Source organism: Gossypium hirsutum, chromosome D02 (assembly GCF_007990345.1).
Source record: "Gossypium hirsutum isolate 1008001.06 chromosome D02, Gossypium_hirsutum_v2.1, whole genome shotgun sequence".
NCBI lineage: Eukaryota > Viridiplantae > Streptophyta > Magnoliopsida > Malvales > Malvaceae > Gossypium > Gossypium hirsutum.
In genome coordinates, this window is record NC_053438.1 from 63,874,258 (window position 1) to 64,015,347 (window position 141,090).

The 141,090-nt window shown below is 32.7% G+C and overlaps 9 protein-coding genes and 2 pseudogenes across 12 annotated transcripts; 7 read left to right on the forward strand and 4 right to left on the reverse strand.

Annotated features, from left to right (window-relative positions):
• Nucleotides 1-9,645: 9,645 nt before the first annotated feature.
• Nucleotides 9,646-12,989, forward strand: LOC107909557 (probable leucine-rich repeat receptor-like protein kinase At1g68400). Its single transcript, XM_016837138.2, has 2 exons — nt 9,646-11,235; nt 11,946-12,989. The coding sequence occupies exons 1-2, from the start codon at nt 9,888-9,890 to the stop codon at nt 12,626-12,628; spliced, it is 2,031 nt and encodes a 676-aa protein (XP_016692627.2). The 5' UTR covers nt 9,646-9,887; the 3' UTR covers nt 12,629-12,989.
• An 11,843-nt stretch (nt 12,990-24,832) lies between these two features.
• On the forward strand, nt 24,833-32,719 carry LOC107909556 (vacuolar-sorting protein BRO1). Its single transcript, XM_016837137.2, has 8 exons — nt 24,833-25,773; nt 26,424-27,374; nt 27,641-27,730; nt 27,998-28,066; nt 30,305-30,445; nt 31,402-31,450; nt 31,767-31,870; nt 31,970-32,719. The coding sequence occupies exons 1-8, from the start codon at nt 25,093-25,095 to the stop codon at nt 32,492-32,494; spliced, it is 2,610 nt and encodes an 869-aa protein (XP_016692626.2). The 5' UTR covers nt 24,833-25,092; the 3' UTR covers nt 32,495-32,719.
• Nucleotides 32,720-34,060: 1,341 nt separating this feature from the next.
• Nucleotides 34,061-35,146, reverse strand: LOC107907837 (uncharacterized). The gene has a single exon (XM_016835150.2). It carries the CDS (start codon nt 34,659-34,661, stop codon nt 34,191-34,193), a length of 471 nt encoding a protein of 156 aa, XP_016690639.1. The 5' UTR covers nt 34,662-35,146; the 3' UTR covers nt 34,061-34,190.
• A 2,149-nt stretch (nt 35,147-37,295) lies between these two features.
• Nucleotides 37,296-44,440, reverse strand: LOC107907836 (LEAF RUST 10 DISEASE-RESISTANCE LOCUS RECEPTOR-LIKE PROTEIN KINASE-like 1.1). The gene is given in 5 exon segments (XM_016835149.2): nt 37,296-38,416; nt 38,508-38,590; nt 38,592-38,697; nt 39,395-39,427; nt 43,447-44,440. Coding segments are annotated over 5 exon segments (2,025 nt in total). The 5' UTR covers nt 44,273-44,440; the 3' UTR covers nt 37,296-37,439.
• A 17,954-nt stretch (nt 44,441-62,394) lies between these two features.
• Nucleotides 62,395-63,398, forward strand: LOC121214770 (D-lactate dehydrogenase [cytochrome], mitochondrial-like; the record flags this gene model as incomplete). Its single annotated transcript, XM_041088982.1, has 3 exons — nt 62,395-62,511; nt 62,876-62,990; nt 63,163-63,398. Coding segments are annotated over 3 exons (297 nt in total), but the record flags the coding sequence as incomplete, so codon positions are not given.
• A 1,705-nt stretch (nt 63,399-65,103) lies between these two features.
• On the forward strand, nt 65,104-68,889 carry LOC107909555 (uncharacterized; annotated as a pseudogene).
• A 1,915-nt stretch (nt 68,890-70,804) lies between these two features.
• Nucleotides 70,805-73,508, forward strand: LOC107909553 (uncharacterized). Its single transcript, XM_016837135.2, has 3 exons — nt 70,805-71,018; nt 71,103-71,311; nt 73,014-73,508. The coding sequence occupies exons 1-3, from the start codon at nt 70,926-70,928 to the stop codon at nt 73,288-73,290; spliced, it is 579 nt and encodes a 192-aa protein (XP_016692624.2). The 5' UTR covers nt 70,805-70,925; the 3' UTR covers nt 73,291-73,508.
• Nucleotides 73,509-75,738: 2,230 nt separating this feature from the next.
• LOC107909552 (uncharacterized) lies at nt 75,739-81,687 on the reverse strand. Of its 4 annotated transcripts, none has more exons than XM_041088983.1 (12): nt 81,505-81,687; nt 81,313-81,414; nt 81,126-81,210; nt 80,715-80,784; nt 80,459-80,519; nt 80,315-80,368; nt 79,659-79,818; nt 79,440-79,530; nt 78,879-78,988; nt 77,389-77,495; nt 76,167-76,277; nt 75,739-76,018 (listed from the first exon to the last, which is right to left on the reverse strand). In XM_041088983.1, the coding sequence occupies exons 1-12, from the start codon at nt 81,592-81,594 to the stop codon at nt 75,902-75,904; spliced, it is 1,158 nt and encodes a 385-aa protein (XP_040944917.1). In that variant the 5' UTR covers nt 81,595-81,687; the 3' UTR covers nt 75,739-75,901. The 4 variants fall into 4 exon arrangements, with proteins under 4 accessions (XP_040944917.1, XP_040944918.1, XP_040944919.1 ...); XM_041088984.1 differs by having other exon boundaries at nt 81,313-81,411; nt 81,505-81,681; XM_041088985.1 differs by lacking the exon at nt 81,505-81,687 and having other exon boundaries at nt 81,126-81,224; nt 81,313-81,411.
• A 32,266-nt stretch (nt 81,688-113,953) lies between these two features.
• Nucleotides 113,954-116,924, forward strand: LOC107909551 (receptor protein kinase-like protein ZAR1). Its single transcript, XM_016837132.2, has 2 exons — nt 113,954-115,825; nt 115,924-116,924. Exons 1-2 carry the CDS (start codon nt 114,349-114,351, stop codon nt 116,598-116,600), a joined length of 2,154 nt encoding a protein of 717 aa, XP_016692621.2. The 5' UTR covers nt 113,954-114,348; the 3' UTR covers nt 116,601-116,924.
• Nucleotides 116,925-134,264: 17,340 nt separating this feature from the next.
• Nucleotides 134,265-136,866, forward strand: LOC107909550 (zinc finger CCCH domain-containing protein 15). The gene is made up of 3 exons (XM_016837131.2): nt 134,265-135,106; nt 135,784-136,091; nt 136,208-136,866. Exons 1-3 carry the CDS (start codon nt 134,525-134,527, stop codon nt 136,428-136,430), a joined length of 1,113 nt encoding a protein of 370 aa, XP_016692620.2. The 5' UTR covers nt 134,265-134,524; the 3' UTR covers nt 136,431-136,866.
• Nucleotides 136,867-137,899: 1,033 nt separating this feature from the next.
• The window catches only part of LOC107907834 (peter Pan-like protein), a 3,255-nt pseudogene continuing 64 nt past the window's right edge, over nt 137,900-141,090 (reverse strand).

Sequence of the window (141,090 nt, forward strand, 5' to 3'; positions counted from 1 at the left end):
TCGGCCTTTTTAAGAACCAACAATTTTAGATTTTCCCAGAAAGATTTTTGCTTCATCTTATTTAGACTACCATAAATAAAGGCTATAAAGACACCTACAAGCCATCCAATACTAAGAACACGAATCAGGATAAATTGGGGATTATTTTAGATTATCTCAATCCTAACAGAATCTTTCCAACCGATCTAAATTCCTCATTGCTTATACCCGGTAAGAGTACTGAAAACTCAACTTGGTAACGACAACATCTACTTTAAACCTACTAGTTCTCAGCTCCAGTAAACTAACAATATTTGGTTTAAATTCTCAGTTATATTCTTTAAAAGTTCGAGGGAAATTAGACCCTGCACAACATTGACTATTCCAGGACATAAGAGTAAAATTTAAATCCATAAACCAAAAATTAGAGAAAGTTGAGCCGAAATTAAATCAATCATTGAATTGACCGACTCAGTTAGAGGCACCCAAGAGCTGTTCAAAACTTTGAAGCCTTTTCCTGGGCCACGAATAGTATTACTAATTTTCTTCCCGTGTCGACTATTACCCACTTTTACACAATTTTCGTTTCCACTTGGAAGCAAAGAAACAATTCCAAAAGAAGGGTCACGGTTGCCAGCCATGAAAACGTCTGGGTTGGGGCTTTGATTTTCTTTTAACACCACCGTACTATGTTTCTCCTTATCAAGCAAACCCTCTTTGACCACCATCTCCATTTTAATAGGGCCCTCAAAAATTGGATTAAAATGAGATAAGTTCACGTTAAGAGAACTGGACGAAGAACCCCCACCATTTGCATTGCTATCAACCCCCATTCGAAGATCCCTCCCATCACCAGCAATAGGATATAATAAATCTGTCCATAATTCAAACGGGTCCCATCCAAAGGATTTAACCCATCAGAAATCATTTCACCTGAATTAACTAACATTCACCTTGAATACAAGTTGGATTAGAAAGAATTATTCTCCTAAACCCATACTCCTGAACAAGCCTCTTACCTTGGGCCTTAGTTAACAAACAATCCTCTTTTTTACTACCAATACCTAGACCATCATTAATACTTCCACTCAACTCGAGCTTCCCTTCACTTAGGCCTTTGGTTCAAAAGTTAATAGGCCCCAAACCTAGCCCAATTTTCTTGCCTATAAAAACATTCTCATGCCTTCTACCGTCTGATGCTTCTTTCCCCTAATCGTCACAATTGTCCTCAATCCCATTAATGTTGTTATTTCCTTTATTTTCAATAGAAAACACATTAAGATCATGATGCGAGTCACAAAGCCCAATTTCAAACCCATGAATGTGATGGGCTCACACTACTATAATAAGCCAATTTTATCCGGCCCAAACCCAAACCAAATAAACAAAACAACAAGACAAAAAAATAATAATGTCCATTTACAGAAGCCCAAATACAAAAAACCCTAAAAATCTAAAGCCCACTATCTAAACCTAAAACAAAAAAACCCTAATTCCCCTAAGCCTCCAGCTGCCGCCACTCATCTACCTTTACCATATTAGCAGGCGCACCGCCCTAAGTCTGCCCTCCTTTCATCGAAATGGCAAGGCGTGGTTTCTATCGCCATTAACCTTGCCACAGAAACCTGCAAAAAAGAAAAAAAAAGAAAAAATAGAAGTAGAGACAAAACAACAAAAGCAGAGAAAAAAATTAAAAATAATATATTGTATATTCAATGCCATTATAAAGCCACAACCACCATATGTATTTTTTTACACACGAAGAAATTCAACAGAGAATCCAAAAATAAAAAATATTCTTTTAATTTTCAATCTACTATTTTTTTTACTTTCTTTTTATAAAAATATATAAAAAAGATTTTAAAAAAAACTTACTGTGCCGTTTCTACTCCCATCTCCATCGGCGGCAACTCTCTGCCGATTCGAGGGGTCTCTGAACCCATTAGGGTTCATCGATGACTTCATCGGAGAAAATAAATCGAAGGCTTCCTTGGGTTTTTTAGGAATTTCGGGTAAAGTTTTAGGGGTATTTAGTCTGACAATAACAATAGACATGATATATTCACATATCATCATTAATCACTAACAGTTCAATCATCCAGTCACAATTTCTAGCATGCTTATAGTATCAATGACTCAATCGTGTGAATAAAATTTCTAAAAATAGTTCGAGGTTCATACAGGAACTAAACTAAATAATTCACAAAATTATGGGCAAAACTTTAAATCAGGGGTCACACAATCATGTGAAAGGCTATAGACCGTGTGGAAATGTTACATGACCGTGTTGCCAGGTCGTGTAATAGACTATGGTTGTGTGGCAATTCCAAAATTAACCTACAGGAGGGACACGACCATGTGGCAGGCCGTGTGAAAGGTTCTTGGTCATGTGAGATTCAAACTAGCTTAGGGTTTGTAAGGCACATGGCCATGTGAAGGGTCGTGTAGTCCACCCATATGAGAGACCGTGTGGCACTATTCCTAGTCACGGTTTGCCCCGATTTACTTGTAAGAGAACACACCTTTCATCAAGAGCCCAACCGACATTCCTCATGATCAAATTTGATTTGACACACCTAAAACAAGTCTTTCAAATGACATTATACATGAGTTAACATTGGATATCAAGATTCAACAAGATCAATGGAAGATTTTGGCAAGAATCACAAAAGATCATGATCAAATTAAAAGATTAACGTGGATCGATGCTATTGCAAAATTTACGAGCTCTACAAATTGAAACAAATGTACTTAACGAACTTGGATAAAAAGAATTAGATGCTATCAATGGCGTAATCGATAATTGGGAGAGAAAATAATTTGAACGAGAAATGATTTTGATTCGGGAAGCAAAAATAATTTCAGCAATAGAGAGAAATTATGATGCAAAGAAGAGGATGGAAAAGAAATAGAGGAAATAAGGTAAAATTTTGTTTGAATTGGAAAAAAGAATAAAAATTCAATTGTAAATAGGAAAATAGGGACTAAATACCTAGGGTTTTCAAACCCTATAGGCGGCATGGTAATTTACCCTATGTTGTCGAATAAAATAAAAATAATGCATTTTGGGGATGGAATGGCTTAAACTTAAGTATGAAAGGGGGAGAATAAACATGTTAATCATTAGGCCTAAGCCTATTTCTTATTTAGTTTTTACTCCAAATAATATTTATTTTAGTGTGGTTTTTATCCTAATTTGCTGAAAATTAAAGAAAAAGAAATGGGAGAGGAGTGGTTTGTACTTAAGACTTGTAGGGAGTGCACTAACTACTTAACCATCAAGTCTAATTCATTTCTTGATTAATTATTTCAATTAACCCCCTATATTTTAGGGCGTGACACAAACTACATGAGTGAACCAAGAAATTCTAATTGAAATATAAAATTCAATTGTGTTGAAATAAAATATTAATAGTTTTACAAATTTTAATGATTAAATTGTAAAGATTTTCAAATTAGGTGACTTAACTACAAATTTTTAAAAATAAAATGACCAAAAGTGTAATTATTTAAAACACATTTTTAAAAAGTTGTTAATGATACTTGGAAATAAGACATGATTATTTCAATAGCATATATAACGTGTTTATTTTTTCTTTTGATAGAATATAACATGTTTCAATATATATAAAACATCATTATTTAAATATTTGAAAGTTTAAATTAAAATTTTAATAGGGAATTTTTTATATATATCAAAATATTAAATACATTTTAAAATTAAATATTTTAAAAAATAGTTTAGTCAATCATTTTAATTATATCAAAAAATTTAAATTTCATATTTTAAAAGGTTATTTTAGTTAGTTACTTTTAACAATTTTAGAGTTGAATCTTATTTATTTTAAGTAGTGGTTTAATTTATTTTCCTTAAAAATTATAATATTAAAAATATAAAAAATAGCTTTTATAATAATATTTGAATTTTTAAAAGAAAAATTTTAAGTTTTTTCTAACAGAGTTTTATAATAACATTGATTTTTTTATAATATATTAAAATAAAATAAAAAGCTCTTGTAACAATTTTTTTTTTAGAAAATTTGGTTTTCAAGTCTTTTATCAACTGATTGATCTTTAGCCCCATTACAAGAAAAATGATTTTTTTGTGATATTTTAATGCGTTACAAAAACCACACAAAAAAATCATACAAAGATAAATTTTGAGTTTACATGATGTTTTGGGCAAAACATAAAAAACGTCGTACATGAACCGTAACTAAAGGTTTTTGTGATGCTTTAAAAATGTCACAGAAGTGCTCTCTGTGACAATTTTAAATGTCACAAAAAGTCACAAATCTCACGATAAGTATTATATTCTCTTACTTTAATAATGTCATTTGATTATATATTGTAATGCCTTAGTAATTTAGTGATTAGTGAGGATACAATTGGCATATCATAGGGGTCATTAGCACGTCTATGTTAGAAGACGCGGTTTCAAACTGTGGTTAAAAGATGCCTTTAGGCGTAGTACTTATGTGCGTTATGGATCATTTCTAAGGTGTTTGAATGGACGCACTTCTAGGGCAGTGACTCAGGGTGATCAGTTGGGATCCCATGTATTTGAATTTTGTCTTACTAATGTTTATTAAGGGTAAAATGAATTAAAATTTTGATAATAAGATTTTATTATAAACATGAAACTTAATTTGTGAAATAAAATGATAAGCACTAAGGGTGGAGACTAGTAAGTAAAGAAATGTGATATGAACAATGTGTTAAAAGACTTGGCTAAAGAGGAAATGAAATGAATGTTTAACATTTACAAACTTATGCATAAATAGAAATGAGGAGTCGTGAAACTACTAGAGCTAAGTGGCTAAATTACGAAAATTATGAATGACTCAGATAAGAGGGGTGTAGTTATAATGTTATAAAGGAAAGTTTGCTTTAAGGAAAAGAAGATCGTAATTGGAACCATTCTAATTATGTATTGAGAATAAATAAAAAGAACTAACCGAAAGTGGCTTGAGTACTAATGTTGTGCTAAAAAGGAATATGGAATGAAGTTCCCTTAACATATGATTTTAAGTGAACCCTTGCATAAAATTTATAAACGACTCAAACTAATAATGGTTGGGAAGGTTAGGCTAATCTTTGAGTACTTACCATGTTAGTTAAATTAAACGCGTAGGTGAAAACCTTCTCGTGGAGTTGGAACTAAAGGCGTGGAAGCATCACATCATCACTTGAAGAGTGTCTAGGTTGAACCATTAATTTTGTGTTAATGATGGCATGTACACAAAGGCTAGACCCTTGGAGTGTTTGTAATTATTTGAGCTATGTTGACAAGTAACAAATGTATTAGAATTGGACTATTTATAAATAATATTTTGATATTCGAGTTTGTTGAGCATATTCTTATGTTGAATGTTGTTTAAAAATATCATTTGAATGTGTTTGAATAGATTGTAAAAATTATGGATATGTTATGAAAGTGTTTAGGTATGCTTTTGAGTGTTTTTGGACTAAATTTCAAGTTTAAGAGCCCAAGATTTGATATCGTTATTATAGGTACCGAAATAGGGCAAGTTAGTAGCCAAAAACTATAGTACAAGGACTAAGTATCAATACCCTGCTTCTAAGAATCGATACATAGCCTTGGGCATCAGTACCTAGGGGTTATGTACTGATACTTAGGCCCCTTCTAATCACTCTCGAAATGTTTTGTGAGTTCTACCTCATGTTGAAGCTTATTTTTTTATCCTGGGCACTTCCAATCGCTCTCGAAATGTTTCTAAATGATACTAAGTTGTTTTAAAGGCCTTCAAAATAATTTCACCATTATAATTTTATTAAATTGTTTTGAAGTTTACAGTTTTTTGATAAACCCTACCTTTCTAAACTTGAACGACATTGATTTGAGCTGATAAATATTGAAAACTTGTTTTGTGCCACAAACGTTTTCCCATATGTGTTGGATGACCCGAATGAATTCAAATTGAATCTAAAACTTTATAAAAGTGTTCAAATTTACTTAAAGCACAAAAACCATATTGTGAAAGAAATACTTTTATAGTAGTATCAAATTTTGTATGAGTTTTGGAAACATCATAGTAGCACCTCCTATTCTCATAGATTGTCAGGATGGGTGAGAGGTGTTACAATTTGGATCATTCTTAGTTGTTATATTTTTCGAATTTTGAAATTCCGATCTTAAAGCAAATGATAGTTGTTAAATCCATTAATTATTTTTTGAATAGTATGTAGAAATAACAAGCCAATATAGTATTACACATGCGATAATAAATTTGTCGCGTCAAATTTTAGAAATAGAGGAACTTAATGAATTTAACAGTCATCATTCGACAATGACTAAAATTTTTTAAATTTTAAAAATACAGGAATAAAAAATGACTAAATTAAAATAGAAAAATTAAATCCACGATAAGGACTAATAATATAATTTAAACATTTTAGAATTTACTTCAACCTTGTTAATGTGTTTTTATTAAACTCAACCAAGGGTTTAGTGAAGAAATTCAAATTATAGGAAGTAAGTATATTGTAATGTGTATTTTGCTCTTTATAACGATCTTATTGGACAATGATATTGGTAATGATGAATTAAATTATCATATCACTATTACTTTACTATTATTTTTTGGTATATCTCAAATCATTATTATTATGAAAGTAAACAACATCGAGAAACCAAGTTATAGTCAAAGTTGAAAGCAAAAAGCAAAAGCCAGAGAGCTACTATACAACTTGTTCCTTCCAATAAAGAGAAAAATGGGTACAACTTGTTTTTAATATTTTAATATTTGCTTTGGTAAAGCAGACAACTTCGAGAAACCACACCCAATTATCCCTTAATTCAATCAACTGTGTCAAACATATATTAACTTAAATTTTCTTTAACTCCATTGGTATTAACATTATTGTTAATATGGGAGAACGTGAGTTCCCATAATGAGATTGTTAAAAAAAACTTTTTAAGGGTCAAGTGGCAAATACCATTTTTCTTTTTGCTTTTTATTTAATACATGATTAAATCTTGTAATCTCAATAAGATAAATTTAAACATTTTTAAATAATTTCGTTTTTTTTAATGATACGAATATATTTTTTATTTTAATTTTTATATCATGACATATAATCTAAAGTTGAAATTATCATCTCTTAGCCATGTGATCAGGGGATGGATCACATTTTGTGACTAGTCATTTACCTCTTCACAGATTATCCACAAAAAAGAAGATTAATCACAAAACAAACTAGTAAATATTGATTCAGAATATCAACATATTGTATTAGTAATATGAATAAACAATGAGATCGATTCTTATGAGAATAAAAAGAGTTATGATTGCAAGATTAAAATCAGTGATGAGAGATGAATTTGGATAGGCGGGGTGAATTATAATAGGGAAAAAAATCTCAAAACAACATAAATTTTGGTTTAATATGCAATGTTATTCATAAATTTTAAAATTGTGCAATTTATAAATAAAAATTTGGTTTGATTCGAATTTCACAAGCTACTAATACAATTATCGATATAGTTATCATTTTATGTTTGCATATTGCAAACACAAAGAATTATATTTTCCCAATATAAAAATAAATCGATGTAGTTTTTTTTTAAATATGTACGATTGAATTAAAATTAAAGTTTCATGTATATATTTAGATCACAATCAAAGTTCATACATCAAATTATACATCCAAACAAAATTCATGTGTGTTTGATATTTATCCTATTATAGTGATAAGAAAAAATGACCACGAAAGACATTATATTGAAATTTTTATACAATAGGATTTTTGAAATTATTTAACATTTACAAAACCTAGTAATTATAAATTATTTTTTATAAAATATTTAATAATAAATGAAATTTATTAAAAACGATACTATTGTTTCTAATAATATGTGTTTTATTTTTATACAATTATTTACTTTAATTAACTTATATTAATTATATAATAAATATATTCGTATTATTTTATCGTAAAAAAATTTATGTATTCATTATTTAAATATTTTGGTATTATATTATGAATAAAATAATGAAAAAGTAAAAATTTAGATTATAAGCAGCATGGATAATTTTATCCTATAACATTGTCTTTCTGAAAGAAAAACTTGGTAAAGATAACTATAAAAGATTTCGGTGGAGTAACAAAACGTTTGATGAATAGTTCGATTTATATTCATTTATCAAATAAAGTAAACGAGCATGAACAAAATTTTAAGGCCCATTTATTAAACAAACTAAACATAAACAACACTTGTATTCATAAACAAGTTTGTTTGTATTCGACTAAATTCCGTTTAATAAATCATTTAAAATTTATTTAAAATTCATTTATTATTTGATTATTATATATTAATAAAATTATTTTATATCTACAAAATAATGTATATATGTGTGTGTATGTTTATTTATTTATTGTTTGCTTGCTTATTATTCATGGACACTATTAGTGAACATATTCAATTATATGTTTGCGAATATGTTCATTTAACTTGAATGAACGAACATGAACATATATATTTTTAAATAAACAGACACGAATGTAATTTTGAAAATTTTAAAGAACATTAAATGAATATGAACAAGTTTAAAATAGAACAAACATGGACATATGTTTATTCGTTCAATCTTGGTTCATTTACAATCCTAGTGGTTTGCCAAGGGTATTCAACAGATCTCATTGGGATGTTTCTTATGCAAATCATCGAATTAGTTTTTGACATTAAACTCACTTCATTGAAGGTAACTGACATCGAAAAGGACATTTTTATCTTCTATCATCTTTTAGGCATTTTAATTTCCAACATCATATTTAAAATTGACATTTTAACTTTTCATTGCAAATTTGATAATAATACCAAATATTACTAAATTATGCTTTTCACATCATTTTTCTACAATACTTTTAAAAAATATATGTTTTTTCAAACTGAGTATTTTAAAAGCAACTCTCAATAACAAGAGCAATGGTAAACTAACACTAAATAAAATAAAAAGGGCTAAATTTGGTAAAAATGTCGATTTTTAAAGAAATTTAATTATTTAGGATGATTTTTGTAATATTTATTGAAATAGGCCGATGTTGGAGAGAAAAGGCGAAAACGCATCTGGAAGGATACGCTTTCAATCACCTTTTGACTTTTTTGACAAATCATCTCCTTTGGTTAGATGGTAAAAGTTAGTGTTTTTATCATTGAGTTTTGGGTATGATTTGTCTGCTACTTACATTTGTATTTTTTTTATTTTATATTGCTTCAAGTTTTTTTTAATTAATAAATATATTATTTTTAAATTTTAAATTCTTAATTCATTATGTAATTAATAAAATTTTTATTTAAAAAATTAAATAATTATTACAAATATCATAAAATCAATTAAATTTATTTAAAAATCGGCATTTCTTCATAATTGAGCCAGTAAAAAGTATTGGTGATGATATCTGCTCAACTTGTTTACACAAATCTGAAAAAGAAAAGAAAACGCAAGCCTCGTCAACGGTGAGCTTCACCTCTAGGACAACGGCGTGAGCCTTGGATCTTATCTTGGCGGTCCGAAATGCACCAGATTGAGATTGAGATTGAGAGTGGAAGTTAATGCAGTTAATATAATAAGGCGTTACAGAGAATTAATTGAGGAAGCGAGGAAGACAATATTATCTTTTTTAATAATAATTTTACCTCACAGTACGCAATACTGTAACTATTACACGTTACAAGCTGGGTCAGCTCAATCAGCCAGAAAATTAAAAAAGGCAAGTAAATTAACTTCTTAATACCAATAAAACCCTTCATATTTCCCATTAATTACACCCCACCCTCTTCTAACCTCTCTACTGTGTTTCTACCTAGCACTACTATAACCCTCAGCTCACGCTAAAGCTTTGAGGGAGAAAATCTCTTTCGCTCCCACTCCACAGGGCAAATCATGGCCAAACTTTCTTCCTTATTCCCACATTTTTTGCTCTCCTTTTTGTTCTTCTCTCTGGTCTTAGCTATTCCAAACCCTGATTTGAAGCCATTAATGGACTTCAAATCAGCTGCTGGCAAGTCCAACAAGCTAACTTCGTGGAACTCAACCACTCACGTATGCACCTGGAGCGGAGTCACCTGTTTCCGGAACCGAATCTCTCGGCTCGTACTGGAAAACCTCGGCCTGACCGGCTCCTTCCAACCCCTTGCTTCACTCACCCAGCTTCGTGTACTTAGTCTAAAGCAAAACCATCTCTTGGGTCCGGTTCCCGACCTTTCTAATCTCACTGCTCTCAAGCTCCTCTTTTTATCTCACAACCAGTTCACCGGTGAGTTCCCAGCTTCGGTTACCTCGTTGTTTCGGTTGTACCGTCTCGATCTGTCGTTTAACAACTTTACCGGTGGGATTCCCGTGACGATCAACCGTTTGACTCATCTTTTAACGCTCCGGCTTGAGGAGAACCGGTTTTCGGGGCCGGTTTCTGGTTTAAATCTTCCGAATCTCCAGGATTTAAACATTTCTGCTAACAGGCTTTCTGGTGAAATACCCGAGTCTTTGTCGAGTTTCCCAATGGCAGCCTTTGGTTCAAATACAGCTCTTTGTGGAGCGCCATTGGAGAAATGTAAGAGCACTGGGAGTGACCCGACAAAACCCGGATCCGACGGGGCATTAGCGTCGCCGTTAATGCCAGGTCGAAACCCAACTGTTATAGCTTCATCCCCAAGCTCATTACCAGCAAGTGGAAACCCCAACAGAACCCCGAACTCTCAACGTCGTCATAATGCAGGCAAGATAAGCCCACTGGCTTTAATAGCAATTATATTAGGCGATGTTTTGGTTCTGGCTTTGGTATCTCTCTTGCTTTATTGTTACTTCTGGCGAAACTACGTTGCAAAAATGAGAGACGGGAAGGGTTCCAAGGTGCTTGAAGGAGAAAAAATCGTCTATTCTTCGAGTCCATATCCAGCACAGCCAGGTTTCGAGAGGGGAAGAATGGTGTTTTTCGAAGGGGTTAGGAGGTTTGAGCTGGAGGATTTGTTGAGAGCTTCGGCGGAAATGTTGGGGAAAGGTGGGTTCGGGACGGCATATAAAGCGGTATTGGATGACGGAAATGTGCTGGCCGTGAAGAGATTGAAAGATGCAAACGTGGGTGGGAAGAGAGAGTTCGAGCAACAAATGGAAGTTCTGGGAAGGTTGAGGCATCCCAATCTGGTTAGCTTGAAAGCTTACTATTTTGCCAGGGAAGAGAAGCTGTTGGTCTACGACTACATGCCCAATGGTAGCTTGTTCTGGCTACTTCATGGTACGTTTCAGATGCCTTTTTCCTTTATTTATGAATCGGTTTTCATTTTCCGGTATTAAGTTGGGAAACATTTAGTAGTTTTAAAGCTCAATTCATGCAAAATTAACGAGTCTGGTCGTTGTGGTGGGTGGGTGGAGTAGCCACCGCCACCTGCCAGATACATTTGTAGGTGGATGTATGGTGGGTCAGTTGTCGTTAGTACTGGCCTAAGCTGTTTGATTACGCAAGTCTTGATTTGGTTGAAATCCATTAACAATGTCATCCCGCTGCCTGAGGAAGAGTGAACAGCTTAGAGTCTACTCTTAGAGACGAATAGCGGGTTTATTCTGGTTTGGCCTGTTTGGTAACTTCACGTTGCCCTCTGGTAGACAATTATGTCTTCTTCACTTTTTCTTTTTGTTCTTTTCCCAATGACAGGCTTTGGCTTTTCTTTTCCCAGCGAATATGACCAAAAAGTGAAACGATAGACACCGTTTGATCATGTAACAACGCCTTCCAGGGTGTCTTGATCAAAATCATCAGTTCTTCATCCATCACTTTCTTGATATGGATTGACCCACCTGATATATGATCCATTTTACTTGCATGCAAATTTCCGGGATTACGACCTTTGTTTTGTAGCTTTAAGCTCCCCCCCCCCCCCGCCTTTTATTTTTATATTCCAATTTTTTAATATAGAATAGTATTAACCTTTGTTTCTTTCCCAACAGGGAACCGAGGACCTGGGAGAACACCATTGGACTGGACTACAAGGCTCAAAGTAGCAGCCGGAGCAGCTCGTGGCTTGGCTTTTATTCACTACACATGCAAGGCTCTTAAACTCACCCATGGTAACATCAAATCCACGAATGTCCTCCTTGATAAATCAGGGGATGCACGCGTGTCAGACTTCGGGCTCACCATCTTCGCATCACCCACCAACAATGCCCCAAGATCAAACGGCTACCGTGCACCGGAATTATCATCTGATGGTCGGAAACCCACCCAGAAATCCGATGTGTACTCCTTTGGTGTGTTGCTACTTGAGATACTGACAGGGAAGTGCCCTTCTGTAGTGGATAATGGTGGGGCAGCAGTGTATGGATATGGTGGGCCCCTGGACTTGCCCAGATGGGTACAGTCGGTGGTGAGGGAAGAATGGACGGCGGAGGTTTTCGATTTAGAGCTAATGAGATACAAGGACATCGAGGAGGAAATGGTTGGGCTATTGCAGATCGCAATGGCTTGTACTTCCGCATCACCTGATCAACGGCCTAAAATAAGCCACGTCGTGAAGATGATTGACGAGATTCGTGGGGTAGAAGTGTCACCGAGTCATGATCAAGCACTTGACTCGGTATCCGACTCACCTTGCTTGTCTGAAGACACATGCGGCGGAGCTGTTAGCCAGTGATTGTTGCAAGTTTCCCATCGGTTAGGTAAAAAAGAAAAAGAAGGCATTGAGGTTGATGTAAAATCAGGTTTTTGCCCTTTGAAACTTAATGTTAGTTTTGTGCTAATTGAAGAGATTAAGAATATTAGCAAATTTTGATTTAATTAACATGAGCTGGCATGGCAGTGGAAGTGGAAGTGGCAGAGGCCAAGAGTTATAGAAAATTCTATTGTCAGCAAAAATCATGGAAGCATACTTGAATGAATTATTATTTTATAATTAGAGATGGAGAAGATGAGTTTAGCATCAACTCATACAGTAAAAAATATTTTGTATCAGCTGCTTGGCTGGAGAATCATGAAAAGATGGGTCCGCTTTTTTACTTTGCAGTGGGTTTAAAGGTTATCATTTGAAATCATTGAAGAATGAGGGAAATTGCATGACAATGCGACAGGATTTAACCATAAAAAGATATGGGTTTCGCCAGCATTATTTGACAAATCCGCATGTGGGTCTGCTTTGAAAGCTTAGCTTAATTTTTATATTGATGTATGAAAAGTCTAATCATTTGCTCTTTAGTTGATTTTGTATAACAAATGAGGTAAACGGAAACATGATGAAAAATAATTAAGACATTCCACACATTGAAATACATTCACAAGATTTACACTATACCATATCAATGTGGTAACTATGGTTTCAATTTGTCTAACCTTTTGGTACCTTCCCCTAACGGTGCTAAATATTGACTTGTCAAGACACATGGCCCAATCATGAGCTGCAATGTGGCACTATGTCAAGAAAACAATCAACTAGTTAAAAGAAGGGACTTCAATACAATTACACCATTTCCCTTTTTTAAAAGACAAAAAGAGAAAATTAAGCCTATATGTCACTTTTAAAAAAATATTTAGAGTTTTAAGTTGTCTTTTTCGAAATTTAGGAAAATAGACCGCTTTTGCAAGACGCTGGTGCCACATTGCAAAAGCAGTTGATTTATTTTAAAAAATATATGTTAAACCAAGGACAATGACTATTGAAAAAATAATCCCCTACGTCTAATCTTTTTCCAATATATACCTTCTGCACTTCTCATTTTTTTCGTTCAATCTTATTAATCTATTCTTTCAACTCCTTTTTTCTTACTTTTCTATCTTAACCTCTCAATTTTCTATCCTAATCATTTGTAATTTCTTAAAGATTTTATTCGACGTCCAATTACAAATAGGAAGATTATATTTTTATATTTTTATTTTAATTAATATCATTATTAAGTTGTCAATATTATTATTTTTTAAATTTTTCTATGTTTATATAATCAGGACGAAGATCGGATTATCGAAACATATATACACAATTTAAGTGCGAGAGCATCGCGTGTTATTGAACAGTACTTGGAAGAGGCGGGATTGTAACATCCCGTTTTTCAGTGGTGTTGGAAATAGTGGTTTCAGGACCACAATTCCGACAAGTGAGTCAAATATTATTTGTTTAATATTTACAAGTATTTCATATAAAAATTTGGTTAATAAATTTTATCGTTTAGTTAATTAACTAAGTAAAAAGGATTAAATCATAAACACCAAAGAAATTAGTTTCTATTAATTAAAGGTGTTAAATAGCTTTAGAAACTTGACTTGAGGGCCTTAGGTGGTAAATTTACCAATTTCTTTATTAGTAGACGATTTTGGTGTTGTTTTATAAGAAAATACGTTTAATTTTTAAAGGGTAAAATAGTAAATAAATGAAACTAAAAAAAATACATGATGGAATAACAGTCATCTTTTTCATTTCACTTACTCAAAAATTGATTCACCATTGTTTAGAAGCAAGAAGCTTTGGCTAAGGTTGTTTTCATTGTATGATCAAGAATCTCAACGATCGAAGGACGTGTGAGGAAATAAAATTACTGATTAGTCTCTGATAGTTGAATCACTTCCACATGTAAGTTCATGTTACTTTTGTAGTTACTATTTTGTTATAAAATGTTGTTATTTATAGTTACATAAATTTCTGAAATTTGAGTTGGATTATGTGGAAAAAAAGTAAATTTTGAAATAATTTCGATAGATTGAGTAAAAGTCTCATATATGATATTTCTATTTGATTCTCGACCCGGTCGAGCTCCAGCATTTATTGTGGACTCGGATATACATGTGACATAAATTTAGCCTGGACTAGTAATCTTTTGTTGTTTTAAAGGTTTAGCCTAGACTAGTAACATTACATGTATATATAGCCCTAGTCAGGCTATTTTTCTGTGTTATCAATGGTTTAGCCTAGACGGGTAACTTAACACCTGTATTTCTGCACTCGACTAGCTCGAATGAGCATTAAATGTTTCCCTCACTCGTGCATTAAGTTCTTTTACAAAGTTCCATCGGAGACATATAAAAGGATGTACAATGTGAGATTGTCTTATAAAAGTGGACAAAATACGAACTCTAAATATCTATATGTTTATTATTTATTAACTCAGAACTGTTGAATTATGTTGTGATAAGGTTAATTTTCAAGTGGTTATTTACAATTAACTATTAAATAATTAAGATAAGTTATTGAATTGAATTGTATGAGCTTACTAAGTATTGTATATATTTACTTCTATTATTATGTTTTGTATATTTTGGATAATTGAAATGTATGGATCGGATCAACGGGGCTCACATCTACCATCTTCTTATATCGGTAGATTTTAAAGTCTTGAATTATGGTTACTTGTGGCATGTATATAGGATACTTATTTTGCAAATGTTGAACATGTTTTAGTACTTTAGTTGTAAGTGCACTTATATGCAATTTTGATGCATGTATTGCATATTTGGCACTTTGGTAAGGTGTTGATATAAGTCATGTTTGAATGGTATTTTGGATGCTTATGTGGTAACAGGTTTTGGTATGCTTAATGTTAGTTAGGATTTTAGAATGGTTGAATTGAATGGTTGATAAATTTTGATTATATGTGGTGTCAATGAGGGCACATTGATTAGTCACCTAGGTTGGATGATTTGGTATGATTTAGGCATGTTTTAATGTGTTTTGAATAGGTAAAAATGATTGGAAATGGTTTGGCTTGGTACCTAAGAAATGAATGATGTTTTACCTTATTTTGGAAGCCATTTTAGGTGCACATGGCCTGGGACACGGGCTGCCACACGGCTATGTGCCACACTCGGTCACACTACATAGTCATGTGGCCTATTAAATTTTTGGTGTAGGTTTGTCCCACACGATCACATGTTGCTACACGGCCTAGAGATACGGCCGTGTGTCCCTATTTCAAATAGCACACAATTTGACATGCAGTCTACGACACAACCGTGTGACCCTAATTCAAATTGCACACGATCGGGCACACGATTTAGTGACAGCCATATGATCCTATTTTCAAACTGTACATGATTTGGCCACATGACCATGTTTCGAAGCCACAGGCCATGTGACCCTTATTTTCAATTTTTTGACATGTTTTGTTTTGTTTCAAAATAGTTCCTAATTATTTCTAAATTGATTTTTAGGTTCAGTAAGCTCGATATAAGACTTGTAATCGTATATATATGCTATGAATGACGATTGGTTTTGAATATTTGATATTTAAATTAATAATTGGATGGTTTTATGTTATTTTATTCGTTATGTATTATAATACTCTATAACCCTAATCCGTTAAAGTAAACAGGTTAAGGGTGTTATAGAGATTCTTACATGTTTCCTAAGATTTCAAAAATGTACCTCGTCCAAATTTTTGACAAATCGCAATATATGGCACGTCAAAGTGACATTGATAGTTTTTACAATGGTTTAGATGCATGAATTTGATTGAATGATGCGGCATTCTAGGTTTTTACAAGATATTCTACCCTCACCTCAGAACCTTAATAATCTTCACAAGATTGACTTGCGAGGGAGAATCGATGAAGATTAACCTAAATTCCATACCAAATATATCTACTTGTGGGAACATAGACACAATTTCATACCTATGTGCAAACCAATTGTCAGACTGGATTTGGTGACGTCTTCGGATTAAATGACATAGTTTAAACTTTATGGTATGCCATATCCATTGTCAGAGGAGGAAAAGAGTAGAAAAATTCGTTGTAGGAGGCCAACACGATCCCATATGAGGTCGCAATCAAGAGTATATACATTGAATTCATCATTATCAGCTCCAACCCCAAATTCTATATTAATAGATGCACCTCCCGATTAGTATGATTCATATTTTTCTAGTGCAATTACTAACCCTGTGTTTTTCACACAAGCTCCAAATTATGCATTATACCATGCATCAACACTTTCTCCAGGAAATTTTTTACACCCTCTCTATCCGCAGAAGCATATTACACACCACTGCCATCAACAACACTAATATATTTGCCATAGCCTACAATTCCAACATTCTACACACAACCAGGTTATTTGACACCATAATTTCTCCTCCAATAGTGTCGCAAACATCGCCAGAATCATTATTATTTAAACGTGAGTCATCTTCGCAACCACCTACTAATACAATCGACAATATACGATGGCGACCTAAGATGCAAATGCAGTCTAACACGGAAGATGAAGATAAAGATACTGTTAGAGATGAAGATGAAGATTGTAACGACTCGAAAGTCAGTGGTGTTGAAAAGCGTGGTTTCAGAACCCCGATTCTGTAAACTAGACTCATAAATATTTTTATTAAATATTTACAGAGTTATATTAGAAGCAAATTAAATTTTGATTAGGTAATTTCATTGAATTAATGCTTAATTTAAGTACATGAACTAAATCACATAAGTGATAAAAGTGAAATTCGCTTAAGAAATTATAATTAGAATTTAGGTAATGGATTTATATAGTAATTTTTCCATTAAGGCATTAGTGGTCAGTTTCTTATTATGTTTGTAATAAAAAATTAGTTTAATTAACTATTAGATAAAGATTAAAAAAATAAAAAATGTCATAAAATAAAAACAAAACAAGTGAGTGGGATGAAAGAGAATTAAAATCTCTTTACTCTTCCAAACTCACGAAAGCTAGAGGAAGAAGAAGAGAAGTTTGACCATCAAGGGTATCATCTTTGGTTTTCAAATTGGTTAGTTAAATTTAGTCATTTTCTTGTAAATTTTATGTTTTTAAAATCTCGGTAATTTAAACTATTTGACCCATGTCGTAATTTTAAGTACTGTTAAAATTTGAAGATGTTACAATTGTTGGATAATTGATTTTCTAAGGATTAATTTGATAGATTTTATGTTTAGAGTTGAAAAGGGACTAAATTGTACAGTAAATTGATGGCTTTGTTCAATAGAGACTAAAGTGAATAAATTTCGAAGTTGGTGGCAAAAATGAAAAATAAAAAGCTCAATTAGGACTAGAGTGGAAACGATATAAAAATTGGAGGCTAAATTTGAAAGTTCTGTTAGTCCCAATTTTAGGGATTAAATTGAATAATATGAAAAAGTTTCATAATTTAGAAATTGAATGTGAAATGGGTGAACATTGATGATTTATGTGTTATTTTTAATCTTTAGTTAACGTCAACCCGGATTCCTCGAAAAATTAAGGAAAGAAAAAGTTATCGACGAATAACTCGAAGTTTACGATTTGTGTTTTTATAATCCGAACTTTTTGCAAATTTTTTGCATTTTGAACTATTTGTGTATGGTGAGAATACAAGGTGAGACATTTGTGGTTAAGAAATTAATTGGGCTGAACTGAATTGATTGATATATTTGAGGATTAAATTGAATGTTTATGAAAAATGTATATATATTGTTCAAATGTGAAATTGAGTATGTAATGTGATGATATAACGCTGTTATATGTAAATTTATATGTTCATGATGAAAATAAAGTTGAAATGAGATATTTGATGCTAATGAAACACGAAATGGGAACCCTATTAACTGTTTGGGCAAAGTCGAATATAGTTGGTATGCCATAAGATAAGAACAGTTCAGGGTTACTTCGATTACGAGTTGATGAGGCATTGGGTGCCAATTTGCTTCGGTTTAACCGATGAGATAGTGGGTGTCAACTTACTTATAGTGTTTGGCACAACTATTTGCTTCAGATTTATCCGATTAGGCACTAGGTGCCAAACTGGTGTGTTGGTTGGATCTTTGTATCCGTTCGAGTTGTGTTAATAGGGGAAATAAATGGTAAAATCGAGATAATGATTTTAAAATGGAAAATGATAATGACAATTCTATTTAAATAGCAAATGTTATGGAATGAAATGAAATGCGAAATGGACACCGAAATAGTGAATGGATATGTGAACAAAGAATGATGTTGATTAATGTATGTATATGGAATTGAAAGGCTGGTTGGAATATATTCATGTATGAATTAAGCCATCATATATAATAGGAGATAAATTGCCATGTAATGTTGTGAAATTTGGATAATTGAGTTTGATCAAAAGAGTGAGCAAATTGCTATTAATAAGTGGTTAATAGTTAATTTAATTTTGCATTTTAATAATCTTTATATATATAAATTGCATAAATGTTCAAATTATAGAAATACCATTGAGTTATACTCAGCATACGGTTAGTTTTTCCTATGCGCAGATTAGGTACTTATCGATTCGGCCGTTGACTCAACATCTAGCGACAATCCCGAACTCAAGTGTTGGTGAATTATTCTTTTGGTCTTGGCATGTACCTAGGGATGTTTCTATACTTATATTGGTTATTTTGTGTTTTGTTGGAGTTTTGAAGGCTATGTATATATATATGTAAAAATAGGATGGTAATAGTCATGTTATAGATAACTTGTTAGGTTGTTTGGATTATATGTCTAATGCCTTCATGGACGAGATGATATCATGATATGCAATGTGTTTTGATTGATGCTTGAATATGGAATGATGGATGTCATGTATAGGTTTTGTTAGGAGATGTTTTGGTAATTTAATACTTAAATTTTGAGATTGTTTAAAGAGCTATTTGTGTTTGAGTAGATGATGTTGGATAGGTCATTTGACAACTATTGAAGTAGTATTTGTATGCTCTTTTGGTTGTGATAGAATGATGCCAATTGTTGAGGTACCTTAAAGGCATATTGGTGCATTTGTATATATATTCATTTGGTTAGATTTGAATTGTTGATTGAGGTGCCAATTGTGGCATATTGGTTAGAAATTCAGGATGGTGATTATAAATGATGAAATTGGCTTGTTTTAATTGCTTTTGGAATGGTTGATTATGGTTTAAAACGGATGACTTGTAGCCTAAGTGAAGCATGTTAGAAAACTTGTTTTGAAAGGTAATTACAGGTACATATAGCCGTGTGGCTTGTGGATTTTGGTAAATTTTTGTTGCACACGGTCTCAGAGAGTTACACAGTCTAGCCACACGGCCATGTTCTTAACAATGATGAAGTCCTCCTTGTAACCGACACCCACTGAGTTGTGGCACACATTCAGTTCGACGTTGAAGATGATTTTTTTATTTTAAAATTTTATCATGTACATCATTATTTAGTTTGTTAACTTTTAATTTTTTATTTTATATACGTAAAGCTTCCATTAATATTTGTACTATATTTTTACATCATTAATCTCCTTATTTACATTTTATCAAAAAATAATGTTTGTTTGTTTCTTTTTGTATGTTTACCAAAAAAATATAAAAATATAGCTTAATTATTTTTTTTATTTTGATCCTCGCCTTAATGCTACTCCCAAATATGGACATGGTTTCTTACTATGTCTTGGGTTTTTAAAAAAATTACATAATCTCGGTTGGTTTATCTTCTCCCAAATATCCATGTTATTGCGTATCCGATTAGATTTTGATCAACCTTTTGTCTTGCGATGCAACTCAATACTTGGTAGCAATTTGAATGGAGCGCTTGAAACAGACGGCCATCTACCTTTATTTGGGGCCGGTAAGAATTTAGACCTCAATACTTTATATACACGTTTTAGTTTGTACACTTCATCAACATACTTGTTAGAGTTGTGTGACCTGAATGCCGCACAAGTTGAATATGCACAGGACTATGCTTATTTTATTAGACATTGACTATAACAGGGTTGTTTAACCTTTAAATAGATGTAGTCGAACTCCTCTTATATTGTGTGTTTTTCAATATAGTGAATTTTTCTTCCTTTGCCTGTGGTTTTTCCCGATAAGGGTTTTCCACATAAAATCTGTGTGTTCTTATTTTTTTTTCATTATTGCTTTGCGATCATTCCTACTGCCATTATCGACATTGATTATAACAATATTTTATGCAAAATAATGTGTTAAAAAATGATATAGAAAATAATATTTACTAGGTACCTAGTTAATAACATATCGTTGTTCATCATCCTTGTGAAATTGACCCATGTAATTTGACCCGATATGAAGCATACAATACTTATGGTGTGCACAATCCCATAGGCTTCCATGTCGATTAATCGCAACCTATATTCCGGAAGCCCTGTCAGAAATGATGCATATAACGGGTTACGACATAACATGTCTTCTTAAGTTAGTCAAAAAGAAGTCCCAAACATCAACGATTTCTTGTTCAACAATTGCAAAAGCTATTGGTAGGATTTCCTGATTACTGTCCTTTGCAACAACCAACAACAAGTTATGCTCATATCTCTCATACATGAATGTGCCATCAATTTGGACTAATGACTTACTATATCGAAATGCTTCAATACATGACTTAAATGTCCAAAAACGACAATGGAAAATTCTTTTGCATTGGACTATTCGATTTCCATGATACACATGTTTTATTTACAGATCAATGGCGGCACCTAGGACGTACTGATTCTATACCTTCAACCATTGTCATAGATCATTGTATGGTTTATCTCACCCGTTATACATCTTTTCCATTGCATTTTATTTTGCAACCCATGCATTGTAGTACAACACGATGTAATCTTACTCACTACGAATATTAGCAATCAAAATCAGCATGAGAATCCTAGGATTCACTTTCACCATAGGTAAGACTAAGAGTGAGTATTCGATTGAGTTGAGATGAATCGAGTAAAAAATTTTCGAGTTAGTCGAGTTGACAAATCCTATTTTAGTAACCGAACTCAATTTGAATTTTTTCGAATCGAATCGAGTCAAAAAATTTCGATCAAATTGAGTCGAGTTAACGAATCCTATTATTTATACTTAATGTTGCGTTTAGATGGACTAATTATTTAACTAGTAGACGAAGTACAAGATTATTTAACTACATGAACAATATAATGATTTTGCCTTTTAACTTAATGGGTAAACATGGGTAAACATTTATCAAAACGACGTAATTTTGCCTTTTAACTTAATTATTTTGAATTTTAACTTCTAAAAAAAATAAACATTTATCAAAACGACGCAGTTTTGTCTTTTCTTATTCATATTTTCGTATAACTCGAATTGTGTAATTCGTATTCGAGTTAAATAAAAAAACTTAATTTTTTATTCGAGTTGATTCGAATAACTTGATTAACTCAAATAACTCGAACTATTTAATTCAAAAGTTAAATTTTTTATCGAGTTTTTCGAATCGAATCGGATTTTGCTCACCCCTAGGTATGACAATGTCATAGATAAAGACAAAATCCAATTTTGGATGATCCTGTGACATACCTGCAACAACACAAGTATTTCACCATAGGAAAGACAACATTAAAGATAAGGTCAAAATCCAACTTCAGATGATCCTATAACATACTTGAAATAACACAAATATGTGGAGTGTCATATTTCTTTATTGTCTAGAACCCCCGTCTTCTTTCTCATCGAATGATTTTCCATGGATATCTACTGTGACACTTTGCACACTTCATTTTATATTTTTCAGCTCGCAATTTTGTAACATGGAAATTGACCCCATGATTTATGCTATATAGCTTCATTGCAACAATGTCTTTGGAGGAAAACTCCATTCCAACTTGTAAACCACTGAAACTTGTAGAATAACTCGCATGACCTAGTCTTCTATGAGGAAGTTCTGGAAATTCTAACACATTTTTAGCATCAATGTCAACATTAAGCATGTGTGGTGGAGGTTCATACGCCGTAAAATTTGGTTAGGTTCCTCTAACATTATCTGGACCTTTATTGTTAGAGTCACTCCTTTCTGGTTCAATAGGAACACCTTTTAGTTCAAAAAATAATGCAATTTCTAAACCATCCGGCCTAAACTCATCAATGTTCATTAATTGTCAAATCAATCACTATTGGTTTATGTTAATGAAATGGTTTAATTAATTTTATTTTTTTTCACCAACAATTTAATTGATATATTTAAAAAAAACTCAATTTTACTTTTAAATTTTCTATTAAAGACTCTTTAAACCTTTTGTCATATGATGACGTTTCACCATTTGAATTTATATTAAAAATTATGCCATTTAGTAAAATAAATACTTTTGTTGAATATTTGTTGTATTTAATACATATTTAATATAAAATTACTTATTTAATGCCAATGCCACCTTAAAGATGTGGTTAAGGTTTTTCTAATGGAACCCAAGAATAAGGATTCAAACTTTAGAATTATCATTTCCTTGCAATATTATAATTGTGAAAAGGAAAACTTATTTAATTTTAGTGTTATTAGAATTAAGTGACCCAAATCATTATTTAAATAAAATATAGTGGTAAAATAAAATAAAAGTAACTAAACTTCTTTTATTTTATTTTAGAATAAGGTTTTTTAAACCTTATTAAACTCCATCTATTTGATATTGATTAGAATAAGGTGTTTCAATCTTACTACACTTCTATTAGAATATGGTTTTACAAGCTTATAAATATACATAGTCTACTCCTCTTGTAATAATTCGAATTCGACATAGTAAATTTTTTTCTCCTCTGCCCGTGGTTTTTTCCCGAAAGGGTTTCCACCTAAAAATTTGTATGTTCTTTATTTTTATTTCTCTTTTCTTTGCGATATATTGTCATTACCGACATTCTATTTTTACAGGGGTAATTATAAATTTCATCCTATACTTTATAGAAATTGAGAAATTAGTCTTTTACTTTAATTTGATAGAATTTAGTCCTTTTATTTTACAAAAGTTAATAAATTAATCCAGTTGTTGGCATACACATAAACTTGAATTGTTGATTTTTGTTAATTTGTTTATAAATGGTTGAGCTATTAATTTTAATAAGTCTTTATAGGGGAGGGATTCACTTACATCGATGTAAAACTAGAGTAGTTTTATACACTCTAATAACTTTTTTTGGACGATTAATATTTTAATAATCTATCCGTCATATATCATATTCCATTCATATAGATAAAGCATGGCAAGTTTAGGGCAAATTAAAAATTTCTATCTATCTTTTAATATAAATTTTTTTAATCATTACATATATGTTAATATAGATAATATTTTAGATTGATATGATAGAGATATCAGATTAATTCAAAAATTTACATGCATTATAAGTAAAAATATTTTAATAAATTCAATGGCTAGATTGTTAAAATATTAATAATAAAAAATTATTAATTTTAGTTTTACTTCATGTAAGTGGATCTCTCTCCCTTATATATAAATAGTAGAACAGCTAATTTTTGAGTAAAAGATTTAAATTGAAAGTTCAAGAGTGTTATCTAATTGAACTAAATTCTTAATTTTCATAAAAATAGAAGGACCAAATTGATTACTACATAATTAGATTTACATTATTTTTTATGGTTTTATGTAGACTTGATCATGGACCAGGACACTCGTCCAGGCTCGAAGGTCAGTCCAAAAAGTGGAAGAGTTTGAGAAAAAATATAGGCTCAAAAAATAGACTTTAACAAAAAATAAGACTTGTTTTCTAAACGGGTCGGGCTTTGAGTAGGACTTTTTTGGCCCGGGCCCGGCCTGAATCAATTGTTTTCTTACTGTTTTGCAACCATTTTATTATTATATTGTTACTATTTTATTGTTATTGTTTGGATATTGTATAACTCTTATTTTATGGTTAATTTTGTTACTATTTTAAAAGCATTTGCTTGCTAAATTGCAATTAAGTTAGAGTTATTTAAGTATAAATCTTTTTTAATGTATTTTAATTTGTTAGGAAACATCTATTTTAATATATTATATTTTTAAAATTTATTTTTATATAAAAATAATCTTAAAAAATTAATATGAATAATATTTTTAATATGGGTTGAGTTTGATAGAATTTAGACCCATTCTAGAAAATGGGTTTACAATTTTGCAACCCATCCGACCTATAATCAAATATAATTCTATGGATCTAACTGGTTAAACCCATTTCAAGAAGTTTTACCGGTTTTTAAAACAGAAACCATACCGGTTCAAGCGCGTGGGACCTCGAAGACCTGCAAATCTATTTGTTCTCCTCGAAATTTCCTTCCTTTGCCAATAAGAAAACTCTCCCCCCCCCCTCCTTTTGTTTTCCCATTTTGTTTTTCTTCTCATCGTCAATTCCACTCCTGATTAAACCCTGTTTCCGTTCACCTAAAATTCGATCTCCACCAACATCGCCGTCGCCATCGCCATCGCTATGGCCGCCGCGTCCTCGTCCTCGGCGACAGTCACCAACATCATGCTAGCAATCTATGAGAAAAAAACCAATTCCATCGACCTCTACCGCCCTCTCCGCCAATACATATGCTTCACATACTCCGAACGCGAAGCCGTCAACCTCGAAGATGACCTTTCCACCGTCAAAACCCTCCGCTCTGACATCGAACGCGTTCCCGACCCAGCCCCAACAACCCGACGCGACCTCCTCATCTCTTACTTCAAAGCCCTATGCCTAATTGAAACCCGTTTCCCAATTTCCCCCGATAGAGATCACATCAATTCAATCCAATTCACTTGGTTTGACGCATTTAAGCAGAAGCAAAAAGCGGTTCAACAGAACATCCATTTAGAAAAAGCCGCCATTTTGTTTAATCTCGGGGCGGTTTATAGTCAGATTGGCTTGTCTTACGATAGGGCTACGGTGGAAGGGAGGAGACAAGCGTCTCATGCGTTTATCGCGGCGGCTGGGTCGTTTGCCTTCCTCAGAGATAATGCGTCGACAAAGGCGTCCATGGGGAACAGTACGACCGTCGATTTGTCGGTGGAGTGTGCCGGGATGTTGGAGAGGTTGATGTTGGCTCAAGCTCAAGAGTGTGTTTTTGAAAATACCATCGCTAAAGGAAGTACTCCTGGAGTTTGCGCCAAGATTTCTAGGCAGGTTGGGTTTTTTTTTTAAATTTTATTTTTGCTTTGGACCTGATTGACAATTGGAATCTGTGTTTTTTGGGATGAATTAGTAGATTTTGTTTTGGGGAGGACTTATCAAGCACATGAGGTTAACTTTTAATTTCTAGTTTTTATGAAGAATTAAAAAAGAAATTTCATTTTTTAAGAATAAATACTTTTTACTGATTAGTTATATTAAAATAGGTGTTGCATTTTGATCGTTGGGGTTGTTTTTGATTAATAGTTATTTTTGCTGTATACTATTTCCTTTTTTCTTTTATGAAGTAAAATCAAATCCAAATGTGAATCCCATATGATTTTGTTCATTACTTCTCAATACACTAATCATTATCATTCATATGTGTAGAATCCACTTACTAATTGTGAAAGCCATACTTATGATTGGTGATTCATTATGTATTAGAAAGTAATGCACTGAGAAGTATTGGAGATTATGACTGTTGCAGTTTTATTTATTAGAAAGTAATGGACTAAAAAGTAATGGAGCTTTAGTTATTTCACTTGAGTGATCATTTGCACTAGTAGAAAACTAAAAACACAGAGCCATGTAATTGTTCTTTCATGCTTACTTGTGGAATTTACATTTTTATTATTATTTAGGATTAATGCGATTGTTTGTAGGTTGGATTATACTATGAGGAAGCTTTAGCCACATTAAATGCAGCTCCTTTGAAGGACCATTTTGAAAAAGCATGGATTGCACATGTGCAGCTTAAGGCAGCTCTTTTTTACGCAGAAGCTTGCTATAGGTATGGTTTGGAGCTACATGAGAAGGAAGAGATTGCAGAAGAAATTGCCCGTTTAAGGAGTGGAGTTAGTACTTTAACTGAGGCAAAGAAATCATCAAAAGGGGCTCCTGCACAGCTTCTGGATGCAATTAGCAAGTTAGAAGTTTATCTTAATCGCAACCTGGAGAGGGCTATGAAGGAAAATGACAGGGTTTATCTTATGAGGGTTCCTTCTCCTAGTTCCTTACCTCCTCTCCCTGCATTTTCGATGGTGAAGTCGATGCAGATGAATGATGTGTTGGATGCAAGCAAGGAGAAGATGTTTGCAAGTCTTGTTCCTGACAGCAGTGCAAAGGCTCTTTCCAGGTATACTGAAATGGTTGATGATGTCATCAGGACACAGGCTGAGAAATTGCAGCAAGGAAGTGAGCTAACCCGTGTTAGGCTTAAGGAAATGGACTTGCCAGATTCAATTCTTGCTCTGGAAGGGAATTTTAGTCTTCCAGAAGATCTTAAGAATGAGGTTGAAAAGGTGCAAGCTAGTGGGGGCCCAGCTGGTCTGGAGGCTGAGTTACAACAACTTAGGGATCTAAGGAGGGTCAATCAGGAATTGCTGGTACAGACTGAGGAGCTTTTGCAGAAAGAAGCTGCAGAGGATGCTCAGTTTAGAAGTCAGTTTGGAACACGATGGACCAGGCCACAGTCAAGCACTCTGACAAAGACTTTGCAGGAAAGGTTAAATAAATTTGCTGCTAACTTAAAGCAAGCTGGCGAAAGTGATGTTCGAATTGAGCGTTCAGTGAGAGAGCATTCTTCACTGATGTCAATCCTTAACCACCGACCGGTATGTTGAATTGTTATTTGTTGTTTCTGTGTTTATGCACTACAAGTTAAGTACAAGTTATTTTGCCTGGTCTTTGAGGATGCAATTGATATTAGTTTGCTTCCTTTAAATTGGCTGGTATTGCTTTTTGCATACTGTTTTGCTTGTGAATATATGTGTGTGAGAACCTTATTGCTTATTCTTTTCAATAACATAACTGAAGTGATGGATTGACTATTCTTTTTTATGGGTATCCTTTTGCTTATATGTTCATATTCTGTTATCAGATAGAAGCTGCCCTACCAAGTCTTTCAAGGCCAATAATGTCTTTGGATGCCAATGAAGATGCTATAGTTGGGGCCCTGAAGCAGAGCTTGGTAATTTCTACTTTTCTAATCCAAAATTTCTTGAGTATTTAGCCTATGCTTCAGTTTTCCCCTCAAGGACCCTAAACCCCAAGGATAAAAAGAAAAAAGGATAGGGCACAAAGTGAAAAGTGATATTTTATCTTATGTTACTTTTGCACCCTTAAGCTACTAAGCAAGTCATTGAGTTGATATTGTCTTTTTCCTGTTTTACAAGTCAAACAAAATTTTAGTTTTATGTATACAACATGGTTAATATCTCCTATATTTTCTTTGCAGAGGCAATTAGAGACTCTAGGTGCTCAGAGGGCAGGCCTTGAAGACATGCTTAAAGAGATGAAAAGAAAGGTGAAGTTAACTGTTTGTGCTATGTATTTTCTGCATGCTTTTCTTATTATATATCACCTTAACCACTGTGCTAGGCATTTTGTTTCACTGTTATTTTATCTAAATGGTACCTGAATGTGTTTAACATTATAATTCCATGCGTAGACATAACTTTTAATCATTTTTTTCAAGCTGTATGAGGAGAAATCTTCTTATACGTTTCTTGAGGGAGGGGAGAGGGGTATTATTTAACTACATCTATCCTGTTGGCTGTTTATTGAATCATTGCAATTGGTGTTCAATCTGAAGAGAGTGAAGAGCTCTTCAAAAAGTGGGTTTTATGATCCAATAAATAATCAAGCCTATTTTATCTCTATTTCCTTGAAAAAGGAGATCAATCCTTCTTTATATGTGTAGTTTCTATTCTGCGATTCTCTGTTGTTTTGATTCTTTTGACATACTATGATGATCTAGGATTATATCTTGCCTCCTGTCCCTTGTCCCATCCCAAAAGTTGGACTTGAACACCTTTTTCCCTCTCATTCCAAGCACCATTTTTTCCTTGAAACTTTCCGGTTTGCATCTGAAAATTATTTTCATCAGTCTAAATTCTCCTTGCTGTAACTTCCCAGACACTCGTCTGCATAATTTTATTAATTTTTTACTTGTTGAAACAAAAGCAAAAGAAGCAGCCCCTTCAGCTTTACCTGTTCTTGTCTATTACAGAAAGAAAAAGAAAATCGTATGCCTTCCTTTCCATTGTCTCTACACCTCCAGCAGCAGACTACTTCCCTTCTCTCTTGCATTTTTCTGTATTTTTTGGTTCGCTTGCCATGCTTTCCTATTTTCTCTTCTCTTTTTTCCCACTCTGCGTGTCAATGCTTTCATAAATAAGCCTGGTGGTCTGCCAGTCTTCTTCTTCTTTTTCTCTGTTTTTCTTTCTTTTCCTTTTCTTTCATCTCCTCTCAATCCTTTATTTAAACCTGTGAACTTGCTCTCCCTCTCTAAAGTTTTGTTTCATTTTTTTTTTCCTTCATTGGCCCTAAGAAATGCCACTTTCTCTTGCTATTTCCTTTGATCTGCATTGTATGGGTAAACCTTGAATTGGTTTTTTTTTTTTTTACGTCTTTTCTCGTTTTTGATAACTAGATAAGAAAAAGAAACATAATACGAACAAGAACTAAACTAATGTCCAGACCAGTTGAGATTTATTCACTGCTTGAAATTTGTGCAAGCAAGAAATCTCTTTCCCAAGGATGAAAATTTGCTCTCATGTGATAAAATCTTGATTTGTGATTGAATCTGTCTTTTGGAACTAAGCTTACGTCTATGTGTGGGAAATGCGGGTCATGTGATCACGTGGAGGTTTTTGATGGATTGTTTCTATAAGAGATTTCAGTTCCAATGGTGATTGTTGGTGTTCCAAATTGTGATTCATTGAGCTTATAGGGAAATGGGAAATGAGGTTTTATTTCATGCTTGTGCTTTCCTTTCTATATTTGAAAATCATCAATTGCTGAAACCCTATTTTGGGGTTGAAATTCATGGTTTTGCTGTCAAGTGTGGCAATGATACCCGATGGTTGGTATGATTCAACAGTGTTTCTTCTCAACACACTGGTATCCATGTTTGCAAAATGCAATGATCTATATGGTGCAAGAGATTTTTCAACAGAAAAGGGAAATTTTTCTATAGTAAAGCTTTCCCCCTGTTTTTGGGCTCCATTTTTTTTTTGGTATGAATAATAAAGTATTCATTTAATGACTTACCAGACACTGGTTAGCATATCTTGCCAACTAGCAATTTAATGGCTGGCTAATTGTTCCTCACTCAGAAGGCGTTTTAGATACATATTGGGAACATGAGAATTAAAATGTGATGTTTTGATCTGTGAGGATGAAAACAATATTTGGTTCTCTTATTGGATGGCTGGAGCAATTCACTAGGGAAAGAAATTCAATTGTGATTTTGGCACTATTGTTCTTCGTTGAATGTATTATGGAAGAGAAATTCTTGATGGTTTTGTTGTCTTTTTGCTTTAGAAGTGATTACATCTAATTTGTCTTGTCTGACTATTTCCTTTCCTCAAGCTTTCTCTTTATATTGTTAGACCTTTCAGGCTTCATATTAGCATAAAATTATATTTCATGATCAGTTAATGCTCATTTAAATTGGTTGTTTGTCTAGTTTCCGTTGTCATAGCTGAGTTATTGGTATTTGTCATACACTTTAGTAGTCTTATATGATAAATTGGTGCAGGATGACATACTACCTAAGTTGATGACGTCCACTGGCTCCTATGAGGATCTTTTCAGGAAGGAGATAGCGAAGTATGATCACATTTGTGAGGAAATTGCCCAAAACATTGAGGCACAAGAACAATTATTGATGCAAATTCAGGTCTATTATCTCTTCTTTTTATTCTTTCGTGGTCCTTTGGATTTTCTCAACACAGCATATGATACTTTGAGACAACTGTGTTTTAGTACCCTGAATAGAATGCCTGATAATTGATGTAAAAGCTAGGGATAGTTTGTAGTCAAGTGAATATCACATATTCTCATTTTCCTTGTCATTGTTTGGCCCCCATAAGGCAATGGAACATATGGTTCACAAGACACTCCTAGTTTTAATGGTAAAAGGAAGTGGGCCCTTCATTCTGAGAGTGGCTGTGATGTTTGCTTCATGTTTCTGGTTGCATATAATAACTCCTTATTTATCATTGGCATCCTGAATGATGAACTTATTTATATGAGCTGTCATAACCAAAGAAAAGAATATTTCTTGTGAATATTGAAAAAAAATACTTTGATTAATTTGAGTACATTTATTGGAGACATAAATATGCCATCTTTTGGTTCTTGCATAATCTATTTTTGGAGTGAGAGTTTCTGTGTGTCATCTGTTTGGTTGCCAGTCCACAAGCTATGCCTTGCCTTGCTATGGTCTAATTCAATCTTGGACTATCAAACATTCGAAGTCACTTTTAAAATTGTGGCATAGTATCCTGAGCCATTGGTGCCCGTAGAACATGGGGTTTCAAAATAAGACTGGAAAGTTTCAGTACCATAGTTTCTTTAAACCCTAAAAATATGTTTATTGTATATTTGTCCTACTTGTTTTATTTAAGAAAAATAATTTTAAATGAAAGCTTCCTTCTTCTATTCCTCTTTTCTTTTTGGTAAATTTATAAGGATAAAGATAGACTTGGTTGCATTAGCTTTGGTCCTGACATGAAGTTAATTTGCACTAGTTGCTTTCTGCTTCTAATGCTGTAGTTTGGATTTTCGTCCTTGCTGATTATTAGGAAATGTACCCTGAATGATTGACACCATTGTTTGAAATGCCTTCTGCAGGTTCAGAATGAAGAGTTTGGTGCTGTCTTTAATCTTGAAGATTATAAAGGTATTAAAAACCTATTAATTGTTTTAAGGGAATCTCTTATGCATGCATTGTACTTTTTGTGCTTGATGTATCTGGCCCAGCACTGAAGATCTTATATCTGTATTGTATGGTTTGTCTTAATATGTAATTCTAATTACATTGCACAGATTTTGGAACCAGTACTTGTCTAAAGTTCTATTAGTTATAACAGCCATGTACATTATTTAGTGTGATGATTTGTATGGTTATTCAGTCTTTAATTTTTTATGTTTGCAACTTTGTATTGATTTTCTGACAAGATCTGTTGTTTTATGCTTTATATCACTATTTATTTCAGCATCACGAGAGAAGTGTTACAAACAAATTCAAGCAGCTTTAGCCAAGTGTAAAGAAATCAAGGAAAATATTAACGAGGGCCTAAAGTTTTATGTTACTCTTCAGGTAAGCAATTTCACATCTGCTACTGAGGGCAGCATGTTAAGGTCATTATTGTTAAGTTTTTCATGCATATATATCAAAAGTGCTGCTTTTATTAAACAGGATGCAATCAATAATATCAAGCAGCAATGTAGTGATTTTGTGATGACTCGAAACATCCAGTGTCGAGAAATGATGGAAGATGTTCAAAGGCAAATGGCAGGTTTCAACTTCCAGGACCGTGAGAGCACAGGGCCTTACCCTTCAGTTGGACAGCCCCGTCAAATTCCAAGATCCAGTACACAGCAGCTAACAGAATCTCAGAGTATATCCCATCCTTCACCGCAAACCCCTTATTATAGGCCTCCTGAGCAGCCAATGCATGGGTATGGTCATCCTCCTCCCCCATACACTGCCCCACAGCAACCATCTCCTTACCATGTTCCCCCATCAACCGGTGCTCCTTATCCTCCCCCACATGCCCAACAACATGCACCAGTCGGCCATGAATACGGCCAACCTGCCTATCCTGGGTGGCGTGGGCCATATTATAATGCCCCTGCAGAGCAATCTGGGTCTCATCCTCGACCTCCATATACCATTCCAAATCCGTATCATCCCCACCAAAGTGGCTATTATAAGCAATGATCATCTATTCCAACCTTTTTCCTTTATAAATAATATTTTTTAATCGTGATACATAATGATATACTGTATGTTGTAATTTCTTCTTTTCTTTTTCTTTTTTTGCTTCTTACCTGCTGTGCAATGGATATTGGATTCACGTAGATCTTGTCGTGTAACATATTCATTTTGAGCATTTGACGTCTGTTGGTCCTAATAATTTGTATGTGATGGCCTGATTTTCTTTCATACTTTTCTATATGTCTGACTTTTTTTTTCCTTATTGTAGAGATTCTAACGATATTAGCACCATCTACCAGTTCATATTTTGGATTATTTTGTTTCCATTTTGTTCTGTTTTTATTTAGTGTAAATAGCTACCTAGTCTTCACAGTTTAGCTGTCTTCGAAGAAAATTTACTAATGAAGAATACAAAATGAACCGTTTGACATTTGTTTTAATGTTGAAGCTCCAACTTCATTCCATCGATTTCTTTGTTTCAGTTTTTAATTTATTTATAAGCATTTTAAAAATAAAATATGATTGGGTTTTGGAAATATTAAGAGGTAATGATAAATTGTCTTGAAAAGTACTGAAAATATTAAGATTAGTAACAATGAAGTTGAGAAGATGGGCTTAAGAAAGGTCCAAGTATTATCACGCTGGTTAATAATGTATGTGAGAAAAAATCGACCCATTATGAGAATTTCAATGGAATAATCATGTAGAACCAACCTAAAAAGAAAGGATAAATAAATGTGCCAAAATTATAATAACTTATACAAACAAGATGAAACATGATATGTTGAACTCGAATTATTGATTTTTACATATAAAATGGTTTTGCTAATTCATTTCATGTCAATTACTCAATAGCAAGGTCTAACAATTTTATCCAAGTAGAGACTAACATCTCATGAGAGCCAACTTCTTACAAATTAGAGTAGAATGAGTAATGTTTTAATTTTTGTAAAATAAATACATCAAAGTTTATATAAAACAAAGCAATAAAAGTTTGTTGTACGGGATCAATTTAATCTATGTATTACTAAAATTAAAAATAATAAGGTACCAGAATTTGGGCTCCCAATTTTATTTCCTTCTTTTCAGATTCCCAATCCCATCCCTACAATTCATCTCAATTAAATAATATCAATTTGTAATGTTATATAGATCAAAATCCATGGATATGATTTATGGGTATTTGGGCATGGAGAAGGAATGTCTGATACGTTCAAAAACTATTCAAATCGAGATATTTGAACTAAGTACTTAAAACCAAATTAATTTTTTTTATTTACTATATAATTTAATTTAATTTTTATGATATAAAAATAAAATTTTAAAGAGATATTTATGAAAAAAAAACCCTTAAAAATTTGGTTAAATAACATTTAAAAGTCATAGAAGAAAGCACATTTTATCTCTAAAAAATAAATAATTATTGTTTATTTGTTGGAATTAAAGAGAGTTTGGTTGAATTGAAAAATCAGGGTATGTGAAGGTTGAAAATTTAGGTTTGACACAGATGTGAATGTTGATAAATTAAAATAAGAACAAACATTTAATATCTAAAAAAAAATGTAAATATCATCACACGTGTCATCTTTTAACAATATATCAATCTGAAGCCCAGCATTTGGATACAAGGGAGAGAGAAGAAGAAAAGCAAAATTTTGGCTTTAAGAAGAGATTTAAACGCCTCACCCAAATAAAATGATTACTCAGGGATGGTCTGAAGCATGGGACGCCAAGCCTTCCTCAACACCATCCTATGCCTAAACCCAATCCACCCTGCCCGTGCCGATCCCGCTTCACCTCCCAACCCATTCACACCGCCAAGTTTCGTCGCCACTTCAACTTCCCCCTTCCCGCCAAATTTCTCCTTCACCACTTTTCCTTGGTCCTCCTCGTATTCTCCTCCTGATGATACGAATAAATCCTTCAAAGTGCGACCACTTAAATCCTTGTCGCCCTTCTTTTTCTCACCTGAAATGCCGAAGAAACTCTGTGGATACACCATTTCCCGGCAACTTGACGATTTGCGACTACCGCTTCTGGTAAGAAGCATTCGGAGTGTGGTTTTAGGGCGGCGGAAGTTGAGGAGGGGGCTCGTCCTTGGACTTCGTGTTGGGCTTTGGGTGACGCCGCATTGTGTCGCTAGTAGCTTGAATTTCTGCAGCGTCGTCATATTGGTTTCAGGTTGGGTGTGTGTTGAAGTGTTATATGGGGAAATTTTAAGTGAAGTGATTGGGAGGGTTTGGAATTTGAAACTTTGGCAGCAGAAGGATGGATTGAGATTTGGAGGGGTATTGGTTGCTTGAAAGCAAAAGAAAGGAATCTATGTTGGAGACTTTTGCATGCTTTTTCTTTATTAATTTTCAAAAGGGAAGTCTTTGAATCGAATTTTCTTTTCTCCTGGAAGAGATGAAAAGGTAGGACCCAAGAGCCAGCCCGGAGGCTGCATTTTCCAAGAAAATTCTAAATTTATACACATATCTTTAAAATATTATCTTCATCTTAAATTCTCATTCTTCCTCTACCCTTTTACCCATTAACTTTGCAAATCATGGCAAAATTAATTGCTAATGTGGCATACATGTGGATGTCATGTTACCATCCATTTTGGGATGATTTAATAAACATTGTAAATTTAAAGACTAAAAGAGGAGAAAAATTAAATGGATGGCTAAAATGATTTTTTTGAATAGTTAGACCATCAAACAAGTCATTATGCCTTTCGTTTTTATGAATTTCTATATATTTTTGAATTTTAAATTTTGATTTTTTTATAATTTTTAAATTATTTACATGACATATAAGACAAATAGTGTCATATCAGTATAAAGTATGCGAAGATTGTCACACGAATTACCACACCAATATTATTAAAAGGTTAATGTTTTAATTAACATTTTTTTATAAAAAATTTAATGACGAATTTTAATTAAAATAAGAATAAAGATTAAACTAACAATAAGTATTTTTTGGATGAAATATTGAAGACAATCAAAATTATATTGATGAATAGCTTATAATAGTGAATATAATCATAAATAGAATATCAAAATTGTTGCATATTAATATAAATTGTAGCCCTTTCCAATTAAACAAAAACATATTTTATAATAGTGATGATCTGATGTGAAAAATGTTCATCGTTGTAAATATGATCTGGGTTCGAGTTGTGCTAATTACTTTTTTTATTTGAGTTTTACATAACCTGGTATTGTAATTAAAAAAAAACATTTTATAATATTAGGAAATAGTGATTCAATCTCTTCCCTAACCAAAGTTTGAAACTCTATTGTCATAAAATGATAGGAACGTGAATCGCGCATTTCATTCCCTTTTCCACCGCACATTTCCTTTCTAGAAAGAATAAAATCACATGTCATACCTTCGAGGCACCAAAAACAACACCTTCCATTCCTACTTACATTTTCTTAATTTCTACCTTAAAATCATACATTATATTTTTCAAAAATTATAATTTACTTTTCAGATTTTAAAATTTAAGTCCAAATATTAATACAGTTAATTATTTTTTATTAAATTTAAGTTGATTACAAACTTATTTTTTTAATTACATGATTACCAAGTGAGTATTTTTTTATTTCAAAAAATGTTATAACAATAAATTTAATAAAAAAATTTAACAGCATTAACAGCTGGATCTGAATTTTAAAATCTGAAAAGTAGAGATTAAATTTCATGAAATAAAAGTATAAGGACTGAATTCTTATTTTGAAAAAGTACAATAACTTATAGCATATTTTAATCTAATTTCTATGTTCTTCATGCTTGAACACCTACGCCATTGTGAAATTGAGTATGGCTTCGACACAAATCACTACATTCTATTTTTATTAATATATTCAATTTTTCAAACTCATCAACTTTAAAAGTGGTCAAATCCATATCATATTTTGATTTAGGTTTAAATTACTTTAGACACAATCATGCAACCAGAAACCCACTTCAAACCCTTATTCATCTATAAATATCCTTTTCTCAAAATAGAACAGGACATGAGATCGGATATATGACATACACTTTACTCAAGAACAACCTCAACAACTCTAAATCACTACCTCTAGGGGCACTTCACACTATTCACGTTGTGAACCACTTTCATTTTAATGACTTTCTGCACTTCTTTACAACATGAACCACCACTCTTATTCTATATTAAATGATTGAAAGAAGTGGAAGTAGACTCTTTTCCAGGTATTTGGGCCGAGTTTAAATTGTAGATTCGTTATTGTTGAGAGAGTTTTACCTAAATATCACCTCTGACCCAAACAAGTTTAGCCTCGTACCATAAAATGGATGAAAGCACTTATAGTAATTCTAAAAAAAAATAAAACATGGTACACCACAAAACAGAAACTAACACGATAAAATAAATGAACATGTATAAATTAAAATTTGAGTATAATTTTTCTTCTTTCGTTTATACGCATTTCGTATTTCATACCTTCCACATATATTATATGGTATATGAAGTTAGATCAAATTTCATGTCATTCAGTAAACAGAATAGAAATTCAGTTTTATCATTATTGGATCGATTCGTAGGATTCGATAGAGAATGAGAAAAGAATGAAATTTTTTTGAGAAATGGGAAATTCGGATAAAAATGGGGAAATGTCTACAGGTTGAATCAGATACAAATTGGTGACAAAAAAAATTCTAATTGGCTTAAGATATCTCATATAATATAAGCAAACCAATGTCCATGCCGTTGTTATAGTTTCACCTGATTTCGTATCTGAAAATTCTTCAGGTCATTTATTCATCCATAATTAAGAAAAATGAGGTGCAGAAAGCAGGGAAGCCTGAAATAGGATCTGCAGAATATGAACATTGTTCAAAAATATATACTGACTACTCTCTTTACTATTTACATTTCCTCTATAATATGGCAATGACAATTGAATATAGTCAGCATAGTAAAGAAAAACATTCATTCACTGGAATTAGGTGTAGTTCTCTGGCTAATCCATTTATCTGCCACAGAAACTGGAGAAGGTGGCAGATGGATATTCTTCAATAATACAATCTGATCACCGATTGGCGGCGAAGGAGGCTGCCCTACACTCATCGGCACCTCACTATCAGAATGTTCCTCCTGTTGCACATTCTCCGACTCGTAAGCTTCACTTTTTATTCTCTGTAGTTCCTCCAAAACCTCTTCCATCGAAGGCCGCAGTTCTTTCTCTTGCTGCAAACATCGAAAAGCCAGCTCTGCAACCAAAGTCGTCATCCTTGCAACTTGTTCACATGATTTGTACCCAAGATTTGGGTCAACCAACTCATCAAATGCACACTTTTGAATCTTGCTAATTGCTAAGTTTGCCAAATTGATCTCATGCCTATGCCTGTTGATATCAACAGCAGGCATTGACGATATGAGTTCAATGAGAACGACTCCAAAGCTATAAACATCGCTCTTTTCAGTAAGCTGGTAACATTGGTGATATTCCGGGTCAACGTAGCCAGGGGTCCCTTGTGGAGCAGTGGAGATATGGGTGACATCATTGGGGAACAAACGAGAAAGCCCGAAATCTGCTACTTTGACAGAAAAATTTTCATCTAGGAGAATGTTGTTAGTCTTGACATCACGGTGTATAATATCAGAGGCATGGAGATAAGCTAATGCAGTCGCGGTTTCTATCGCGATGCTCATTCGAACAGGCCATGCAGGCAAACCGGACTGTGCATGATCACCATGGAGATGATCGGCAACGGTGCCATTAGGAACAAACTCATAAACAAGGATAAGTTCGCGGCTACGGCGCGAAGTGCAACCATAGAGAGAGACCAGATTTTTGTGGCGCAAGCGGGTCAAGATTTCGACTTCGTTCATGAACTGTTCGAGGCGTCTGTAGTTGTGTTGGTAGAGTCGCTTGATTGCAACTTCTCGCCCATCTCGGAGTTTCCCTACACGAGACCGAAGGAGAGAAGATCAAATCATGAAGGGCTTTCATAGGCCAAAGAGGACACGTGGTAGTATGGATGGGGAGCGTCATACCAAAATAGACAGTCCCAAAGCCACCATCACCAAGGAAAGCAGACAGTAGCGTTGTTTTCGAGGTCAGATGTTGGAGAGAGATGGGATGGAGATTTTCCTCTGAGAAAGTTTGAAGAGGCAGGTCGACGCCGGACCACAAAGATGCACAATATCAGTATCATTACTGTGACTGTGACTGAGCCTCCAATTCCTACGCAAATCACAACCTACTACTTCTAAGAATTTAGATTAAAAGGTTAAACGAATAAAATTTAAGGTAGGTTAAATTGAGTTTGTATTTTAAAGGAGTTATCTCAATATGAATATTTTATTATAATATCAAAAAAATTCTGAAAAAAAATATTAAAATGCCACAAATTAATTAGAACCATTAAAAAAATGATTTCTTTGTAGAATTAATATTTTGACAATCCAATTATCATACGAATTATAGGTATCAAGTTTGGAGTATATTAAACTTTTCGAACTATTTGTTTTATGTAAAAATGTTTCAACCATTAAATATATTTTAATATAGGTAATATTTTAAATCGATATGGTAGAAATAGAGTCATATTGATAAAATTAATGGTTGGATTGTTAAAATATTAAATGTACAAAAAAATTATGAAAATATATAAAATTTATTTTAGTTTATGAAAAGAAATGATGGATAATGATAGTGGTGATAAATATGATTCCATCTAAAATGTTTCCAGCCCTAATTTATATTCATGGTTATATAAATCTTTTAGTAAAACCTTTCCTGCTTTATCAGAATTTAAACTTGTATTTCCAATAGCTTATTATTGGTTATGATAAATTTAATTAGCAATAATAAAAAAAGTATGGCCTCTACTTTATTTTATTTTTTGCCAGAAAACAGAGTTGAGAAAGAGAGAAATTACCTAGTCCCAGCTTCAGTCCCAATGTGTTTGTTCCTACAAAGGAGTAGCATGTATGTATGTCAACATTTATCCAAAAGCAAAAAAAAAAAAACTAATGCACTTTGTCAGTGTATATGGGTAATTCACAGGTCAAAACCTAGTCACCTTTGTTGTATAATCAACCGTGAAGGAGACGAAAAAAAAACACAGCAGATTCTGTAATGTCAATATTAACAATATCGAAATGATGGATTGGATATACCTTTGGTACAGTAAAGCCTCCGGTTCCTACCTACACATGTATCGCCACTCCAATTGGTACAGTGAAAACTACGGTTCCTAATTAAATAGAAACGTAGCTCCACCCCAATGACACTCCTTACAAGGCTTAGATACATTAACTTTTATAGATACATAGGGAGTTAATAAAACAAACGAGTGAGTACCGTTTTCGGTGGAGTATTGGAACGAGGGAGCTGAACAGTGGAGCAAGGACAAAGCCTTGATAATCTATGAGTTTTGCATCTCGGGTGGATGATAGTATATGGTATAATTGTTGCAGACAGTGTGGTTGAGTTGTACTTGTTCTAGAAAACTAGCATTCAAAGCAGTTTTGCATGTACACAAGTGATAAGTCATAAAAGTAACATGTTTTTAATCCCATTCTTGATGTATTTTTGGATGATTTATTATGTAAATTAGTGAATTTAATGTTCCTAATCTTTTAAATTCATATTTCTATACTTAGGTGAGTATAGGGGAGCGAAAAATAAGTCAAAATCGAGCAAAAAGAGTTATTTTCAACATCCACACAGCCTGAGCATTTTCAGACGGGCTGGCCATATGTCCGTGCTAGCCCGTGTCTATTTCGCACCCTATTTCTCTTTTACGTGGAAAAACCCAATTTGTAGGGTTTCTGAGTATTCTAAAGTTTATAAATACATATTAGAAGAGGACCTAAAGGAACAAACAGAGAAGAACAAAGAAAAGACTCGAAGAAAGCCACTGGATTCAACTCAGAAGCGGATCTCCTTCAAGATTGAAGATCTCTATTCAATTTCCTTAGAAGTTTTACTGGGTTTCTTTATGTCTTGTTGTTATCCTAACTTTGAGATGGTTTTATTCTAAATTATGAACTAAATTCCCTAAATACCTAGGGAATATGAAACCTATGATGAATCTTATTATTTGATTTCCGAATTACATAATAAATACTTGATTCTTGTTCTCAATAATGTATGTTTGTTTCATGTTTTAGTATTTTCAGGATATTAATTCATGCTTAATGTACTTAATCAGTGGAGCAAAAGTCCCTGTTTAAGAATAGATCTAGCATAATTGAGTGGAGTTGTATGCAATCCTAGAAATAAGATGACATAAATCTACCGAATTAGAGTCAAATCTAATAGGGAATCCATAGATCGATTTAATGCGACAATAGAGTTTTAATTAGAAAGAGATTTCAATTAATTAACTTAGAATTAGTTGTTCTTACTCTTGAAAGAGATATTAACATAATTTTGAGATTTCAAGGCACAAGTGAATAAATCATTTAATTCAAATTCATAATAATAAGTGGAGTCTAGCTAGATTCTTCCCTGAGTATTATCTCTCTCATTGGTACCTATGATTATTTTACTATTTTATTCTCTGTTACTTTCTTAGTTAAATTAGTTTAGTAATTTTAAAATAAAAACAATCACTTCAATTTATAAGCTAAATAATAGAAAAACGGTAATTACTAATACTTTTAGTCATCGTGAATACTATATTCTCTATCCACCATAACTATACTATTGTTCTATAGATGCGCTTGCCTTAGTTGTATTTATAATTAATTTAGTAACCACCAACAAGGCAATTTGGCCGGAAGTGATGTCAAAAGTGACATATAGAAGATGGGGTAAAAAATTCTTCATGGACAGACCACTACAATTCCTGTTCCTCAGCTGCTGAACAAGGCTTTCGTCGTAAATGGTAAGGGTGTCGGCTTGGGATTATGAATTCGATACCATTGTCCTACCCGGTCTAGCTGCACACTCGGATTGGTTCCATTGCAATCCTTAACAACAAACAACCCGCACTCAAGGCGACTCTCTTCAGTGTATGGGAATTTTAAGTCACCAAGAAGATTTCCGCACTGGAAGCTAACTGGGCAAGGTTCAGCTGAGTGAAGAATCAAGAATTGCGAGAGAAGCAGCAAAATCAACAAGGGCATGACATCAACCATTTGAAGATGACCCAACTTCTCTCACTTGAGCTTTTTCATATAGTATTACTATTTATTTCCTTGGTGCTTCAATAACGATAATTGACCATAGAATGTGCACCCAAAAAGGCTTGACTAAGAAGGATTGGAAGACCAGGAATGTGGGGTTCGATTGCGTTAGAAGGGCAAGTGTCCTTTTAATTGCTCTGCGTTTGACTCGCGTGCAGACAAATCCGAATACTATTTCTGATATCAAGCATTATTTGCAGCTTGTTTGAAACGTTCAGAAAAATGGTCCAGACTTATTGGGACGCTGGTGTGAATGGATTTATGAAACGAAAATTCAGACATTGCGGCCACCCAACTGATCTACCTTGGAATATGTTTTTCAAAGCCAAACCAAACTGAACAACCTGTTAATGGTTGGTCTTTGGGCCAGACGTAGGGCATGGGTTAGAAGGGAAGAGGAAAAAAGAAGAGGGTTTTCATTACCGAATTCCATTCTATGGGGGTATCCATAAGAATTCGAAGCCAATTGTCACAGACAGTTTTGATGTAAAACATTACATAAATTTTTATTATTTGGGTGTCACTAGGGAGGCAAATGATGCTTCTTAGTTTACTGAAGAGTGAATCCATACCGTTAAATAGCAATAAAAATGGAGTGGTTCAAACCACCATGCATTCTTATCCACAGATTTCTCCTATCTCTTTAAAGTAAGGGAGACTATTTCTCCTCAATTGTTGCTATTCAACGTAACATCACCCAAATAAGACTACCGTTGCATTATTAGTATGATTCTCTAATAAAAAAAACCACATTTTTTTTATGTCAAACATCACATAAATCAGTTATTGTTAGATTTGTTTATGAATCGGGCTATCCACCCGAACTCAAAAGCCCATCTGAACTTTACGAGAATTTCAGTAAAATATTAAGCCTGAAGAATAGGCTTAAGGTAAAAAATTAAACCTGTTTTAAATATGGACCGAGCTCAAACTTAAACATTCAAGGTTTGAGCTTAGACCGACTAATTTTTTAAAATCTATAATATGGTATATCAATTATGTTATTTTTATATATTATGTAATTTATAACACATCAAAAACTAAATCTATGATAGTATTATTATATATTATTATAATGTAACTACTAAGATGACTATATATAAAAATTTAATAAATAAAAAATATTTTAAATTATTAAATATTAAATTTAAATAATTTAAATATATTTTTAATTTTTTTTAAAAATAATATGGTTGAGCCTAAAATAGGTTTGGATTAGCTATTTACAAATATGAACGGATTTTGAACAAAATTTTAAACTTATATTTCAGGTCAAGCTTAAATAAACATAAATTAAAGGTGGGTTTGAATGGGCGGTTGGGTACGGTACGTTTAGCTTACTTTTTCTCTCACGCTACAGTATCGCTATAGTATCTAATCTCACCACCATCGCTGTTTTTACACTAACCGCAGGTAAATATACCGCCCATCCAAACTCACCCTAAATGTGATAATATATATCATGCCTAAGCCTAACCCAAATTTGGTTAGTGCCTAAACATCTCCATTGATTAAATTTTTTGATCAACTCAATAATCAAATTGTAATTTTTATAGTTAAATGACTAAAATAAAAGTTTAGTAATAATTTAATGATTAATGATGTAATTTATCATTAATTAATTTACCGTATATGATTAGTGTATTGAAATGACCAAAAAAAGATTCTGACAGCATCTCGACCCTTATCCTTTCCAGTGAAAGGAAATGGTCATTGGCAAATGTTGAATTACTTACAGACTAACTATGCATGAATTAACACAAAGAGAGAGAGAGAGAGAGAGAGAGATGCATACCATGAGTACAGTGCCAAGCGTGAGGCCTATCGGGGCAAAAGCACTTGAAATGGCGGGTACTATAATCGAATCCACACTTGCCACCACTATTTTCGCAAATGGTGCAGTTGCTCACTGTCAAGTTCAACACAAACCCTCTATTCAGTAGACTTATATTTAGTGGACCTTCAACATGTAATTCTTCTCCTTGGTCAAAACCCACAGGCGTCACTACCCTTTCCTTGCAATTTTCTGAAGCAAACTTCAGCTGCGGATCGCTATTGAACAGTGCCAACGTTGAATTAGTTTCATTCTCAGCAGGGCAACCAATCTTGTGCGGTGAAAGTTTCGGGATGGAGGTTAAGTTGCAATTAAAGAGAAAAACTATTTTTGTAATCTCGGGGGGAAGCTGGTAGCGGTCAGTAGGCAAGGATATGTTTCGGATTTTATGGTTACAAATGGAATCTGTCTCAAAACGAACAGCTCTGGAAACGAGGACAGATTGGTTGGTATAAAAGATGTTATCGATGCTATAGTTGTCATCACCCAAGCTGAGAATTGACTTTGTGTTGTTTCTGCAATGGATTTCGAATCCTGGATAACCACATCTCGGGTCATCCCGCCCCTGGATGAAGAAAGGGAACTTTATGTTTAGCTTACCACAATATCTGGGCACTCTGCAGATGGTAAAACTTTCGTCCACTGCAAAAGCTGTTGTGGGCAGGAAAATGAAACTGAAGAGTACCAAGTTTAATGCCGGGAGGAGAGGTGATGCAAGGTGAATGGACCGGATTTGATTCATTTGGGAAACTGGGAAGTGTGATGATGGGGGGAAGAAGATAAGCATTTACCATGAATATATTATTATAAAAAGGCAAAGTGGGTGGGGGGACGTGGGGGGATTTCTATTACTGTGTGATGTAGATTACAGTTACACCTTCTTAATACCATCCACCCAACTGCCTGCAATTGGTTGGATTCTGGGGTAAAGTTCTTTTTGAAACTTTAATTCAATTTTACATTTTTATTTTATTTATTCTTGGTATTTTTAAAATAATAATAAAACCAGAAGTCCAAGAGTTGAATCAAACTTTGAACTAAGGTAAGGCTAATCGTTACGTCATCTCCGATTGAAAGAATTTGATTAAGAAATAATATGATTTGATGTCATATAGATATATAAACTTAACTATTGGACCGATGTGATATATCGGTCCTAAAGTTTATAAAAATTATACTTTTCACAAGCTAAGATGAAGCCAATTTTATGATTTAAAACCTTCAATGTATGACCTGGGATTGTAAATTTTGTACTATACTATTTAGGGTGAATTATATTATTAGTTATTACGTTTTCGTTTTGGTCATTTAACTAAAAAAGTTACAATTTGATTGTATATGAATTTCTTTAAAATCAATACTATTAAAATGTTTTCATTTAAGTCACTGGGTTGTTAAAATCAATACTATATGAATTTCTTTATTCGCATTGTCTACACCAATCATAAGTTTTTTTTTCCTTTTTTTTACTGTTCATATTTTTTTATGAAACAGCTTTAGACGTCACGAATCTGCGAACCAAAATTCAAACTTCTTTTTTTTTTATCTTTGACACTGACCGTCAAACCGACTTGGATCTAAGGTATATTCTTCTCCTCATCAATAGGTACAAATCCATTGTATCGATCGTCAAATAATTATTTGGAGCTCGCTGGCAGAACTTTTTTAAAACAAAATAACAGCCCGTGACTTAAATAAAAAGTTTCGAATAATTTAATGACCAAATTGTAACTTTTTTTAATTAAGTGACCAAAATAATTTAGTGATTGATGATATAATTTACCCAAAAATTTATGAATAGGAAAATCGTTTTGATCTGGTCGTGATGAATTCAAGAAGTGGAGCTTAGATTTTTCTTCGTTGACTTTGTTTATTGAGTATTTTCAAGTGTCAATAGATTAGGAGGGTAGATTTTAATGTTCAAAATGGAGTCTTTATGTTAGAATTGTGTGACCCAAATTCTAAGAGATTGCTTGCAAGTCAAGTTAAACAAAAATATATTTTCTTTCTAGAAGATTTAGTATTTATTAGTATAATATATTTAGCATTTATTAGTATAGTTTATTTGACTTACTAATTTAGCCTATAAATAGGCTCCTTTACAATCTTAGAATTAAGAGACACCTATTAGATTAGAACTCATAACACATTCAGAGAATTTTGTGTTTACGTTTGAGGGTTCTTTGTTTTTCGGGTTTTCGGGGTTTAGTTTTTATCTCCATCTCTTGTACTCTTCATTCTTTTGCCATTATAGTAAAATTATCTTTGCCCGTGGTTTTTTATCCTCTTTTGAGGGGTTTTTCCACGTTAAATTTGTGTGTTCATCTTCTCAATTTCTTCTACTATTTTTACTTGTTCGTTGCTTATTCGGGACGATCCTAACACTTTAACTCTGAAAACTTACAGCAAAAATTGTCCAAATGATCAGCCTTATACCTTAGACAGTTGAATTGAGTTCAATAATTGCCTAATTGGGGCCACTAGGAGGGAAGTTGCACAAGTTGACCAACCAAGTGGTTCGCCTTCTTTAAACACTTTAATATATTTTGCACTTCCATTCAATGTATACATTCCTCTTTACCCTAAAGCAATATTGAAAATTCAGATATAAGTGTGAATTTGATCTAATTTTCTGCTGAGTCTTTTAAATATAGTCTGCTTTTATTAGTCAATTTACTTTATTTTATTTAGTATATTAATATTTAATTGTATTCTTGAACTTTGTAATTACATTAAAAAGAAAAAAAAGAATTTAAATGAATGATACTGTGATTAGTATTACTTCTAAGAAACATTTTTAGGACAAAAATATTCATAAATAAGTTACTTTTTAAGAGAAAAAGTGTTTTTTCCCGAATAAAAAATTAGCCGAAACATATTTTTTGTTCAGATGTTGAAATTTTTAATTCCTCCTAAAAAGTATTTTTAAGAATCATTAGAGAACGAAAAAGAAAATTTGGTTGCCAAGACACGTATTGATTGGCGTAATGCCTCGTACTCTATGCACTATAGGGATTAATCTAAGAATTGAATGCACTACCTAAGTGAGATTGAAAATTGGGTAAAATGCATTTTCTTTCTAAGAATAGACTAATTTAATATGGCGATGCCCTTTGATTTCTGGAAAATAGAAGCTACTTTTGTTTTCTTTTCTTTTAAATGAAAATTACTAAAATAGTTGAATTTTTTAAAAATAATTTGTGGAATATAAAAATTCAAAATATATATAAAAAGTAAAGAAAATCCTAAATAAAAAGACAATAAGACAATTGTTTTAATTATTTTCATGTTTTGTAAAATTAAAATAGTTGAAAGCAAAAGGTTTTTCAACTTTAAATTTAATTAACAAATTGATTTTCGTTCATTTCTATATCCATATTATCATTTTAAGTTTGATTGAGTTGATGTTACGAGTCAATTAAGGATCAACTTAGATAAAGAAATTATAAAAATATCTTTTTATAATTAAAATAAATTATATTATATGAGAATATTTTAATCTTTTTCTTTAAACTTAATAAAAAAAAGTGCACGCAATTAGATTTTAGCTCATACTATTTGTATCAATAAAGTTTTAAATGTGCCACTAAATCAAAGATTTATTTTAATATGATATTTACATTTACATTTTATTATGTGTACTTTATCATCTCCCTCAATTATATATATTGATAATGTTGTTGACTGAGTTGACGTTACAATTCAACTCGAAACTAACTCAAGATTGATAACAATACCGTGATAAACAATTATAGTGTCTTTAATATTCTTAGTAAGATGTATTAATTTGTTTAAATTTCTTTTTACTCACAATTTAAACTATTTGTATTTTAATATCGTATATATTTCATGTGTTGTTATTAATTAATTTCAAACCATAAATTTCGTTATTTATCGTATGTTATTTTAAAATTAATATTTATGTTCTAAATATATAATTTTTACACATACACATGTGATAGAATTTCTTTTACAAACTTAAGGCCTTTTAATGCTCACTTAATCTCAATATTATTTATTTAGCTTTCTTTTTATCTCGTGTTTAATGTAAAATATTATTTGGATAACCTAAGCTGCGATTCAGTTACATGTTTGCACTGTGCTGGCCCTTTACTTTACTTACCCATATTAACCTTTTTTTATTATTATTAAAAGAACACATGTCCACTTACCCCTTTTCACTCTATACTATATAGGCAAGTTAAAAATAATAATCACAATGAATTGTAAAGATGAGATTAAATATTATAGTGATAAAATTAAAATTAACTGTAAATTATGTGTTTGGGTTTGATTGCAATAGTGATAGTGAGATGAAAGTTTAAAATGATCATTAAGGACATTAAATTAAAATTAGTGTAGGTATATAATAAAAAATTAAAAAAATAAATAATAAAATATTAAATTTACATTTAAATAGAAATATACTATTAAATTTTAGTAAATTTTTATTTTTATTTATTAATAAAATATACTAAAATTCATCTAAAAATAAATAAAATATATTAAAATTATTCTCCAAGATTCCATCTCACCATGACTAAAAGAGGATTTAATTGTTGTGTGAATCGATTGGAAATTTTATTAATTGATTTCTTTGATTATATATGAGATTATTAAATTAGTATATGAATGAAAAAAATTGTGTATAAAAGTAGCGAGGATTTGATTGAAATGATAAAGTAGAGATTTTTAGAGATAATGATTCTTAAATTTAAGTTCTACAATGTATGAGTACTTTTCTAAATTTATTTTTATAGATTTTATATAAAAATATAAAAAGACAAAATACCCTCATAGTAATATATTTGTTATTTTGTAAAAAAAAATTTGGCATTTTCTAATTGAGTTAATATTGAGTTTGCTTGTGATACTAACTCGAAAATCTAATATGAGTGACGAGGGATTAATAATGTCTATTGGCGATGGTCACTCAATTTCAACTCAATAAAAAAAGAAACGATAATCAAATATTGTGAATTTAATAGTGTTTGAGTTTATAAACAAAATTTGTATATTAATGGTATATTATCAATAACTTTTATATTTAGAGTTATTTTAGTATAATTTTCGTAATATTTTAATTTTTAGGTTAGTTTTTATTAGATATGATTGTAACAGCTCGTTTTTTAGTGGTGTCGAAAACAGTGGTTTTTGGGTCACCAAATTCAACAATTAAGTTCGTAAATATTGTTATTTAATATTTATGAGTCAAATGTGATTTTTAAAAAGGTTTTTGATTTAATAATTTATGTTATATAAGTGATTTATTAAGTTCAAATGGTTTTAGAAAATAAGGTATCAGGACCTTGTTTTTATAAACTGAGCTGTAAATAATATTTACAGAGTGTCATTAAGGTGGTATTAAAGTTTCGTTAAGAAATTTTAACCTTTTGATGGTTAATTAATTAAAAAGGATCAAATTAAAAAAATGCATTCTCGGGACTCCGTTCCCGTAAATTGGACTCGTAAATATTTATTAATTAGGTTTCGATTAAGTGAATTTGCTTGAATTAAAAGTAATTAAGTATAAGGACTAAATTGCATATAAGGTGAAAGTTGAATTATAGATTAAAGAAAAAGTAAAAGGACTAAAGAAGCAATTATATCATTGCTCATAAATGAGGCGACATAAGTGTTTATTATTAAAAATTTTAAAGTTAAAATATATGATATTATAATATTATATCTTAATGTTTAAGTATATATATTATATTATATAATAATATAACAAAGAAATAAAAGAAAAAGAAACAGAGAAAGAAACAAAGAAGCAAAAACGAAGTAGGAGAAAAAGAAAGAAAGGAGAAAATTAGGGTTTCAAAGTTTCAAGTTCAATTGATCAGTCAATTTAGTCTCTTTTTCTTTTAATTTTTATGTTGTTGGAATCTCGATATTAAATACTACCTGACCCATGTCAAAATTTTAGAAATTATTGAGTTTTTAAATGTTGTTAATGTTGAATAATTTTAGTATTAGGGATTAAATTGATAGATTTTTAAGTTAGAAGTGAAAAAGGATTGAATTGTAGAATAAATTGTAAATTTTGAGTAATAGGGACTAAATTGTGAAAATTTTGAAATTTAGGGATTTAAGTGAAATTAGAGAGTTAAATCTAATTTAAAGTGGAAATTGAATGAAAATATAGAATTGATTGTGAAGAAATAAAATTAGTCTCGATTTAGGGACTAAATTAGAATTTAGACAAATATTGAGTAAAAATAAAATATTAAATATGAGATTGAATTGTGTTGTACTGATGAATTTTAATTGTTTTAATTTCGTAGCTCACGTCATAACGGAATCCTCGACTAAAAAGGGGAAATATAAAGTCGACAAGGAATAGCTCGGAATTTCTGGTTTGTATTTCTATAATCTGAATTTAGTTGTTAATTGTTATAATTCAATTTAATGTATATGGTAAGTGTTGAGATGAAAATTATTGTGTTTTGCAATTGAAATGAATTGATTTAGTATGTGATGAATTTATTGAGTTTATATTGATTGAATTGGTATATATATTGAATATATTGATTATTTGAATTGAAATGAATATTGGTTGTATTTGAAAAGTAAATTGAAACCTTATTAACTGTATCGGGATAAGTCAGATGTAGATGACATGCCATAGGATTGGAAGAGTTTAGGGATTTCTTCGACTTCGAGTCGATGAGACACTAGGTGTCAATTTACTACTTCAAATATATTTGATGAGGCACTGGGTGCCAATTTACTTCGGTTTAGTCGATGAGACACTGGGTGTCAAATTATTACTTCGAATTATCCGATGAGGCATTGGGTGCCAAACTGTGTGTTTGGTTGGATCTGTGTATCCGTCTGAGTCTGAGTCGTGTTAATAGGGGTAATTAATTGAAAATTGCATTATGATTGATGTTAGATTATATTGTATGTGAAATGAAAATGGGACAATGAATTGAAATATGGATTGAGACACATGAATTGTGTATTCATGAATTGGATATGGAATGAACAAAATTATTGTTTAAATGATATGTGTATTATATTGTGAAAAGCTATTTATATAGCAAATATGAGTATTGAGATATTGTGAAACAAATGAAATGTGATATGGTTATTGAAATAATTAGATTGTATATTTGTGATTTCATATTTCTTTTATATTCGGATTATAGAAATACCACTGAATTTTTACTCAGCGTACGGTTTTATTTCCCGTGCGCAAGTTAGGTACTTAACTTTTGATCGTCGATTCAGCATCCAACAACGATCCCGAACTCAAATGTGGTGATGTTTATCTTTTGTGTCGGCATGTACCTAGGGTGTCTAAATAATAGTTATTTTGTGGTTTGATTGTAAATCAAGTTATAAGTTTAATTTTTGTTGGTTTTATACATATAAATATGTGTTTGTTTTTTAAGTCATATTATGGCATGATAAATTGAACTAAATCTAGATAGGTGCATGTGAATTTAATTCTATGTTTAAGTGCTCATGAACTAGGCAAATTGATTTGGATTTGGCATGTTTACAAATTGGACTTGAATGATGTTTTATTGGTATGTTTTGATGATATAATTGTGGTACCTATGAGGATACATTGGCTAGGCACCTAGGATGATTGTTTTGACATATTATGGATGTGTTTTGAATTGGTTAAACGAATGATTTTTGAGTTGCTTATTTTTCAAGCTTGCAGGGAATGGTAAACTTGTTGTTAAAGCTACATTTTGAGTCCACACGGCCAGACACACGGGCGTGTGACTGGACTGTGTGAGACACATGGCCTGACCACACAGGCGTGTGAACCCTGCAGCTTTGAAAATTTTTAATATTTTACGAAGAATTCTCTGAGTCTCCGAATTAGTCCCGATTTGTTTCTAACACGTATTTTGAGCCTCGAAGGCTCAAATAAGGGACATTATGTATGAATTTAATTGGTTTTTGACCTGAATATTATGTGATATCAATGTATAAATTTATGTCTGTTTGATCAATAAGTTCCGGTAATGCTCTATAACCTAGTTCCAGCAAGGGATACAGGTTGGGGTGTTACATTTATAGTTTTTTTTATAGACTAATTATGTTTATTCACATTTTGGTTATTTTTCATTATTTTAGAATTAGTTTGGATATAATTGTTATTTTCTTCTCAATAAGTCTAGAATGAAGAATGAAATAGTTAGAGCTTTTAGAAAATTTGGCAATAAGTAGTCTGCTCTAATGGAATTCTTTGTTCAACAATAAAAGAAAAAAATTTAAATGTTTCATGATTAAAAGCTTTTGAGAAAAAAGAAAGAGTAAGAACTCATTTGAAGGCGAAAAGAAAACTCTTTTGCATTAAGGGAAACTTTAAGCTTGCCATGACAAGGAGATCGGGAGAGCTTAATACAAATTCATCTTTTCTCTCTCTAGATTATTTTCTTTTACTTTTTATTGATGTAAAATTGTTTGAAATTTTTTTTTTGGTGTTTTCGCAACTTAAGATGAACTAAACTCTATTTTAGTGGAAGATTATTTAATTGATTGTTTTTCTTTTCAATTGTTTTAATCTATGTTAATTAATTGTTTAGTCAAGTGCTTATTTAATTTGCTTGCTTCATCATCAGGTTGTAACAATTTTGATAATCTTAAATTATCTTGGAAAAGAAAGTTAGGTTTGAAATCTAGATTGAATATATTAGGATTAACCCTAGTTGTGCTGATGAATCAGTTCATTTGTAGCTAGAATAGGAATATTCCTAATACGCTACTCAACTCAATAGGCTTTGTAACACCCCTCACCCATCTCTGTTGCTGGATTAGGGTTACGAGATACTACAACAGTTAACAAGTAAAAAACGTGCAATTTCAATTTAAAATTTAATTAAAACAACTGTTAATAGACAAGTGTTCATATAACATGATATTCATACCAAAAACAAGCTTAAATCAAGCTTTAAGATACAAAGAGTTAGACTCAAGCATGAAAAAAGACCAAATTATAAACTTTTCAAATCTTGCACAAAGTATCGATATCTTCGTAAGAGGTATCGATATTTTGTTATTAGATATCGATACCAAATTAAATATCGATACCATTTTGACATACTGCGAAATTTAGAAAAAAAATTTAGTTCAAAACATTTTTATCAATACATTTTTGGAGGTATCGATTTTATTAAATATTTATCGATGCTAGTGAAAAATACCAATACCAATTTAGCATTCTGTCAAAATTTAAACTGTTCATTTGGTTTGGTATCGATACCTTGATCCTTTTTATCAATACTTTCTTCAAAATGGTCAAAAATCATAAGTTTACAGGTTCAATTCATGCTCAAGTCACCTATTACTTTTAAGGATGCATACATACACATCTCAACTTAAAAATACAAGCCTTAACCCAATTCTCTTATGCAACTAGCATGCAAATATCCATTCCCTAAACTTATTTAAGCACACCCCAAAACATATGAAAACATGCTACATATTTAAATTTAACCAATATTCCATAAGGCACCATCACAAACAACATTCAAAGTTATCATCCAAAGTCATTATCTAGCCAAGTTCAAACATAACAAGACAATATCATGTAAAGTAACAATTTAACATAATTTCTTGCATCAAAAGATAATCAATAAACAAATCACATTCATTAAACTATTTACTATCAAGATGATCAATACAAGTAACAAATCATGACATTCAAATTTCACATTCAATCTATGATTCACCACATTATTTGTCACAAACATTCTACTTATACATATACTAGTACAAAACATACCACTTAATATGAACACTAATATACTAACATAAGATACTCCTATTACATGCCACATATACCCAAAATAAATATTTTCAAAGTTTACCGAAAGATAGTTGGATAGTGTGATCTTCAATTTGATTCGATCGTTCGGTTTCGCAAAATGATATCTACAAGAAAACAAGAAAAAACGTCACGAGTATGTTTCTACAAGCTTAGTAAGTTCACAGGTTGAAGTAATTAACAAAGTCTTTAACTAACATTAACCCTGTCAATCACAAGCATTCAACAGGTGAGGATCATATATACAAGTCATTTTAAACATACCACTTGTGCAATATCAAACATTATCAAGTCACGATATATCATTGAAAATCATGAAAACGTATACAAGTCATCAACAAGAAATCATATCCAAATACCATTTACATATCATCACCATGTCATTTAACCAATAAAAAATATGCCCGATGAACAACATAAACAAATACAGATACACGGTTATCCACCCAAGACACGCCAAAATGCTTAACCGAGCCAATTCAACCAAGAACACACCTGGGCACCAAGTGCCTAGCCCGTAGGCTAGCATCCCTCTAGAAACATGCCAAAATCACTATAAATATAACTCAATAGTTCGCAACAAATGCTGGACTCCGGTATATTCAGTGTATAATAACAAGTCAAGAATCATCATCTCATCACAGGTCAATCCCATATAGCGCACAAAATAACCTAATGGCATGCCAATTGTATCCTATCCTATGTTCATCTGGACTCGATACACAAGATTGTACAACACTTTACAATTTAATCACTTTCTCACCTTTTATCAATTTGTAACAATTTAATTATATAAATATATACTAAACAATCCATAATTCACAAGTCAATATGATATTATAAATTATACTAAATTAAATTGTATGAACTTACCAAGGCTAAACTGCAGAGATAGAAATATTAAGGACTAGTGAGTAATTTTCTCTTTTCCATAATTTTCTATCGGTTCTTGATCTATACGATAATTTATTTCAATTATCAATCCCAAGTACATTATAAACGTCCATTTGATGCATATGACTTTTTTATTGACATTTTTCATAATTTCCCTAAAATTTTACATTTTATTCAATTTAGTCCCTAAAACCGAAACAAGCTCATTTTTTTCTTAATTAAGCCCAAAAATATTATGCCTAATTCATTATTATCCTAAAAAACCCTCAAGTCACAAAATTTACAAGAAATTTTCTTTTTTCCATAATTTTCTATCGGTTCTTGATCTATACGATAATTTATTTCAATTATCAGTCCCAAGTACATTATAAAAGTCCACTTGATGCATATGAATTTTTTATTGACATTTTTCATAATTGCCCTAAAATTTTACATTTTATTCAATTTAGTCCCTAAAACCGAAACAAGCTCATTTTTTTTCTTAATTAAGCCAAAAAATATTATGCCTAATTCATTATCATCCTAAAAAACCCTCAAGTCACAAAATTTACAAGAAATTAATTCCATTCTCAACCATTTAACAATTTAGCCCCTAAATTCAAAACTATGTAAAATCACTTTACAAATTAGTCTTATTTTAACATCAAGCTTTAAACCCAAACATAAACATAAAGAAAGCTTCAAGAACAACAATGGAAATTTTTCAATACTTTGAAATTTTCACAAATTAGTCCCTAGGCTAGCTAGATTAAGCTACAACGATCTCAAAAACATAAAATTTACGAGAAATGGGTTCAAAACGGACTTACATGCATGAACATGAGATAGCTGAAATTCCCAAGCTCACAACCATGGAGTTTTTCAATGGAAAATAAAAAAAAATGAATATGGATGCCACTTTCTTTTGTTTTTATTATTTTAACCTTTGTTTAATTTAATAATAATATTATAAAACACCAAATTTTAATTCAATTCTTTCAACTAACTGTCCATATTACTTAGTTATGGTTTATTTGCAACATAAATCCTCCAAATTTAACTATTTAAGCCATTTAGTTAAGAAAAATCAATAGCAAGCAATTTTTACAACTTTTATGATTTAGTCCTTTTTATTTAATTAACTAACCAAACGTCAAAATTTCAGGACCAAATTTTAATGTGACACTAATGACCTCGTAAATTTTAATTTTAAATAATTAATATTTACGGACTCACACATCGTAAATGTGGTCCTGAAACCACTGTTTCCGTCACCATTGAAAAACGAGTTATTACAAGCCTATTCTTAAAGACTTAATCCAACTTTCCTAGCATAGGAGTATAATTAGCGAGGAATGGGGATTAAATTAGTTGGATTCTAGAAGGGTATGGTTAATGCTGTAGCGACCCAATTTTCGTTGGTGTCGAAAAACCCAATTTGAGGTCAAATTTCCTTAAACTGATATAGCCTAAGTGTTAAACTGAGAAATTATGAGTTAATTATGAAAATTTGTAATGAAAATTATAAAATTATTTATTTAATTGATTAAAGAAAATAATACATTGATTAAATTGTGTAGTGGTTAAAACTAGTTGAAATTGAATTGGATTTGAGTAGGGGTTTAAATGGCAATTAAACCAAAGGCTAAATAATAATCTAACCATTAATTAAGTAGGACTAGTGGCCTTGGTGAATCTTGGCGTTCATTGTTTAGACTAAATAATGGCCCTTGATTTGGTTTTAATTAGTTAATTAAAAATTAATTATATAGTGTATATATATATGTTAAGTGGTAAGGGAGAGAGAAGAAAATAAATCGATTCTCATCTCATCTTCTCCATGGCCATACATTGCAGGGAAAATAAAAACAAATAACCTTCCCATATTTGGTTTAAATTTGTCTAAGGTGGGAATGTTTTATTTCTATTTTCTTTATGAATTTTAGTAATGGAAAATTGGTGAATTTAACCAATGATTTAATTTAATTATTGTTGAAACTAATTCAAATTCTCATTGTTAAATTCATGGAGAAAATGGAAGTTTAGAGAATATGAGACGATGAAATTAAGCTTGTATTATGATGAAATCATGTTAAAAGTTTAATAGAAAGCGTTAATTTGAGCTTGGATCGAATTAAAGCTACTTGGTTAATTATTTGTTATTAAGGATCAAATCGTAAGGAATGAAAACTTTTATGTTTAAGATTATAAATTAGTAGTTGAGGTCCCTATAATATAACTATGAAGTTGTATTTAAATTAAATCAAATAGATTGTAAAGTACGGGAAATTCAGATATTAGAGTTTAAACGAAACTAAAATGAAAGATTTAAATAACTTATTTAATGATGAGAAATTAACAGCGTTTCTAATGTCATGGAACAAGGCTAAGTACGAGGATGGAACGTCGAGGGACAACGAAAAAACTTGTATGAACAACAAATAACAAATCTAGTTTGTGCTAATATAATTCATTTTGTGCTAATATAATTTGTTTCCCTTGCATAAACTTGATAAGAAGTTAAAGGTATTATTATGAAATAATAATTAAAAGTATTAAACCTATTACTAAGTTCTAATGGTTCAAATATAATTAGTATAATGTTTGTTATCCATGTGTGTGATTAGTTACGATATTATAATAAAATAATAATGATTCATATGATATCAAAATCTAATGTGATCTTGGTCAAGATGGTATGATATATATTAATTATTTAGGCTTAATAAACTATTATAGTGAATTGATGTTGTATATATAATATGCACTTGATTTGATGATCCGAGAATGATTTATGTATATTACGTGATAACATGATATTGGCTGAGTTATTGAGATGAGAAATAGAAATGTTACTATGTCTTGGTGAATTGAATATGATTAGTTTGATATAATGAGTTGGTATGATTTGATTATAAGTGATATTGTTATATGATTAGAATACATCACATTAAACAATGTCAGATGTAGTCAGGTATAGTTGGTATTCCAATTAAGGTCTACTGAGTCCTGAGACTTAGTGGAGTTTTATGCTTTTGGGCCACGCATTTGCATGACTTGGTGTGTTGGATTTACGCTCTAATCTGATCGTAAAACAAGCTTACAAAAGCTCCTTAAGTGGACAAAAGTTGATTTAGGGCAAAAGGGTGAAAATTAAAACCACTTGATGCTCGTCGCGACTACGGGGTATCCCACGTTGTGACTACCATAGCTTGTCGCAACCTCAAGAGATTTTCACATCATGACATGACTCTTTAAGTATCCCTTGTCGTGCGCACGCAAATTACAACGTCAAGACATGACTTTTTGAGTAGCCATCGTCGTGATGTTGAACCTGCAACTTCAAAACATGCACTTTTTACTCCCTAACCAGTTTTATACACTTCCATAAGTTATACCTTTCTAAACAACCAATGAAAATTTTGCAATTATACATTTATCAACCCTAAACATTACTCTAATCATCATGAAACAACTTCAAACATATCCAAAATACAAAGTTTACAAGGAAGACCATTACCCAACAAATTCATCCTTTAGTATCGTATATAACATTCTCAATGAGATCTTGATAAATAAATAAAAACATTCTCAATGAGATCTTATGTACATGTCAAATCTAATGCCCAAAATTTAAAATTCATACTTTCTCCAAAGCTTGAGATGTGATAAGATGAGTTGGAGTCGATCTTCATATTTACTTCAAAATGATTTTTACCTACTTGTTTGAAAAGAAATGTGTTAAGCTCACGGGAGCTTAATAAGCATATCAAGAATCATACCATGCAATTAAAATTAATTTCTTTCTTAATTACATATATAAACATATATATTACTATTTTTTCATTCAATCACCTTATACAAAATTTGTTTCCATATTAACTTTATTAAAACATCAATTCCACAAGTTACAAATTACTTACGCCACATTAGATTCACTTACCTCATATTGCTATTGCCCAATTATAAACTTAATAGAACACGATAGGATAAACGAAAAAATTGATAAGATGCACTGAAGTGCCACTATTCTTTGCACCGAAGTGTCACTCACTTGCACAGTAGTGCCACTTTCACTTGCACCGTAGTACCATTATCGCTAGCGTGCTTAATCACTTTCCTAATGGCATGCCATTTATATCCTACTAATTTACATTTTGTCTACATGGGCATTTAACATACAAAATTTCACTACATTCACACAACATTTAAAAATAGTTTTAACTTTACTCTTTTTACGATTTAGTCTTTTTTTATACACAATCAACTATCATAAGTTCTCAATCGACATTTATTTCATTACTATCTAACATCTTACTTAAGTAATTTCTATCACTATTTATTTTACCCATTTAAAAATTTTATTTTTACAATTTAGTCCTTATTTAACAAATTTATTGCATATACACATTTTCAATTCACCATATAAATATATTCCACTTTCAAATAAATTTTCTAGTTCAAATCGTCATTTTTTTAATTACTAATGTATCCTATGAGTATAATTAAACCAAATTATCAAATTTTCATTTAGAGTTTAGATTTTTTTTGAAAGTAAAATTTTTGATATATTTACAACAAAAATTGCTTGTATAAATCCATTTCTTCTTTCTTTCTTCACCCATTTGCTATTTTTTTGGCCTTTTTCACCAATTGGATGTTCACCATTCTTCTCATTGTCTACAATAACACAAATACAACATTAATATCAAAACAAAACTTACATGCTATTTCCATACATTTTTTATGAGATAAATATGAAATCCTAAAAGAAACTCCATCATCTTTACCTTATTTACTCAAAATCCCTACCTTTTCTTCACTCTTCTTTCTCCTCCAAAATGGCTATTAGCTAGCTAGCTTTACAAGATGATAAGTTCACTATGAAGTTGTCATCTTGATTTATTAACAATCTATGAAGAAATTTTTTAGTTTAAGGTTTGGAAAAAGGGTTGAAAATGAAAGAGGGAAACATGAAAAAGAAGCTGAGAAATGATGGTGATACGGTTTTTTTTTTCTTTTCATCTTTCTTTTCCTACAACCTTTATCAAAATATCTATCCATCATCTTTTTCTTCTTTCTTATATATGTATATATATATTATTATTAAAAATCAAATCATCATTAAATATAAATGGTGTCTAATCACTTTCACTACCATCAACATCTCCATGTACTTTCATGATTAATTTATTCTTTAAGGCGTTCCTCTTTTTCTTATCCATTTAATTCCATAATCTCTTATTTTAAATTTTCACATTATGACCGAACACTCCTCACAATTCTACAATTTAATCCATTCCTTAAACTAATTTTCCTTGAGTTCGGAAGTTTTTTTTTTAATTTCTTATAATATCTAACCACCCTCTCCACTAATATTAATATTTCTATTTTTCTACTTCGAAAATTTTGAATACATGTCAACCCGAATTGACACTGTTTACTTTTCGGGTGGTATTAGGGATGTTACAACTTTTGATAATGGTTCTTATAATGATGTTATGGTTTCTTATCTTAAAGATTGTTTTTGTGTGAATCGAGCTCTTTCATGTGATGGTGCCTTTTTTCAAGTTAGATGTTGTGCACATATATTTAATATTATAGTTAAAGTTGATTTATCAACTTGCTGATGATGTTGTTGGTAAGATTCACAATAGAATTAAGTACATAAAAAGTTAGGAATTCGTAGGAAAAGATTTTATGGTGTGGCCGATAAAAGCTTTCATTTGAATGTAACCAAAAAGTTGCATCAAGATGTGTGTGTGGGATGAAATTCCACTTATTTGATGCTTGAATCTGCTCTTTACTAAAAAGATGTGTTAGATTATTGGGGCTAACGAGATAAAGATTATCACATGTTTGTACTTTTTGTTGAGGAGTAGAGAAATGTTGCTATTCTTTGCAAATTTTTGAAAGTATTTTATGATGTGACTTGTGTTTTTTCTGGTTTTAATTATCCAACAACTAATCTTTATTTTAAAGGGGTTTGAAAGGTTCACAAGGTTTTACTCGATACTGTTAAAGGTCCTTAAATATTTTTTAACTCCAATGATTAAGCAAATGCAAGAGAAATTTAATGAATATTGGGTTGAGTATTCTTTGATATTGTCATGTGCTGCGATTTTAGATTCTTGTTACAAGTTAAATTATGTGTAATATTGCTTTACTACAATCTATGGTACTCATGCTTTAGATTTTGTGCAAACCATTCTTAGCAATCTTAAATTCTTGTTTGATGAGTATGTTAAGAACTCCAAATTCACATCTTCCTCTTTGGTTGGGAGTTCCAATGTTTCGAATAATAGTCCTGTTGATTCTAGTTTGCATCAACTCAATGTTAATAGGGTCGATTTGGGATGAGATTATGATGAGAGTGATGATTATAAACGATACTTAATTGAATCTAATACTAAGAGTGAAAAGTCACAGTTGAAGCTTTATTTGGAAGAATCAGAGCTTGAGTTGAATAGTCAAATAGATGTATTAGAGCAAAAATTCAATTCATATCATGGGCTTTCATTATTGGCTCGTGATCTTTTGGCAATTCCAATACTGACTGCAGCTTCTAGGTTGGCTTTTAGCATGGGGAAGAAAGTTATCACACCTTTAAGGAGTTCACTTAAACAGAAAAAAGATTCAAACCATTGTTTGGTTTGAGGATTGAATACAAGCTAAGGGATTTTCAATGGATAATTATTTCTTGTTTTATTGTTATAATTTTATGACATTTCATTAATTTGACTATCTAACTATTTATTCTTATTTCATATTAGGAATTGATTGCGAGAATAATTGATGACTATCTAACATTTCTTGTTTTGTTGTTTCGCTGTCGTTTTTAATATTGTTTGGATGTCGTAGAACTTTTATTTTATTGTTAATTTTACTACTATTTTAGTTGCAACTATCTTAGTTTAAAAACTTTTTAAAGTATTTTTAATTTGTTGATAAATGTTTATTTTAATATTTTCAGTGTATTTGATATATTATATCTTGAAATTTATTTTATATATTAAAATAATCTAAAAAATTAATACAGGCCAAGCTTGAATTTAACATCTACAATTTGAGTCGTGTTTGAGTAAAATTTTAGGTCCATTTTCCTGATTGGATCGAATCCAGAGCTAGAAAACGAACCTAAAATTCTGTTGAAACCCAACCCAACCAAGCCCATAATCAAATCTATCTTTAACCCGACAACACATAATAAAAATTTATTATTATTAAATTTTAGTATCCACCAGAGATGTATTTTATATCTTTATATAAAACTTATAAAACATTTATACTAAAAAAAAATCAATCAATAAACTGACATGAGATAGCATACATAAATTTCAATTTCTAACATTTTTTACTTTCTTATAGATTTAGGGTCGGTTTGATTGACGGAATTGATTTTCTATAAATTGTTTTCTAACTTTTTTGTTTGGCGAAAAACATTTTTCATTTGGAAAATGAACTCCAAAACACGAGAAAATGACTTAATAGTTGTCAGAAGAACTTACCATCCACCATTGCTGGGAAAACCAATAGCCATGCTTTTTCATGGCCCAGCTGTTTGCTTCCTCTGGCTTTTGCTATTTCTGCTGGATCCCTTACTTTCCAATCCCACAACAATCATCCTTCACTCTGCGAACCTTTTAATCTGGATTCTCAGCTCCAGTCTGAAATTAAGCCTCCAGTGAGGTGAAATGCATTTTCAACTTACTGAACAATGCTTTCCAAACAGCCTTCAGTTTACTAACATTTCAGTTGCAATTTTTTTTTAGCTTAAAAAAGCCAACGTACTGAGATGCAGTTGCATCCAAAGGAGGCTTCAGTTTGTTTTATTTAATATATTCCATTGGTTTTTTTTGTCATTTTTGATTGAGTGAAATTTGAGTTTCAACTGTTGTTCCAGTAGAAAATTTTCAACTTTTTTTATGCCCTTTTGTTTTCCTTGGATAACTAAGAAATCACCCAAATAAATGTTCTGAATAAGATGTTTTGTAATGTCATGGAACTAGTACTAGGATTATGTTAAACTTGAACATGTAGCAAAACTGGAAACTTCTTACATAGGTCGGCTTCTAGCAGTACTTTGTGATAAACCATTTGCAGAGTCTCATTGTATTTTATTACATACATCTGAATAAGATGTTTTGTAATGTTATGGCATACATCTGAATAAGATGTTTTGTAATGTTATGGAACTACTACAAAAATGTCTTGGTTCTTCTTGAGCAAGTATAAAATTTTAATTGTTCTTTTATGCTTGTAATCAGGTCCCTATAGTACCATATGGTGGAGCTACATCTATTGAGGGCCACATTTTGTCTCCTAATGGAGGTGTTTGCATTGACATGACCTTAATGAAGGTATATTTAATCATATTTCCTAGATAAATTAAAAAAAAAAGATTGGAATGAACTCTTTTTAATTTTATACCATGCATTTTATCGATACTGTTTAATGTGCTTCCTAGTAATGGCTTCTAATGAAGTTTGTCCTGCAGCATGGGCTTTATTAGCATCTAGTCATTGTGGCACTCATTCTAAACATGTTTTGTATTATTTGAGCTGAAGCTTTATTAAAACACTCTTTTGACAATTATTTGACTTGAATTTGCAATTACTTTTGTGATAAAATCATCAATGTTCCATCGTGTAAAATGAATTTGCAATTCTATCCATTTGATTTTTTAATTTGTGATACTAGGAGTGATTTTTTTTAAATTTGTAGAGAGTTAAGGCGTTGCATATTCGGGACATGGATGTTGTAGTTGAGCCTGGAATTGGATGGATGGAACTTAATGAATACTTGGAGCCTTATGGTTTACTTTTCCCCCTTGATCCAGGTCAATTTGTTAGAGTTATCCTTGCAACATATCATTTTTTTAATGAAAAATAACTTATTGCAACATTCAGCTACACTCCTTGATGAAAGCACCATATATATATTATATTATATTATATATTATTTATTGGCTTGAGTGTAACATTATCATCTTAAACCATGTTGACCTGCAGGGCCTGGTGCAACAATAGGAGGCATGTGCGCAACATGCTGCTCTGGATCTTTAGCCATGATGTAGTTGCTACTCTACTACTGTCTTTCTTTGCATTCCCTAGTTGCCTCCTTAGTCTGTTGAAAAATTACATCTGAAATCTCTCTTACTGAGGTTTGTAGAATTTTCATTTCAGCAATTTTGTACCAAACAAGTGTATTCAGATATGAAATGATGGATGTTTTTTCTCCTGGAAAATGTATATCTCTGTTGTGCATGTAGATGAAGCCTGAAATAGACAAAAAGGGTTTGGAAGTGGCTTCAGGATTGTGTTTAAACTTCTGAAAGAACACATAGGTGTTGATTCCTCACTAAAAACATTTGATGCGATTAGGGAACTTATATCTTCATTGCCTATATTGTCCATGTTTTAGTTCACCATGAGTTAAACAATGGTCTACGGGATTTTGTGTCCCTTTTGATAAAGAATAAACATTAAAAACATTTAAATGCCTCACATACTGAGGAGTCAGCTTGTGCCATTAGTGACCTTTTTCAGCAAAACAGTAGTTATATAACCTTTCTTTGCTTTAAGGGTACCTGTTGAAGACTTCAATATCGTGACATTGCATTGTAAAATGCATGCTTGTGATAGTTTCTTAGCTCGGTAAGTTAGATGCCATTGGTTTCCTGAAGAAAACTTCATTATTGTCCTGCATGTTCTGATGCATTACAAGGCTAGAAGGTGAATATTGCTAATAATATCTCAAATTAACCTTTCTTTGAGGTGCAAACATGATGCAATAATATTTTAAGAAAACTGTCAATGAAGGCTATATGTACCCTTTAATTGGTTTTCATCTTTTAGAATCATGCAAGTAGGAAGCATACAAAAATTTGGCTTCAAAAATTTTCTCAAGGTTGAAGATATTGATACTTTTAATGTAGTGTAATATTAGTTATGCACTTGGACAATGTTGTTATTATGTGGTGTACTACTAATTATGCATTTGGATAATATTATTAATTTCTAATATTAATTGTGGTTTGGAAGCTAATTTATAATTATTCAATCATTGTTTTTTATTTTTTATAACACAATTACAAATAATTTATTTGACTTTGGTTGTTTTTAATTTATGACGGTTTATATAAAATAGTTTAATAATTGTATATTATTATATATTAAATTTGATTTATTCATTTATAAATAAATTATTACAATATATATAAAAACAATTTAAAATATAAATTTATTAATATGTATATTAATTTATGTAAAAACAATTTTTCCAAAAAATATTTTCAAGAAAATTTTTAAACAGCAAAAAATATTTTACACAAATTCATCCAAACACCAAAAAGTATTTTCAGTAAATTATTTTTTAGAAAAATAATTTATTTTCCAAAAATTATTTTCCGAACAACATTTTTATGGAAAATAAACAGACACTTATTTTTTAGCGGTGTGCCATAATCATGTATTTTGTATCAATTTTCAAATCAATATTTTGTCTACTGAACCGTTATTTCAACTACCTTGGCCATTTTGCCCTTCATCGTCCCAGTCAAATAAATCCCATTTCACTTCTCGTCAAACCTTTTCCTGTGATCCGCAAAGAGAATCAACTGCTTCAAATTCTTTCAGTTCAGAGAAGAAATCGCAAGGAAATTTTAGTTATGTTGGGGACAGGACTGGAATTCAGGAGAGTTCTTCCAGAAGATCGGTTTTACAATCAGGCCAAGGCCAGAAGGTCGAACCTGAATCAGCTGAGCGATCAACTGCGGCGAGCTCAATGCGATGTTACGTCGAGTCAATCGAATGATAAACAGGCGGCCACTCATGTGAACTGGCAGTCTGAGAAGCGGGTTGATTCAACTGACCTCCCTAAACCGGTTTCGGTTCCCTCTTCTGAATCATTTGTTTCTCCTTTGAGTAATTAGAGAGGTTTTTAGTCTCGGCATGCCTGCTGTCCCTACTCTTTATATGTCTAAGGTTTGTTCAACCTCAAAACTATTTCTTTAGGATTTTTAGTGTTTTAATTTGTTCGGTTTAAATTAGTTTCTGTTTTAGATTTTGTTTTTTAGTTTGTTGCAATTAGTAGTAGAAATAAACATTTTGTTGTATGCGTTTATATAGTAGTAAAAATCATCTAAAAAATCTGCAATTAGTAGTAGGAACACTTTAAGAGGTTGAGTATTTATGTTAAAAAAAAAAGTGTGAATGATATTTGAAATTGGGTTTAGCAGACAACGATGAGAGAGTGGCGGATGTGCGACGAGGAATTTCAGCCATATTTCATGTTTGGTGATTATGGGAGTCATTCAAAGAGTGTAGTGCATATGGAGCAGGAGTCCCGCTAATTTTGAATTGCCTTGATTCTGTTGTCCAGTATTATGTACCTTATTTATCCGGTATTCGAATTTAAGCTGATTCCTTGAAGCGCTCTACCAAGGCATCAAGGTATATTATACATTTCTTTCGTTGGGAGTTTATTTTAACTTGTGGGGATATTACTTTTTAGTTCTACTTTATTTGTATATGTTGCAAGTTTCATTCTCTTGTGTTAGCTATACTATAGTGAATTAGTGATACAATTAATTTTAGTTTACAATTTTGTGCTTACTATCAATTTTGATATAGTCATTTGAATGGCTATTTAGGGTTGATTTGAATGATTATTATATCCCTCTGTTAAGGCTTTCTGTTGTTTCTTTTAATGGAAATTACGCCTTTCCAATCTATTCCCTTAAAGTTAAAGAATGATTCTCTTCTTTGAATGTAATTTAGTGCAACTTATAATTGTGAGAGTTTGTTTGTTATACTTACATAGTCTCGACTTCCCTATGCTACATAACCTGGATTTACTTGGTCTTTTGGTTTAAACCTTCTTTTCTAGTGTTAAGGATAATAAGAATAATTTTGACTTATTTATAGCCTTTGAAGTATGGATGCAGCTCTAATGTCACAGAAAATGTGTTGGACACGCATCAAGAGTAATAAAAATAAAATTGAAAAAAAGGTCAAAATATGGCTGGACGTGTTCGGACACTATGAAAGGGTTTTTTTTTTTTTTCATTTTTCTTCCAAAAATGGAATCAACATAAGCAATTTGATTGCAATAACAATTAAAGAAATATTTGCATGTTAACAATTTATTGAAAATATCAACTTTACACCTTTTTTTTTTGTATATTGTTGTAAAAATATATATTTTGTTGTTGTATCTTGCTGTATTAGTATCATGATTTTCTTAAAAAGGTTTTTTTGTCATCATGCCCGTATTATGTCGTATTCATATTTATTGTCTGTTTCTATGCTTCCTAGTTTATAGCATTTTCTGGGAAGGTGTAAGTTCGTTCTTTACTTGATGACTTATGTCTCTGTCGCAAATCGATTGTCTTGTGTCACAGTTCCTATTTATGCAAAAATGCCATGCATGATCTAAGTATCTGAGTGTTTATAGTGATAGTTTTGAAGTGAATCAGTTGCTTTGTATTAAATTTTATTTACGAAATCGAGTTGCTTCCTTATAGAGCTGAAATATTAGACTTGGTAATTATATTTGTTGTTAACCTAGACCAAACTTAAGTGAAAATGCTAACCATGTTGCTGCCGCTGTTGCCTTGCCTCCTTTCTCCACACCTTTCATTTTTGCTTCTTTTTTTCTTCGTCTCCTCTCCTTATTTTGTCTTGAGAAACAGATTCCTGTCTAAGCAAAAGATTTCCAAAGAGCCCACCTTTTTCCTTTTTTGTTTTTTTGGCTTAGTAGTTTCTAGCAATTGTTATTGTTTGATAATTGCCTCAACTAAAATTATATAAAATATTTTATGTTATATTAAATAATTCTCTTTATGATAGGCAACAAGGTGAGGACAGTGATAGTGACTTTAGGGACTCCTGCAGTGATGGTAGTAGCGATTGTGAACCTGAAAGAGGATCAAACCCTTTTAGAGAAAAAAGGAATCACTGCATGACAAGTGAGATGTCTCCTAGGATGGATAGATTGTCCATGGGAGATCAGCAGATATTTCAAGAAGACTTATCTAGCAATGACGACGGTGAATCTGTCAATTCTCAAAATTGTTTTATTTTTGAGTAATTTGAACAAGACCCTCCATGCAGCCGAGAACCTTTAGCTGACAAGGTTAGTGTGTATTTCCATCCTTCTCCCTCTCTCTCTCTCTCTCTCTCTCAGCATGGTGTCATTTAATATCTGGATCAATGCCTTTCTCATTTTTGGTCACTTCCTAAACGAAATGTATGATAACAGATTGTATATCTGGCCTTCCAGTTCCCTGAACTGAAGACGCTAAAAAGCTGTGATTTACTATCTTCCAGCTGGATTTCGATGGCATGGTATTATTATTTAGTTTTCTTAAAAGTTATTTTTAAACTTGTGTTTGCATATGTAACTGACGTGTTCCTCTGACATTATGGTAGGTATCCAATTTACAGAATACCCACTGGACCTACGTTAAAAGATCTAGATGCTTGCTTTCTGACTTACCATTTTCTTCATACACCAGTAGGAGGTACTAAATGATTTCATTTTGAAACTTTCTTCTTTCCTATTTGTGAACTAAGGGATATGCTAGGCTTTCTTGTTAAGTTATATTTTCCAGCTTTCGCTTGTAAATTTGAATCTTTTACATCTCTAACAAGTGTTAAGTCTCATAATGCATAAGTACTTTCAAAATATGAAAAGTGATTTTGAGGTACTCCTGTTTGACTTGCAAGTAGTTAACTTGCTCTGTCTGAAAAGGGTCCTATTCCTAGTTCATTTGATATAATTTTGTGGACAGAAATGCCTTTTTATAGAAACTTTTGCTGCTTAATGTTAACCAAAGTACTGACAGACTTTCCATTAATCACTAATAGTTTGTGCTTGTATAAGCTCCGATAGCACCCATGTAATGGCAAATAAACCTCATCTGTTGGTTTTTTCTAAATATTTTAGGTGGACAAAGTGCTCAGGGACCGGTTGTAACAGGTCTCAATAACATGGATGGTGGTCTGAAGATGCAATTGCCTGTTTTTGGTCTTGCGTCATACAAGTTCCTTGTGGACACCTAATGGAGCAAGTGATCGTCACTTGGCGAACAACCTCTTTCAGGCTGCTGACAGTTGGTTGAGAAGACTTCTTGACCATCGACCAGATTTCACATTCTTTTTTCTGCCGCAGGTGATATTCAACTATCTCTGTAAAAGTAGTACCCCTAACCATTCCAGAATGGAAATGCAACCGTTACTTGTCAAACATCACCCACAAATTACAATACTTCAATTTTGGAGGTCAAGGTCAAAAGTTCAGTTTGGGGTGATTGTCTTTTGTAACAATTTATGAAAGAACCGGGGAAAAATTTTCTAACACAAAATGCCTTGGGACAAAAGTTGGAACAAGGCATTAGAGAGGAAGCGAATGGAAAATTTTCGATTTAGAAGCTTATGGAGAGCGGAGCTGAGGTCGAGCCACGTGAGTCTTGCTTGCTATCGGTATATGTTAGTCTCACGCGGACTTGCTTTAAGTATAAATTATGAATAAGCCAAAGAAAAACCAGGCCTTTTTCCCCTGTCCGGATGACAAAATATAGAATCTCATGTTTTACCTGACATAATGAAGGGAATTTTATTAGGATGGTTGTTTCCCTAATATGTATCGTGATGTTTATTTTATATTAATTTCATCTCTGTTTGTTTAGCTATCCATAACTCCGTCTTAATTCTTAAATAAAAAATAAACGCGTTTCAAACATGTTTTTGAATTCATGTTCTTATGTATTGGTCAGAAGCAAAAAAATATTTATGTTAATTTATAAACAAATCTTATGCTGACATGTCAGCGTTTAATTGGTTAAAGCTTTGAACCTAACCCATATTGTAACAGTATTAGTGATAAAGGATTTGATAATATAGGTGTGAAATTTGAAAACTGAAGATGGTACTACTTTAAACTCCAAAAAAAGGTCACAATCACAAAGCATATTGCCAGCTTTGAACTTAAGTATCTCTTTTGGCCAGCTGCGTTATAAGTCAAAAAGGTTGCATTATTTTTTATAATTTTGCACTTAAATGCGTTTGGAATTATTGGAAAAATAATGCACCCCAACATCAATAAAAAGGAGGCAAGGAGGGATAAGCTCAACATAGGCAGCTCCCATAAAATTATCCGTAAATCCAGAGATGCAGTGAGCAACTGGGAAAATCGAAAATCCAACAACGTCGCCGTCTTTCATCAAATTGCGGTTGAGGACAAAGGGAAAGGATCCCATCATCTCCTGCTCGGCTCTATATGTTGTTGCTGAATGAACCATCAAACTATCCACTAATCTCTCAAAATGGAAACTTTGTTTTTTAATCAAATAAACTAAAAGGCCCATGTATTCCGCAAGCATCCAAAAAGCAAAGCAGCAGGTAATGCCCCCACACCATTTCCTTTTCAAAGGAATATAACAAGGGTAATCATTTAGTAAATTTTTTTTATTGTATTTACCTGTGCAGAAACTAGTCATGTCAACTGAATTCAAGAGTATACTTTGAATGCATTGAAATTGATCATAGACACGAACATACAACCCTGACATGGAACAAAAAAAAAACTTGAATTTCAAGGTATCACAAGCAAGGTATTATACTAGTTCCAAGCACAAGTAAAAATGATGGACTTTCAAGAGATTGCGGCATTAAAATGATTATGATTGGATTCCAATCACCAGCTTAAATTATTGCTACTTCTAAATACGAGCTCAAACTATTCATTTAAAAATTAATGTTTTTAAATATGACTTAAATTGTTTACAAAAAGAAATAATGTTTTTAAGTACGAGATTAAATTATACATCCCAAAACATATTTTAAATGATTTCTTGACTCGATCTTTTAAAATACGAGGTTTCATGCCAAGTTTACTCTAAATAAAAATTATATAGTTTTTAAGACATCATTCAAAATTTGTAAATCCTGTCGAGATGATTCAAAGATGAATTTAAACTTCAAGCAGAATCATTCATCCAATATCAAGTATTATCATTGGATCCAAACTCTTCCTAAACTCGTTTTTCAAGATTCACTACAATAATAATTTATACTACTTATTTCGTTCGAAAGAGTTTACAAAAACAAATCACAAATAATACATATTCTATCAAATAAAATTAGAATCAATTCAATATGAAACACATCAAACTCGAAATAAAAATATATTCAACTTAAACCAAAATAAATTTTAAAAAAAACTTAAACCATCAAAGTTGGAATCATTGGCAACAATATTATTTGTTATACTTACATATAATATATATATTTTTAACATTAATATGTTTATAAGTTTTTATCATATTTGTTATTTTTTATACAATGTCTAAATTTACGCGTAGTTCTTTCCCGACCCTTAAAAACGAGGACAATACATTTCAACGCAATTAGGTTCACGTATTTCTGTACTGACAATAATATTGATGTCAATAAAATTAAGACTCAATCGACTTTGATTAAATATTTTTAAAAGGAGTAAAATTGTGAAAATATGGTGTAAACTGTAAAGTGTTAACCAAAGCACTTTACCGGATTTTGAAAAATGCTAACAATGTTTAAATTGAAAAAGTAAAATAATCGAATTATAACGTGAAAAAAGAAAAAGACATTTTACCTCTTTACCCGCTTTAGCCTTTCTTTTGTCTTCTTCTTAAACCTCAAAAGAAGAGAACCCCCATCTATTTAGCCCTCCTTTTCCTTTCCATTTTCCCTCCCTTTAAGGCTAAACCTCAACCCAAAAACTGGTAACAATGGCCATATCCGTCCCTATTTTAGCCATCATCTTTGCTCTCCATCTCATCGCCTTCGTCTTCGCCGTCGGCGCCGAACGACGCCGTAGCTTCGTACCCATTCTCACTCTCACTCTCACATGTGAAACTGTAATTTTCTGTTGTTTTAACTTAACTAGTGGTTTTTTTTAAATGAAGGCTGAGGTGGTGCCTGATCAGTACGACGAGAGGACCTACTGCCTCTACAGTACGGATGCGTCGACGGTGTACGGACTATCTGCTTTTGGTCTGCTCCTTCTTAGCCAGGTTGTTGTTAACGGCGTTACTAGATGTCTCTGCTTTGGCAAAGGCCTTGTCTCCGCCACTTCATCCACCACTTGCGCCATCTTTTTCTTCGTTTTCTCCTGGTAAATTTACCTAATTCAAATCTGATTACCTTTTTTTTTTCCTACCACTTCGATTTAACATATTTTTACTTGCTTTGCCTGAGTTCATTTTGGAAGATCTATCTAGTATTCTTGTTAGTAATTTAGAGGAACAAATTTTCCAGGCTAGAAACTGATTATCTAGATGATAGGCTCTCTGAAATGGAAATGGTTGGTTTTGTCGGGATGCGCTGCAATTTCCCCACTGGTATAATCAATTATTCACGTGTATGGAGCCCACAAAGTTAACTTAGAGGCTAACAGGTTGTACAAAGATGCTAGCTGTTGAATTACTAATGCTTTATGATACTTGCAAAGTACAGTATTATGCTGTTGTATTTATTAAATTTGATAATTTTTCTATGCGTTGATTTAATAGAGAACATTTTTATTTAATGGGCTTTTGATTTGCATTTTCAATCTTTAACAAGCTAACCATTCACAAAGTTTTCAAAGTCAATAGACTGGTAAGAAGTATAATTTCATCTTAAACCAATCAAACAAACAAGCTACAGCAACTAAGACATAGAAACATTTATGCCGGGCCTCTCTTCAAGTTCTATTAATTTTATCCATGTCTATTTTGGTCTTGGTTTTCAATATTTTATCCAATGCAATGCCAAATTTTTCATTATTCTAACATGTTAAGCTATCGATCTGCTTCTTATGTGGCTAATCTTTGTCACCTTATCTTCTTTAAGAGCCATCTCAACTTGGAGGTGAATATCTAGTTTCTAACCACTTCTTTCTTAGCCTTACCACACATCCCATCTTAACGTTTGCAACTTCGCTATACTTGTCTCTTGTATATGTTGCTTCTTGTTAGCCTAACATTTCATACCATATGGAAAAACAAGATTGATCATTGATAGTAGTTCAATAGAACTTCAACTTCAAACACAGATGTATTGTGGTCATAAAAAATTCCAGTTGCACTCTCCTAACCTTTGAGCTTTTAGTGTTTGTGTTCACAACTATTTTGATGTTTATGTGTCCCCTTTAGCCTCTGTAATTTAATCCTACTGTCTAGGACATGTCTCACTTTCTTATATGTCTCTTTGGAATGAGCATCTAAACCTAGAAATCAATTTAGCTAGCTATGCAACAAAACCTCCCTACCCTTGTGGCCATAAAGTACTCTTTTTTGCTTGCGTTCATTCCAGTCTTAGCCAGAGTCCTTTTCTTAATCACTTTTTCATAAAATTGAGTCAAAAGATACAAACTAAATCCAGGATGGTGTTTCCTGCCTTGTATCTATCCCCATAATCATATTCTTTATGACCACTCTCAAGCCCATTACAACTAAGCCTTCCATGTTCATGAGAATTACTTCCAATTAAAATATTTTCTTCTTAGGTATTCCTAGCACCACTTTATCTAAATCCTCCTAAATTTTTGCTTGCTAGAATAATCTTTAAGCCCATTTATACACTGCAAATAGGCATCAATAATGTTTTAAGCTGTCTCCTAGTATGAGTTAAAATGAGAAAAATCTTATCACCCCCATTCTATTGTCAATAATCTTATCAACCAACTGATGACTTTAAAACTAAATATTATCACTTGGAGATACCATTATTTGACCCCATTCACAATATGGGCAAGTATCTTAGTATCTTTAGTGCACTAAAACCATTTTGAATGTTTGAGTTCGTTTTCTAACATAATATGAGCAATGAATTAGGTTAAGCTTTTTGGGAGCTGAGGCATGTTTACTGGCGGGATCAGCAAAAAACGCATACCACACCAAGTACAGAGGAATCTTTGGCGGAGAGGACATTTCATGTGCTACACTGAGGAAAGGCGTATTTGCTGCTGGAGCTGCTCTAACTTTGTTGTCATTGGTGGGATCAGTCTTCTATTACTGGGCTCACTCTAGAGCTGATACTGGTGGATGGCAGAAACATCGGAATGAAGGCGTTGGAATGACAGAGCAGCCTCCCGAATTTGGTAAGGTCTGACTCTATTGTGCCTCACGGCGTTTTAATTCCCTAAAATTTTGGTGGTACCTGTCAAGAGAGGTATTGATAGATCCAAGAATGAATAGACTGAATGAGCTATGGATGAATATAAGTTGTGTAGCTTCAAAGATAAATTATAGATATAGGATGCTATCGTTGTTAATATTTTACCTACTTACTTGGCCACGTTTTCAATGATGATATGGTGCATTTCTCAATATTGCTGCATGTTAATTACAATCAATCCTATAATCATCTTTAATCAATGTTTTACATTGTTTGATTCAGTCATACAAGTACAGTAAAAAGTGGCACATTGTTTCATTCTTCACTAATATATACATTAATAATGGGTTATATCTGCTGTTATCTTTTGCAAGTTTTGCATTAGATTCAATTATACCTAAGTTAACTAAATTAACCAAATTAGATTTAGGGTCGGTTTGTTTACATGTAAAAAGTTTTACGGAAAATGTTTTCTATATTTTCCCGCGTTTGTTTCACAGAAAACAGCTTGATCAACGGAAAATGTGTCAACGTAAAATAAGCTATTTTTCTTGTAAAATGAATTGTCTCTTTGAAAAGTATAGTCATTCCCGGAAAGGAGGTCCTCTATAAATAATTTTATTTTTATATAAAAATTAACTTAAATCAAGTTATATATTTTATATTGATAATAATTTTTATTTTTATTTTTAAAAATATTTGAAAGTATTAAAATATTATATTTTTTAATATTATTAAGCATACATATTTAATTATTTATATTTAGTCATATAATAAATCATTAATATAATAAATATAATTTATTATTTTAAAAATAATAATTTTAAATAATATTATTCACATGTTATAGAAAATGTTCAATATTAATATTTTAATAATAAATATTTATTACAATTATAAATACATTAATAAGAAATGCATTGTAGTATAAATGTTAAAATATGTATAAGTCTATGTACATTTTGTAGATTTGCAATTTAGTCTTTGTACTTTTATTTTTAAGAATTTAGTCCTTTTATTTTTCAAATTTAAAAATTAAGTTCAATTGTTGACACCGTTATATTTTTTTGTCAATTTTGTTGATGTCGCTTTTTAAATAAAAAATATTTATTTAATAGTCATGTAATTAAAAATGATATTATAATAAATTTGAATTTAATATAATATTTTTAATATATGCAAAAACAATATAAAATATAAAATTATAGATAAAAATAAATTTAATTAATCAATGAAAAAAATAAAAAAAAATTCAAATGTATGTTTCATTAAAAACAATTTTTATGAAATATTTTTAATAAATCTATTAAAAAACAGAAAATATTTTACACAAATTCATTTAAACATAAAAAAAAATTAACTTTTCTAGAAAAGTAAATCATTTTTTAAAAATTATTTTCAATTAATCAGAGCTCAGTTTTTCCGAAATGTGGTACGTACTCCTTTTGTATGGAAAGGTCAGGGGAAGCAATTGAGGGTTGTCAATGAAGGAAATGGTTGGGGTATATGGAGACGAGGACCTCGTTCAACCATATTTGCTCAAAAAGGTCGAACAAATTTTATACAGAGAAACTCCAACTGAAGGAAACTAAAGTTGCTATAATTGCTGCAACTAATTCCTAAAATAAAATGGGAAATTTTGTTGAGAAAAAAAGGATCTACTAAAATTTGGCTTTTTCTTTTCTTTTCTCTTTTAATAAAATTAACCCAAAAATTTTGATTGATTATAAAAATATTTATTTTTATAATTATGAACGTAAGTGATTTAAAATGAATAGTGACAGTTAGTGGAGCCAAAGAGATTATCGCCACTCACTTGTCACGTCATCTAATTACTGGTTGTTAGATTAAAAAAAATCAATTTTTCGGGTGGAGCCAATTTATATAGTATCACTTGTATAAATATTAAAGAAATATCAGTATTTTTTAATATTTCGGGGGTTTAAAAAATAATAGTGGTAGAGCCATAAAGAATGATGATACCACTTTAATGTTTCAGAATTTTTTTAAGTGATTTTTTTAATTTAAAATTAAAATTAAAATTTTATTTGATGAAGTAATAGGGAATGGGGCCACCAACCTAGACTTCTTTTTTTTTTTTAAATTGTGTTGTTTCTCTTCATTTCCACATTTATGTTTGCTCCCAAATCTCATAATTGAAAACCCAGTTTGAGTTTTTCATTCTTTTGCTAAATTTTTTATCTGGGGTTTGAATCTACTGATTTTAAAAATGGCTCCAAGTTCAGCTGTGGTGACCATTGAGAAGCCTAATAAGTTCTCTTTAGTGGAAATCAATGGCTCAGGCTCAACTCTGCTACTCGAGAAGCAAAATGCAGCGAGTCCCAAACAGTTACATGGTTCCTTTTCCTCAAAGCTTAATTGAGAGAGTCATGAATGCATTTGACAAAGAAAGAGGCAAACTCGAAATTTTGACAAACTGAATTGAGAGAGTCATGAATGCATTTGATAACGAATATCTACTGTCATGTCCAATATACACCAAAGCTTTAATATAAACTGAAATGGGCAACACATATTACAAGAATAACAAGAAATTATAGATTCATGACATGCTAATTGAGTCCTAAAATAAAATAAAAAGCTGCTACAGTCCACAGCTTCTCCTTATTTCAGTTGAGGATATATCCATGCGGAACCTTTCAGCTGGTATTGGGACAAACATATCTTTCAACACTTCAGGAACATCAAAATCCTCAAGAACCTGCAGGAATAGCACAACTATTAAAATAACTACGATATACCCTCCTTCCACTTTGAAATATTGACAAGTTTTGTGCTAAAATCTATGATTTGGATAACTAATATGAATAAGTATGTGTTTAAACCAATATTTCTGTTGCTTGGCATACCTTAAAAGTACCATCAACTTTCCGACCAGCCACAATGAAGGTGCATCCTGTTCTTTTGCATCCAGAGAGTGTCTCTATCATCCTATCATAGCTCCCATCATAGTATTTAGGCTGCAAGGTAAGAGAAATAAGTAGCAAAACTCGACATACTCTTCAACAATTCCAACCTAACAACATCTTGCATCAAAATGAATGTACAACCCTGAATGCATTTTTTGAGGTCATTATCTATGGACTAACTGTATATTATATTTCACTGTTTAAATATAGTCAAACTCATCAATCTTCTGAGGAATATGATAAGGTTCCATAAGACTTGGTTTCTAAAAAGCAGCCAAATCCAATAACAATTAGTAATTCTCATCTGCACTATTCCGCAATATTAATGGATAGCAAAGGGTTTGGAGCAGTAGTACAACCCAAACATCCAGTTTTGTTTTATTAGTCCATCAGATACTGCAGTATCTTACCCTAAACCATGCCCAGAGGAACAATTACGTATAAAGTTTGCCGCAATATTTTCATTTAATTCATATATCCCTAACAGCTAATTCAACATCCAAGGCAAAGTAAACATTTACCTTTCCCTGTTTCCGAAACTACAAAGTAAAAAGCCAGCCTTTTGATGAGTTTACTTATGCAAACTACCATTTTGTGCCTTATATTTTCTAGTATTCTCTTATTACAAAGGGCTTCACCAGCAGCAACAGCTAGAAAATATAATAGGGTACCACTTTACTTCTCATCAAAGATGAAACTTATAGCATTTTTTTTTTCAAATGATTCTCAAAAATAAGCTCATCGCAAAATATTTCTGTTTGATGTTTTAGAACATTTCTGCATTTTCATAGAAAACAAAAAAAGAAGTCTACTGACAGACGGACAATACATAATGAGATCAAAAGGTAGCTAATTCAACAAGTTGTCTATAGGAAAGGAAACGGCAACTTAAGCTGTGCTCAAGATTATCTGAAACCAATCTTCTCTATATTGTTTATGTAGCTCAAATATGCCTATAAGAATGTTAAGTGTTCCCTTAACAGTTAGGTCTTGCTCCCTAATCATAAGATAGACACATTATACTGATGTTATCACTTAGAAGGAGGATTATTCATGAAGCTCTCGATTGAAAAAATTATGCATAATTATTTTAACAGAAACTTTGAACTATAAAGTGTCATGATATAATGTCATAATATTTAAGGAATTCAAAGTGTCATACATTAATAAGCCTCACTGCAGTGTCAGCACCAATTACAAAAGCACTACCCGGAAAAAGTTCAGCTTTCTTATAGAAATAAGGCTGATTGGAAATTATTATCGTCTTTCCTGCCATTATAGAAACACAACCACTTATTCATTATTATAAAAGCTGTAAAATCAAAATAATAGCAATTAGGGAACCCTGCAAAAATTGTATATGATTGAGAATGCAAGCAAAAACTGATAACAAGTACAACATACTGTCATCATTTTAAGAAATACAAATTTCTATATGAAGAAGTTCAAAAAAATAAAAAAAGATGCAGACAACCAAACGCCTGCAAGTGCCTTGACTATATCTACTTGTCACATTGTCTGCTCACCATGCAATAAAATCCTTCAGTATATGAGAAAATTATGTTCAGATACCTTTTTAAAAGAATATGCAGTGTAGTTAAGGAACAAAATATATGATACTTATAACATGTTATAACCTTAAGAGGGCATTTTGATCAAGGAATGTAAGATTACCTTTAGTAATAGAATTATGGGAATTTAAGATTATGGGATGGAATGTGGGGTATGTTACATTACCTTATTTGCTGGAATGTAAGATTTTGATGTTTGGTTGACGGAATGTAAAATTAACTAAAAACACATTTACTACACTGTCCTTATTATAGAATTTGTTTTCTTTAACAAGTTCAGTTAGTTTTCTTTTTTTGTCTCAAACTCCATAAAATTAAGATAAATTATGATAATTCTTGTTTTTATTACAATCTATATATTAATAAATAAGATATGAAATCAATTTATAGATTATAATAATAAATCATAATTAATATTAGTAATAAATAAATCTTTAGATTAAATATTATAATTATAATTTTAAAGTATGACATTTACTGTTCCGCTGTTAAGAAAAAGGGAGATTTTTGTTTTTAGTTCGACTTAAACTTAAATTTTATTTAAGAACAAAAGACGAAACAAATTAAAATAATAAAAACAAAAGATAAATTGATCCAAAAATTAATATTACGTCCATAATCTAAGATAACCTAAGAAATGGGTGGTAGTGAGATTATATACCCTATATTTTGGCATATTAACACTATTTGAGAATGTGAGATTACTGGGTGGCCAAAATGTTGCAAATCCTAACAACTTAATCTTATTCCAAAATGCGAAGGTACGGGATGTAATGTTACATTCAGTGAACCAAATGCACCCTAAGTGTTAACTTTCACATTCCGTCAAACTCCAATTTACCTTCCTAGGAAACCAACTATATTAATATGCATGCTATAAACTAACAAATAAGCATAAACTCCTTAACAAAAACATCTAGTCATTCCAATATGATTTCCTAACTCAAGATCCAAGCTCACTCCTGCAGCCAATTATCTTTTTTTCCCCTTAATATCACACAGTTTTCACATTCAAGGAATCAAAATTTCCACCACATATACATTAAAACTTCAGAGAGTTTATAAAAGTAATTAGCCTCACCAAATTTTTCGAACTGCATAACTCGCTCTTTGATTTGTGGTATTGACAATGGAGGTTTGTCAGCATTAATTGCAGATAATTCAAAGCACGGATACCCATCGCCACAAATGCTGCATCATAATGAACCTTTAATGAGTAACTTATCATGTATGGTCTAGAAACTTCACTAACTAGGCAAAAATGAGTGTTGGAATGTGTCATAAAGAAGGCAGAAATGAGAGGCCTATCAGATCATTGATCCTAAACTTCAACATGCTCCCCAACAGCACAATTCACCTATCCTTTCACATATATATAGACTTGGAGACTATAAAAGACGAGGCAAAGTGCATATCCACTAGCAAGCTAGAACCGGTTTGATGAAAATGACCTCTAAACTATGAATAGACAGCCCTCTGAAGTATGTTTCAGAGACTACAAGAAGTAGACAAGTGCATATCCAGTTACCAGCTAGAACCAGTTTGATCAAAATGGCCAAAAGCAACCAGCTTCTAAAGCAAATGAGATCGTGAATGAATCTTAACCGAATTAACAATGAATTTCTAAAACACATTCACAAACCTAGTGGCAGCTTCCAAGAGCTTGAGGTGACCATCATGTAATGGATTAAAGGATCCAGGGATTATAATCTTCCTATCACCATTTGACTTATCTGTCTCAGCAAAGCAGTTTCCATACTGTAAATAACAGATCAAAAGATATACTTCAAAAAGAAAGGGGAAAAAAAAGGTGTCAAGATAAATTGTAATTGAGATTAATTCAGCAAATATTGAACCATACCACTTGAAAACGGATAAACCTTAAAGCAAATTTGCCCATTTATAAGTTGCTCTAACTCCTTATCTTCATCAAAGAACCTTTCACATTCATCTGCAACAACATCAGATTCAGTCAACTCTGAATCAAATGTCGAAGAGACTTTGCAGGCATTAGCGATCGCCTATAGCCACATTATTGAAACCATTAAAATATACAACAGGTGTTGAAAATGAAATAAAACTATACTTCCTTTGTCTCAATAAAAATGTCATAATTGACATTTTTGGGGTAAAAATTTTTAAATTTTGATCTAAATTATATTATATAACTTAATTAATTAAATTTTATAAAAAAAATTATATTTAGAGACTACTTCATTGAAGGTTTTTATGACATTTTTCCAAATTTTTATTTATAATAAAATTTAAAAAATAAGAAGTGAAAGTTGAAAATTTTTACTATTAAAGTCAAATTGTGACAAATTTAGTGGGACGGAGGGAGTAGTATTTATCAAGAGATGTAGCATGACAAACAACAATTCAACAATCATCGGGAACTTTTCTTTTTCTACCTTTTCAAGATATTTTAAGTATCAGTAATTTATTAAAAAATTTGCATTTAGTAAGAGATTCTTAAAACATATATCAAAAAATAATGTACATGTACATATCACACACCTTCAGTAGGAAGTAACTTGAAACCTTCTCTTCTTGATCTCGACTCCTCAAGCCCTAAAAGACTCGGTATCAGATAAGAGAAATGCAAATCTAGTGTGCAAGAGCTAATTTTTAAATAAAAATAAATAATAAAATAGTAATTACCTTTGATAGAGTAACTGTGGATGCCCAATGTCGATCAGAGGTTCTTGTTGACAAGTGAAACCTGCACATCAAAAAAGGTAGACTAACAATCACCTTAACCAAAAAATAATATCAAACCAAGCAGAAGGGCAAGTCAAAAGACCATTATTACAACTTGGCAAAGCATTATTCAATCAAAAATAGTACAGTCACTTAACCAAACTGCCAATGGGTCATTACATATTAGTTAACCAACAGTAGATATGAAGAAACATACCTATGGTCTCCCTGTTTCGGACGGGTGGTAGCCAAAGAACCAGTAAACCCCACACCAAGAACTGGAGAACCTATTCAGATGGTTGAATATAACCCCATGTTACACAAACTGGCCATGATACAATTAAAGAAGTATAGGCTGCTCACTTTTGCAAATATATTTCCAATTCCCTCTACTATTTTACTCTTAATATAATCAACAGAATACTTTAAATATCTAGATTAGGAAAAAGACAAGCAGGGATTCCAAATTTCAACAGAATAATTTAAAATTACTGCGCAGTCTCCTAGAAAATTAGAGAACAAGCATTTCCAAACTTACGATATTTCATGTTTTATCGATCACTTCTAGAGTGAAAGTGGGGATAGAAGATAAAAAGCACTTTCGAAAACTAGATAGGAACTTCAGAACCTGGAGAAGAAAGCTTCAGCGCGCGATTGTAAGCGAGCAAAGCCATTTCATCGGCAGTTTGTTGACTACAATACTTGGCAGGAATCTGTACCGAAAAATCTGATTTACTAATTATTATTTTATGAAAAAAAAATTTTAAAAATGGAAATCCATTTTCAGATTGAAAAAAAGAAAGAAAGAAAAGAACCTTAGCGAGTAATTGGATCATGGACATTCTGGAGTATGGCACAACAGCTTCCAGCACCGTATTTGAAGCTCCAGGAACTGACATCAACAACCCCAAGGCCTGCTTAAAATAGTGAATCAATAGTGATAATCATTCAGATCAAAATCCTTATTTAAAAGAAAGAACTAATTTTGGAGATAGAAAGAGAGATACGAGAGAGGCGCCGCCGGAGAGATAGAGGACGGCCTGTGTGGGAGAAGAGTGGATAGATTCCACAACGGCTCTTATGCAAGCGTCTGTCATAATTTTTATTTCGTCTCCGTCAGTCGTATCTCCAATCCTCACTTTCGCGGATTCAATTCAACGAACAGCATCAGTACCATCTGGAAAAGCCTATTAATTAAAACCAAACGAGGGATGATTGGTTTTGGATTGGGCCTTCGCAAACACATTCTAAACAATAAAAATAAAAGCCTATTTGCATGGTAGAAGACTGTTGGGGCTTCTTGTCCTTGTCATTACGGTCATGTTTTATTTGTCATTGCACAAAATGAGGGCTTTTCGTTTCTTCTTTCTTGCTGAGGGTTAGATGAAAGTAGGCAAATGCGCCCACCGTATCAGCATTCAGAATTTGCTACTTCAAGTTGATGGTGATCAAATGTCATTTCAATCATGCTGGATGGTGTGCAGTGTTAAAAGCGAAACAAATATTATTCTTTTTTGCATTGAAATCAATTCCATTAGGTCATTCTAGTTAATTTCAGTCACATCATCCGAAACATGGTGCACTGGGCAGTGGGCACTACATGAATATATCGATTAATAAAAAATTACTTTTAAACTTTAACGTTTTTCTTCAAACATACTTTCACGTTTAAAATATAAAAATTAAAATATTATATAAAAAAACATACTAGTTAAACATATTTATAGTGGATATTTCAATACATTTCAATCAAACATTCATATGCTCCTTACTGTGTAACTTGAATAGCACAAGTAAAAGTCATTTATAGTGGCTAGATATAGGTGACTCCAATTAATAAGAAAATACATAAGCTATGAGAAATTGAATTGCCATTAATCCAAAGCAAAAGCCTAGAGAAATTTGAAGGTCAAGTTGATGAAAGCCCCACGCGTGTGCTGAAGAGCACAACATAGGAGGAGAGCTTGATTGGTAGTAGAAAACAATCTCCAACACTAATTAAAAGTAAAGGAAAAGAAGTGACGCTTGCAGATAATCTTGAGACCAATTCAAGAGCATTGATGAGAACTGATTGGTCTTACTACAAGCTTAAGTAGACTGAGATCATTATCAAGGACTTGGAGGACAAGACCAATGAATGTAAAGAAAATGCCTCTGATGAGCTCAAAAGCAAGGTTAAATAGATGGTTTTGGAATTACTTGAGTCTAGATACTATAATGGATGGCAATGGGAAATCCATATTGAATTTTATGGCCCACATTAAAGGAAACCTTAGTGAGTTAGATCGAGAGTTTGCAATTTTCCCAGCGACATTGCACAAGGCAATGAAAAACTTATAAATTCAATGTTTTATAACTTAAATATTCAGGGTGAGTAAAATATCCTGGAAGCATTTGAAATATTCATCAAAGAAAAAGCAAGAAAAAACGACAGGTCTTCTTCAAATTAAGAGGGTTATCATGTTTAAAGCTCAAATAGAAGTTGATATGGTTACAAGAGAAAGGAAGTATTAGAACATGTTGCACATCTACACCAATAGAAATAAGGAAGAGGAGGAGGAGGGTCGTTATCATTTTGAGTTAATTGAAGCTGCCCCTACAAAATTAATTATGGAAGTCATAAGGAGCAAAATCTGATCCTCCTAATTTTATTAATGATGGTATATGAATAGATGTTCAATCAAGGGAAAAAGACATTACCTTGACTATTGTTTTTGAGCTTGAGGTTCTATATACTTTCATTGGCATAAGGATTTCTATAACACCTTATACCCAACACTATCGTCGGGTTCGAGCTAAAATGTGTCACGTCCGTTGCCGGAGCAATTACGATCAATTCACATTTAAAATATACAATTTAGTGATCAAATCAAACAAATATGCATTCAACATGAAATACAATCACTCTCGGGCTTTATACGAGCTTACGAAAGCTCTATAGATAACCCAAGGTCGAATTGGGACTAAAATGAAAATTTTCAAAATTCAAAACCGATATCGTGATGTAAGGGGGTTCCTCATCACGACATGACATACTAACTTGGCCAAATCGCTTTCTCATCACAGCAATGAAATTCTTGTCGCACTGTGACCTGGGCTCGTAACTCATCGCGACGACATTCGCAACGTCACATACTGAACCTACAATACTTATTCACAAACCAATAATTTTCCATACAAACCAAGCCTAGCCTTATTCCTATGATAATTTTGACAATATGTACAGTAACTACAAGTCCATAATACATATTTATCACACAAGTATCATAATCTAACCACCATATACATATTATATTATAATTTCAAGGCATAAGTAGCACTCTACTTCTCAACTTACAAATGTTCCATCCAAATTAAACAATTCCCTAATGCAACCAAATTCATCCCAAGCTATCACACTAGTTTCAATATAATACTAACCCTTACTACTATTTAATAAGATGACTAATACATATATCAACATATCCCAAAAGAGTTTATATATGTATACAACCTATAATCAACTACCATTCAATCACCCATAGCAATTTCAAATCACACATATGTGCACTTAATGACATATAACATATCAATCATTTGTTAGGCACATATATGCATTGCATTCTCAAACACCTTCTTATACTTTATTAACATTCAACTAAAGAAATCCTAAGTTACATACCATATATATATACACATAGCAATTTCAAAGTTAATTATATATCATCTTTAACATCAAATTCAACATGATACAACCACCTAAGTACATGTCAAGTTATAGTATTGCTTGGATGTTGAAGTCGATACACGGAAAATCAATCATATGCTAAGTAACATAACTCAATAGTATATCTACAAGATAAAGCAACATAATAGATATAATACAATCTAACATTTAAGTTGTAATTTCATCATTCCGTATACATTTCTTACACATAAAACCCAAGTACATGTTACCTCCTCAACAAAATCCCGAGCTTATAAGTTCATCCGTATTCCAGGTAACGTTTAGCTCATTATCACTTCAACTTAATATGTCATCCTGAGTTTCCCGATAATGATGACTTTCTGCACAATTCCTACCACCCCGGGTTGCCTGGCAACAATAGTTTTCTCAATTCAAGTATGTTATTCCGTATAACACTCCTTACCCATCTCTGTCACCAGATTAGGGTTATAGAGTATTACGGCACATATCAAAACAATTTACATCATTAAACCATTCATTTATTAACTTAAATAACAACATTCAAATCTACATGCATTCATAGCATAATCACATTTACGGGCCCTAAAAATAGTTCGGGAACAATCAGGGACTAATTTGAATCAAAATAGAAAAATATGGAAAAGCTTGAAAATTTTGCAAATAGGGGTCACACGGCTGTGTGGCTAAGCCGTGTGGCTCAGAAACATGGTCATGTGGCCAAACCGTATACAATTTGAAATATGGGTCACACAGCCATGTTTCAGGCCGTGTGTCCGTCCGTGTCAGTATTCGAAATAAAGTCACACGGTCGTGTCGTAGACCATGTGCCAGATCGTGTGTGTATTCGAAATGAGGTCACACGGTCATGTCGCCAGGTCGTGTAACTCTCTAAAATCGTGTGAAAAATCATGTACTTAAAATCAAGAAGACACACGACCGTGTGACAGCCCGTGTCCCAAACCATGTGCACTTTAAAAAGCTTCCAAAACAAGGAAAACTTTCATCCAAACCTTAAGTACCAAGCTAACTCAAAATCAACCATTTCTATACCCCAAATACACATTCAAATAACCTTAAAACACACCAAAACATGCAACTTAAATGCATAACTAATGTACCCTCATTGACACTGTCGAAACCATTTTTATTTTGAAAAACGGGGTCGACTTTTAAAACGAAAATGGAGTCGCCACCAATCTTTTTTCGAGGTGTGATCGGGTCACCTTGAGATTAATCATTTTAATAAAACATTTTGATTTATTAAAATAATGATTTTGGTCTACAAAATTTGAGAAAACAGGCTCGGGAGTCGGTTACGTAGGAGGAAGGATTAGTACCCTCGTAACGCCCAAAAATTGGTACCTAATTGATTAATTAACGTCCTAATGTCGAAAATTTGAAAAGATTTTAAAATACGATCCTCTTTAAAAACCTGAATAAATCGAATTTGATGTTAAGACCTCCTTGTCTTGAAGTAATAAGACGTCACATCCAGTAAGTTAGGATACGACATTTTAACCCTCGAAACTAAGTTTGTCTCATCAATTAAAGTTTTAAAAAGGATATTCGATTATTTGGATAAAAAAATTGAAACCCAGTAAGTTGGGGCACGATTTTCTCAAAACTCCAAAGTACCGAATATTGTCTTATTTTTAAAAGTTTTCTTTTTTAAAATTGGGGAAAATTGACGCAATATTAAAACGATGCGTAAAAACTTTGATAAAAAAACGGAAATATGAAAATACAAATAAACAATTTATAAAACATATAATGGCAATTATTTAAATACTAGCATCGATAATCAAAGACCAATGAATTTAAAACAAAGAGTATAAAAAAATAAAAGGCAAAATAAAATGTAAACAAATTAAAAATATTGAATTTGAGAATGAATAATAAGAGAAAAAGAAATTTGAAATCAACAATATACAAATCAATAAAGAAATTATATATATATATATAAAAGTAGGTGTTGACACCATTTTTTTGATAAAAACTGGGGTCGACTTGGATTTTGAAAATGAAAACGAAAACGGTAGTCGCCACCAATCTTTTTTTGATGAGGTGTGATCGGGTCACCTCGAAAAGTGGTTGTTTTTAATAAACGATTTAATTTTTATTAAAACAACGATTTTGGTCTACAAAATTCAGAAAAATGGGTTCGGGAGTCGGTTACACACGAGGAAGGATTAACACCCTTGATACGCCCAAAATTGGTACCTAGCTGATTACTTAATGTCTTGGTGTCGAAAATTAAAAAACTCGAAAAGAATTTAAAAATACGATCCCTCTTTATATTGTGTTATTTTAAAATTACTCGAATAAATAAAAATGGAAAATGCTTCCTTATCTCGAAGTAACAAGATGTCACATCCAGTAAGTTAAGACCCGACATCTCGTATTTTGAGAGTAAGCTTGCCTTTTATTTTTTATTTGAACCTCATTTATTTCAATTTTAAAAAGATATTCGGTTATTTAGGATCACGAGAAAAATCTAAGCCCAGTAAGTTAGGGCATGATTTCTCGAATTTTCTAAATATAGAATATTACCTTTATTTTTGAAATTTTATGCTTTTGAATTCGAAGTACGAATTAATGGAATTTTTTTTTAAAAACAAATGCGTGCAATTTTGATTATATTTGAAAAGAAGTTGTTCAAAACGGAAAGAATGCTGTACACGACCTATAATGAATATACAACATACACTTAAAATCCATAACATAACATGCATTATAGAATATACACATAACATTGATACAAATAAATCGAAATGCATGAATAATAATGTAAGAAACAATATAACAATAACATTGATATAATAACAAAAAAAAAAACAATCCTAATAGATTTAGATTTGAAAACATTTGAAGATAACAAATAAATAATTAATAGAATGAAATTGCAATAATAATGGCAAGAATTAAAATAAACAAAATCAATATTTAAAATAGTGAATAAATAAATAAAATAAAACCTAATGCAAGTTTGATCAAAATTAAGTAAATAAATATTAAATGAAATATTAAATAAATTATTTTTTTATGAGTAAAAAAATAAATAAATAAAAGCAATTAAACCGACTAGGGACTGAATTGAAAACGGACGCAAAATCTGGGGCTCGAATCGCAAATAAACAAAAGAGGTTGCCAATGGACTGAACTGAAACGCGCTCAAAACTCAAGGGACCGATTGTGAAATATTCCCCACTCGAAACGCAGCGTTTTAATCGAGGGACTGCAGATGGTTCAAGGACCAAATTGAAACAGACGCAAAAATTCGTGGCCAAAATCGAAAATAACAAAAAACCGCATTGAATACACCGCATAGGCAGAGGGGCTAAACATGAAATTAGCCCCTCCCACAAAACACGCGGATCCTGGTACCCCTGGGTCGGGTCACGGCTCAAACGCCAAAACGGCACCGTTTTGGCCACTGATACCAAGGCCCAAAACGGCTCCATATTATACCCAATATAAATGCAAAAAAAAAAGAAAAAAAATTAGTTTAACCCCTCTTTAAAAAAAATCAGAGAACTTTCAAATTCTCTCTCTCACAGCCCTCCAATCCGGCCAATAGGGCTGTCGCCTGCGCCGCCAGAGATCCACCACGGATGGTGGCGTGCGACCCGAAGGTCGATTTTAGCCCGATTTAAAAGGCTGTTCGGTGACAGTGCCTTTCTTGGCCCAAAGACCGGAGGAAAAGGAGACCCCCGTGCCCTCTCTTGTCACGATTCCAGCGGCCGCAAAGGGCTCCGGCGATGGGACTCGCGGGCGACTCCAGGTATTCCCCTTCTCTTCCTTTCTTTTTATATGTATGTTTACTTTTTATTAACAGGTTAAAAAAACGGATTTGTAAAAATAAAAATAAAAAAATAAGATAGATAAAACGAAAAAGAGAAAGCAACCTGTTAACTTTGATATTGCTTTTTGATTTCTAATGTTAAAAAGGCCAAAAAAAATTTACAATGTTTGTGTTCGACTTATATAGCCGATTTTTACAACCCCAAACTTCTATTTTTGTCGTTTGCAATTTGGATTGTGTTTATTGTCTTCTTCTTTTGCGTGTTGCAGGTGGTGTCAGATGCGCATGGAGGGCTAGCGATAGGTGAGCGGCGGCGGTGGCCAGGGGACATGCATGAAGCTGGCAGAGGCATAGGAGGCATGCGGCGCCAAAAAGGGTTAAGGAACCCTAGGGTTTTTTTGACTTTATTTAATTTTTGGGCTCGGTTTGGGTTAAGGGTTTTGGGCCATATTGGGCCATTGTAATGGACTATTTAATTTATTTTAATTTTGAGTGTTTTGCTGGTATGGGCTCGGGCAAAAATTGGGCTTTACAGCTGCCCCTCTTTGCTCATTGTCGTGTAACGGGATTAGAGCAAAGACTGAGAAAGACCAATTTTTCCCGGTCTCACCGAGTCTTGACTTCTTGGTGCCTTTCTTTTTCAAGTAGCTTCACTCTAGTCGACTGCCTCTTATTGCTTTGATCCACTTTACGACATATTTAGAAAGATATGACTTCAATCTACTCTGCTGCAACTCCATGGGGGCGAGATTTATGGTTTGTTCCGTCTGCTCCACTGCAACTTCAGGGAGATAAGACTGGATGTGATCTGCTCTACTGCAACTTCAGAAAGATACGATCTGTGTTTTTTTTATCCGCTCTACTGCAACTTCAGGAAGATAAGATTGATTTCTGTCAAATTAACTGCAATGTTGGGGAAGCAAGATTCGCCATTGTAGCTTCAATCTGCCCCACTACACCGCCAGGGAAGTAAGATTCATCGTTGTGGCTTCAATCTTTTCAATTGCAATACCGGGGAAACAAGATTCGCCGTCGTAGCTTCAATCTGTTCCACTGCACCGCCAGTGGAGTAAGATTCGCCGTTGCGGCTTTAATCTTTTAATTGCAATGTCGGGGAAACAAGATTCTTCGTCGTAGCTTCAATCTATTCCACTGCACCGCCAGGGGAGTAAGATTCACCGTTGTGGCTTCAATCTTTTAATTGCAATGTGGGGGAAACAAGATTCACCGTCGTAGCTTTAATCTGCTCCACTACACTGCCAGAAAAGTAAGATTCGTCGTTACGGCTTCAATCTTTTTAATTGCAATGTCGGGGAACGAGATTCGCTGTTGTAGCTTCAATCTGATCCACTGCATCACGAAGGAAGTAAGATTCACCGTTGCGGCTTCAATCTTTTTAATTGCAATGTCGGGGAAGCAAGATTCGTCGTCGTAGCTTTAATCTGCTCCACTGCACTGTCAGGAAAGTAAGATTCGCCGTTGCGGCTTCAATCTTTTTAATTGTAAACTATGGTGTCTTCGATCTGCTTCGTCATCAATACAGGAAGGCAAGATCTGCTATTTTCAGTCTACTTCGCTACCAATACAAGAAGACAAGATCTGCTATATTCAGTCTACTTCGCTGCCAATACAGGAAGACAAGACTTTCTATCTTCAACCTGCTCTGCTTCAATTTCAGGGAGATAGGATTAATTTCTTCTGTCTGCTCCGCTACTACTTAGGGAGATAAGACTGAATGCGATCTGCTCCACTACTGCTTAGGGAGATAAGACCTGTGGTTTTAATCCGCTCCACTACAACTTCAGGAAGATAGTATTGATTTTTTCTGTCTGCTCCGCTACTGCTTAGGGAGATAAGACTGAATACGATCTGCTCCACTACTGCTTAAGGAGATAAGATTTGTGGTTTTAATCCGCTCCACTACAACTTCAGAGAGATAGTATTGGATGCGATCTGCTCTACTGTAACTTCAGAGAGATAAGATCTGTGGTTTTAATTCACTCCACTGCAACTTCAGTGATATAGGATTGATTTCTTCTGTCAGCTCTGCTACTGCCTAGGGAGATAAGACTGAATGTGATCTGCTCCACTACTGCTTAGGGAGATAAGATCTGTGGTTTTAATCCGCTCCACTGCAACTTTAGGGAGATAGGATTGATTTCTTCTGTCTGCTCCGCTACTGCTTAGGGAGATAAGACTGAATGCGATCTGCTCCACTACTGCTTAGGGAGATAAGACCTGTGGTTTTAATCCGCTCCACTGCAACTTCAGGGAGATAGGATTGATTTCTTCTGTCTGCTCCGCTATTGCTTAGGGAGATAAGACTGAATGCGATATGCTCCACTACTGCTTAGGGAGATAAGATCTGTGGCTTTAATCCGCTCCACTGCAACTTCAGAGAGATAGGATTGGTGCTTCCGATCTGCTTCACTGCCAGTACAAGAAGATAAGATCTACTATCTTCAGTCTACTTCGCTGCCAATACAGGAAGACAAGACTTGCTATCTTCGACCAACTTCGCTGCCAATACAGGAAGACAAGATCTACTATCTTCGATCCACTTTGCTGCCAATACAGGAAGATAAGATCTGCTATCTTCGATCCACTTTGCTGCTAATACAGGAAGGTAAGATCTGCTATCTTCAATCTACTTCGCTGCCAATACAGGAAGATAAGATCTGCTATCTTCAGTCTACTTCGTTGCAAATACAGGAAGACAAGACTTGCTATCTTCGATCTACTTCGCTGCAAATACAGAAAAACAAGACTTGCTATCTTCGATCTACTTCGCTGCCAATACAGGAAAACAAGACTTGCTATCTTCGATCTACTTCGCTGCCAATATAGGAAGACAAGATCTGCTATCTTCAGTCTACTTCGCTGCCAATATAGGAATGCAAGACTTGCTATCTTCGATCTACTTCGCTGTCAATATAGGAAGATAAGATCTGCTATCTTCGATCTATTTCGCTGCCAATACAGGAAGACAATATCTGTTATCTTCGATCTACTTTGCTGCCAATACAGGAAGACAAGATATGTTATCTTCAGTCTACTTCGCTGCCAATACAGGGAGATAAGACTTGATTTGATGACTTCAATCCATCCCACTGCAACTTCAGGGGTATGGGTAACTTTATTGATCTATTCTTTGGGGAACATGACATGTAAAATCCATTTCATGGACCTATTTATGCCTAGCTTTTAGGATGTCATGATTAGAATAAATCAAATGCTCCTAACTAGATGAGTATGAATGATATTTACATGAATGCAGAATGTCATAAGAATGATCCCTTTTTAACGTTTGAGTTGTCATTCCTCATTGTTAATCAAGGTTCTATCACTGAAGCTTTCTCATTCAGCAAGTATCTTTGACAGAAGATTCAAAAAAATAGTCTTAATTTAGACTATCATTTCTCAAATGTTTCCAACCCTCAGGTTTGGTCAGTTCTAAACAATAGTCCTGTTTCAGGTCATCGTATTATTTAGAAACTTTTAGAGTAATATACAGAACTCCTTCTGCATTAGTATTATCAGTCCATTAATCGTTATTTCAATGAAAAATGCTTGAAAAAAATTATCAAAAGGGACAAGATGAAATTTTGTTGAGAGCAAAGCTTAAAATGAATGAATTAATCAAGATAGCAAATTTTGCTAAGATACGAGATGAATAAGATGAAAAAGATTATCACAAAGGATAAGATGAAAATTTATTGAGAGCAAAGCTCTAAATGAACAAATTAATCAAGATAGCCAATTTTTCTAGAATACAAAATGAGAATAAATTAATCAAGATGGTGTACTTTGTCAAAATACAAGAGAAATGAATGGAAATAGGTGCTCCAGATATCGTAGCATGAGCTTCTCTGCCCCAAACTTCTTGAGGGCCCTTTTGAACTTGATATGTGTTTAGAAGTCCTAGAAGACTTTGTTGATGCACCAAGATGTATCATCTCTCCTTCTTATTAATTCAGAGAGGACAGGACTACTACATGCCCCACCTTTGATCAAAATATTTGAATTGCCCATTTCTGGGTTTTCAATTCAAAACCCCTTTAGACTCAAGGTGCCCTTTGCGGGTTCTCACATTGGCCTCTCCTTTTTCTTTTTTATTTTTCTTTTCTTTTCTTTTTTCTTTTAGTTTCTTTTATTCAAGTGAAGTATTTATTGCTTGAATCAGAATTCACAGGACCAGGCAGATTCTTGTCGTCCATCTTGGTCAATATCGACGCTTTCTCAGATAAGACCTTCCACATAAGGTCCTTTCTAGTTTGACATCTAGTTTGACATCTACTTTCTTCTGAAGTCCTTTTGTATGGGAAGGATCTTCTTCAATATCAGGTCCCCCTCATGGAATCCTTTAGGGCGAACCTTTTTTGGTGAGCTCGCATCATTCGCTTTTAGTACATTTGACTATGACGAATAGCTTTGAACCTTTTCTCTTCAATCAAATTTTAACTGATCATATCGGGCCTGGATCCATTTTGCTTCATCCAAATTCAGCTCTGACAAGACTCGAAGGGTAGGAATATCAACTTCGACGGATAAAACTCCCCTATTCTATATACCAATGACAAATGAGTTGCTCCGGTAGAGGGTTTTTTTCTATTTTTTTATTTTCCTTATTTTCTTTTTTTTTTTGCTCTTTCTTTTCTTTTTTGCCTCCACTGAAACGTTCATTTTGGGGCTACATAGTGTTAATCTTGAATAGACTGCAAACTTCTGATATCATACTGTTGTTCAAATTTGGTTCATTGTCAGATATGATCCTTTTGGCATTCTATACTGACATATAATTTCGTTTCAAGAATTTGCTGACTGTCGACTTTGTGATATTGGCATATGAAACAACCTCTACCTCATTGGTGAAGTAATTGATGACCACAAAGATGAATCGATGATTGCCAGAAACTTTTGGTGAGGTCGGCCCAATGACATCTATGCCCCACATAGAGAAAGTCCATGGAAAATTCATAACATGAAGAAATAAAGGAAGAACGTAAATATTATCACCGTAAATTTGGAACTTGTGGCGTTTTTTGGTATAACTGATGCAATCCCCTTTCATAGTGGACCAGCAGCACCCAAATCTCACGATTTGCTTGGCCATTGCAAAACCATTAGCATGTGTTCCTCAGACACCCATATAGACCTCTTCCAAGATCTTCTTTGCCTCAAGAGCGTCCACACGTCTTAGTAGCTCAGGCATATCTTGGTACAATCATGCGAAAACATCATTGAATTCTTAAAGTAACTCAATGATGTCTCGCTTTATCTCCGCTGTGATACAAGCTCTGATCTTCACCTTTTTCTCTTCTCCTAAGCTCCCAATTCCCCACTGATTTTTTTGTAAGGTAAGATCTATTTTTCGACTTGCTCTACCATTCTTAACAAATCAAGAGATAAACTACAGTCTCCATCATCTTCGAAGTCTTGAAGATCCTCTAGACGCATATCTTGCTCAAAAGAAAGTTTTGAGTCAATAGCAGTGCCTCTCATGTCATTGATATATGGAGACCTGTTCTAGGGACGAAGGAAGACTCAAAGAGCTAATGAATCAAAGGGTAATTACCTGTATGGTATGGGTATGAATGAACTGGAAGGAACAATAGAATATTTGCCAAAACAAGACACAAAGATGCATTTCGTTGAAATAAAGAATAGTGGACATGTGCCTTTTTTATAAAAGGACTTTCTATTGCTCCTAGGCTTAGAACAATAAGAGTCTTCCAAATATTACTCTGAAATGGTCCTAAAAATTACAAGAATCTCCTCCACAGTCCAGTTGTTTAAAACGCCTCTAGGGAGGTAGAAACAAATTCATGATAGGTTTTTTCATTTTTTAGTTCTTCTTCAAAGGCACAAACATCTTCACCTTTCGAACCATCGATATATTCAAAGAATTCCAATTCTTTATCATCCACCTGGTTCTGTACTAGAGTTCTAAACTCGACGTACTTTTGGATTTTAGGAAATTTATTGTATGCAATGAAATGTAATGTTGATGCATGAATGCAAAAAAGATACGTTGATTCTTGGTTCAATTCTATTAGAACAGCTTTACTAGAAAACAAATCTCTTTACATAAAGTGGATATATATACGGTTTTGCCATTATAGACGGAGACATTCGATCCTCTTCTTCATTCGAGCGTTAAGATAAATCTCACGAACTCTTCAAAAGGGACGTCTCTTCTATCTCCCTTTTGCTTGATCCAGGTTGCGACTCGTTGCTCACTTATCCTCGTGATACTCGTTGGCTTCTCTTTAAGAAAGTTCAGCGGCTCTCGAATAATCTTTGTCATCTTGAGTCTTCGGGCAACAAGGTAAAGTCGTGTACTCATTCACCAGACTATCACTCTTCTCTTATCACATTTTCTTAGACCATATTCAGACAACCGAATTGTCATCCACTTTATCAAGAAACTCATTTTCTTATGACAAGCTCTCTATTTAGCAACTGAACGTGAATCAACACCTCTTTTTTTATGATGAAAATGCAATGCAATCATATCCAAAACAAAAGAAAACAAGTTAGTACAAAGCAAAAGCAAGCAAGAATAAATAGAACACATATTCGGGTGACCACTAGGGGTTTGAAGTGGCTCTACCTAGGGTAGGCTCCTAAGGCTTATTATATGCGGTTTGGTTCTAAAGTAAATGTACCCGAACCAGAAGATTCCTCAATCCTCACCCATTATAGACTCATACAGACCGAGTTCGGTTCAGGGGAATACATTTCCCTATGGCTGCACGGAGATGAAAATCTCACGAAGACATAAGTATGGATGTATCCCGAAAGCGATCCACTACCCTGCACGGAGGTGAAAACCTCACGAAGGACTAGTTTCTCACTCCCACTTAAAAGGGTGTGACCAACGGTCATGCAATGTAATGTGCGGAGATAAAAAATAAAATACAGAACAATATGAAAAATATAATTCAAAACAAAGGAAATGCAATGAGAGGATCGTAAATTTAAATCGAATTTTCAAATTTCGACAAAAAGACAAGAAATAATCAACGCGTGGCTTGACTCTCTTATTTTTCATCCCCAGTGGAGTCGCCAAGCTGTTGACACTATTTTTTTGATAAAAACTGGGGTCGACTTGGATTTTGAAAATGAAAACGAAAATGAGAGTCGCCACCAATCTTTTTTTGATGAGGTGTGATCGGGTCACCTCGAAAAGTGGTTATTTTTAATAAACGATTTAATTTTTATTAAAACAACTATTTTGGTCTACAAAATTCAGAAAAATGGGTTCGAGAGTCGGTTACGCACGAAGAATGATTAGCACCCTCGATACGCCCAAAATTAGTACCTAGTTGATTACTTAATGTCTTGGTGTCGAAAATTAAAAAAACTTGAAAAGAATTTAAAAATACGATCCCTCTTTATATTGTGTTATTTTAAAATTACTCGAATAAATAAAAATGGAAAATGCTTCCTTATCTCGAAGTAACAAGATGTCACATCCAGTAAGTTAGGACCTGACATCTCGTATTTTGAGAGTAAGCTTGCCTTTTATTTTTTATTTAAACCTCATTTATTTCAATTTTAAAAGGATATTCAGTTATTTAGGATCACGAGAAAAATCGAAGCCTAGTAAGTTAGGGCACGATTTCTCAAATTTTCTAAATATAGAATATTACATTTATTTTTGAAATTTTATGCTTTTGAATTTGGAGTACTAATTAATAGATTTAAAAAAAAAAACAAATGCGTGCAATTTTGATTATATTTGAAAAGAAGCTGTTCAAAACGGAAAGTATGCCGTACACGACCTATAATGAATATACAACATACACTTAAAATCCATAACATAATATGCATCATAAAATATACACATAACATTGATACAAATAAATCGAAATGCATGAATAATAATGTAAGAAACAATATAACAATAACATTAATATAATAACAAAACAAAAACAATCCTAATAGATTTAGATTTGAAAACATTTGAAGATAACAAATAAATAATTAATAGAATGAAATTGTAATAATAATGGCAAGAATTAAAATAAACAAAATCAATATTTAAAATAGTGAATAAATAAATAAAATAAAACCTAATGTAAGTTTGATCAAATTTAAGTAAATAAATAAAAATTAAATGAAATATTAAATAAATTATTTTTATGAGTAAATATATAAATAAATAAATAAATACAATTAAACCGACTAGGGACTGAATTGAAAACGGACGCAAAATCTAGGGCTCAAATCGCAAACAAATAAAAGAGGTTGCCAATGGACTGAACTGAAATGCGCTCAAAACTCAAGGGACCGATTGTGAAATATTCCCCCACTCGAAAAGCAGCGTTTTAATCGAGGGACTGGAGATGGTTCAAGGACCAGATTGAAACAGACGCGAAAATTCGTGGCCAAAATCGAAAATAACAAAAAACCGCATTGAATACACCGCATAGGCGGAGGGGCTAAACATGAAATTAGCCCCTCCCCCAAAACACGCGAATCCTGGTACCCCTGGGTCAGGTCACGGGTCAAACGCCAAAACGGCACCGTTTTGGCCACTGATACCAAGGCCTAAAACGGCGCCGTATTATACCCAATATAAATGCAAAAAGAAAAAGAATTATTTTAACCCCTCTTTAAAAAAAATCAGAGAACTTTCAGATTCTCTCTCTCACAGCCCTCCAATCCAGCCAATAGGGCTGTCGCCTGCGCCGCCATAAATCCACCACGGGCGGTGGCGTGCGACCTGAAGGTCGATTTTAGCCCGATTTAAAAGGCTGTTCGGTGACAGTTCCTTTCTTGGCCCAAAGACCGGAGGAAAAGGAGACCCCCACGCCCTCCCTTGTTACGATTCCGGCGGCCGCAAAGGGCTCCGGCGATGGGACTCGCGGGCGACTCCAGGTATTCCCCTTCTCTTCCTTTCTTTTTTATATGTATGTTTAACTTTTTATTAACAGGTTAAAAAAATGGATTTGTAAAAGGAAAAATGAAAAAAATGAAAAAAAAGATAGATAAATCGAAAAAGAGAAAGCAACATGTTAACTTTGATATTACTTTTTGATTTCTAATGTTAAAAAGGCCTGGAAAAAAAACTACAATGTTTGTGTTCGACTTATATAGCCGATTTTTACAACCCCTAAACTTCTATTTTTGTCGTTTGCAATTTGGATTGTGTTTATTGTCTTCTTCTTTTGCGTGTTGCAGGTGGTGTCAGACGCGCATGGAGGGCGAGCAATAGGTGAGCGGCGGCGGTGGCCAGGGAACATGCATGAGGCTGGCAGAGGCGCAGGAGGCATGCGGCGCTAAAAAGGGTTAAGGAACCCTAAGGTTTTTTTCTGACTTTGTTTAATTTTTGGGCTTGGTTTGGGTTAAGGGTTTTGGGCCATTGTAATGGACTATTTAATTTATTTTAATTTTGGGTGTTTTGCTGGTATGGGCCCGGGCAAAAATTGGGCTCTATAGTAGGTAATATATGTATAAGTTTGGAATAAATAATATATAAAAAATGAAAATAGGTAATATATAAAGTAATAATATATAAATGAGTTTAAAAATAAATATTGTGTAATAAGGAATTTAGAACAAGTTATACGCGAAACATCTTAAAAATAAATGGTATATAAAATAGATAGTATAAAAAAAATTTGCAATTGATAATATATGAAAAAAAAATTTAAAGCAAATAATCAAACAATTTAAAATGGATGATTTATAACACGAGTTTTTAAAAAATAAACAACATGCGGGACATAATATTAAAAACAAATAAAGTATATAATTAATGGAAGAAAATAAAAGAATGATAAGAATGGTTAAATGAATGAACAATATGTAAATAAGAAAGTCGATGGATAAATACACGAATAAAAGTAAAAGAATAATTAATGATTAAACAATTAAATGAATAAATAAAAAAGGTTAAAAAAACGCTTAAGTCAGCCTAACTCTCACAATATGAAGATTCAACGAAATTCCTTCACCAAAATCCAACTCAAATGAATGCAACTTAAAAAGAAACGAAGATGAACGAAGAACAAAATAAGAACAAGCCACAGAAAATAAGAACGCAAGAGAGGGAGAAATTTGAGTGAATGCTCTTAAGAATTATTATTGCTCCAAACTCAAGTGTTTTACAATGAAGGGAGAGGCCTCTATTTATAGTTGAGCCTCCCCAAATCCAACGGTATAGATCAATTACATCAACGGCTAAGATTAAAGGGTATCTACAAATTAAATCTCTAAGATTACAAAATCATATCTTCTAAGATTGCATATCATATCTAAGATTACATATCATATCTAAGATTGCATATCCTTGAAGATTATATTTCCATATGCGTCAAGCTTGTAGATGGACCTTCAACATTTTCAAGTAATGGGCCATTCCGATCGGGCCAAATGATATAATTTTGGACTGGACCTAGACTTTGTTTTATTATTTTGGGTTTATTATTTTTTTTGTGAGCTCGGGCTAAATTGGCCTATTACAGACACCACAATCAATTGCCAAATCAAATTCACATTTCATACCAAACTGGTTTGCAATAAAAGTTTTCAAATACCTACAATAACTCATGCCAATTTCACCATTTCATTCAATCCATTCAAGTCTACTTCTACCATAGTCCAGTCATTCACAAGTAGCATTGAACAAAATGACCAAAACACATACATATGGACTTTTACAAGCCAAAAGCCAAGGCATATATATAAACATATGAACCAAAATCTAACTAGGACAACATCATTCAAGTATAAGAAATACCACAAGTGACAAGTAACCAAAACATTTACAATCACCTATTATATGCCATATAACCCAAAGATAAACATATCAAAAACCACCAAAAAATATCCAGATTGTGTGATTCTTTGAGTTAATCCAATTGCTCGAACGTAATATCTACAAGAAAATAGAAGAAAATACACGAGTAAGCTATACTAGAGCTTAGTAAGTTCAACGGTTAAAACGATAAACTTACCGTAAAAACATATAAATCACAAAGTAACAGTTAATAAACTATAATCATGCCAATCACAACCATTCAACATGTGAGTCTTTATATCAATACACATTATAAATAGTCTATTCAATTATACTAAATCATTTAATGTCAGCTCATGTTAATCAATCAAAAATTCATATAGCCATTCACAAGATGAATTACAAATCATGTAACCATTGAAACTCTGTCTGATGAACAATATAATGGATTCAGATACGCGGTTAACCATCCAAAACACACCAGATTGCTCAAACGAGCTTAACCAACTGAAAACACACCTGGGCACTAAGCGCCTAGCTCGTAGGCTAACATCCCTTCGAAACACACTTGGGCACCAACTGCCATGCCCGAAAGCTTTACATCCGCACCTGGTAACACACCAGAATCACTGTAAATATAACACGTTAATCCATAACGAATGTTGGACTTCGGTATATTCAGTGAATAGTAACGAACCAAATAATCATCATCTTATTACAAGTCAGACCCATATCGTGCGCATTAAAACCCATTGGCATGCCAATTTTATCCTATCCTACATTCATCAAGCTCAATATAACATCGAATAACAATGTGCAATTAAATTACTTTCTCGACTCACATCAATTTATTTCAATTCAATTATGTCATGATATCCAACAATATCAACTCGTACTTAATATAAAATTTAATTTGTACAAAACTAAACCATACGAACTTATCAGTGCTAAACTACAGAGACAGTGAAAGTTCAAGGACTACTTAACAACTTTCCCCTTTCCTCTGTTATCTACTTGTTCTTGATCTATAAAATAGTTTATTTCAATTTATTAATCTCAATTTCATATGATATTCAATTTAATGCATATGACTTCCTATTTACAATTTTTCACATTTGCCCCAAACTTTTACATTTTATTGAATTTGATCTTTAATACCAAAACATGATTATTTTCACAATTAATCCTTATACCCAATAAACCAAATTCAATTACACCCAAATACAATCCACACATGCTGGAACTTTTTTCAAGAAACCATGCCTATTTTAATTTATTTACAATTAAATCCCCAAACTTAAAAATCTTACAAAATCACTTAACAAAATATTTCTTTTAACACCCAAGCATAGTAATCTACCATTAAACTTAAAAAACATATCATATTCATCAATGGCATCTTCAAAAAAATAACAATTTAACAAATTAACTCTCGTTAGCTAGATTAAGCTAAAACGATTACAAAAACATAAAAATTACTAAAAACATGACCAAAAATCATTTGCATGCATTAATCCAAGCTTTGTCGTGACTTAAGCTAGAAAAAATGGTGTTTTCACTTCTTCAAAATCGGTGGATTGCTATGGGAGATGAAAATATACTTGTTTTTTTGTTTTAATTTTACTTAATTATCTAATTACTATATTACCCTTTTTATTTAACTTAAAGATTCATTAAAATCAATGCTACAACTGTCTACTTAATAAACACATGGTATATTTACCATTTAACTTCATTATTTTACATTTCAATTGTCATTTAGTACCTTTAACTAATAGGAATTAACTTTTGTAGTTTTTACGATTTAGTCCGTTTTACTTAATTTAATATCTAAACGTTAAAATTTCTTAACTAAAATTTAATACAACACTAATGACCTTGTAATTAATATTTACAGACTGACACATCAGAATTGTGGTTCCAAAACTATTATTTTGGACACCACTGAAAAACGAGTTGTTACATCCCGGGTTGCCTCGCAAATATGACCTACCACCCGGGATTGCCTAGCAACAATGGTTTACCATGCCGGATTATCCGACAATGATGGTTTTCTCAATTCAAATCTGTCATCCCAGGTTGCCCGACAACAATGACTTACCATCCCGAATTGCTCGACAATGATGGTCTATATAGCATTCTAGCCCTCATGGCAAATCAATTATCATATGTCACAATATATCTCAATTTAATTTCATACCAATTGTCTAATATCAATCAAATTAATCCCTGTCTCGACATATAATCATAAATATGCCAAATCAATTCAAGTTATTCATAATGACTTACTTCAACTATGTACATGGTAAAATAACATAAAAACGCGAAACTTAAATAGGTCTTAAGTCATAGAAATACATATTGTAAATTCCAAGCTATTCGTTAATGGTTTTGTATTTTCCCTTCCTTTTCCAGGAACCCAGATCGACGTTAGCTACAGATTAACATAAACACATAGAATTTTCAATTAAACAGCCAAATTCGCAATCAATTTTCATTTTTATAAAAACTTTTCAATTTGTTCAATTTAGTCCCTAAAACCAGAACTAACATAACTTTCAATCTAAAGCTTCAAATTGAAATCCTTTTTCACTATTAACCATTAGGAAGCTCTAATTTCTAATTTTTATAGTCAATTTTTCAATTTATTCAGTTTATTCCCTAATGTACGAAACTATCAATTAACTTCACAATTTAGTCATTTGTCACCTCTAAACTTAAAATCTATCAATGTAACACCTAAAACTTCAAGAAATCAATAATGGTAACTTCATAAAACTTTAACGGTTTCACAAATTGATACATGGGCTAACTAAATCAAGCTCCCATGACCTCAAAAACATAAAAATTATAAGAAAAAGACTAAATTACATATACCAAAATAGGGTCGAATACTTTAAAACTCTCCTTAGGTTTTTCTTTGTTTAGCTTCGGGTAGAAGATGAAAATAGATGATGGAAATGTTGTTTTCATCCACTATCTCTATTTTTATGTTTATTATATTAAGTTAATTAAGGGTCTTTTACAAAAATATTATAAAAAAAATAAAATTTACCAAAATACTACAAGTTTTTTTTATTTACTAAAATATATAAACTTTTTTTTATTTACCAAAATATATAAAAAAACCAAAATTAAAAAAAAACCTGACAAAAAAAATCAGACTGAAGTGACATCTCACTGATCACGCTAATGGTATTGGCGGCACCAAAGGTGCCAAAACCATTGGCGGCACCAATGGTGCCAATGCCATTGGCGGCACCAGTTGGTGTTATTTGGGGGGTCGGTGGTGGGGGCAGAAGGAGAGAAAGAAAGAAAGAAAGGAGAGGAAAGAAAGAAAGAAAGAAAGGGGAGGAAAGAAAGAAAAGGAAAGGAGAAGAGAAAAAAGGAAAGAAAGAAGAAGAAAAAAGAAAGAAGGAAGGAAAGAAAGGGAAAGGAGAAGAGAAAAAAGAAGAAGAAGAAGAGGGAAGAAAGGAAAAAAAAGGGAAAAAAGGTAATTTTATTAATAAATTTGAATTTTTTTGTAATATTTATGTGTTTAAAATTTATGTAATGTAATTATAGTTATTTTATTATTTTATTTAGCATATATATTTTATTAAATATATTTAGAATGAAATAAATAAGTTAAAGTACATTATATGTTGATTAGGGAATTTTTTTTATGAAATTTAGTTATGAATTTGAAAATAAAATTTTAGGAAAATAGCATTAAAAGAAAAATGACAAAGAAGTATGTTTTAGAAAACACAAAATACGAAAAGAAAAAACGAGAATTGCATATTTATTGAAAATAAATAAATGCGAAAAATGTACATGAAATAAATGTAAAACATAATAAATTGAAAATAATGTAAAATTATAAAATAAAAAATTACGTTTTTTTAAAATAATAATATGTGGATTAAAAAAATACGAATAAATGGCCGAAGAAAGACTGTACTAGTAAATGTTATTAAAAAATTCAGAAATAATTTATAGAATTAACTGGAAAAAAAATGTAGTGAAATAATATAAAATAATAAAATACAAAAAGAATATAGTTTTATTGAAAGTAATAAAAATCGGAAAAATAATAATACGATCAAAGGGCAGGGGACAGGGTTTATTTCGGGTTATTTACCAAAATATTACAAAAAAATACAAAAATATTATAAAGTTTTATTTTATTTACCAAAAGAATAGAGGAAAAAATGGTTATGGAGGGGAATAAAAAGGCGGTACCAATATGTGGGTAATTACTTTTAATCCCTCATTATTTATTAATAAATTTCAAACATTATGCACTGAAATAATGTAAAATTATAAAAGACTAAGTTAATGATATTTTTTAAAGTAATAAAATGCGGAGAAAAAAATACGAACATATGGCAGAAGTAAGAGTGTATTACTCACTTTTTTAAAATTTAGAAACAATTAATACAAAATATTTCAAAGAAAATGTACTGAAATAATTTAAAACAATAAAATAAGAGAATAATTTATTTTTATTTAAAGTAATAAAGATTGAGAAAATTATACGAACAAATGGCAGGGGTAAGGGTTAAGTTTTTACAGCAAATTAATTTAAATAACAAACTCGATTAATAAATTTCAAACATTATGCAGTGAAAGAATGTAAAAATATAAAATTAGGAATTATGATATTTTTAAAGGAATAAAATGCGCAGAAAAAAATACGAATAAATGGCCGAAATACGATTTTTTTACTAACTTTTTTTTCAACTTGCAGGCATTGCAATGGCTGAATTGATTCGAAGCGATATTAGACACATATCTAATGCGGCTAATAACGAGGTATTATTTATTATTTGTTAATCAGGAGTTCTAATTATTTAAAAAGGATATACGCAGTATATAGAAATAAATTATGCAATCGTAATATTTTTTCTGTTATTTAACACTATCAGGACTCGTATCGAGTATTAAGGGGCCGCGTGAGTGTTTTAAAGATAGCTCCAGATGCACGATTTATGCCGTACCTGGAGCTAGCCGGATTTGGGTCAGTCGCATTGATCCGGTCCTCCGACTTGCGATTTGATCTATTATTCGCGCTAGTGGAGCGGTGGCGTCCGGAGACCCATACTTTCCATTTTCCGTGCGGGGAGTGTACGGTGACGTTAGAGGACGTTGCAGTGCAGCTTGGACTCCCAGTTGACGGGAATCCCGTTACGGGACTATCTTCATTAACCGATCCGGCTACGGTTTGCTATCAACTCCTAGGAGAGTCACCAAAGGATGGTGATAAATATTTTTCCACAATAAAATTTACATGGCTAAGAGCCAAAATTTGTCGACTATCAGCGACCGCCAGTGAAGGTGAGTTGATGTGCACTGCTCGAGCGTACATCATGCATTTGATAGGGGCACTACTCATGCCCGATGCAAACGGCGACAGTGTGCATTTGTCGTACTTGCCTCTGCTTGCTGATTTGTCTACAGCTAGGTCGTACAATTGGGGTTCAGCCGTTCTAGCAATGCTGTACAAGGAGCTTTGTCGGGCGACAGACCCGCAATGTAAAGACATCGGCGGTTGCCTCATACTGCTGCAGTCATGGGCACTTTATCGGATGCCGTTTTTGGCACACGTTAGTCACCAACCCTATCTATATCCACTGCCACTCAGGTGAGAAAATAAAAATTGTCATTATTTGTAGTCATAATATATTGAGTAATGTTACCAACCCTAAACCATATACTTTTTTTGGTAGGTGGACGACCCGTCCTGGCATCGGGAAGTCGTGTGATGTCCCGATATACCGCATGAGGATTGAACAGCATGCCCGGGAAGGGGTAAGTTTCTATTGTAATATTCATGACATACATGGTATTTCTACATGTTTCTCATATGTTATCCGTCTAACTCGTTACAATGTTATTACTCATGCAGTTTATATAGATGCTGTACCGGAGGCTGGAAATTACAAATGTTGTACCCCCGTCCGCACTCATTGATTCCCACACATGGTGCACAAACACACCAATAATAAATTTCAACGTCGTCGAGTGGTATAATGGCGATCGGGTGCTTCGGCAGTTTGGCTGCATCCAACATATCCCGGATCCGCCGTACCAGTTGGGGGATGATCACGGCTTGACAAAGAGAGGAAGAGTTCAATTGGACTGGGGAATATATCACCGGAAATACGTCGCACTGTGGTACGATCGATTGCGCCGAATTCCTCAGATGGTTATGGCTACCGACCTGCAGCCATCCGCACAGTATATAAAGTGGTACCATAGTCGCGGGAAGCCGTATTTACTTGGAGCGCAATCGACGATAATCCCCCTGTACGTTCAGCAAGTTGGGGGATCGGAAGCAAACAGCTCGATGGATCCTGATCCGACGGCATATTGTCCTTCGCAACCGGCAGAGCCCGAACAGTCAGGTTCAAGTGAGGAATCACTTGGCTATCGTCCGGATCAGTTTGGCGGCGAATATTATCCGAGCTATGCAGAGGGCAAGTATGCGTTCGATTTTAAACTGTTTGGATCCCCCTGGCCGCAGTACGGCATGCTCGGCCAACATGACACATATCTGTCGCATTATGAGACACATGCTGGTTCAAGTTCGTCGACGGCGAACGAGCGACAGGACATTCCCTCTATGTTTTCCACGCCCCCACCTGCGGACGATGAGGACGTTGGTCGTCGCCCAGGCCGTCAGCGTCGACCTCCTCGTAAGTATACCCCCCGAACAACACCATCGAACCATCAACTGTAGGGGTTTAATGCACTTTTTCTATAACTCGAATTATTTGTATTTTAGATATCTCGGATGTTCTGAATTTTATGTATATATATCAATGATTCAATTTTTTTCATTATGTTAAAGCTCAATCGAATTATGAATGCCTCTATTTTCGATATAATCTTAATAATTCCACAACGCTGACATGGTAGATTATAACTTATTTTGGAAACAATATGGATACACTTTAAGCGTAAGCATAAGCCGAATAAGAAAATTATTATTAATAAAATTACCTTTTATAACAACATACATACAAATTTTATAGCTTTAGCTCAATTTTGCCCCGATCCCGACGACTGTCCAACATGAAAGTTTCGGTTAGGGCATTTATTCCGGCTATGACCAGTTAGCCTACATATTCCACAGCACTTTCCGTCAGATTTCTCCCTAATGTCTATCTCATTACGGATTCTGCTTGACTGCGGACGACCCCTTAGATTCCTCCGTAGCCCTGTGTCTGGGAGAAGCTCGAAAGTCATCGGCGGCACCTCCCACGTAGATAGGTTCGGCAGGACGGGGAACTCATTCTCCTAGACACGCAATGTGCGCTTCAGCGTGTACACATCATCGACATATTGTTCCGCATCAACATTGACTTTAGCACACGCCGCCACGACATGCGCACAGGGGTAATGAAGTGTTTCGAATTTCCTGCACTCGCACCGTCTGTTCCGGAGATCAACTCCGTAGGACCTAGGTCGACGACCGATGATCTCGGTAACTCGAAACGTTTCCAGTCGGCGTGAATATATTTCCATGTTCATTGACCTCGCCAACCGATGGTTTACGACCATTGTATCCCTCACATGTTCGACAAACACATGTCCCGCCTGAATCTGGTCGACTTGCTGCCGACCCATTCTTGGCATCAAAGTGGCCAGCCTGTAGAAAGTAGCAAAAAATACCGATGCTATTGGAAGATGACGTGTTTTTAACAGGACTGCGTTGATCCCCTCGACTAAGTTTGTGGTCATGTGGCCATAACGAAAGCCCTCGTCAGCACTTTGAGCCCACTGCCACGGCTCCATTGTGCGCAACCATTGTCGGAAAGATGTGTTTGTCTGCCCCTCCATATCACTCTCAAGTCGGGTCATTCTTTGCCAGAAAATATGTGGCTCTAACTCGTACGCTGTATACATATTAACGAAAAATAAGTTAAAGTAAGTCAATAACATCAAACATTATAGCATATATTGAAAAGATAAGGTTATCATTTACCCATTGCCACGACTTGTCTCTTCCAGTCTGCATTCTTATAATCTTTATGGAAGTTTGACGCAATGTGACGAATGCAGTAAACGGATCTCCACGGCACACCGGAACGCCTAATAGCTGCAATTAAACCCTTCCCTCTATCGGAGATGATGCAAATGTTATCATTCGTAATAACATACCTCCGCAGATTTGTGAGGAAGAATTCCCAAGACTCCATGTTCTCTTTATCTACGATAGCAAATGCTATCGGGAGCACGTTTCTGTTACCGTCTTGAGCCACTGCAAGAAACAGTATCTGTGTATATTTTCCATACAGCCAGGTCCCATCCACCTGCACAAGTGGCTTGCAGTGGGGAAATGCCCGCACACATGGTTCGAACGTCTAGAACATCCGATGGAAAATTCTTTTTGCCGGCTGTAATTGCTCATCCGGCCCGTAAGATGGAATTGTCTGCAACTCAATCACAGTCCCCGGTACGTACTCCCGCATAGCAGCTATCCAACCTTGAAGTTCGTTATATGACGAATTGTAATCCCCATACAGTTGCTCTATCGCCATCTGTTTAGCTACCCATGCCTTCCGATACGAGACTCGATACTAGAATCGTGCTTGCATTTCCGCAATGAGTACCGAAACTCTAATGGTCGGCATATCCTTCACCATTGGCATGATACAAGTACAAATGGTTTTCGAATCAAGTTTTCCATGATCTTCTGTCATACGTGTTGATGTGCATGTATGAGGACCAACAAATTTTCGTATCTCCCACATCTAAGAACTTCTAATGAATGCAGCTCGTACCCGCCATTTGCAGCCTTCCGCTGCCTTCCAACACTCCCCAACATATATTGTCGGAGTAGACACGGAGACTTTATAATCCACCGATATCTTCATGTTGTACCGTTTAATGGTATATACGCACTCTTCTTTACAACTGAATATCTGGCCTATGAATAACTCATCATCAGAAGATGTCACGGCCAGCCAATGAGAATGAACTATTTCAGGGTACTCCAGAAACTCAGATATATACGCTGCGTCGGGGTCTATGAGCGACATGTGTGGCCCAGGATTATTGTGGATCAGAATACGCCGCATCTGCTCCCCGACCGAAGAAGCGTTAATGCATTCATCGTTGTTGACATCTTCAGCGTCAATATCATCATGTACATCGTCCACATCGGGATCAGCGTCACTATCGACCTCTTCATCCCAATGATCGCCACCACCTTCTTCGCCGGCACCTTCTTCTTCACCCCCAACCATGTCAACATCGGGTGTAATATTCAGGTCGATACCGATCCCACCCATAGTTGATTCACTATCAACGTATGATATTGGAGCCACCATCCACGGTTCTTCAGCCCCGTCTTCTTCATCAGATGCATTTTGTTCCATACCGACTAACTCAGCAAATAAGTGAATCGGTGCATTCTTCTCAGTCCCATTCCCACAGTAGAGATCGACCATTGTCTCCACGTCTTCATCGTCTACAAGTTCCATTTCGACGAATTTGACCGGATTTGTCGAAATTGGAAACTTGTAGAAAATTTTTGATATCCTTCTCCCACAACGTCTATGGATTTTTGCATTAATCCTTGCCTTCATTTCATCGAACGATACATTTCTATTAAATCTCATTGCTATTTGTTGCCGACATTCAAATACACATCCAACACTTTTTGTCAATATGACTCCATCGAAATAAACGCATACAAGAAACTTAGCATCCATCTTCAATATTTAATCTGTAAAAAAAAACAAAATCTCATAAAATATCTCGAACGGTAACTGAATTACTTAAAAAAAATTTATACTCAAAATAATAAACAAAATAATACACACTAAAATTATTAATTTTATACTACGAATAATATTGTTAATTTTATACTCAAAATAATACACACTAAAATTATTAATTTTACTAAAAATAATAACTAACTATAATAATAATACTAGTTTTTTACTAACTAGTTTATTTTCGTAAATAAAAATAATAAGTAACCATAATAATAATACTAGTTTCCTGCTAACAATAATATTACTAAGTCACATCTTAATACATTAATAACATCTTCATACTAACAACAACAACAACAACAACAACAACAACAACAGCAACAATAATAATAATAATAATAATACTAACTAATACTTTTATTTTGAGTTCTATTAATCTTAATAACTAAACTAAAACAAAAAATATTACAACATATACAAAATAATAACAACAATATAATCAATTATTTTTAAAAAAATACCTCCTTTTTCTGCTCTCTTTCTCTCTTTTTCTTTTCTTCTCCGCACCAACTCTTTTTTTTTTTGTTGATTTTTCTCTTTTCAGCTTGGTAGAAGTCGTATTTATAATACGAGTGGTGCCGCCAATGGCATTGGCACCATTGGTGCCGCCAATGGTTTTGGCACCTTTGGTGCCGCCAATACCATTGGCGTGACCAGTGAGATGTCACTTCAGTCTGGTTTTTTTTGTCAGGTTTTTTTTTTAATTTTAGTTTTTTTTGATATATTTTGGTAAATAAAAAAAAGTTTATATATTTTGATAAATAAAAAAAAACTTGTAGTATTTTGGTAAATTTTTATTTTTTTATAATATTTTTGTAAAAGACCCAGTTAATTAACTTTAACTTATTAATTAAAATTTAAATTTAATTATTTATATACATACATAATCCTTACCGTCCACCATTATGAATTCCAACATGGTCTATTTGAAAATTTTAGACCTTTGGTTAATTGCAATTTAGGTCTTCAAGCTATTTTCTAATTAAAAATCTATAACGATTAAACTTTATGATTTAGTCCCTAAACATTAATTAATCACTAATTCGATAAAATTACCTATTCAAAATTCAATTCACTAATATAATAATTTTGTAAATATTTAATAAAAATATTTACAAGCTCGGTTCACGAAAATAAGGTCTCGAAATCATATTTTTTTGACACTACTAACTTTTAGGTCGTTACAATGTCATCTTTATGTTAATTTGGTATTAATATTGTGAATTGATATTATTTATCCCTTTTTTGCTCCAAGAATGATATCAGTGTCACTACCAATGCACCAAAGGTAGATAACGGTGATTGGCACCTAATTAATGCTTTGCTTTCGACCTGGACTTTGTTCCTGATGACAGAGTCACCTAGTACTAGTTCCAATTGACCTTAGATGAATGGTATATGAATAGATGTTCAGTCAAAGGAAAATGACATTATCTTTACTTTTGTTTATTGAGTTTGAGGTTTTATGTCCTTTCATCGGTGTAAGGGTTTCATCTTTGTGTTTATGTAGTATGTTGAGGTAAGTTTTTAGAGTGACTAGCTAAGTGCTACTTGAATATGGTTACTTCTACTATCACTATGACAATTTGTCTGTTACTTGTCATATTTGGAGTTAGCAATTTATTGAAACAAAATCTTTGTGCTTTGAATGGTGTTGATATTGTGGATGTATAGAAGTCCGATTTTGAAGACAATTCATTTGAAGAAACTTATCTTGAAGATTGGATTAAATCAGATCATGTATATCGGATCCTTTGGATTGTAGAGATCGAATTGGGGAGCATTGAAGGTATATCTTCAAATAGTCCACTTTACATTGGTCTCTATGAATATATCGTATTTTGCTATTTATAGGTACTATTATTAAGAGATTGGATTGTAATTGATCTCTAGTACGTTAACAAGTCCCGAGAACTCTTATATATTGAAAGACTTGCATAGGTTTATGTACTGAGTATTGAGAGCACTTTATTGTTCATTAAGGAACATGTTTGTGATGCATTTGATAGTAAACTATCTGTGTTTAGAACATAAGTTCTCGGAGGGAGAACATAGAAGTGAGTGACTTAGGTCTTTAAGATACAAAAGTGAGGTTGCTATACTCGGAGAGTGATAGGACTTGATTCACTTGTTGCATTGATGATTAAAGATAGTGAAGTTACTCATTGAGCTAGACTCCATAGAGGTAAGGAAGTCGAATTGTTTAAACAATCCTTAGTGCCGCTTGTTTACTATATTTTATTTGTTCATCACAATGGCAACCAAAGTGATCACTACAATCAAGTACTTCTAGTCAAACACTATCAATTAGCAACTGTGTAATTTAACATGGTATTGTTATTGTGAATTGATATTACCGATTCCTTTTTTAGCACTAAGAATAATATCATTGTCACTGCCAACACAATGAAGGCAAATAATGGTGGTTGGCACCTAACTAAGGCTGTAGCTTTCAACTTGGGCTTTGTTCTTGATGACAAGGTCACTTAGTACCATTTCTAACTAATCTCAAAGGTTTGAGACCTTTTTGAAGAATTCTTATTATTTTTGTTTTGTTTGCCTATGCTTTGCATGAACTCTTTGAATCTCCTTTTTTGTAATTTTTTTAAAACAATACAATCTAATTAATGGATAAAACATTTGTTTATATATTATAATTTTTATTTTTTTAATATACTCATGAGATATATGTCATACTTTAAACCTATTTATGGAATCTAAAAAAATTCCATAAGTTTTGCATGAGATAGTTTTTCTCTCTCTATATATAAAGATCAATATCATAACTTTACCTTTGTTTTCTCTTTTAGCCAATATTGCCAAAATTGAATTGACCTGATCGATTAAGTTTGATATTAATCGTCGAATCGATGATATATAATAGGAAATAACACGAACCATTATCAATTGGTAATAAATTGAATATCGAGAAAAATACAATAGTTGAACCAATTCAATTGATTATGAATTTTTATATAAATATTTTTTTAAAAATAGTTTATATATTATTTTATTAAATTGAAAATCGATAATACGATGGGATTAATTATGAAATTTGTGAAGGTAGTTTCCAACGCAGCCTATGACAAAGGGGGGGTATGAGGATGAATTGAAAAAACATGGAAGTGGGGTTCAGCCTTCAGAGTTGATAGCCCCCACACTGACAAAAGGCTAGCTACCACTCTAAGTTCACATGCCAATTTATCTCCCTTTTCCTAAAATCTCACGACAAATTGAAAGTGAAAATGAAAGACGCTGAGAGGCATGGAGGAAACCAATCTATTGCACACGTGGAGAACATTCGAGAGGTGTACGTACTGGCCCCCACTGCTTACAAATACATCACGACCGTTTCTTACTTAATGGGTAATTAGATGGCATGTCCAATCCTCGCTTGACAATCAAACTTGTATTTCGCTTTTCTGTTTTCCTTTAATATTTTTTATAAATTATCTGCTTTTCTAAAGCTGTAAAAATAATAACAAAATTAACAGATATTTTATTTTTTATAATATTATCCTAATATAAAATTGAAATACTATAATATTTTTTATATTAATAATTTCACCATTAAATGATATATCATATTAATTTAAAATATTATTTTTGTATAAAATAAATAGTTATAACTTTTAATTTATTCTAAACTTGACACATATAATTTATATATATAAAACATAAAATATAATTATTAAAATAATAATATGAAAATTATAAAAATATTGTTGTAATTTTGTAACAATGTACCTTATCTAATGTACCGTCAATAGAACTTTTCTAAAAAAATTCATCAACAAAATCAATAAGACCTATGTATATTTATACTGGTTGGGTTATATGTCTAGTATGGAGGTCTTTTCGAAACGTGAGAAGGTTTAAGTAAAAATATAGACTTGAAAAAATGGTATTGGACAATAATGTTTGTTTCTAAATGGGCTAGGTCTCTAATAAGATTTTTTACTTGACTCGACCTGATCCGAATCAGCTATTTTATTGTTGCTGTTTTAGACGTTCCGCTATTATATTGTTACTATTTTATTATTATTATTTAGATATTGTATAACTCTCATTTTATTGTTAATTTTGTTATTATTATAGAGGCATTTACTTGCTAAATTGTAACTATCTTAATATCATTTAAGTATGTATAATGTATTATATTTTTTAAATTTATTTTTATATAAAAATAATCTAAAATAATTAATACAAACAAACCGAATAAGGTTTGAATTTAACATTTTTATTTTAGACCAAATTTAAATAATATTTTAGATGGAATTAAATCTAAACTTGAAAATTCAACTCCACCCCAAGAGGTATTTAGACTGCATTTTGGTGTGTTAGTATTGTGGAAGATGAAAGCAGAAAGTGAGCATAATCATAAAACATGTTCCCTTAACCGATAATGAGAAATGTGGAGGTAATGATGAAGACTGACTGCTTCCCCCACTTGTATTTTACAAAACCCTGTCTGTTCCCACACTTGAAATTGAATTTATTCATGTGTTTTGCATTTAATATCAAATCTTACAATCATTTTGATTTTTTTTTATGTTGGGTGAATTATAATAATAGGATAAAATTTGAATAATAAATATGATTAGTGCGACTCGAATTCAGATCATATTTGAAATAGTGAATACCCCTAACCATCAAATCATCACTTAAAATTCATAAATAATAATGTAAGATATCTAATCCTAAAAAATCAAATTAATTAACTATTTATACATAAATGAGATTGATGACCAAAAATCCAAAAGTTTAAAGCAACTATTGACTTTTTCTTTTTATGCCACTGTTTCCACTTGGATTTTTCCTATGGTTTCTCTTATATAAATCTATTAACAAATTTAATTTTATGTGATTGAATTTTATAACTAAAATTTTATTTTATTTGTATTTTATTACTCGATTTTAATTTTTTTTAATTAAATTTTATACTCAACATTAACTTTTTTACGATTTTACGATAAATTTAAAAAAAAAAGTGTTTCAAACATTTTATTTTAATAAGTAATAATAAATTGATTTACAAAAATATTAAAATTACAGAAATTAACATAGAAATTTTATTTTATGAAAAAAATCTTGGAAAAAGGTTCAGCTTTATTTATAAAATAAATATTGTATTTTTTTCATTTTTTGTATTTTTCATTAATTTATTAGTTTAATTATTAAATAATATATTTTGTTGGGTGGCTCTCAAAGAAATTAAGATAACAGAATTGAAAAATATTACAATTTTGTTAAATTTTATTTTAAATTATTCAAAACTAAAGTTGAATGAAAAATTCAATATTTAATAAAAGAAAAATAAATTTATCTATAATCTAAAAATATAATGAAAAATAAAAAGTAATACAAAAATTTAATCACAAGTTAACAACAGTTCCTTTGGAAAATATCATGATAAAATAGATTGGAGATATGTTGCAATAAAAAGAAAAATGTATATCAGTAGTATTCATCAATTCTCTCCAGCTTTCACCTTTTTCCTCCCTGTTTTATTTTATAACTTTAGCTAAGTAAAAGTTTTTCTCATCTATTTTCCCAAGGTCTTGCAAGCAAAGCTGAAACCTTTACCATTCTTCAACATATAATATACACTTCTCTTTTTTCTTACCAGTCCTACCTCACCACACTCTGTCTCTCTCCTCCTTCTTCTTCTCCCTTTCTTTTGAGTCTCCATTGTTATCTCTTTCCAAGCTTTCTCCTTCATTACTTGCTCTTTTCCCCAGGTAGACAGAAAGGTAAGGCCTTTGAACCCAAAGATTTGCATTTTCAACATTTTCTTTCCAACGGTCATATATTTTTAATTTCTCCTTTTGTTCTGTGGATATGCTTTCTTGGGTTTTGGTGGTTCTTGTTGTCTTGAACTTTCATGATGATGTGACTTGTTTGAACAATCAAGGGTATGCTCTCATATCGTTTAAGCAGTCCATCTACGAGGACCCTGAAGGGTCTCTAAGTAATTGGAACTCTTCTGATGACAACCCTTGTTCATGGAATGGGGTTACATGCAAGGAACAAAGGGTTGTTTCTGTTAGCATTCCAAAGAAGAAACTCTATGGGTTTCTTCCTTCTTCTTTAGGCTTTTTATCTGATCTTCGCCATGTAAATTTGAGGAACAACAAATTCTTTGGGACTTTGCCTGTTGAGCTCCTTGAAGCTCAAGGGTTACAGAGTTTGGTTCTTTATGGGAATTCCTTATCTGGGTCTTTGCCTAAAGACATAGGGAAGCTTAAATATCTTCAAACGTTAGCTTTGTCTGATAATTTCTTTAATGGGTCCTTACCCTCATCAATTGTTCAATGCAAGAGACTAAAGACCCTTGATCTCAGCCGGAACAATTTCACTGGTTCTCTGCCAGATGGGTTTGGGACTGGCTTGGTCTCTCTTGAAAAACTTGATCTCTCTTTCAATAAGTTCATTGGTTCAATTCCTAGCGATTTGGGAAATCTGTCTAGTTTGCAAGGAACTGTTGATCTGTCACACAATCTTTTCGCCGGTCCCATTCCGGCTAGCCTTGGAAATCTTCCTGAGAAGGTTTACATTGATCTTACATTTAACAATTTGAGTGGGCCAATACCCCAAAATGGTGCTCTAATGAACAGAGGACCTACTGCATTTCTAGGGAACCCTGGGCTTTGTGGCCCTCCTTTGAGGAACCCCTGTTCTCCAGATACTCCAGGTGCAAATTCACCTTCGTCATATCCGTTTTTACCTAGTAATTCCCCACCCGGAAGGTCAGATGACAATGAAGGTAAATACGAGAGAGGGAGAGGACTCAGTAAAGGAGCTGTTATTGCTATAATAGTGAGTGATATAATTGGAATATGCCTTGTTGGATTGCTATTCTCCTTTTGTTATTCAAGGATCTGCCCATGTAGTAAGGATAAAGATGACCATGGCTATGGTTTTGAGAAGGGAAGGAAGGGAAAGGAGTGTTTTTGCTTCAGAAAAGACGAATCAGAGACTTTATCAGAAAACGTAGAGCAATATGATCTTGTACCACTGGATACACAGGTGGCATTCGATTTGGATGAGCTGCTTAAAGCTTCTGCTTTTGTTTTGGGGAAGAGCGGCATCGGTATCGTGTACAAGGTTGTGCTTGAAGATGGACTTTCCTTAGCTGTGAGAAGATTGGGTGAAGGAGGCTCGCAGAGGTTTAAGGAATTTCAGACTGAGGTAGAAGCTATTGGAAAGCTGAGGCATCCTAATATTGTTACTCTAAGAGCATATTATTGGTCAGTTGATGAGAAGCTTCTCATCTACGATTACATGCCTAATGGAAGTCTTGCCACTGCATTGCATGGTATGTTTCACCAGGCTTTCTTTAAGTACTATAATGTTCTTTCCATTACGATCGTTCATCTTTTGTATTGATTGTCCCCATTTTCTTATCACTATCAGGGAAGGCGGGAATGGCATCATTCACACCATTATCGTGGTCTGTTAGACTTAAAATCATCAAGTGTGTGGCCAAAGGCTTGGTTTATCTGCACGAGTTTAGCCCCAAAAAATATGTTCATGGAGATTTGAAGCCGAGTAATATATTACTTGACCAGAACATGGAAGCCCACATTTCTGATTTTGGACTTGGACGGCTTGCCAATATTGCTGGAGGGTCTCCAACCACACAATCTAACCGAATACTTTCAGATAAACCGCTAGAGAGACTACAAAAGAGTGCTTCCTCCGAAGCTGCTCCACTCTACTCGAACTTGGGATCTTTTTACCAAGCTCCTGAAGCCCTGAAAGTGGTGAAACCATCACAGAAGTGGGATGTCTACTCATATGGTGTAATCTTGCTAGAGATGATCACGGGAAGGTCACCCGTGGTTCATGTAGGTACCTCAGAAATGGATCTTGTTAATTGGATCCAGCTATGCATTGAAGAGAAGAAACCACTTTCAGATGTTTTAGATCCTTACCTAGCTCCCGATGCAGATAAAGAGGAAGAGATAATTGCAGTTCTCAAGATCACAATGGCTTGTGTGCATAGCAGCCCCGAAAGGAGACCAACTATGAGGCATGTCTTGGATGCTTTGGACAGGTTGGTCTTATCAACTGATCAAAACACCAACTAAAACCAAGGACCTGGTTAGTTGAGTTCCACTTGAACTGAAACTTTTTAGGTGTATAACAAATTGTGGCAGTGGATAGCAATAAAGGAATGTTAATGTCTCTATTTTATGTAGGATGATGCCCTTGTTTATGGCAAGGGCTAGGTGATGGTAGGTCTGCTACAAAAGCTACCGTGAGTTTTTTTTAACTGCTTTGTGCTTGTGCATGAATTGACCGTCTGTTATAGTAATACAGTGTATGTGGTGGGTGTTTTTTTTTTCTTGCTCTTGTAGCAGACCTTTTTGTCCCTTGTTTTTTTCTTGGTCAGTGAAAGTTGATTATCTTAATTGTTTTCTTTTCAATTTTAGCTTGTCCAGACATATGATCTTGAGCTACATAATATTTATATATTATGCATGAATTCCCCAAGGCGCACCACGTTGGGGTCTCCAAGTCATCATAGAATATACTATTCCATTATATATTACATGCGTATATATATATGGTGAGTGAAGTGGCCTTGGTATTAAGTAATAATAAATAAAATAGAGAACAGAAAATGGGGGATCTTTGGGTGTAATTCGTAAAGAATAGTTTTCCTTGATTTTGGAGCAAAGGGATGAAATGCAAGTTGCAAACAGCCATATGATGGGATTAAATGCAGAGTTTGGTTAGAAGGAATAGAATGTGATGGAGGTTGCTTTTCTTTTACACTTGGCTCTAATTCACATCCAAAGGCGTAGTCCAGAGTTGACCATCGCATATGCTTTTCACACATTAGGCCCCGCTGAATATAATTATAATGTGGATGCTTTGACTGATGATGAGGTGATTCAAGTAGGCAATGAATGGCAGCTTGCTGATGTGGGATAAAGCATCTGTCAGTATGAAAGTTTAGAATAAGTAACCATTCTCAAATTAATGCGTCCTTTTAGTTACTAGTCATTATATGGTTGATAGCCGCTTATGGCATTTTCATAAATAAAAAAAATTATCCTCTATACTTTTTAATTATTTTATTAAATATTAAATCCATCAATAATTATTTTGTTATAATGAATAGTTAGTACCAATTTTATTTTGGGTAAACTCAGCCATGGTCGCTTTTACTTATCTTAGGTTTACGTTTTAGTTACTTACGTTATCATGTTGTAACATTTTAGTCACTGAGTCGTTAATTGCCGTTAACGGTGTAACGGCAAGCTAACATGGCACGTTAAATTATCATTTCAAATAAAAATTTTAGGTTAAATTATACAATTGCTCCCTATATTTTTTTTGTTTTGAGCACTTTTTTTTATGTTCTTTTAACTTTTTTTTCCCATTATTTTTCATTCTCTTCTGCTTCCCTCTCTATTTTCTTACTTTCTCCATTTCTTTTAACACATGAGAAAGTCGAATTGGCAATGAATAAAGAAGCATGGTATGGGTTTTGATTATAGGCAATAATGGCTTTCGACTTCTTGCTTCTTTCATCACTACCAACTCGACTTCTTGATATGTTAAAGGAAATAGAGAAGGTAGGAAAACAGAAGGAGAAACATAAGAAAATGGAAAATAATGAAAAAATGAGTAAAGTTTCAAGAACATGAAAGAAAAAAATTAAATTGCTCAAAAAAAAAGGGACCGATTGCATGATTTAACCTAAAATTTTTATTTGAAATGATGATTTAACGTGCCACGTCAGCTTATTGTTACACCGTTAACGGCTAAGTGACTAAAATGTTACAACACGATAACGTAAGTGACTAAAACGTAACATGAGATAAACAAAAGTGACCATGGGTACAATTTACCCTTTTATTTTTCACACGTAATGATGAGATTTGACATCTGAATAATTTTTTAGATTTTACTAGCTTTTTTTTTTACCCATTTTGTTCCTCTTCCCATTCACAGAACATCCAATCCATTTGAAAGTAAATCAAGCCAAATGGAAGGTTTTAACATTACCTTTAAAAGAAAAAAAGAACCCATTAAAATACAAGTAAAAAAAATCTTAAAATTTGAAGCATGGTTTAATAAAAATGCCAGTGTCACTGAAATTTGTTTAATAAAAAATAAGAAGGTTAGGATTTAGAAGTGTGTGGTGAAATAGGACAGGAGCGCAGTTAGCAGATTAATATATGAGAGCAATCATGTCATCTCCCCGGCGCGAATGAAGGGAGTAAAAGAAAAAACAAAAGTCTTGAGACAAAGAGAAATGAAGAGTGTGGTAGCTGTGTTTTGCCATAGCTGGGCAGTCAATCTGTCTGTTTTCATGACTTTTAACCCTATCTTTGTTGTCGGAATGTATACCATTCCATCGGTCTAAACCTAAATCCAGTTCACCCACCCCTACTCCTCCAACATCCCACTCTTTACTTTATTTGAGTAATGTAGATTCTGAAAAACATACGCGACAAAGAATTTCTGTCTTATGTCAAATAAAAATCATTATTATGATTATTACTTTTTCTATTATTATGTTGTTAAATATGTCAAGTTTGATTAAATGATTAGTGGGGGAAAATGAGAGATCCGGGGTATCGTAGATTACCAAAACCAAATTTGGTGCTCCAACAACCAGATCAGGATTTCCCCTAAATTTTGCTCATTTTATTTGTTTTCACTATTGATAACATTTTCTTAATTTTATGACATTGGAATGGTGGAATCCTATGTTTTGAAATTGGTGATATAACTCGGTCAGATTTGTTAAAAAAGAGAGTGGAAAACAACTCTTTAAATATGGAGCCAGTTGTCAAGGGTTTGATCTTCGTTCTGGGTATGAAATAATTTTAAAACTCGTGATCAGTATCTATTCCTACAGAATGCGAAGAATTAATTATTAAATTTGTTTCGGTAAAAACCTTGAAAAAAAATTATTATTAAGTTTGGTTTTTTAAATTGTGTTTTAGAGTCCATCTACTGGCCTCCTCATTAGCTCTTGGAGCATCATGAGATGGGTGGCTATTAATTGTTTGAAGAATTTGGTAGGCAGGTGGATGTTGGTCATGTTTCATGTGAATTTTAGGCCAACTTTTACCGTTACTGGTTATTTTTAAATAGGTAGTTTTATTATTACAGCACGTTTGGTTCGCTGTATTGAAATTTGTTTAGGTAAATGATTATTATTATTGTTATTAAATTTTAATAAGATTATTAATATCAATAATAAATAATTTAATCATATTTTAACATAATTATTATTAAATATATTTTAATTAAAATATATAATTTAATAAAATTCTTAATAATCAATATTCTTATATGAATTTACTAAAATCATAATATATATGATACTATAAAATATAATTTAACATTATTATTATTAAATATATTTTAATTAAAATATCTAATTTAATAAAATTCTTAATAATCAATATTCTTATAACAAAAATTCAAAGTAATTTTCGACGGCTAAAATGTTAAGACTACAATTGTGATTGTTGTGATTGTTGTTGTATGTGTGACTGATTCAGATTCTATTCTTTGCAAATGAATATGATTTGAATTGTTAGATGCACAATGACACTGCTATTGGAACAACAAACATGGTTTTTTTACAAACATAAAAGAGTAATTTGATTGAATTCTAGTGCAGAGAATCAAAAGCCCAGATGGAACATTTTGTATTAACTTTTTAAGTACATAAATAAACCTTTAGAATCCTAGGATTAAACCAATATAAAGGCAATAAAATTAAACATGGAAAGAGGGATTGTTCAAGGAAATGAATTCAATCTGGTTTCTTCAAGTTGAGACAATTATCTACTGTTTGACTGAATAACTCCTGAACCTGTTTCAGTTCCTTCACTGGAAAGGAAATAACATACAGATAGTTAGAACTTTAAACTGGGGAGCTTAATTTCTCTAGGTAAAAAAACAACATAGGTTAAAATCTGCTATTAGTCCCTGTACTTTGATTTGCTATTTTAAAATTTTGAAGCAAAAAATAGATTATTGCATTTGTAATGCCATGTCAGCTTGCTATTTTAACATATTATTCAAAATAAAGAAAACCACTTAATAGATTTAATGACTGTCATTTGCTTTAAGATTGAAATTTTGAAACTTGAAAAATGTAATGACTAAAAATGTTCCTGTCAGATAACATGGACTAAATCTACAACTTTTAAGCATAATAAAGGGCTAATAGTAGAATTTAACCAAACAGATTTAATTGCTATTAAGACTACAATTTCAGAATTCGAAAAAGTACATGTACTAAATCCACAACTTAAGCAAAGTACAAAGTCTAATAGCTGAATTTGGCCAAACAACACATATACTAGTAGATCAAAATGAACTGAAAGTTTAAAAGAATGAGAGATGAAGCAAACATCCTATGTCTTGCATACAACACAAATGCCAGAATCAAAGCAAACTTAGCCACTGCTCAACATATGTTGAAATTGAGCAGCCTAACTCACTCTCTTATTTATCTATAAGAAGATGGAAGATGTTTATGTTTGCTACAACACTACTACTCAATGCATATCTGGATTCGGGGAATATAACTTTTCAAGGACTTGGAAAAGCAAATCACACCTAAGCCAAGTCTACATAAAAAAGAATGTAAAAAGGATGGGGGAAAGGTACCAACAGCCTCCAGTTGTTTCTGAAGTTCTTGGCCTACAGCATCATTTTCAGCCTAGACAACAGGGGTAAATGAAAATGAAAACAGAAAATTCCAACAACTAATTTAAAACAAACAACATTATTGAACAAACTATATTACTTGAAGTTCAGCAATCCTTCTAAGTTGAGCTTTTTCACCGCCCTCTGAAGGTGGAAGTGTAGCAACCAATGCATCGAACTGTGGAAATACCCGGAGCAATAATCACTAGCGTCATCCCCACATGGGATCTAACTATAATTAGAGTACTGATTGATTCCCAGAAATTCTGACTTGTTTAGCAGCCTTAACAAGAGCAGCACTCATGAGTAGCACTCAAAACAGATTTAACACAGACCATTGCAAATTCAATTTAACCCCGTTATGCCAAATTTGATAGAAAAAGCTTCGGCAGAGCTGCATGGTTCATTGAGATCAATACACTTTCTACTTTGCAAATTAACAGCATGCTTCATGAGATAATCAAGTGATCTACAATTAAAAACAAATTAAACAGTACTACTGCTGAATATATTTAATGAAACACTTGAAAAGGGACCTCAAAAAAAGATTATTGATCATAATTAGAAAACTCATTTCACCGAATTTGACAAAAAAATGCTTCAGCAGAATCAACAACAGTTCATTAAGATTCATACACTTTCATCACATATTGGCAGCATGGCTCAACAGATAATCTATTGCTGATTAAACTTAATCCAATAAAACAAACCCATCAAAGTAAACCAATCAAACTTAAAATTTGACATGGTAAAGAAGGAAAATAACCACTCAAAATAAAATGTGAAGCAGAAAAAAGCTCAATTTCTTGAACCTAATGGATCAATAGGGAAAAAAACAGCGATAAATTTAGAGCTGCAAACATTAAAGCAATTTGAGAGCAAAAGAGAGTTAGAAACCGGTTTACCTTTCAGTTGCAACTTGGAAACCCACCAACTGAGAGCAAGCGAAAGAGTGACAGAGAGAAAAAGAAAAGAAAAGAAAAGATTGAGAAGGCCAAGCGTAAATTGTGTTGTAAAGAAAAAGAAAAGAAAAGGTTGAGAGACAGAGGGAGCAAATCGGTAGAAACCTCAAGCTAGAAGGAAGGAACAGAAGACGGAAAGGGGAAGTCGATCGGGAGGGTAAAACTGGGAGGGTAAACTGAAGCAGCACCTAAACTGAGCAAAAGGGATGGATTAGAAATCAGTGGATTTTGGGGATTAGGTCAGTAATGTATTAGACCCGTAATAATACCCTGAACTAAACAAAGGATTAAAGAGGATTAAGTGGGGCCAATACACCCAACCAAACATGCTGTTAATGTATTACACGTAAAAACTGAATATTTAATACATGTTTTTCAATTTGATTATTCATAATTTTTATAGTTTTTAAAATTTAAAATTTTAGTATGATGTAAATATCATTAAATATATTAATTAATTTTCCTACAGCAATTACAAGACGAATGTACAACAGATGGATGTATGTTTTGAATGAGTTAAATGGTATATTTTCTTTCTTTCTTTCTAGTCCAAGTTGTTTGCAAATTGAAGTCCTGAACAAGTGATAGAGCTCATCTAAAAGGTTCAATTGCAGACGAGTTTTAAATCCAATTTCATCAAATCATGGTGACCCTGAGGAGCTTATTTGAAAGCCTAGGTAGGCCATTAAGAAAAACTGTAGGACTCGAGTTAGATATGAAAAAACCTCTATTTCAAAGTGAAGCCAAAGGCCCGTCTCTTGCACCCAACCTAAATGTCCATACAAAAACAAATGAAGACAAACTAGGCTAGCTGCTCATACCAGCTGTCCAAAGAAAACATAAAGAGCATAGAAAGGAGTAAACCAGCTGGCACACAAGACAAAAGCTTTACCATTCCAGGCATGTGAAACACAGCGAGTTTCAACACCCAGGAAAAAACTGATGAAAAAACGATTAGAAGCATCCTCGAAACTCAGAAACAGCCCTTGTAGCCCTTGTCGCTTATCCTCTTGTATCTGCTGTAACATGAAACTCGGCACCTCCTCTACCCAGTACCTTTAACTCCCCTCCTTCATGCCTGTTGCCGCAAGAATATGTGTTGCTTTGTTGCCATCCCTGGGTGTGAATCGAGCTTCACAAAAAAGGAAATGCCGAAACAACAATCCAGTATCTTCAACAATGGGTCTAACTGGTGAGAAATCCGGCGACAACTTCTTGACGATACACAACGAGTCCCCTTCTAAGTCGTCTAATTATTTGTGTGTTTCTGTTTTCATCATCCAACTATACAAAATTTCATTTTCGTCTCTAACGTTATCATAAATGATTGCATGTCCTTTTAAATTAGTATAATTACACATTTAGATAGTAACACTTACACATGCTCTCAATTTAATCCCAATTTTAAATATTACAATTACTGTTCTCCTCCTCCCTACTTGTCACTTTCTCTGTCGCTGCGACAACCAACTTATCATTGATCCCTGCACCAGCTATTTTTATTCGTGTTCTCCCTATTGCCATTGTTATCCTTTTTCAATGGTGCTACTGCTACAGTCGCCACTTCTGCTGCCCTCCACCTACTCTGCGTCACAATCACTTTCTCTACCTTAAATACAATCATTCATCCTCCTTCTTCGATTTATAAAATATTATTTATTTTAAATAGTATTTACATGAAATATGTTATTTTTATTTTAAAATAATAAACGTGGAAAAGAAAACTATTTTTCTAAATATTAATTAACAATGTTATCGATTCCTTAATTTTATATGTGGAGTTAAAAAACTTTATGTTCTATGTATAATAATTATTAGATTAATATTTTAAAAATATATTTTAATTTCTAAATTAATAATTAAAATAATGAATTATAATAATTAAATCATGCAATTAAGGTAGTGATCATACATGTTTGTTGAGAAAGTTTTTGAAAGAAAATTGCTACACTTTTGCTTTTTTTATGTTATAGTCCTTCTAAAGAAGCTTTGCTTTTAAATCATCTCCAAATATGTCTAAATTCTAAGACCTAAAGACGAATAATTATCCAGTTTTTGGCTTCTCGTGTTACAAATTGATGAAATTTGTAAATATAGAGGGTAAAATTTGTTGAATTAATTATAATTAAAATTAAATTCATAAAATGCATAAATAGTAAGGACTAAATATGTAATTATATCAACTAGAAAGTGTAATTATATCAATTGTGGAGATATTGGCTATAGTACGCTCAATGCCGACTTCAATAATTCGCACAACCGCATCCACTTCTACAACACACATTAATCTTATATAATAACTTAAGGGACTAAGCCAAACCTATCGTAACATGACTATAGGGGTTATTTTTTAATTTCTCATGTCTAGAGGATCGGCTAAACCGAAGCTCTGATACTATTAAGGGTCTGCTTGTTTCACTGAAAAAGGCTTTCGAAAAATGATTTCTGGAAATGATTTATTTTTCTAGAAAAGTTAATATTTTTTAGTATTTGGATGAATCTGTATAAAATATTTTATGTTATTTGACCTCTTTTTTTAAAATATTTCATAAAAGCTGTTTTAAATTAAACAAACATACATTTGAGATTTTCTTATCTTTTCATTATTTAATTAAGTTTATTTTATATCTATAAATTTATATTTTACATTGTTTTTACATATATTAAAAATACTTTGTTAAATTCAGGTTTATTAGAATGTCGTTTTTTAATTACATGACTACCGAATGAGTATTTTTTTATTTAAAAATATGACATCAACAAAATTGACAAAAAAAAAGAAGAAGAGAAGATTAACAATGTCAACAATTGGACATGATTTGTAAATCTGAAAAGTAAAGAGACTAAATTCTTGAAAATAAAAGTATAGAGACTAAATTACTAATTTGGGAAGAGTATATAGACTTATGACATATTTTAATCTTTATACTACAAAACATTTATTATTAATATATTTATAATTATAATAAATATTTATTATTAATATATTAATATTGAATATTTTCAATAATATGTGAATAATCTTATTTAAAATTAATATTTTAAAATTTATTATTAAAATAAAATTGAAATATTAAATAATTTATTAAAATAATAAATATGTATGTTTAATAATATTGAAAAATATAATATTTTATATTAATATTTCAATAACTTTAAATATTTTTAAAAATAAAAATAAAAATTATTATCAATATAATAATATTAAGCTTGATTTTAGTTAATTTTTATATAAAAATAAAATTACCTAGGAGATCTTTTCTGGAAAATGATTTACGTTTTTCAAAAAAGTAAGTCATTTTATAGGAAAATGACTTATTTTATGTTGACTTGTAAATCATTTTCTGTTGACCAAGTTATTTTTTGTAAAATAAACATAGGAAAATGCAGAAAATATTTTCTGTAAAACCTTTTACATGTGAACAAACGGACCCTAAATTTGTAACACCCTTTACCTGATTCGATCAACGGGTCCAGGTGCCAAATGTCACGATCAATGCGAGTAAGTTAACAAGACTTCTAGTTTGACTTGTTTAAAAAATTTGACTTTACAAATTACAAGATTTAGCTTCAGCTATAATTCACAACATTCGAAATTTAAATTTTTTACAAATTCACTATATTAGCCAATTTGGCAGTATTTACAATTTTGACTTAAGTTTATATCACTGACACGTCCAATTTAATCCCCCGAGGCGTAGCCTCTAAGGGTGCTCCTTTATATGCATGATACGACTGCCACACCCTATGCACAAAAATGGCAATGTCTGGTTTAGTCCTCCCCCGCAGCATCTAGGATAATTTTGATCCTGCATCCAAGGTAGTACAATCATAAGTTCAGATGAATTTAGTGATATTTCATGAAATAGTGTAATAGTATTATTTTGAAGTCTTCAAGAAAAAAATTTTAAAGTAGAGATTTCAAACTCCCTATTTATCCTTTTCCTTCCACAAATTTTACTAGCGTGGTCGATGCCTTGCCCTATTGTCCACAGCTCACCGTTGGCAGACTTAATCTCTATCTTAAACGTAAGCACGTTCTTTATGATAATGGTTCTCTATGGTACTAGTCTGATTCCACCTCATCCTCGTTTCTTTTAAACCTTAACAAGCTTAACTCCCACAATTATCCATACACTAGGACGTAAGGTTCTTTGTTTACCATTAGTTGTCTTCCACTTATGTTCTTTTTAAAATTTGGATCCTTACTTTGGTCCGTTTATCCAATACTAGAATAAACTTAGGATTTTCCACCTCAACATTTCCTCTAGTCCAAACTCGTAATACTAAAATGTTGATAAGCTAATTGAATGGACGCTCCATCATCCTGGTAGATCTATACTTTACAATCTAATCCTATGCTACTAGTTCACCATGTTCTCAATCTTCTAAAAAATTAGGTTTAATAGATAGTTCCTAGTAATCTTTACCTTCCGCCACTTTCCGACGGACTGTCTGCCCAAGGTAGCCTTTGGCAGAATTCTTCTTTTGTTAGCCCCATGTGGTCTATCTGACATTACCTAGTCTTAGTCAAACATTCTTCCTATCTGTAGATTCTCGATAGATTCTACCAATCAGATTGTTCGAGCAGTCATTATCTTCGAGCAAACCTCAGTGGACTTACTCATCTCTGGCTGTCTTTTTACCCGAGGATACTTCATTCCTCAACATAGTGATCCCTCCTATTTCCTTTTTCATGGTTAAGAGTTATATATTCCAGTTTCCTTTTCGTAACAGTTTGGTGGAATCCCTCATCAACAAGCTTAACTGCATTCACAAACATTTCTACCCACTTTTATCATTTTCGTAATTTGGTGGGTCCATAGACTAACCGTTTATCTGTTTTCTCAGACGTGTTATATTCGTCCGATCATGCTACTCTTCGTGTGAGTCATACAACTATCTCCCCTACCTTGTCTCGCCAGCTTCCTAGCTTAGTGTTTTTGTGGACTTTACCTAACGCCATAGCCCCAGTAAGGTTGTAACACCCCTTACCCGTATCCAACACCGGAATAGGGTACGAGGTATCACCAAAACACATACACTTGTAAGCGTATTTAACCGCATTATAAAATTTCATCTAAATAAAAACTTTCAAAATAATTAACATGCTTCTATAACTTTTCACAATATATCCTCGAAATATTATAATCATAATAATTAGGGCCTACGAGACCCGTCACATACTCATGCAATTCAATGCTTCATTTCCATTTCATTCAATTCGCAATTTCTCATGCTTACAATTTAGATCATATCACTAGCAATTTCCATTTAATTCACGTACAATTCAATGTCACTAAGTTTAACACTAATACGTATTTACCATTTAACTCAACGTTTATCGATTATACCATTCACTAACACATTTATGAAATTCTCAATTTTGCAATGAAGATATCACTTTAGCTTAAATAACAACATCATACTGGTATAAATACACTACCACTTATCCAATTGCTTTAATTCTTTTGGACCCATTTGTCACTTACCATCCTTAATCAAATTAGGGAACGGTTACGGAAAATTGAGTACTTCACTTTCACTTTGCCATAGTATAACTATGGTCTTACATATGATCACTTATCACTTGTCCCTGATCAGATAAGTGTAGCCACTTATCACTTTGTTTCTTGATCAGATAAGTGTAGCCACTTATCACTTTGTCTCTTGATCAGATAAATGTAGCTAAAGCTATCACTTATCACTTTGTCTCTTGATCAGATAAGTATATCCGAAGCTATCACTTTTCACTTTTCACTTGTCACTTGATCAGATAAGTGTAACCGAAGCTATCACTTATCACTTTCCACTTGTCACTTGATCAGATAAGTGTAGCTGAAGCTATCACTTATCACTTTGTCACTTGATCAGATAAGTATAGCCGAAGCTATCACTTATCACTTTGTCACTTGATCAGAAGTACTCAAATCCGGCGTTCCGCTCAATTTGATCATTTATTCATATATCAGGCTTACCAACATGTGTTAATTCATAAACCATTCATGATATTATTTCATGCCAAATCATATACTGAATATACCATACACACATACTGTGAAACCTTATTTTCACACATGAGCTTAAACATGACCAATAATGCACAAATATAAGCATCATTCATATTTCATCGTTTATAAGTTATAATCAAACATATGACCATTTATACACGAATCATTCATATATTTCCTAATTTTCCTCCTCCTCCTCTCCATTCCACATCCTTAATGTGTATAACACATTTAAACAACATTAACCATAATTTTAGTATTCACTAACATGTATATTCAAAACTGTTTATCCGAGTCAGAGTCACTAAATTATTTTTATCCGGAGCTACAGAGCTCCGGATTAAGATCCGTTAATTTTTCCTGAAACTAGACTCACATATCTTAATATCATAAAATTTTCAGAATTTTTGGTTCAGCAAAATAGTACAGTTTATTCTTTAAAGTTTCCCCTGTTTCGCTGTCTGACAGTTCCGACCACTCTTCACTAAAAATTAATTATCTCATTGTAAAGAATTTGGATGATGTTTTCATTTGTTTCTTATAAAAATAGACTCATTAAGAATTCTAACCATATAAATTATAACTCATAATAATTTTTGTACGATTTTTAATGATTTTCCAAAGTCAGAACAGGGAACCCGAATTCATTCTGACCTTATCTCACAAAATCTATTATATCTCATGATTTACAATTCCATTGCTCACACCATTTCTTTTATAAGAAACTAGACTCAATAAGCTTTAGTTTCATATTTTATTCATCCTCTAATTTAATCTCTACAATTTTTGGTGATTTTTCAAAGTTACACTACTGCTGCTGTCCAAAACTGCTTTAGTGCAAAATGTTGATTTCTATTTTGCCCCAAATTTCACAGTTTATACAATTCGGTCCTTTCTCAATTAACCCCTCAATTAATCTAATTTTATCAATTAATACTTTACCTAGACATTATAAGTTGTTACTCAACTATTGAAATCCAGAATTTCCACATATAACTCTATCTTCAAACTCTTTTACTATTAGGTCCCAAACATTCACTTTCTATTCAATTCTTTCAATAAAATCAGTATATGAACAATTTAAAGCTCTAATTTCATGATAAATCATCATATAATTCCAGCACATATTCATATCAACTTTCAAATTCTTTCATAAAATCAAAAACTAATGAATTTAACAAGTGGGCCTAGTTGTAAAAGTCATAAAAATACAAAATTTCAAGAAATAGTCAAGAATTGAACTTACTTGTAGTAAAAATATGAAGAACCAGCTTGAAAAAGCCCTTCCATGGTGTTTTTGCTGATGAGAATTCAGAAAAATGAAGAGAAATCTAGATAATTCCACTTGGGTCCTAACTTTATTAAGCAAATTTTGCAATTTTCCAATTTTGCCCTTAATTCTCCTTACTTTCTTGCTGATTTCATGCCTCTGCCGTCCAGCCCAAATAGTCCTTGGGTCTATTTGCCTTTTAAGCCCTCTTCTTTTATCATTTAAGCTATTTAATCATTTCCCAAAATTTTGCATTTGTTACAATTTAGTCCTTTTTGTTCAATTAATTATCGGAACTTTAAAATTTCTTACTGAAACTTTAATACTAACTTTTTAACACTCCATAAATATTTATAAAAATATTTATGGCTTAGTTTAAAATCCCCGAGGTCTTGATACCTCATTTCGATTCTAATTATTTTAATATTTATTTCTAGTGCACTATTCACTATTTCAAAAAGTTTCCTAACTTCACATTTAACTTATACTTACTAAATTAATAATATTTTCTACCCATTTGTCAAATTTAGTGATCTCGAATCACCGTTCCGACACCTCTGAAAATTCAGGCCATTACATTTTTTTTCTCGTCAGATTTATGGTCCCGAAACCACTGTTCCGACTAGGCCTAAAATCGGGCTATTACAAAGGTCTTACACAGTATGATCCCATGTTTAATGTCCCAGTGGACTCTCTTTGTTGCCACAGTCGAGCTATGGTCTTACACAATAGGAACCCATATTTAATGTCCTGACGGGCTCCCTTTGTTGCCATAGTTGAGTTATGGTCTTACACAATATAACCTCTTTTGATGTGTTGCCCCGAAGGACTTAATAATCGTTTCCACGATGTCAATCTGAAGGACCTTATTGCCATCACGGTATCGCTCCATAGAGTCGAGGGACCCTCGTCACAATGTCACTCTAGCGAGCCAGTTGATAATCACTGTCACGGTGTCGCTCTATAGAGTCGATAGACCGTCGTCACGGTGTCACTCTAGCGAGCCAGTTGATGACATTCCATGGCGTAGCCATACTCTCTTGTATCTGCTTAACAATCTGCCCATTCCTCCAATTCTGCCAGTGTTTCCTAACTTCCTTTACCCTGTCAAGGTAAATTACCTTCGTACTCTGCGTATAATATAGTTATATATTTCATACAATCAAGGTACGTTATATATCTCACAAAGTACGGCACATTTCAATACCAAGTAATACCCTTTTAACATTCAATGATCATACTTACAATCACTCACATACTTGTATAAGATTATGCATTCACAACATGCTTCGTCACCATTTTTACACAAAACAACCCAAAATAGTCACAACACAAATCATTTAACAATGAAATCTCATCAACCACCTAAGACAGAGTGCAGAAACTCACCTAGCTTCATTTATCCTTGGTAGCTTAACTTGTCTAAACGCGAAAGCCTCCTTACCCTGGCAGCTAAGCATGACAACCATTTATCAGTTAACTCAAAGATATTCAAACCTTAAAACCCAAAATCCATAATTATACAAAAAGTTTTGAGAATTCTTACTTCTCTTTCCTCTAATCCACGAGTACAGAGAGGCTTAGGGCTTACCAATTTATCGAATTCTCGGCTTCCTAAACTTTGAACCTCACCTTTACCACCACATGCAAAATTTTCTTGAACCTCCTCTTCTTCTTTAGAGCAACCAAAGAAGACATTGCAGACGAGGAGATTACCAGCTAAATTTTTTAGAATTCTCTCCTCTTTACCCACTTATATATATAGCAAGGTTGCACGGTCTCCTAGACCATTTTAGCCAATCACTACTAATTATTTGGCCTTCTGCTATGGAACCAGCCGGTTCCATTCTAACCAAATCAGAATTGAGATCCAACTAATCACAATTTAGCCACTAAAATTTCTAAATTTCCCGTAGGAGTCTGACACTTCGCCAACCCATTCAATTTAATCCTAATTTTCTTTAAATTTTGGGTCAATAAAGATAACCGAGTGTTGCATGCAGACACCACACATATTTCCATATATAATTGCGTATTCTAAACCCCGATGCATGCCCTTTGGGGCACAGTTAAGGGGTCAAAATACAATTTTACCATTACTAATTTAACATTTGTAAATTATAATGGGTATAAAAGGAATTTTTTTATTTTAGGGGCTACCGAGACCCCTACCAGCCCTTTTTCTCCGCCCCTAGTCACTCTAATGTAAAATGGATAAACTTATACAATATACATATACAATTATACACACTAGCATGATGTTGCAGTAGAGAAAGAAAAAACAAATGGTCTTTCCATTAAATTTTTTTTATATGTTTTTGCCCTTAATGGTGTGATTGGTTGGGTTAAAAAGTGGATGGATGGGAGGAGGGAGTGGAAAAGTGGAAAGAAAATAAATTTTAAGTGTGCTTAACAAGGAAGAAAAGTTAGAGGAAAGAAAATAGGAAGAATGATTATTTTCTATTTTAATGCATAAAAATCCTTCGAAATTGGAATGATGAGAAGAGAGAAAATGAGAGGTGTGCATGTTAGTACAAAATGATGCATTTTTCAAAAAAAAATTTCCTTTTGGCTTTGCTTGGTAGAGTGAAAATAAAATTGGAAGGATGAAAAATTGAAGGGATAGAAAACTAGATGGATAAAAAAACATAAATTTTCTTTCTATAGAGTGGAAAGAGAGTTGGAAGGTTGGAAAACATTTGAAAAATGTATCATTTTGAACTAACATAGATATCATTCCAATTTAGAAGCATTGATTTCATGCATTAAGATGGAAAATGAATATTTTTTTTTTGGTTTTTTTCTTCTTATTTTTTTTTCTCAACCAAGCACCCCGGAATTTATTCTCTCTATTTTTTCACTCTCTCCTCTCATCCTTTCACTTTTCTACTCAACTAAACACACCCTTCATTTTTCTAATTAACCAGCAATGGATGGAAAGAAAATTTCTTCTCTTTTCATTTTTTAATCCTTCCTATCAAGCACACATATGAAAAGAGAAAAAATATAATTTTTTTTCCTATCTTTTCAATTTTTCATCTTTCCAATTTTCTTTTTACTCAATCAAACAAAGAATAAAAAATTAATTTCTATATTTTTATCAAACCTGTTACGTATTTCCCTAGTTTATATTTATTATTTTAGTCTTTAATCAATTAATCCCTAAATTGAATACCAATTTCTTCTCAGTTGTATTAAAACTTGTTAAAAACATTTAGTTGGTCGTTTCTTCAACTTAGGCGCACACCAAATAAAAATGCTTTAATAAAAGAAATATTGTAACTGGTGATGGTTGCACTCTACGGTACTGGTAGGAGGAGTGGATGAAATTATAAAAATTATTAAAAATTAAAAATATTAAATTTGATTGGTTCATCAATTTATTTTAACGGTTAAAATTATCAATGACGAAAAATCGTTAACAGATAGATTTCATTGATTTTTTTTATTAACGATAAAGGCTTAATTGAATGTAAATTTAATATAGGGGCTTAATTAATTTTTTCCTTTCTTTTAACATATAATCCTATATAGAAAATCATCAAACTAGATATGATATTGCTAGTGTCACGAACCCGATCAAAGCCCGTGACAATTGCGTAAGGAGTGTCTCATAGAGGCCAATTGATGAAATGTGACTCATTTAATTCAATTGAACTGACTCAACTCGTGTAACCCATAGAGAAACCCATCTACTTGAAGCTTTGGTGATCTAATGAAACAGTCCAGTAAAATTAGAATTACCAGAATAAATAGTGTAAATCCAAAAGGGATAACTCGATCTGTACTGTTGGTTTTGAGGGAGTTCAACTAAATAGAGGTCATTCCTTTCATTTGTAATCATTTTATTCATGGTTGTGAATATATTTGAGAGCATTTACTCAAACACTTGGTGTGCACTATTTTCCCTTTGGTTTTCTGTTCTACGTTGCTCTTTTGGTTCGAGTTTGTTTCTACTATATTTTAATGTCTTAGAGATCTTTTACGAAAGTTAAGTTGACTTAGGCAAATTTGGAGTAAAGAAATCGTCTAAGGTCGCACAGTTTGCGAGGCTAAATTTCTAGCCCTGTGACACTAGGAGGTAGTTATAGTTGTGATAAAAAAGCAATCTCTTGAAGAAAATGATGACTTCCTCCTTCCTAAATGGCAATACTTTTTAAAAAAGATAATTAGTCAAACCAATCAAGTTGTTGATTTGTCGATTTGATTAGTTTGACTGTCAATTCAATTGACTTCCAATTTAATTGGTCCAAAAACACCTTTTAAATTAGTATATTAATTGATTCTCAATTCAATCGATTCGATCTATCAATTTGGTTTAATTCAAATAACATTACTAATGGTTTATATGTCTTAAACTCGCTTCATGACTTGAAAATTCTGTAAACCTCCGCATACACGATTACCCCCCCCCCCCAATCAAATTAACTTCAATTACAAGCAACTCATATCATCAAAAGCTCTCTCTAACCGCATCCGGGCCTCGCATTTCCTGTGCCTTAAGTTGTTTCTAATTACAGAAAGTCAATTAGACAACCCTCATGAAATAATCGTGACCGTTGCATTTACACAAACATGATTGAGCTTGATCATCATCCTCCCCCCTCCCATTGTCTGTTGTCAAAACTTGAGGATGAAGGAAAGCGTAGAAGGGTATCCTTGCTAATGTAATTTAATCAAGAGGACATTTACGTCATTTGCTAATGGTGTGAATCCTGCATTGCCAAAATGCAATGCAAGCGCACTTTTCTGTTTTCTCTGCTGGTACCACTGTTGGTGCATGCAAGCAAGTATTGCAACTGTTATTTGTGAACTAGAAAATGAAATTTACAATTTAGATTAAATGACTTAAATGCCCTAACAATGATTTAAGATGATTGAAATCCAAGGGCAAAAGTAGGTAAAGAGTGAAAATTCTAAAGTGAACAAAGGGTAATTCTATGATGTGCTTATTTAACAGTTTTGATTCCAGAATTCCTCTCTACAATTCACTGCCAGGCCACTTTTTTCCCTCCAATTCGATATTACTGTATTTTTTTACTTTTTTCTGCTTTCTCTGAATTCTTTTTTCAAGCTTCGGTATGCAAAACGACAATGTTTCAACCGCCTACGGTGACCTCGCAGCCGGAAAACTGAACCATTACCAGAATGGCGGAGTTTACTCTTCCTCCACCGCCAACTCATCCGCATCTCTCTTAGCTCTCCATCATCCCCGCCTTCTCATGCAACAGCATCAAGATATGATCAACCGTCACAGCCTCTGCCTCTCGCGCTTTCGCGAAGCTGCAAAAGAAGCCGAATCACTCCGCCAAGAGAATACTTCTCTACGATCAGTCAATAGCGACCTCAACAAACAACTCAACGCACTGTTCCAAGCCTCTGTTCAGGATCACTTTGCATCCTCTGATTACAACACAACGCCGTTTGATTTGGTGAACGCGTTGGAAGAACTTTGTTTCGGCGGCGGAGGCGGCGTAGGAGAGGGAGAAGTTTCTGACATGGAAGGTGAAGTGGATGTCGAGAGGGTTAAGTTGCCTAAGAGCATATCGATTAGATCTAATGGATATCAGAAGATGATGAGTAAAGCTGGAGCAGCGAGTCATCGTGGTAAAACTCGGGGACTAGCTCGGACTTCAAATGCTTCTCAACAGATCGGTAGAGCTGTGAGTATAATTTTGACTTTCTTCTAATTCTTTCCCTTATTCTGTTCGGATAGCAAATTCGTAATTGCCAGTCTATTGTTCTACATTATGTACATATCGCCAGTTTATTTTCATTTCTAGAGTTATATTTATTTGCTTATTTCTAAAGCTATATGTCAGGCAAAGCTGGCATCAGTACAATATTCTCGCAGCCAAACAACGGAATGAGCACCATTAAGCATTAATTACATTTTTTAGTACGATTTTATTTAATGAATACCTTCTCTGACTTGGCAATGAAGCAATACAATAAACTTAACTATTTTAGACGCGACTGAGATGATGATATATATTTAGTTCAAATTTATTCTTGTCAGTGGCTTTTTAGCCTTTTGGGGGAGAAGTGAGGAGCTAGTTCAAGGGACTCTGAAATCATCCTTGTATTTTATCTGTATAACATGAAAATTTGTTAGTATAGAGTTAAGACTTTCGAAAGTTAAACGATGGCGTTAGTAAGATTGTTAACAACCAGAGGTTTGCTTAGACGTCTAAGGTTTTGTTTGTATGGTGAGCTACCTTGTTGCCACCCAAAGAATGTGAAATGACAATATTAGTATAGATTATTCATTTGTTTCTTGTTCTTAATTAAATCTTATAATAGATAGGGTGAGTAATGTCTTTAGACGAATGTAAAGCAGAAGGTGTACGTGCAAGGAGGGAAGGAGGAGGAAGAGCTACTTGAACTGGAAGTATACAACCAAGGCATGTTAAAGACTGAGCTCTGCAACAAATGGCAAGAGACTGGTGCCTGTCCATATGGTGACCACTGCCAGTTTGCTCACAGTGTCGAAGAGCTCCGCCCTGTAATACGCCACCCTCGATACAAGACTGAGGTCTGCAGGATGGTCCTTACTGGTTATGTCTGTTCCTATGGCCATCGATGCCATTTTCGTCACGCACTTACTGAACAGGAGAAGTCCATTGGCCACCTAAATCCCCAAACCAGGTAAACCTATTCGTTCAGGCGATTATCATATTGGTTGGTAGCTGTAGAGATGTTCATATAATTCTGAACCCCAGTTTTTTTTTTTAAATAATGTGCTTAATCCAGTCAGTTTATAGGTATGATGAGCATATATTAAATTTCGAAATTGGAATCATAAAATCAAAGAAAAAGTTACGAAAGATGGAGATTAGTAGAGGCTTTGTGTTCCCCGATGGTGGGAGATACGTTGAGGTGATTAGAGATATCAGATATGCACTTTTCTTTTTACTTCTCTTTACTATGTTTGTTTCTTCAAGTAGCATGAGTACTTGCGGTTACCGGGATGTTTGGTGCGCTTAAGCCAAGCAACAATCTGACAACAACTAAAAAAGAGAACCATTAATGGTAATTATGTTCTTAGATTCTGGCAAAGTAAGCAACTTCCGTGAAGTCAATATTGATGTCATTACCCATTTGAAACTCCTCCTGGATGAGCTTTTTGTTGTATACTTACGGAGTAATGAAAATTTTGAATTAAAAACCTCATCTTATTTTGGTAAATGCTAACTGCTAGCTATATGAAGCTAGAAATGGGTTCCTATGTTTTAACACTATACTCTTAACAAGGAAATATTAAAGATTTTAGGTTTTACATCTGAAAATTCTGAACATATAGCAAATTTTAAGTATATCTATGGAACAAAACTGATTACGATTGAAGAAACTGAGGGCACGTTTGGTTCGCTGTATTGGATTAGAGGTGTATTGGATTAGAGGTGTAATGGAATAGATGTGTAATAGCAAATCAACTGTTTGGTTGAATGTAATGGAATAAAGGCGTAATAGTAAAACTGTGTTTGGTTGAATGTAATAGAGGTGTAATAGCATAATGGAGAAAACTAAAATGACCAGAATACCCTTAGCATAAATTTGTTTTGGTAAATGATTATTGTTATTGTTATTTAAATTTTAATAAGATTATTTATTATAAAAAATAAATAATTTAATCATATTTAAACATAATTATTATTTAATATATTTTAATTAAAATATATAATTTAATAAAATTCTTAATAATTAGCAGAAATTTGTTTTGGTAAATTATTTTATTTAAATTTTAATAAGATTATTAATATCAATAATAAATAATTTACTCATATTTAAACATAATTATTATTAAATATATTTTAATTAAAATATATAATTTAATAAAATTCTTAATAATTAATATTCTTATATGAATTTACTCAAATCATAATATATGATACTGTAAAATATAAATTAAAATAATAATTATTAAATATATTTTAATTAAAATATATAATTTAATAAAATTCTAATAATCAATATTCTTATATGAATTTACTAAAATCATAATATATGATACTATAAAATATAATTTGAAATAATTAATATTAAATATATTTTAATTAAAATATATGATTTAATAAAATTTAAAATAATTATCTAGATTCAAATTTAAGAATTATTTACATGAACAAAAATATAATATTTGTTTCTAAGTTAATTATTTTAATAAAATAATTAAATATTTATATAACGGTGTTCTCATCTTTTGGTATTTTTATATGCAATTTTAAAGATTGAATCCAAACTTAAAAGAATATTTATTTGTAAGCATTTCACCGGTTTACTTCAACTCAATTATTGATTAATTTTTAATAAACATAAATTCAAATCTTCTGAATATTGTATTGAATTTTAGACAATTTTTTATTTTGAGAAAGGAGTTCATCATAAATGCATCACCCCTTGTCTAGTTCTCTAACCAAAGCAGGATAAACAGAATGGAACAAAAGACCATCAAGTAAAAAATAGCTGTATCTATCGAACACTGCATTTCAGGGCTTAAATTAAGCATATGTCCCAGTCCATGATCACACAATTTTGAGACAAGATTGGAAGTTCATTGTAGTTTAGATAATTGATTTATACATGGAATTAATTTCAAGTGTTGTTTACCTCTGATCCTATAGGCTGATATACCACAGACTTGCTATTTCCAAAGTTGAAAACTACCCTCACAGCCGTTAATGTATTAACAAAAAATAATAAGACATGATGTAACTATCTAAGATGTGGGTTCGCTACCGCTCGGCTCATCCAACATCTCAACCACAAGAGCATACTGCACAAGTTAAAAGCAGGAATGGTGAGGGATGATGTTGTTTATATACATATATATAGAGAGAGAGAGATTGAAGTTCATGGAGATGAAAAAATCAGAGAAAGACCTCATCATTCTCTTCAAAGTAGATTCCATCAACTGCACTTTTCTGCTGGAACTCCCATCCTAAACTATTTCTAACTAAATGCCAGAACTTGACAAAAAGATGCAGGTTTCAACTATTTCAAGGAAAAATAATCATGCTAACAATTAGTCAGCACAACTACATATCTAAAAATCATGAAACTACCTTGCAGAAGCAGTGCAGAAAGCTATCAGAAGAAAACCATGAATCATCCAATAATGCTGATGTCCCTGCCTCCCCAACACTACGATCTTTCTGAAGTCCATATTTTAGATATTAACACTAAACTATAAACATCAAGACAGGAAAAAGTGCATCATGTGTTGTTGACAGACAGCATATGCTGAAACTATAAGAGAGAAAAAAGATAGCTCCAATTCAGTATGCATAAACTTGAATGGAATAGCAAATATTTGTTGATCTAGGCATACAGCTCTTACCATAATGTACAGAATTATATAGTTAAGGCAAATTTACCCAAAAAAGGATCCTAAACAAAGAAATGATAAATTCAGAAAATTACCTTTGTGAACAACTGACTCCTTGCTTGAAAAGGCTGCAAAATATATACAACGGAAAAGTCAAGGCCAAATAAAAATAACAAATCCATTTTCTATATACTAGCATTAAGTAATTTAAAAATGAAAACAAGCCAAACAGTTGAATATACATGAAGGGAGGAAACGTTTTTATTGTAGTTAATCAACACAATCCTCTGGCAAGAAGAGAGTTTAACCTGTAACATTTCATGTCCAAACAATGTTAAAGAGGGAAGAAGAAAAGAAATAAGATCACTTTGAATACTATAATTTAACTGTCTAAGTGAACTCACAGTGTTGATATCAATATCCGGAAAGATGTTCTTGAACACCATAGTCGTGAGCCTTAATTGTTCATCTGCTGCTGCAAAACCAAACAGAACAATCTGCCCAAAGATATATTTAGAATTACTACCATGAAGGTTCCATACAAGTTAAGGCATAAACTCAAAGAAAGAACAAGGTTTCAATCTCTCTTTAGTTATGTTTTAATACAAAAAAACACCACAATATTTGGCTCATAAAAAGACATCCATTTCTAAGTTATACAAGCAGCTAAGAATTACAATAACCTTAAAAGTTCCACTGCTGAGACAGTGTGAGTAGAAGAAATTACCAAAGGAGGATTCTTGAAAATATCCTGCGGGCAACGAGGGCGCAATTGAGAGTAGGGCCTTGAGGGGTCTTTGCAACCCTAAGGACAGGCGAAGTTTTGATTTTAGATAAAACGAGGAAATGGGTTACACCCATTGGCCCTGCAACATTCAAAAAGTCTTTCAAATTGTTCCTTTTCTTCTCCTGCAACCGTTAAACAACGACAAACAATAAATCTAGTTAAAGGGACAACTTATAAAACAACAAAATTTCATTTTTTTAAACAAAAAAGAGGGAAATGAATTACCTTGAGTTTGAGAGCAGTATAAGGAAGCATCAATTTTCTCAAATCCATTTGAAGTTGCCTAAGAGGACCAGGAAGCTTCCCCCTCGAAAACATAAAACTATTCCGGATTTTATTCCCTGTGATATGGTCTACATTCGGTTGCTGTTGCCACAACCTGTTCGAATGAAGTATTGAAAGAGGAGAAGGATTTAGGGCTGGGTTTTTGAAGAAAGGGCAATTTTCTCTGGCAATTGTTGTTGGGATTACTCACAGGCGATCTGAGACGTGGAGATTTGGTTCGAAGAAAACTGCTGTTGATGTTGGGAGGGAGAGGGTGGGGTGGAGCAGCAGATTTTGGCTGGGGAGGGTAAAACAGAAACGATTAGCTAATCTTTACTTTTGGAACGGAATGGCTAATCGTTGTTGAAGCAGAGAAAATGAGTATTACATCCGTGTTGTAATAGGCCTGTAATAGGCAAAACATCAAACCAAACACGGGATTAAGTGGGGATTAGTGGGGCCCACAGATTAGGGGTGTATTGGCTAATCCAATACACCCAACCAAACATGCTCTGAAAGTTATGGGTTCACATTTATATGTATAATTAATGAAACTAATTAATATGGTACGAGGGAATCTAATTCTGCTCTTATAAAATTTTACAGCAGTTTTAGCTATTGGCTCCTTTTAAATCCCACAGTGGATGGGAGCAAATGTTTGCCAATATATAGAAAGGCATGAATATAAGATTACATTTAATAATAGAATTATGAAAATATAAGATTTTATTATTTGATTGATAAGAATGTAAAATTATGTAAAAGTATAATTTATTAATTTTTTTATAAAGTTTATTTTTAAATAGGTCTATTTTTTATATTATTAATCTTAATTTTTATTAAATTATGATAATTATTATTTTTATTATAATTTATATATTGATAAGTAAAATATATGATGTTGAAATAATTTTATAAGTCATTATTATAATAATTCATAAAATGTAGTTGCACATTCACTATAATTTATAAATTTTAATTATAATCATAATATAATAATTATAATTTTAAAGTTGATATCTACATTCCAGTGTAGAAAAAATATATTTTATTTTTAATTAGATTTAAATTTTATTAGAGAAAAAAAAAGAAATTGATTAAAATAATAAAAAAAAATGGTGAATTGATTCAAAATTTAATATTACGCGCATAAGTTTAAGATAATCTAAGGGATGAGTGTATTGAGGCTGCACCAAATATTTCGATATTTTTATATTATTTGAGAATGTGAAATTACGAGGTGATCGAAATATGAAGAATCCAAACAA

Excerpts from the sequence above, each read along its gene's own strand:
- LOC107909557 (XM_016837138.2), top strand. The coding sequence starts at position 9,888 with ATGGCCAAACTTTCTTCCTTATTCCCACATTTTTTGCTCTCCTTTTTG. Across the intron at positions 11,236-11,945 it reads CTTGTTCTGGCTACTTCATG|GGAACCGAGGACCTGGGAGA; the intron begins GTACGTTTCAGA and ends CTTTCCCAACAG.
- LOC107909556 (XM_016837137.2), top strand. The coding sequence starts at position 25,093 with ATGGCCGCCGCGTCCTCGTCCTCGGCGACAGTCACCAACATCATGCTA. Across the intron at positions 27,731-27,997 it reads GGGCCCTGAAGCAGAGCTTG|AGGCAATTAGAGACTCTAGG; the intron begins GTAATTTCTACT and ends TTTTCTTTGCAG. Across the intron at positions 28,067-30,304 it reads TTAAAGAGATGAAAAGAAAG|GATGACATACTACCTAAGTT; the intron begins GTGAAGTTAACT and ends AAATTGGTGCAG.
- LOC107907837 (XM_016835150.2), bottom strand. The coding sequence starts at position 34,661 with ATGACGACGCTGCAGAAATTCAAGCTACTAGCGACACAATGCGGCGTC.
- LOC107909553 (XM_016837135.2), top strand. The coding sequence starts at position 70,926 with ATGGCCATATCCGTCCCTATTTTAGCCATCATCTTTGCTCTCCATCTC. Across the intron at positions 71,019-71,102 it reads CCGAACGACGCCGTAGCTTC|GCTGAGGTGGTGCCTGATCA; the intron begins GTACCCATTCTC and ends TTTTAAATGAAG. Across the intron at positions 71,312-73,013 it reads TTTTTCTTCGTTTTCTCCTG|GTTAAGCTTTTTGGGAGCTG; the intron begins GTAAATTTACCT and ends GCAATGAATTAG.
- LOC107909552 (XM_041088983.1), bottom strand. The coding sequence starts at position 81,594 with ATGACAGACGCTTGCATAAGAGCCGTTGTGGAATCTATCCACTCTTCT. Across the intron at positions 80,369-80,458 it reads CCACAGTTACTCTATCAAAG|GGCTTGAGGAGTCGAGATCA; the intron begins GTAATTACTATT and ends CGAGTCTTTTAG. Across the intron at positions 76,278-77,388 it reads CTGCAGTGAGGCTTATTAAT|CCTAAATACTATGATGGGAG; the intron begins GTATGACACTTT and ends CTTACCTTGCAG.
- LOC107909551 (XM_016837132.2), top strand. The coding sequence starts at position 114,349 with ATGCTTTCTTGGGTTTTGGTGGTTCTTGTTGTCTTGAACTTTCATGAT. Across the intron at positions 115,826-115,923 it reads TCTTGCCACTGCATTGCATG|GGAAGGCGGGAATGGCATCA; the intron begins GTATGTTTCACC and ends TATCACTATCAG.
- LOC107909550 (XM_016837131.2), top strand. The coding sequence starts at position 134,525 with ATGCAAAACGACAATGTTTCAACCGCCTACGGTGACCTCGCAGCCGGA. Across the intron at positions 135,107-135,783 it reads CTCAACAGATCGGTAGAGCT|AAGGTGTACGTGCAAGGAGG; the intron begins GTGAGTATAATT and ends AATGTAAAGCAG. Across the intron at positions 136,092-136,207 it reads CACCTAAATCCCCAAACCAG|GTATGATGAGCATATATTAA; the intron begins GTAAACCTATTC and ends GTCAGTTTATAG.